General features: G+C 32.2%; 2 protein-coding genes and 1 pseudogene across 2 annotated transcripts; 1 reads left to right on the top strand and 2 right to left on the bottom strand.

The window, feature by feature from the left end:
- Positions 1-4,888: 4,888 nt before the first annotated feature.
- On the bottom strand, positions 4,889-99,242 carry LOC139528419 (stalled ribosome sensor GCN1-like). The gene is made up of 51 exons (XM_071324392.1): positions 98,980-99,242; positions 98,789-98,891; positions 97,162-97,360; positions 96,783-96,891; positions 96,381-96,479; positions 95,718-95,852; positions 95,320-95,388; positions 94,772-94,880; positions 94,211-94,285; positions 92,029-92,157; positions 81,011-81,163; positions 80,208-80,305; positions 79,634-79,709; positions 78,740-78,892; positions 78,256-78,348; positions 77,369-77,444; positions 76,516-76,675; positions 75,849-76,029; positions 75,224-75,348; positions 72,627-72,805; positions 56,873-56,969; positions 56,309-56,431; positions 55,922-56,114; positions 54,886-55,202; positions 54,083-54,435; positions 53,546-53,738; positions 52,465-52,701; positions 51,804-51,998; positions 50,755-51,001; positions 46,957-47,078; positions 46,289-46,403; positions 45,539-45,718; positions 44,793-45,013; positions 37,315-37,522; positions 36,716-36,912; positions 35,906-36,095; positions 35,327-35,397; positions 34,934-35,149; positions 33,910-34,074; positions 28,050-28,211; positions 26,717-26,809; positions 24,628-24,771; positions 22,335-22,604; positions 21,665-21,778; positions 21,049-21,279; positions 20,260-20,453; positions 19,631-19,842; positions 10,794-10,939; positions 7,687-7,788; positions 6,633-6,845; positions 4,889-5,821 (listed from the first exon to the last, which is right to left on the bottom strand). The coding sequence occupies exons 1-51, from the start codon at positions 99,001-99,003 to the stop codon at positions 5,693-5,695; spliced, it is 7,995 nt and encodes a 2,664-aa protein (XP_071180493.1). The 5' UTR covers positions 99,004-99,242; the 3' UTR covers positions 4,889-5,692.
- LOC139528418 (uncharacterized) lies at positions 83,888-90,084 on the top strand (annotated as a pseudogene).
- A 10,453-nt stretch (positions 99,243-109,695) lies between the features above and the next one.
- On the bottom strand, positions 109,696-112,903 carry LOC139526616 (toll-like receptor 13). The gene is made up of 2 exons (XM_071321775.1): positions 111,333-112,903; positions 109,696-110,409 (listed from the first exon to the last, which is right to left on the bottom strand). The coding sequence occupies exons 1-2, from the start codon at positions 112,880-112,882 to the stop codon at positions 109,827-109,829; spliced, it is 2,133 nt and encodes a 710-aa protein (XP_071177876.1). The 5' UTR covers positions 112,883-112,903; the 3' UTR covers positions 109,696-109,826.
- Positions 112,904-115,261: the final 2,358 nt, after the last annotated feature.

Raw genomic sequence — 115,261 nt, 5'->3', positions numbered from 1 at the left:
TTCACATTATCAGTTGGCTTCACTTTTACTAGATAGATGAAATCCTCTTATTGAATAATTCAAAGCTTGGTGACTGTTATAAGCATCTTCTCATTGAATTTGCAATAGAAAATACAACAGATAAGGTTGAGTCTGCCTCATAAATTGACTTACTTCTTGAAAATTATCAATGAGGGCCAGCTTAGAACAAACCTTACAACAAGAGATACTTTCAGCTTCCCAATTGTGAGCCTTCATTTCTATGTTGAAACTTTCCAGCAAAAATGCCTGCATATGGAGTATATATTTCCTAGTTGATTCAATATTCCAGGGCTTGCATTTCCTGTCATGATTTACATGTTAGGAGGTTGATACTCACATGGATGCTATTGATCCAAGATTTCCAAGTATTGGAGTTGAAATCATCCCTTAAGGTGGTACCCAACACTTTCACTAAAATTAATTTGGCTCGTTTAATTTTCCTAAAATTGTGTCAAAGTATTTACTTTGACCCTTTAACAAAAATATGAAAATTTCAAAAATTTTGAACTAACCGTTTTGTCAGAAAAATTACACTGGTTATATAGCAATTTGTCAAACACTTATTTTGATCATTGAGAAGCTTAATATTCCCTTACCAACACAATGTAATTAAAACGTTTAGCTGATTTTAAAGAGTTATCTTCCTGTAGTGTTAGGTACCACCTTAAAAGAATTCAAGAACACCATCCCAATTTGGTTTGACAGTTATGATATGTTTCACAGATGCCAACAGATATGTTCTGATTGTGGTAACCACAATCCTGTCCTCTTCCTTCAATGTGACCTATTGAATAAGATTTGTACTTGCATGAGCAACACAACGGGTGCCACACGTGCAGCAATATCTTCTTTCCTTTCTGATGCACATGAGATCACCCCCAATTAAATGTTCCTTTGGTATATCTTCCAACTCTCTTTTTCAGATCATTAACTTAAAATCATTTCTTTTCATAGAAGCCAAGAAGAGTTTGCAAAAGTTTTCCTTGTACAAAGAGGATTTTTAAGCTATTGGCAAACAGGAAGTGGCTGTGTGGCAGGTGTAAAAGTTTCCTTACTGTAAATTCAGAAATTATTGCGTGCATTTATTATTGCGATTTTGTCATTTTAGACCTATATTTTGAGAAAAATCCTGTTTAATTCATATTAAATATTTCAAAATGAGTTTAAATTATCGGGGTTACAACTTGGTCACATTTTTTGCAATAATAAAAACCTCGCATTAATTTCTGAATTTACAGTACCCACTACAAATCAGCATTTTAAGGCTAGAGTCCAAAAATAAATTCATTCCCTTCCATAGAAGCCAAGATTGACGAAAAGTTTTCTACCCATCTTTTGGATGGACAAAGTTTTCTACCCATCTTTTGGATGGACAAAATTTTCTACCCATCTTTTGGATGGACAAAGTTTTCTACCCATCTTTTGGATGGACAAAATTTTCTACCCATCTTTTGGATGGACAAAGTTTAATAAGTAGTTACTAGATCTGCTTTTACCTTTTGTGACACAGGTAAAAACAATAAAGGAGTAGGTCCAGTAAGACCCCTTATTGGCCCCAAAATATAGCAGTTTTACAAAATTGTTAAAATGTAAACTTTTAGCTATTTATTGGACAGTAGAATGCTTCTGCTACATAAATATGGGCTGTTTTTGACAAAACAATGCTTATATATCAGGTACTAGCACTGGTCATTAAGTCATGCTAAATTACTGAAATCTTCACAATTCCAGCATTTTAGTTAAATTTTAGACGGTTTTCGTGTAATACGAAAGTGGTCGCATTCGTATTCATCCTTAATATTGAAATGTAAGTTGTATTTTATGATAATACATAACATATATAAAGGTTGAGGATGAACACGGATTTCATTTTTGACAAAAACCATCTGAAAAGTGACATTTTTCGGCATATTTGGTAGATTTTTCATATTTGAGCTTGAATCGAATCGTTTTTATTGACTAAATCAGTTAGAATCTTTCACATAAACTAATTGATTCAAATGAAATAGACAATTAAGTGTTTAAAAAGTGGTCAAAATCTTTTGTCAGATGAACCTGAAATTTGAGGTCAAAATCGGTCCTTACCGGACCTACTCCTTTGAAGTTACCTAAATATTTAGATTATGAGTGTATTAATAACAGTTTACCAATTCCAGAGTGGCAGGATAAACATTTACTGGTTAACCAAGGTTTATCTTATTGTTTAAATCTAATTCATGTACACCAAGGGATCCTTATTTGTTCCTTATATATGTCACCTGAATCAAAGTTTATCTGGTCAATATTGGTTCAACATCCAATTCAGGAATAACTGTACAATATTTGAAAACGACACTTTCTTTCTTAAACAAAATCTTTAACCTGAAGCAAGCAAGACAGACGGATGTGCACACCGAAAAACAATTGTAGTTTCTGTCAAACAGATAAATATATAGAGTAAAATAACAAACAGTTCAAATCAATTTCTTTAATACAGAACATATCATGTTCTCTTATAGATACATTATAACTCAAAACAATATCAAATAAACTATTTAGAAAGTAAACTTGAATGATCAAGAGAAGTGTGTAAGTATAGTGTCAATTTTGAAAACAAACACCAAATTTATATACTGAAATATTGTCAATTATTAGTTTCACTGGTTTAACAACCCATATCTTAATAAACATTTTTGACTTGGTCTTTCTTATTATGTAATGTTTATAACAAACAAGAGGCTGTCACAACGACAGCAAACCGGATTTATTAATATTTATTTGTGTCCTGGCAATATCACAAGAACCATTACTGATGAATGGTGAAAGTGAAAATCGTCAATATCAAATTTGACCTCCATTTTGTCATCAGTATCAACATCTTAAAATTTGAAAAGCTTAGATTGAATGGTTCATGAGTAAATGCAACAACGTGAATGGAAACGCCATTTCACAATCTTTCAAGAACCATAACTCCTGAACAGTAAAAGTCAAAATCGTCATAATTGAACTTGACTTTTAATTTGCCATCAGTAACAACATATAAAAATTTCAAAAGCTTTGGTTGAATGGTTCATGAGAAAATGCACGGACACGACTGGAAACACCATTTTTCAATCTTTCAAGAACCATAACTCCTGAACGGTAAAAGTCAAAATCGTCATTATTGAACTTGACCTCCATTTTGTCATCAGTAACAACATATTAAAATTTGGAAAGCTTAGGTAGAACAGTTCATGCGTAAATGCACGGACACGACTGGAAACTCCATTTTTCAATCTTTCAAGAACCATAACTCCTGAACGGTAAAAGTCAAAATCGCCATTATTGAATTTGACCTCCATTTTGTCATCAGTAACAACATATTAAAATCTGGGAAGCTTAGGTAGAACAGTTCATGCGTAAATGCACGGACACGACTGTAAACTCCATTTTTCAATCTTTCAAGAACCATAACTCCTGAACGGTAAAAGTCAAAATCGGCATTATTGAACTTGACTTTCATTTAGTTGTCAGTAACAACATATTAAAATTTTAAAAGCTTTGGTTGAACGGTTCATGAGTTAATGCACGGACAACATTTGATTCCCGCCCGCCCGCCCGACCGACCGACCGCCCGCCCGACCGACCGCCCGCCCGACCGCCCGCCCGACCGCCGTACATCCCTAAATCAATAACCGACATTTTTGTCACAAAAATCCGGTTAATAAAATTAAATCAACTCCATGGTTAAAGTTACTTCAATTACTGGCACTAACATCTTGCTTTTTAAATTATAGTTTAATTTGTAGATATATGTATTTACATCCATGATAAATAAGCAGAAATATAACAGTTACTCCGTATTGTTTTAAATTAAATTCAGTTTAATGAATATTCAACTGATTAAAATAAAATGTACAATGTATGGCGTATTTAACATCCTGTTAGTAATATGAAATCTTTCATTTAAAGTATATTTTGGAATTAATAGTTCATGGTAAGACAAGGTTTTGTACATACAAGAATAATCAAAATTACTTTAATATTTAAAACCTATAATACTGTTTAGATTTTTATGTTTAAATCATCAAAGGAGTATGTTCGGTAAGGTCCTAAAATGGCCCCCTTTTTGAGCGTAAATTTTAAATTCGGATTTATTGACCAATATCACAATAAATTATAGCTAATACAATGACTAGATAGGAAATAAGCCATTTTGTTGAAAATTTTACGTTTCTGCGTTTCATTATGACGTCACAAGTTGTACTCATATTGATTTTTCACGAAAAAATCAATGAAAATGGTTAAATTTCCATAGATTATTGGACAGGAAACATAGAGCGCATACGTCGACAACAAAGATCTTTTAAAATAGTGTTTGCGAAGACATTTCACATGTCTCATTTGAAAATTAAGTTTGTCGACGCCTGCGCTCTATGTTTCCTGGTCCTTGATTTGGTTGAAATCCAGCTGATTTTATCACATTTCACCAAAATCCCTTATCTTGACCTTTTTGGGAGTAAAAATCAACGTGTTAGAATTAAAATTTGACAAAAATAGTACTGTTTAACTTTCTCACATGTCTTTAAGGCAACTTAAAAAGATTATTGTCTTATAACTATGAACTTTATAATTGGGGCCAAATATGGCCCTTTCCGAACTTACTCCTTTATACTTTCAAAGAGCAACAAAGTACTGTTATCAAAGACACCAAAACCACCTTCTGTGATTTCATCCAAATTTCAATAACTAGATGTTAATTTTTTTTAAATGTCATCGATACATGATCTTTATTGAAAAAAGAAATGTTTCAAACCTTTCAAATCATATCTGTAAAAATAAATAAATTCCAAAGACTCAAAAATACTATCTATGGAACACTGACACATCCAAACATAAAAAACTTAACTTGTAAAATGATTTTTATTGTATAAATACACTGACACTCTGGTAATTTACTGTCTGTTTAGAAACCTTAAACAATATTAACAATGTATATATAGCACTATTTAAATGTAAGGAGGCTTTAAGACTGTCATAAATGTATTCTCCAATTAGCTTTGTAAACAAATCACGAGAACATTTTATTACACTTTTACTGGTAGTACTGACTTTAAACTATAGATTTGGGAGATCCTATAGTGTGTTATAATTAGGCAAACATTACATTGTTATTCAAGTAGGGTACACAATCTTTTCAATAAGTAAGTTTAAAAGTTCCATATTTGTTTTATTAAAGACCGTTGCTTAGGTCAGCAGTAGATTAACAGTCAAACATTGTAAAAGCTATCATTTTTTATTTATACCCAGATAGCACTAGAAAATTTTTGGCAATACACATATTTGCATTGGTAATGAAAGAGCTCTGTCTTACACAATTGGAAAAAGATACACATTGTATTAAGGTTTTATTTGAGTTAGAAGACCTCTGAATAAAGTATACTTATTCTGAAATATTTATTAATGCATATTCTGAAAAAAGAATGACTTTTATCTCCAGATGACATCTTGTTGATTTGATTCTAAAGCATGCATAGTGAACTCTCCCCAAATTCTGTTAATTCAGAATTAACTAATGCTTGGCCAAGGTCTGCATAATTTCATATAACTTCAATTTTCATTATAAACTTTAAACAAATATGTTAGAAATAAACAATTTGTCAAATCACACAAATTTATAAAATTGTCAGTAATTAAACTGTAAATCACACTTCTATTTGAGGACTGTGTCGTCGATAGATTCCAGCGCAGATTCTGGTTGTTTACATAATTTAACAAGAGATTTATAAACCAGTTCATTTAGTGATTCTCTCATCCCTGCATCCAGGCTACCAGAAACACTCTGAAAGTAAAATTAATTCATTTTACAATTCAATTCAATTCAATATTTTATTATAGTCTCACTTCTTTCAATACATAAACATACAGTACATACAGACAAAATACAAATATAAAATACAAGTACCATTCTATTAAGAATTATGAGACTGTAAAATAATGTCTTAATAAAACTAGTCAAATACATACGATTACATTAAAACAGTAAAAAAACATTCAGTCAAGTGTTAAATAATTTCTAGAAACCAAGTAGTCTAGTTTTTAATTGGGAATATCCAAAACTAATCATATAGAGGGAAAAAGAGGTTTTTATATTTTACAGTGCTTCTTTCTATGTTTTAATGTTACACTATAGTTTCGGGTAAGGGTGAAGATTGGTACCTATTAAAACAGATAAACCCGTTGCATTTTTTTTTGCACCTGTCCTAAGTCAGAAACCTGATGTTCAGTGGTTGTCGTTTGTTGATGTGGTTCATAAGTGTTTCTCATTTCTCGTATTTTATATAGATTAGACTGTTGGTTTTTCAGTTTGAATGGTTTTACACTAGCCACTTTTGGGGTTCTGTAAAGCTTGCTGTTTGGTGTGAGCCAAGGCTCCATGTTGAAGACCATACTTTATTGCAGATAAAAAGGTACAATGAATTTAAACCTTATATAAATATAAATTAAAAATTATATTTGTAAATATCATTCTGCAGTTTCTAATCCTTTAATAAAGAAAGTTTATATTTAATTATTTTCTAAAATTAGGACCTTATATCATATACATGTACAGTATGTGTAATGTAGTAGGAATAACTATGTAATATATTTACCTTTAAAACTGTTTCATCTTTTCTAAGATGGAGCACAGCAACTACAGCAATTTCACTGTTAGTTTTGACAACAGTATTTTTTTCTTTAGTCCCCATGACTAATGGTGGAATCAACAGTTTGACGTGATCACCAGTGAGATTTCCCCCACTGGATAAGTGAGGGATTATCTGTGTCACTAACTGTTTTACATCATTGGAATCATTTTTCATTCCCTAAAATAAATAACAATTTTAACTTTATAAAGCATATATGTTATTATATAATTAAATATAAACTTCTTTATTAAAAACATGAAAATAATATAATCTTTTTATTAAATAATAATTCATACACAATCCTAAAATTAACTTCCTCTTTCATCTCAGACAGTTTGAACCTGCGTAAAGCAGAACAAACTCTATAAAATTGCTAATAATCATTGTTCATAATATTACATATTAATATTGTCATTATTTTCAATACTTAATATGTTTGACCAACTATGTAATTGATATATTTTTTTTTAATCATTTACTGTTGATGATATTGATATCGTTCGATGATATTGTTCTAAATATGCCTATTGATATTCTATGCATTATTACTATTTGTATACCAGTTGTATGGGCCATTGCCAATTATTGTAATTGTATTTGTGCCAATAAAATATTTGTATATATTTGTATTTTGTTAATCTAATTTGTGAGAGATTCAATGTTAGGGTTGGTGTTCTTGTTCCATAACCTTTGTTTTTCTGTTCCTTCAATAGACTGAGTAACATGTTAAAATTCTTTTTTTTTGTTTCACAGGTTAATTAGTAATACTAATGTAAAGACTGATTTTGTTGACTTGGGTGAATTGTATTACACAATGAAAGTGGAAGTTATATAATACGTTAATTTTAATTGTCACTAATATGTTAAACTTGGATTTTTCATTATATATATATATATCTACATGAATTAAATTAGAGAATCGCTGAATAAAATCCCTGTGAAATTTGCTAGAAAGGGACAAACTGGAAATAAAGTATCCGTGAAAATACGTTGGTTTACATTACTTATACTGTATTACCTTGATGAGACTAGTTAGTAGTTCTGTTTTCAGTTGACCTTTGGACTGTTGGTATATCAAAAGGTATCCTAAACATCTATATCCACAGAGGCATAAAGGAATCTGTAATATGTAATAATAATTAAAACCAGTGTATGGCATCATCATTTTCTAATTCCATACCTGCCAACTTTCATGTTGTAGTTGTGTGCTGCAGTATTTTGACCTTTTGTCTGGAATCATGAAAATAGCCCCAAAGCACAATTCAGTGAAAATTTTATGAAAAAATATTTTTGTTCCCAATATTGAACTTTTCCCAAAGGAGACAAATCGTGATTACCTAATTTTATCAAAAGTTAGCAGGTATGAATACCTTTGATATGATAAAAAGACAAATTAATTTTTAAGGTAGCCATGGTGTCCAAATGTTTGACAATCGTTTTCTTCTTTAACTTCTGTAAAAGACTTCGGGTTCAATATAATTTCAAATTCAATGTAAAAACTCAGGTCGCAAACCTTGTTTTAGTGTTCAAACACATTGAAAGACATTTGAATTAATGAAATCACAGTTCTTCTTTATGGGTTCTATAGGCAAAATTTCTTTTATTATTATTCAGGAAACAATAAACAATAGTTGGTTAAATTTCCTTGAAAGAATTGCTTTCATAAACACTTCTGAAATATCAAATAAAAATATGGGTCACAGACATTATTTTCTAGAAAAATAAAACAAACCACAATTTGTCTTATCAACCTCAATTTTGTTATCTGCCCTGGATATAAATATTTTTTAAATGAAATTAGTGAATACATTTTAAGACACTCAATTATATGATGATCTAATCTCAAATTTCATGCCTTAAATGTTTTTTTTTTATATTTGAACGATACTTCAAAATTTTTTTTTGCATCATGCCAGGAAAGTATGTTAAGAATGAAACACCTGATATCCCCTAAGGCACATAATCTTAATATTGACCCATACAAATGATGATCACTGTCCTGAGTATGCATGGAATGATTAAAAAAACTAGAGGCTCTAAAGAGCCTGTGTCGCTCACCTTGGTCTATGTGCATATTAAACAAAGGACACAAATGGATTCATGACAAAATTGTATTTTGGTGATGGTGATGTGTTTGAAGTTCTTACTTTACTGAACATTCTTGCTTCTTACAATTATATCTATAATGAACTTTGCCCATTAGTAACAGAGAAAAATATTTGGTAAAAATTTACATAAATTTACCAAATTAATGAAAATTGTTAAAAATTGACTATAAATGGCAATAACTCCTTAAGGGGTCAATTGACCATTTAGGTCATGTGGACTTATTTGTAGATCTTACTTTGATGAACATTATCGCTGTTTACAGTTTATCGCTATCTATAATAGTATTCAAGATAATAACCAAAAACAGCAAAATTTCTTTAAAAATTACCAATTGGAGGGCAGCAACCCAACAACCGGTTGTCCAATTCATTTGAATATTTCAGGGCAGATATATATTGACTTGATTAACAATTTAACTCCTTGTCAGATTTCCTCTAAATGATTTGGGTTTCAGAGTTATAAGCAAAAAACTACATGTTACCCCTGTTCTATTTTTAGCCGTGGTGGCCATCTTGGTTGGATGGCCAGGTCATCGGACACATTTTTCAAACAAGGTACCTGAAAGATGATTGTGGCCAAGTTTGAATTAATTTGGCCCATTAGTTTCAGAGGAGAAGATTTTTGTAAAAGATAACTAAGATTTACGAAAAATGGTTAAAAATTGACTATAAAGGGCAATAACTCCTAAAGGGGTCAACTGACCATTTCGGTCATGTTGACTTATTTGTAAATCTTACTTTGATGAACATTATTGCTGTTTACAGTTTATCTCTATCTATAATAATATTCAAGATAATAACCAAAAACAGCAAAATTTCCTCAAAATTACCAATTCAGGGGCAGCAACCCAACAACAGGTTGACCGATTCATCTGAAAATTTCAGGGCAGATAGATCTTGACCTGATAAACATTTTTACTCATGTCAGATTTCCTCTAAATGTTTTGGTTTTTGAGTTATAAGCCAAAAACTGCATTTTACCCCTATGTTCTATTTTTAGCCGTGGCGGCCATCTTGGTTGGTTGACCGGGTCACGCCACACATTTTTAAAACTAGATACCTCAAAGATGATTGTGGCCAAGTTTGGATTAATTTGGCCCAGTAGTTTCAGAGGAGAAGATTTTTGTAAAAGATTACTTATATTTATGAAAAATGGTTAAAAATTGACTATAAAGGGCAATAACTCCTAAAGGGGTCAACTGACCATTTCGGTCATTTGACTTATTTGTAAATCTAACTTTGCCGAATATTATTGCTGTTTACAATTTATCTCTATCTATAATAATATTCAAGATAATAACCAAAAACAGCAAAATTTCCTCAAAATGACCAATTCAGGGGCAGTAACCCAACAACGGGTTGACCGATTCATCTGAAAATTTCAGGGCAGATAGATCTTGACCTGATAAACATATTTACCCCTTGTCAGATTTCCTCTAAATGCTTTGGTTTTTGAGTTATAAGCCAAAAACTGCATTTTACCCCTATGTTCTATTTTTAGCCGTGGCGGCCATCTTGGTTGGTTGACCGGGTCACGCTTACATTTTTTAAACTAGATACCCCAATGATGATTGTGGCCAAGTTTGGTTCAATTTGGCGCAGTAGTTTCAGAGGAGAAGATTTTTGTAAAAGTTAACGACGCCGGACGACGGACGACGGACGCCGGACGCAAAGTGATGGGAAAAGCTCACTTGGCCCTTCGGGCCAGGTGAGCTAAAAATCAAAGATATTTGCTTATATTTTTGTAGGTCAGACACATGATTGTAACTGGATATCACACTGTTTAATGATAAGCTGTTTGTTCATTTTACTCTGACATCTAACCACTTTCCTGAACTCACAGAAATATTTTATCTTTATGAAGTTTATGGTCCATTTAAAACAGAAAGATTTACACCCCACTGAGTTTGTATGTAAAAACCTTTGCACTAAGAGATAAGAAGGTTACTTAGAAATATCTTGTGAAGATCAGGACGTGTAAGGAAACTTATGACCATTTGAAATTTCTTGTACCTACCCTATCAGATGTTGTTAAATCTAGTACTGTTTTAGTTATACTATCTTCAAACTGTTTACATAATTTATCAGCTGATTCCCTTAAAGCTACACCTAATGCTATTCCTTGACCATGTTTTACCATCCAGTCTTGACTAGGATCAGAATCTAAAGGAAAAAAAAATCAAAAAAATCATGTACACTCATTAGAATTCTGGTAGATTCAATGTTATTTGTAGTATACCATTTTTAGTGGATTTCATGGGTAAATACTAACCACAAAATCTAATATTCAACTAAGTACAAAATGTACAAATTTCCTATGGATTTGTATGCACTCTTGCTAAACCACAAAATAAAGAATTTTAGAAAAATCCATTTGTTCATAATCCACGAAAATTGGTATTAACGAAAATAAACCAATCCACAGTATAAAGAACACCGAATATAAGCTCTTCTGATTTAAAAAAAAATACTAAAAAATAGATGATAATTGTGGGACTGTTTCGTGACATAAATGTCAACATATTTTTCAACAACAATTTTATTTTACATAAGAGAAAAACAAGATATAATGTTGACAAGTAATTATATCCCTTCAATGTATGTTTTAAGAAATTATGATTTGTAGGCCATTGTTATAAATGCAACCAATATGAAAAAAAAAGTTAAATTTAAAAATAATTGTTTTATTAAAGAACCATATATTTATAAACTCTTCAAACCAAACATTTTTATGCAAAACAAGAATGTGTCCATAGTACACGGATGCCCCACTCGCACTATCATTTTCTATGTTCAGTGGACCGTGAAATTGGGTAAAAACTTTAATTTGGAATAAAAATTAGAAATATACGAAAGCCGAGAAGGATCATTCAAAATTCAAAATTCAGAATTCAAAATTCAGAATTCAAAATTCAGAATTCAAAATTCAAAACTCAAAAATAAATATTGCGAAATCATAACACGTGTTTCCGGTATAAAGAACTGTCATCCTGACACCTTTTAGACAGTTTTACCCTAGAACAGTTTTAGACAGTTCTACCTAGAACTGACCAAAGTTTTAGACAGTTCTACCTAGAACTGACCAAAGTTTTAGACAGTTCTACGACTAGAACATGTACAGTTCTACGAATAGAACATATACAGTTCTACGACTAGAACATGTACAGTTCTACGACTAGAACATGTACAGTTCTACGACTAAAACAGTTTAGAACTGATTTGGTCAGTGCTACTGCTAGAATTGATTTAGTCAGTTCTATTCATAAAAAAGTTTTAAGAACTCTTTGTCTTAACTATAGATAAGTCAAAAGAATATAATATATTTTGCGTGTGGCTTTAGTTATAACACTGAATGGTGACCAGTGAGATGTCCTAACTGCAGTGACGTCATTTAGAACTGTTCTACAATCCTGACAGGTTTGGTCAGTTCTATGCTAGAACAGTTTTTGACAGTTCTGCTGACAGTTCTACGGTTAGAACTGATTTGGTAATTTCTGCTGACAGTTCTACGACTAGACTGATTTTGGACATGCAGTTCTACCTAGAACAGTTTTAGATAGTTCTACCCTAGAACTGATCCTGGCAGTTCTACTTAGAACAGTTCTAGGGTAGAATTGTTCTAGGTAGATATGATTTAGGACAGTCTAGAACAGATCTATGACAGATTATTCTGAGAGTTCTAATGAGAGGTTAGAAGTGATCTCCACTGTACAAGGGCAATAACTTTAATAAACAAAAACACTTTTAATTTGTTCTTTAACACTTTTTATTAACATCTTGAAAGCTTCAGAGCAAAAGCTGATGACCAAATATTTACACAAAATAGACTGACACGACCGCAAGATAAATTAGATTAAAGCTAGATTCACACTGCTGATCAGATCAATTCTATATCCGATTACTCAAATTTCAACGATCAAGCGTAACCAATTTTTTGATCGGGACTGTTTGCATTTGGAGTTTCTACCCGACTGCTACCAGACCGCAAAAGACTCAAACTCGACCTTTAACGACTCCTTCACGACTTCTTCGCGACTGATCATGGAATCCAGCCACTAGTTCAATATCTTTTTGATGATCCCGACCAATTTACGATCCTTACATGATCTTTATTCGACTTTCTCGACTAAGTACCCGGCCACGTCCACTTGTATTTTTGTCCATCTGACGAGTTAAGCCTTTTTCAACTGATTGTTATAGTTCGTTCTTATGTTGTACTGTTATACCACTGACCCAGGTTAGGGGGAGGGTTGGGATACCGCTAACATGTTTAACCCCGCCACATTATTTATGTATGTGCCTGTCCCAAGTCAGGAGCCTGTAATTCAGTGGTTGTCGTTTGTTTATGTGTTACATATTTGTTTTTCGTTCATTTTTTTTTATATAAATAAGGCCGTTAGTTTTCTCGGTTGAATTGTTTTACATTGTCATATCGGGGCCTTTTATAGCTGACTATGCGGTATGGGCTTTGATCATTGTTGAAGGCCGTACGGTGACCTATTATAGTTCTTAAATTCTGTGTTATTTTGGTCTCTTGTGGACAGTTGTCTAATTGGCAATCATACCACATCGTCTTTTTTATAAATCAACAATACTCGATCTCAACACGATCCTGACTAGACCAGATCGACATGATCGTATAATAGTATTGGTCGCAGAAATAATCGGTATTGGTCGGTTGAGAACATAATTATTCAGTATAAAACGTACAATGAATAAAATGTCTTATTTTCGAGCCCCCGCCACTATAGAGGAGAACATTAAGTGTTACCCTTGTCCGTCTCATCGCCCGACAGTCCGTACGCTGTATAACTCTAGTTTCCCCCAACCAATAGTATATAAAACTTATATGCAATACTTTGCACCACAAAACACAGAAAAAAATAATCTGGGTTGTGTCAATTTTTCCGTTCTATCGTTATGCCCCTTTAGAAATGAAAAAATAGCCGATTTTTTTGTTTCCATTTTCTAAGTTATGTTTGCCTCAACAAAATGTTATGAAAATTACAAATACACATGTACTTATAACCCAAAAACTCAGATCAAGTTGAAATAGCGGGTCATCATACATTTATGTGTCCCGTGGACTAAACTTGAATTGTGGCGAAGAAAATGAACATGAAGCAACGACGCCGAGAAATATGTGTGAGGCTTCAGTTAGCTGACACGTCGATTCTTGTTCGAGAGGCCTGTGAGACAGTTGCGGGATGTTTTTTTTTGTTTCTTGTAGAAAAAAATGCCTTAATTTGGCAAAAGGGTCTAAGAGAACTGAAAATTGTAATGCAGGAAAATAAATTCTTCACAAAGCACAACATGAATGAAACAAGAGATTCTGAAGAGCTTGTGTCACTCACCTTGTTTTTTGTTTTGGAAATCATGTAAAATAAGGTGAAAATCACAACAAATAGTACAAGATACCCATATAACGATTAAGACCAAGTGTGGTTTAATTTGGCCTAATAGTTAAATTAATAGTAGGTCATTCCTGAAGGTGTAGTCTTACATTAGTTACTGAAGACCACTTATCATTTTCTAAATAAGTGTTCAAGATGTGACCATTTGAAATTGTTTTTTTAACATTTTCCCATGGACTTCTTTACAGGAAACCCCTATGTTTATTTTCGTCCTGAACATGCATGAAATATTTGCCACTGGACGTTAATAATCAAATAAATCGATTTTTAGCCATGGCGGCAATGTTGGTTGGATGGCAGGATCATCGGATACATTTTTTAATCAAGATACCCTACTGAAAATGGTGGCTAAGTTTAATTCTATGTGGCCCAGTTGATTGTGTGAAGAAGATTTTTTGTAAAAGTTTACAAAATTTACAAAAAATTGTAAACAATTAAGTATAAAGGGCAATAACTCCTTAGGGGTCAATTGACCATTTTGGCTATGTTTGCCTATTTGTTGATCTTACTTTGCTGAGCATTATTGCTGTTTACAGTTTACATGTATCTCTATCTATAATCTTATTCAAGATAAACCAATAACTGCAACTTGTCCTTACAATTACCAATTCAGGGACAGCAACCCAACTACGGGTTGTCTGATTTGTCTGGAAATTTCAGGGAAGATATATCATTACCACATGAAATTTTGAAATACTAAGGCTTTTCTACCTCAGGCATAGTTTACCTTAGCTGTGTTTGGCAAAACTTTTAGGAATTTTGGTCCTCAATGCTCCTCAACCTCGTACTTTATTTGGCCCTTTTAACTTTTTTGGATTCGAGCGTCACTGATGTATACTCGTGTATGGCCGAGTAGAGATCGAAGAGTGATCGAATGTGGTCGCGTAGAGATCGGGTTTTGGTCGAGTTGGTCTGGGATGAAAAAAATATAGAAGTCGCAGTGATCATGAAGCGATCGGCATTGGTCGAGTTAATCTTGACCACATATCTTACAGATTGACGTTGATCGAGAAATGATCGGATATTAGTCGAGCAAAGATCGAAATGATCGAGTACTGATCGGTAAACTATTTGTATTCCGACCTAACTCGATCTCTACACGATCCTTTCCCGATCAATTCGATCACTACTCGACGAATTATTGATCTCTTCTCGAGTGACTGGCTTCTCGATCCTTACTCGAATGTTTTTGACATGTCAAAAACTCTCGGGTAGAAAGTCAGATCGATGACGACCCGAACATTCTTGTTGATTGAGACGGACCAGACTCCCGATCGCTTAATTTGTCTTGATCGAGATTGATCGAGTTGGTCTGATCGGCAGTGTGAACCTAGCTTAAAAATGCGCGATTCTAGTCGGAGAGATTGCGATACGATCTCAAAACGACGTTACTACGACCTCACAACGACCATCTCGTTCTCTCTGCGACCCAACAACGCTTCTTCTACGACTATACCACGATTATACTACGCTTTTCAAGACCTTAGTACGATTCTAGCACGCTCATACAGTCCTCATCCTACGACCTGATTACGTTCATACTACAACCATTTCGAGTTCTAGTAATGCTCATTGTCATTGTCTTTAAAATACATAAAAGCTCCTCAGGTTTTGATTTTGTATCAGTACCACTATTACTTTATGAAATATCGTTATTTGATCTAGATGGATTAGCAATACGTTGATTCAGGTTGGATTGTTGATTCGACATCTCTACTGGATAAGGATTCGTACCAGAGACCCATCTGACTCAACTACTACCCCTACCACCACGCACATAAGTTCTGGTGGATGTTGGTGGCATGTCAGTGTTGTTTTCTGGAATTCTACTTATTAATGACAGTTGGAAGGAATGGAACAGTATTAATATGGAATATGATGTGGATATTATTGATGAGAGCGTAATTGGATCGCGGTATGCACTTGCTAAGATCGTATAATGATCTTGATAAGAGAGTGCTATAATTGCAGAAGATGCGTGGTAAGATCGTTTTGCAGTCGGATTAATCGTGGTATGTCGTAGTGAGAACTTATTGAGCGTAGTAAGATCGCGATAATCGTATTAAGGTCGCAGAATAAGAGTGGTAAGAACGTGGTATAATCGTAGCGGGATCGTTGTAGAAGCGTAATGAGAACATAGTAGCATCGTGAAAACAACAAAAAATCCCATTTTCATGCCGCTCATACCGCGACCTCACCACGATCTGAATTTATTTTAGATCGTGGTGAGCGTAGTGCGATCGTGGTCTAGTGTGACTGGGGCATTAGGGGTTTATTGACAATGGTCATTTGACTTATTTATAGATCGTAGTTTTCTTAACATTATTGCTGCTTTCAGTTTATCTTTATCTATAATAATATTCAAGATGATAACCAAAAACATCATAATTTCCTTAAAATTGTTAATTCAGGGGCAGCTACCCAGCAACGGGTTCTCTGATTCGTCTGAAAATTTCTGGGCAGATATATCTAAACCTGATGAAAATTTTTATCTTGTCAAATTTACTCTAAATGCTTTAGTTTCAAAGATATACTGAAATTTCATTTGTTTTCGATGGTATCAATTTTCGTGGATTAAGGAAAACTTGCATATTCGTGGATACTTACTTTCGTGGTTTTGTGGAAGTCTGCGTACACGCCTAACGCCTATATAAAAATTGACATCCGTTGATCATTTAATTTCATGGTTCACTTGTACCAACGAAATCCACAAATATATGTATCCAACGAATAATAATGAATCTACAGTAAGCCTAAGCTGCATTTACCCCTACGTTGTATTTTTAGCAATGGCGGCCATGTTGGTTGGCAGGCGGGGTCGTCGGACACATTTTTTAAACTAGATATCCCAATGATGATTGTGTCCAAGTTTGTTTTAAACTTGCCCAGACGACGACGACAGATCCAAATGATGAGGAAAGCTCACTTGAACTTGACCTTTTAGGTCAAGTGAGATAAAATTGAATATCTTGATTAGATTGTTCTTAAACTAAATGCAATCAATATTGAACTCTACGCCAGGTCGACTGTTGACCTCAATTTACCTGAGAATGCAGCCGCACATATCTTATTGCGCCGACAACAAATTTGCTTGAAAGGTGAATCAATTTGAAATACGATCTAATAAGAAATAGTTGCGGCATGACAAGCTAGGGGATCTAGGATTTTGGAAAGGGGGCGAGGTATAATAAGATCTTTTTTAAACTTTTTTTTTTGGCTAAAACAACATAAAATAAGTGTAAAATGCACTTTTGCAACAGTTCCTGTATATCTTATATTTAAAGTGTAAGGGTTGGACATGTTTGATGCCGTATTCTCCCAATTACTTGTCTATAATAAAATTATTGAAACCTTTTTTTGGGCTAAAAAAAAAATAAAATTTGTCAGTAAAAATGTACATGGAAGATTTTCATTTGTTGTATGTTTAGGTAGCATAACCTCACAGACTTCTTGTTGTAAACTAGATATAAGCCGGGCTATTCAATGAAATTACTATAATAAAATTAAGAATGGAAATGGGGAATGTGTCAAAGAGACAACAATCCGACCATAGTGGAGACAACAGCTGTAGGCCACCAAAGGTTCTTCATTGTAGTGAGAAACTCCCGCACATGAGACAAGATAGACAAACAAGCAATGTTTATCAGACACGAGTTAAGAAAGACAAACAAGCAATATTTATCCAAAAATGTTTGACACCCAACAAGGGAAGTGAGGGGTTCCAAAACAACCAAGGCTACGAATGAGTCTGAAATGACAACGAATTTATGAATGGCGGTCAACAAATGGAGACATAAAGGCCACACCCAGCAGGCAGGTTGCAGTCGTGCCTTAAAAAAAAGAATTCAATATATCAGTCCGGCGAAACAGACACTCTGGTCAGATATGGGATTTGCATTCGAACCGTGAAACAAGCATCCCCCCCCCCCCAACAACAAAATACGCCGTTGTTTATTCATCATGTTCATTTATTGCTAGAAATGTTTTTTTCTAATAGCCAAAAAAAAAAACCAAAAAAAACAAACGGACAAGATTATTGTTTTCAATGCATATATATACAGCCAGAATCTTTGTTTAAGGCAAAACTCAGACTGCCTCCGTAAATCAAAAGGTTCTTACCTTAGAATCATAATCATACTATGGCACAACAATACGACAATGTATCCTATGGTAATTCCCATGAACTAAATAATACGTTATCTGTTCATTCACAAATTTACATTACTTCAGATGCATTGACAAACTACGTTACAAAGTTTTAACATATAAACTTTAAAAACCAAGTCCTTCATTAGATCTATACTGATTAAAACAATCAAGGAAAATTCTTACAGTCGTGACAGTACTACAGCTTCTAGTATCTTGACCAACTGACCTTTATCATAGAGTTTTATTACTTTCTCTTTAGACAAAACAAATAGGCATAACTAATTTTATTACCCTACACCCCAAAACATCGTTACTTGTCTTAATTAATCTGACAGTTTAACTTTAACTGCAGATAATAAAACTAGCCATTTGTCAAATAAGCCTTGCGTCATTAATTTTCTATGTACACAAATAAACAGTTATAAAGCAAATGAGTAAGAGGTTAATATTTACAAAACATAAATATTTCAATACCGTTTTTCAAAGAGTCCTATTCATCCTATATTTGTTTTGGTGTAATTGCAACAAAATTGTTAGCTAATTTTCTTTAGCCTTTTTCTAATTATTATTCATTACTTCAATTAATAAACTAGTATACCTTTCTAAACATTATAATAAATACTATAACATCTTAACTAGCAGCCATCCTTCACCGAAGTAAGTCGAGGCACAGAGACCACGTGACAAAGAAACGGCGGGAATCGGAATCGGAATTCTTTGTGTTTTGAATTATGAATTATGAATTTTGAATTTTGAATTTTGAATTTTGAATGATCCTTCTCGGCTTTCGTAGAAATATCATATCATATGGAACATGTGTACTAAGTTTCAAGTTGATGTAACTTTAACTTCATCAAAAACTACCTTGACCAAAAACTTTAACCTGAATTTCCCACTATCATTTTCTATGTTCAGTGGACCATGAAATTGGGGTCAAAACTATAATTTGGCATTAAAATTAGAAAGATCATATCATGGGTAACATGTGTACTAAGTTTGAAGTTGATTGGACTTCAACTTCATCAAAAACTACCTTGACCAAAAACTTTAACCTGAAGCGAACGGACGCACAGACGGACGAACGAACGGACGCACAGACGGACGAACGAACGGACGCACAGACCAGAAAACATAATGCCCCTGTACTATCGTAGGCGGGGCATAAAAAAAATCATTTCATTTTTAGGGCTAATTTTGTCCTATATGAAAATTTCTCTTCAATACAATATATCAGAACAATGACTTTTATAATACAGACACAAGACATTTGTAAGTAATAATAATTCCATACCTAACAAATGGCTGATCATAACATCAGTAAGATCTACATCAGAGAGGGACCCACACATGGCCCCTAAACAAGCGGATGCTGCACTTCTGGTAGTCTCTTCCTGGCTACCGAGCATGCTCAGTAAAGAAGAGGATGCTTGTTTCTTTAAAGGTTCAGCCATCTTAGAACCAGCACCAGTTAAACAAAATCTTAATGCCTGAAGCATTGTGTCTCTAAAAAACAAATATTGCTATTAATAATCTCTAATTGTTTATTTTCTTTGTTAGAAACCTGTGTAAATTCATTGCCACAAAAGGAGATGAGTTCAGCTTTTTGCCCTGTAAATATATGCTTCTAGTCTAGAATATAGAAGTATTTTTCTGTGAATTTCAACTTTTTATGTTTATTGCTTATTTTGATCAGTGTCTTCTGTCTGAGTACAAGTTTTGCAGTTTTTTTTTAAATGAAATAATTGATTTTAAATTTTTTTTCAATTTTCTCGTGGATTGTGAGGTTTTCAGTTACAAAAAAGTTTTCTCATTTGCAGTAGGATGAATTTTTGTCTGTGGATGAGTGAACAGAAGGATATCAATATGAACTAATTTTATCCTGTTCCTGTAAGGGTCAAAATATCTGTAGAAAAAAATTACCTTACTCCAGTTTCTGTAGCATTCTTTATACCATTGAGTAGTTCTGTAAATAATGGATCAACTCGTACATGTATGATTATAAGTTGTCCTAAAGCTGAAGCAGCCTTCAGCCTTACTGAACGCTGAGGATCATTAAGTGCTTTTAAGAATGTTGTCTGCAACTGTGGCAAAAATGGCTTCAACATCACACCAACCTGCCAAAATATAAAAAGCTTTAACTTTATATCAATCTACAAAAATATAAATGGATGTAAATTTGTTTTAACCTATCCAGATAAAAATGGCCTCAAGATCTTATCAATCTTATGAGGAAAAAATTATACAATAAAAAAAAAACTTTAGAACTAAACCAGAAAACACACTGTGCAATGGAGTATTTTTTTGGTTGTTAAACATTTTTTAATAAAAAGATATAACTACTTTGCATCAGAAAATTTGTTAGTTCTACAAGTGTCTTTGATTGCAAGGATAAAATTTAAAATATAATTTTGAAATTGGAACTTTTTTATCAGACCCAGATATGGTTATTGTTCAAATAAATGGCACCAATATCAATAAATCAGACAAATTTTTAACCAAAAATAATACATAAAATTGAGAATGGAAATGGGGAATGTGCCAAAGAGACAACAACCCGACCATAGAAAAAAACAACAGCAGAAGGTCACCAACAGGTCTTCAATGTAGCAAGAAATTCCCGCACCCAGAGGCGTCCTTCAACTGGCCCCTAAAAATACTTTTAAGATTTACCTATAATAAGACTTATTTTATGACTTTCTGAACACCTACCTTAGTCAGTAATTTAGTTAATGTGTCCAATACAGCAACTTTCAAACTCCATACAAATCTGTCACCAAGGATACGAATCAAGGGACCAGTAATATTTAAAACAGAAACTTTGAGAGCTTCAGCATTGGTAACATCAATTAATTCTCCCAGGCCTACAGCAGCTTGTTCCTTCAGTTCCTGTGTACCACTTAAGATGCCTTCCCTAAATATCGGCAAGACTGGTGTGATTCCCTGTAAATATAGCACGTCATTAAGAAGTTCATAAAATGAATGACTGTCAATACTATTAATAATTCAATCTTTTACATGAATAATTTCATTCCATTTGGCAGGTGCCTGAACATATTTTTTTTTAAAGAACAAGTAAATTTGTGGACATTAACACTTTAATAAACTGCAAGAATATTCATGCATTTCTTTACAAGTAATTAGTTTTAAAGAAATTTTTTGTTATATGATGTATTTTATCACATTTTAACTTGTATTTTATCTATCTTCTGCAAAATTTACATTTAATTAAACCGGAATGGATGAAACTTCATACATTATCATAGTCCAAGAATACTTTTACAGAATTATATTTAGCCTCCATACAACACACAAGACGTCTGTTTACCTTTTTAGGAATACTGAATCCTGGCAGTTCTTTACCCTCCATATCAGACACAGCATATTTAACTGCTTGTCTCACGTCTGCTATGTACTGTAACATCTCTGTAGCTTCTATTTTCTGTAATAAAGTATAAATATATACTTAATAAACTGTCAGAAATCTGCTTCTCATCATTAATGAGTTATGTAAAGAGTTTCACTTGGGATGATATAATGGCATCTCAATCATATACTCTTGGTTCTCAAACCATAATTCAGGGCTAATTTGAATTCTAATTTTAATATGGTTTTTTTTTATTCTGGAAACTGTTTAAATAAAATAAATTCTTACTTCTGTACATCTTCATTTCACTGATGGTTAGATCAGAAGAGGCAAGTTTTTCTAATTAAAGACAGACTATATCAATTCCTAAAAAAATATACTTTTTTCATAAAATCTCTTTATATGGAGAAACATAAAAATCAAAATTGACAATTATATACTGTCAGACAAGTCACTTTATATAAATCATTTAGATGTTATATTTTTGTACAATGAATATAAGTCACTAAGGACAGACATAACCATGTCATGATTCTATTCACAAAGATCAGTACATATCTCACCTTTAATAGTCACTGCAGAAAGACACTCACATGAGGCTACTAACAAATGATCAATATAGAAATCTTACCTTAGTCACTGCAGACAGACACTCCCATGATGCCAGTAATATTTTATTATTTTTTCTAATAAACAGTGCAATAAGTCCTCTGAATAATTGCACCATGTAATCTGAATAATCGACATCTGTGTGTTCACAAAACTGATGAAGCACTGTAATGGCTGCCCAACACAGGTCTTCTTGTTTCTGACTGGAGGCTGACAAAAGCTCTGTAATTATGATTCTCACACCTGTGTCATCCTTCACTGATAACACCACCCTTTTACAGTACTCCATCTCCTGTAAAATGACACCATACAAGATACAGTGAAAACTGCCACAATGAAACCATCAAAGATACAGTGACAACTGCCTCAATGAAACCTTGTAAACCAAAAATCATGCCGTTTATCAAATTATCATTTCTCTGGAATATTTAATGTGTTTAATCCTTTTTAGTCCACTTTGTGATGATTTATTAACTTTGTTGATGTATTTATGTGAGAAAGATAGAAGATAAGACATTTTGCAATGAATTATATTTATTGAGAAGTTTAAAATAATTTAATTCAAAAGAAGAAAAGTTGTGTTTCAGTTTAACACACGACAAAACATTCATAAATTAAAAGAATATAATACAAGAGGCTCTCAAGAGCCTGAATCGCTCACCTGGTAAACAATGCCTTATTGAACATATTGAACCATGCCAGGCAAACATGTACAGCTAACAATTCTTCAATATTACAAATATATATGACTTACTGTTTATAAATAAAGAAAATGAGACCAAAACACAAACACTTAAAACTTAGCAATGGACTGTGAAAATGAGGTCAAGTTCAAATAAAACCTGCGTAACCGACATATAGATCATAAAATATTTTCATACACCAAATATAGTTGACCTAATGCATAAAGTATTAAAAAAATCGAAGCACACACTTTGTGCAGGATAATCTAAGGAACTATCATGCTAAGTTTCATCCAAATCCATTTAGAAGTTTCAGAGAAGAAGATTTTTTAAAGTTAGCAAATATGATGAACAAATTGTGAAAAATTGTCATTAAAGGACATTTAACCCTTAAGGGGTCAATTGACAATTTTGGTCATATTAACCTATTTGTAGATCTTACTTTGCTGATCATTTTTGCTGTTTACAGTTTATCTTTATCTATAATGATATTCAAGATAATGACCAAAAACTGCAAAATTTCCTTAAAATTACCAATTAAGTGGCAGCAACCCAACAATGGTTTGTTTGATTCATCTGAAAATTTCTGGGCTGATAGATCTTGACCTAATGAACATTTTTACCCCATGTCAGATTTGCTCTAAATGCTTCCGTTTTTGAGATATAAGCCAAAAACTGCATTTGACCCCTATGTTCTATTTTAAGTAACGGCGGCCATGTTTTTTGACGGATCAAAAATCGAAGCACACACTTTGTGCAGGATAATCTAAGGAACAATCATTTTAAGTTTCATTCAAATCCATTCAGTAGTTTCAGAGGAGAAGATGTTTGAAAAATTGTTAACGACGACGACGACGACGACGACGGACGCCAAGTGATGAGAAAAGCTCACATGGCCTTTTAGGCCAGGTGAGCTAAAAATGTAGTGTTTTCCCAAAATGCAAAATCTTGATCTTTATTTGTACATATTACAACTGATCATTAACTGTTTAAATCACCACTTAAACTTTCATGACATTGTTTCAGTCTATTTTTAGGCAATACAATTTTTGATGACTAACACAAGGAAAAAACATTTTCTATTATCAGTATAAAAATAACAATCACAATATTACCTAAAATAAAATTGGTATTTGCACAAGAAATGGAATATGAAAAAATAAACAAATATGACCTACTGAGGGTTCATGATCATGAAACATATTATTTTTGTTGTTTATAAACCTTACATTAATTTGTGATTCACAATCTAATGCGTTTTGGATAATACTTTCAAAAGATTACACCGAATCATTGTGATTCAACTGTTAAAAATGTTGTAAACAATGGAAATCGACCAATGATGTAATGTTATTTTCTTTTTGGTATATGAACAATGAGATTACCTTTAGATTTTGAAAATGCTTACTGTAAACCAACTTATTTTCGCGGATACTTTATTTCACGTTTTACGATTTCTCGTCCACTTCGCGGCTATTTAATTTGGCGATTTTCTTATCTACTTGATGTAGTTTGATAAGTATAGATCCAAGTTATACATATTCGCGACGATTTATATTCGCGTTATTTTTCTACTCGCGAATGTCGCAAAAATAAGTTGGTTTACAGTATTCTGAAATGACATAAACAAACCTGAGCTTCCTCTGGTGTATCCCATTTCTTACTCAATGATGACAGCAAAGCAGGAAGTATTTTAATCAGGTATTTAGTTAATGTTTCTCCCGCTACAGACGACAAAAATGACAAAGCTTTTGTGTTCACTGGTGTTGCTGTTAGCTGTAAAATAAGAGTTATTCTTATCGATTATTAAGTTGACTAACTGATTAAATTTACAGATAAGATGTGTGTAAGATGAATTCAAATTGTGTTGGAAAGTTTAAAGAAACAAATGCAAACACTTTGTGTAGAGCACTTGTATTTGAAATGCTTTCAATTTCATTGACTTCCTTTCCCTGGTGCCTGTACATTTAATCCAAAAAATAATAATTTCATCTTTTATTTTAATTGATAAAAATAGCAATTTTAACAGTTTCTGTACATATCTGACAGCTAAAATATTATTTCTAAATTTGAAGACTAATTTTCAAAAGTGATGTATATTCAATATGATTCCAATCATCTAGAATAGATGATACTGTGCAGGTAATGAATGCAAAACAATACGAAAGTCTTAGTAATTGCGAAGCGATACTAATAAAATCTCTTAATAGTATCGTTGCACAAATCTAGAGATTTCAAATGTTAATATATATAACAGTGCCTCATAGTTTTCTTAACAATTATCAACAGTCATAAAATATATTTTACAAATGCAGGTTTATACAAAACAATTTTTTTTTTACAAAAGTATTTTAATGTTTATATCAATTATTTTTTCTATAATTTTGAGTTATCTCCCCTTTTAATAACTATTGACCGTAAATGTTAATATTGCACCATTAATCCAACGATCTTGACTGCTACATTGAAGATCTGTTCAAAATCTTGTTTTAAAATTAAGAGTAGAGAATCATTGTACTTATATGTAATCTGTGGTTTTATTTTGCATTTGCTAACATTATTACAACACCTGATTTTATGACGCTACTCAAATTTAAAGATATATAAGCAATTAAAACACTACATTAGTTAAGGTGTGATGACAATGCTTGCTTTAGGGGTAACATACAAGGCATGTGTTGCTAGTAGCACCCTTGGGAAGGTCTGAGACATAGGTAATCAACCCTCTTGCAGGGGGTTCTCCTAATGGAGGAGTGAGTCAATAGAAACCAGGCTAAGCTGGAAGTTACAGCATGTGATGTCTATAGACTGATGCAAAGCTTCTAGTTCTAGTTGAAAGGGACTCATTACCAGCAAAAGTAGTACAATTCACAAGATGGTCCAAGGACCATAACTCAATTCAGACTACTCTGCCATCGCACCAATAACTTTTTGAAATGATAGAGGCATTGTTAGGAAAACTGGTATTTCAGTGTCAAATCATTCAAATTTAAACTATTGTCTGATGTTTTATCACAATACAAGAAACTAAAACTTTCATACTTAATATATTCAAATTTATAAAGGGGACAGTCCACAAGTTTCATCAATATAAAATCTAAGTCTGTCTTGCTTTATAACTTAAAACTTAGTTTGTCAGATATTTGATTCAATTTTTTTTTACAATCCTTGATAATAGTTCATTAGTGCTAAAAATGTATTTATTGGTACCTGTGGAATGTTCAATGGTAGAGATGTGTGAATTTTGGAGAAAAGGAGTCTAAATTCACACAAGTTAAATCAAATTAAAGGCATTTATTTGGAATTTCATATGTGACTGAGAGGCTTAGCTCTCTTTAAAAGCAGGTTTAATCCACCAATTTCTACATAATAAAATGCCAAGCCCAAGTCGGGAATCAGACAGCTGTTATCCATTCAGTATTTTTAATATTTTAATTTTTAGACAATACTGTAATAAATTTCAAATTCAAGTCAGTCTAGCAATGAGGAAGCCTATTCCAACAAGTAAGTCATTCCGTTCAGGGGCAGACAATTGATCTCAGAATTGGAGGTTGGGTTGGATGGTTGAATGGTTGGTTGGTGAGCGTAATTATTAAGGACATATGCTAAAATATTTTTTACTTGAAAGTAATGGGGGAAATCTTACTTTCATCTGATCAAAGAATCATCAATAATTACATGATAATACTCTGCAAGAAGTTACTTTGATATTAAATTTTACCTGTGGTATCAAATATGGTAACACAACATAACTTTTGACTGTCATGACTTGTCGTAATCCATCCAATGCTCGCTCTGCTAAATCATCATCATCCTGTTAATACAATAACAAATATTGAAGTTAATATATTTAACACAGAATAAACCAGGTACTCCACAGGGCTCAGCTTTATACAACCGCAGATCAGGAACCCTGAACAATTGGGGCAAGTATAGACACAACATTCAAGCTTGATACAGCTCTAAATTTGGATTGTGATAAAATTTTTGACATAATATGAGTTTCTGACACAAAACAAATGTGAAGATCTTACAAATCTATTGTGCAATATTGTGCAATTAAAGATTTCTTCAAACTTTTCAAAAAATTTGAAATTTGAGAAATTTGAGGGAAAAAAATTGAAAACTACTACCACTCCCCTTTTTTTGGCAATTAGTCAAAAACCTGACATTCCTTTATACACAATTTACAAGAAGTGTAAGAGAGGTATATCTGAACATACCCAACATTGTTATGTTAAAAAAGTTTGTGAATTACCTCCCTTACACTGCTTTTAACTTGTCTGAATTGTCCATTGACCAGAAAAATAGTTTTCCCCCTTTTTGCCCCTAATTTCAAAACATTTTGAGCCATAACTCCCAAAGTCAATACTAAACATCCCTTTATGGTATGGAAACTTGTGGATCAATTTCAGAGAGAATCATATGCTTAAACACAAGTTATTGTTTGAAAACTGCAAAAATGCTCATTTTAGGCCCCTAATTACTTCACTATTTGGACTATAACCCCCAAAATCAATCCCAACCTTCCTTTAGTGGTATTAAACCTTCTGGTAATAAATTATAGAGATCCATTCACTAAAACTATAATTATTGTCTGGAAACTAAATGTGTCTTCGGACAACGAAGACGACGACGACAACGACATGATAGCATTATACACATTATACATATAAAAATTAAAATACACGAAAGATTGTTATGATGTACTTTAAATAGATTTCATTTATAGCTATCTCCTTTTTCCAAACTAACAAACATTTCTATGTTGTTTTTTAATCCTTTTAGTCAAGAAATGCACAACAGCTGTAGAATTATTTTGATGCAGAAATGATTAACATTATACAGCCTAATCAAAATATTTTGCAGACAATTGTTAAATCTCATATGTTAAAATGGGTTCCAAATTTATTCAAATTTTGCATCATGTATTAGATCTAGGATTTGCGAGCATTTCCTATCAGTTCTGACAAAGTCATATTCTTATCTTTCCTAGAATAAAGGTCCTGTTTCACAAATGAGATTTATTTGTTTAAAGTATGATTTATACTTACCAGTTTTGACAATAGATAAGGTAAAATCTCATCAAGTGCTCTAGGACCTATATTAGCATGGAGATTTTCAAATGTATGAGCTGCTGCATCTCTGACTGCAGGTAACGGATCAATCAAGGCTTTCCTCACGGTAGGAATCAAACTTTCAGCATACACAGCTACCTGTAAGACAGTCAAAAAGATCCAAAAGATAAATACAAAATAAAGGATCTACATACATGACCATCAAACAGAAGGGGATCTTTAGATGTATCCACTTACCTATCGAAGACAATTATAAAGCTATGACATGCTTTTAACTTTTTAGACCAACTCACGAATTGCAAAACTGAAATATGATTTTTCAAGGCCACTCACTTATTCCTTTTGATGACATAGAGTATAAACCAAGAAAATTTGTTCATTCTCTGCCAAAAAAACAATTGAGTGTAACGTTGATATGACCACAACATAATGGTAAATTGTCTTCAACTAAAACATAAAATACAGGACTGACAGATAGACGCACAGACAGGAAAACCATATGGATCCTACAAAAAAGTAAAATCACAAAAATACTGAACTCAGAGGAAAATCTAATCGGAAAGTCCATAATCATATATATGGCAAAATCAAATGACAAAACTGTCATATTCCTGACTTGGTACAGGCATTTTCAAATGTAGAAAATGGTGGATTAAACCTGGTTTTAAAGCGCTTAACCTCTCACTTTGATGACAGTCTCAGCAAATTCTGTAATATTTACAATGACAATAAAAACAACATATGACATTTTAGTAGTTTGACTTAAGTTCTAAGTGTTTCAGAATACATATTAACTTTAACATTACTTTTAGTAAATTTATCAAAAACATAGTTAGTTTACAATTAAAATATAAAAAATGATGCGTGAACTAAACAGACATAATAAATAAAATAGTCAAAATATGGGTACAGCAGTCATCATCGTGTAACAATTTTAAAAGGAACAATTTAACAGAACAGAAAAACATCTGTCTACAAACACATTCATTTATTCGTGTGTCTGACTTCAGAACATTTTATACGTCACATATATTTGTCGTTCAATGTATATACAAACAATTTTAAATTTTACATGGGCAATGTCAGCATACAGGGTTAAAAAATCAAAAGTAGGTAAGAATTAATATCAGAAATAGACTGAGTTTTAAAATAGTCCAAAAGCTATATAGAATTTATAAGAATCCACAAATAGTTCATTCCACTACATGATTGAATAATTTTGACGTTTGTGGTTCAACATATTTTCTAATTTATAATAGAAATATATCATAATGACATATAATAGGCGAGTGATATGAGAGCCAAATTCACATTTTTAATGCACCTACCTAACACACGGCTAAATTATATATCACTGGAAAGCTAAGAATGTGTACTTTCTAAATATCCCGGTCGTCAAAAGAAATTATGGTGCATTTTTTTTTAAATCGAGGTCAAAGGTCATGGATGCAATTTCAATTCACGGATACTTCCAGTAGAAAAATCGAGTCAAAACAAATACAAAAATGAAACAATTTTATAGGAATGCTGTATTACTGTTGGGAAAATATATTTCTATCATAGTATTAATTAATTTTGGTTGATTTTAACGGTAACGCATGTTACGTAACGTTTTCTCTTGGAGTCTTTGAAAATAACCATTAAGTCACACAAATGTATCTGTAGTCGCCCTTGCCATATCTAAATCTTATAATACCTCCATATCATTTGATTGCACGTATTTACAAACATATATCTGCAAATTTGAGATAAATAATTCGAAACAAAATATTTGAAGCAAGGGGAAAATATAACATATGACGTATTTTTAATTGTTTAGAAAGTCCCATGATGAGCTGTACATTAAAATTGAGGAAGCGTATGGTCTCCTGTTAATTTGAAAGCCTACCAACCGCTTCAAGATCAGACAACCATAGGGCGGATTTTTTTTTTTATTATTGTAGTGCAATATGTTGAGTCTGGATCATACCGCAATTTCATTTACATCACTAAATCTGATATGACAAGAGTACTAACTAACATTACTGAAATGAGTAAAGTGCTACTAGTATATTTATATCAACAAATTGACAATTTTAATATAAAACATCACAAGGAAAATATGACCACTCATTGTACGTTAAACTGTGTTTGATATTACTTTAGTCGGCCGCCGTGTATCTTGAGATATCTGATTAATCAAACAACACTTGACAAAGGAGTTTGTACTTATTTTAAATTACGCTAGTGATGACTTATGGGCTACTTTGGCACTACATATTACTTTTTTATAGCTTGTTTCACCGCTTCAAACGCAGGACAAGGTTAGCCTAATATTGAACCTTTTATTTGGCTTTATGTTAAAATCCCGTTAGCGTATAACCTAAATGATCGAAACGTCGGACCATTTAGGTGTCGGAATATTGAGAAATCGGAATATCATAGCTTCATTTTAACTTGTAATCTCATCATTCTTATCGGTCAAAATATCCATACAAAGACAACTTCCTTGGCATGGGCATATACCAGTACAGCAGAGGTTTTGCTCAAAGCGGACACAAGATCTACTATATACAGATTGAATTAAAAATTGGAAATGGACTTGAGGGATTTGTCAAAGAGACACCAACCCGTTCAAAGGGCAGACAACGGCCGACGACCACCAATGGGTCATCAATGCAGCAAGAAACTCCCAAACCCGGAGGCGTTCTTCAGCTGGCTCCTAAACAAAAATGTACTAGTTTGAAATGATTATGGACGTCATACTAAGCTTTGAAATATACTCAAGAAATTAAAACAAAAAATCATACAAAAATAAAAAAAGGCCAGGGGCTCCTGACTTGGGACAGACGCAAAATTGCGGCGGGGTTAAACATGTTTTTGCAATCTCAACCCTCCCCCTGCGTGAACAGATCAAATCTTGTAGAAAGTTGGATAACATCATACCGGACCGATATTGCCTTTTAACCAACCAAAGTCATGCAGAGAACTTTTATTGTTTCTGTAGTTAGGTTGACATTGTCTTGGATAAAATTTTGACCCCAGAAGAAAAATAATGCCATGTAGAATGTATGCCCCATTTTCAATTTTTCTTATCTGTTGATCAGTCAAACTTGTTAATAGTTATCAAAGGTGTGTCCACAAATACGGTGCATTTGTTATGATAAATCTAAATGAAAAGGAGTTAAAAAGAATAAGACAAAATTATAGAGCTACCGTATACAATATTGGATGTACCTTGGCCTTGTTGAGGCTATATACATGTACATTGTAACTATAAATTGACCATATATTTTTAGTATTTGTTGAAGCTGATAATATGTTATTTAGTTTTCTCGGCGGCGATCCTCGGCATAAATTAAGTAATTAAAGTTGTTAACCAGAATACTTCCTTCTGTACAGGCACGTCATCTTTAATCGTCGAAATGTTAGTAAAAGCTGTTTTATGTTCAGAATAAAATAGCTCTTTACTTTCTCACTTCAAATTTTGTAGCTAATATTTAGCGATGCAAGCTCGATGGTATACAGATTTAATAGTAAAATTATCAAGAGTTATTTTGTAAATCAGATCATTACGTCCACTGGTATTTTTGTCCATCTGATGAGTTGAGCCTTTTTCAACTGATTTTTATAGTTCGTTCTTATGTTGTACTGTTATACCACTGTCCCAGGTTAGGGGGAGGGTTTGGATCCCGTTAACATGCTAACCCCGCCACATTATTTATGTATGTGCCTGTCCCACGTCAGGAGCCTGTAATTCAGTGGTTGTCGTTTGTTTATGTGTTACAAATTTGTTTTTCGTTCATTTTTTTTACATAAATAAGGCCGTTAGTTTTCTCGTTTGAATTGTTTTACATTGTCTTATCGGGACCTTTTATAGCTGACTATGCGGTATGGGCTTTGCTCATTGTTGAAGGCCGTACGGTGACCTATAGTTGTTAATGTTTGTGTCATTTTGGTCTTTTGTGGATAGTTGTCTCATTGGCAATCATACCACATCTTCTTTTTATATATATTGTAGGAGATATATGTATTAACACTCAATACAGCTTGAGTTTGCTACTCAGAGGATACCTTATGAAGTTGTGTAACTTGCTTATAGGCTTTATACATTTGCAAAATATACAAACAGACAAATCAGAATGAGTTGTAGATCTACTGCCCTCGTTGACATATGAGAAGAGACTGGTCGGTAGAATTGGTACATGTAGTACAAAGTCTTTATACAGACAAAACAGAAGCTGATAGGTTGTACTTACTTTTGAAATATTCATAGCAACTCTTATGATATTTTGTATTTTCAAATGGGATGTTTTCATTTTTTTCATATTCATCGAACAGTCTGTAAACTTCATCTTTTCGTTTTCCCACTGCGTCAATACAACTGTATCTTCATTTAAGTGTTTAACTACATAGTTTCTATGTAGTAAATACATGACAGACTATGCATCTGTTGTCAATCAATGGATAGTTTTCGCTCTTTAGCATAGGAAGGGTTTCATTGTGAACTGGACTGTGAAAATTTGACACGACTCGGAAGATTTTCTACAATTTTCCGATACGATTCCTTATTTAGAAATGGGTGAATTCTACAGAACTCAAAAACTATGTTTTACTTTGATTTGATCTTATTTTCGGACGATTTTTTTATCTATTTAAGCTCCACTGAAGTGCAAGATAGAAATATAACCGTTTAAATATGAATTATCGTACTCTAATAGCACTATTAGTACACGGAAATCGACTAATATATTCAGTAAAAAAACGATAACGAAATAGATAAGGGATTCCGGAAACTATAGTGATGCTACCCAACATCATAAAATTACAGAAATTCGTGATTTTAAGAAATGTTGAGATAAATTCTTGATCTTGAATGAAAAAACGATAACTGATGAGTGATTTGGTGTGTTCTAAAACGGATCGAGTGCAAAAGAATTTAATAAAAGATTTAATTGTAGATCCGAAAAGGTCAGGATTATGAAAATTTTCGTTCAAAATGTCAAATATTTAGAAGGAACGCAAAAGCATGCGGAGTTATAGTTGTAAATATTGTTTTTCATTATTTTAAGAATCTAATTCACTTAATTATTCTGTCTAAAAGAAGAGATACGACTTATTTCTTTTGCTTGAAAAACATGTCGTATTTTTACAATTTTCAACTAATTTCTGAAATAAACGTCAATTTTACAAAAACTGCACCGTACGATTTTGTGACGACCGGGCAAAAATCAAAGTTAAATCATTATTCTTTCATTTAAAAAAGAAATTAGCCGTGTGTTAGGTGGGTGCATTAAAGTCCTTAACTAGACGTCTTTTTCAAATATTACACTCGCCTATAATAGAACAATATCATACTGACGTGATCTTTTAAAGTACAGAGTCACATTATAAGAACCAAAGAAACACAAAAATTTGCAAAAAGTAAACAATTGTTTAAAGCAGCTTATAAAAAAAATCTCTCAAATTAAGAACTAAACAGCCCTTGCTCAAATCAAAACTAACATATATCAATCAAATATCAAATACTTGTTTCTGACAGCTGATGGATTGCCTGATCTGGTCAAGTTGTAAGTTTTATTACATATATTTTAAGCAACACACAATACCACTATTCAATTGAATTAAAAATTAAGTCTTGACTGGCATTCTGCAATAGTTTCAGATTAAAATATTGTTGTGGTTATTGAACTCTTTTATAGACAATTCATTTTTATACAACATCTTTCAACCATTCACCAAACAATAGATAAATGGGACATTGTTAAACAATCCTGAATAATGAGTTTCCAAATTATAAAATAAGTCCTCAATTAAGAGACCTTACAGATTGATCTAAGACTAAGAAATAACCTACATGATCTCTGCTGGTAGATGCCATGATTTCTGTCAGACCAATACAGACACCTTGCCTCTGGTCAGCTTGGTCAGAGTCCAAACCATGTTCTAGGATGGGTATGATCTCTGGTAATACTCTCTCTCCTAACTTCTTTACCAAGTCTCCTAACGTTCTGGCTGCCACCTACAAAGAATTATAAAATAATACATACCACATATTTCAACGATTATTTACCCCTTTTTGAAATATAGGTTGAAATAAATAAAAGAGATAAAATATTCCCTCACCATGTTAATTCTTCATGAAAACAGTTCTCTCTTAGAGGCCTTGGTATATTGATATTTGTAATTTACAAAATAAAGGGGGCAGAAAGGCAAGGGTCAAGTCAATATTTGTCCTTTTAGGATTTAATCAATAATTGATTTTTTGTTTTGACCATTGATATTGTTTTATAGGTTGAAATAATGTCAAATAAACAAAAATGAACAGTTATAAATCTGTAAGACATAAGTTCAATTTTTTTATAAGCAAGTAAGCTGCATATTATGTACTCCAGCATATTTACTTTTCACGAAAATATACCATCTGCAAAATAAGTGAAAACAAGAACGTGTCCATAGTAGTTAGTACACACATGCCCCATCCGCACTATAATTTTCTATGTTCAGTTGACTGTGAAAATGGGGTAAAATCTCTAATTTGGCATTAAAATAAGAAATATCATATCATAGGGAACATGTGAACCTAGTTTCAAGTTGATTGGACTTCAACTTCATCAAAAACTACCTTGATCAAAAACTTTAACCTAAAGTGGGACAGACAGACGGACGGACAAATGAACAAACGTACGCACAGACCAGAAAACATAATGCCCATAAATGGGGCATAATAAAAAATGTAAACAGCACTTATCCCTTTGAGAGTAATTTTCATACAGATTTTTAAAGCCAGATAACAATCCTAAAGTCACCATAATGATATGAAATACTACTATTGATTTGAAAGTAGGAAGTGATTTCCCAAAGTAGACAAATCTATATACCTGTCTCTTGTCATGACTGGTACTTGCTAAACATCCAAGTAACAGAGTGAACAATGTTCCCAAGATCTCTCTCAATGTCTGTGGAGTGTGAGCTACAATGATCTTCCAGACATGAAGTGCTGACTGTCTGACAAGTAATGCTGTGTCAGATCGACCCATGTATAATCCAGCCAGGACACGAGCTCGTCTTTCCTTTCCTAAAGCCTTCAATATTGCCTAAAAAAAAAGTCATTTCTCCAATGAATTACACGATTAACAAATTTCTATACAGTTATATGTAAATTACATAAGATAAGATAAAACTTTCAATTTATATGCAAACCATTTATTTATTCTAATTTCTGAACTTCAGCAGGTTCATAAAAAGCCCCCAAATAGAAGTTCAAGTTTTACCTTTCCAGAAGTTTCTGTTCCAAAGTTGTCATCGTCATGAGCTGTTTCTGTCGTCATCTTACCAGTTACACCTATATAATGTTAAACAAATGTAACAATATTAAAGCTTTAACAATTCAATTAATTCTAACTTGGTAGCTATTTCATTTTATTGGTTTCTTTTTTTACTTTTTTTTTTTTTTTTTTTTAACTTTTCAAACATTTAGCATCATTAAAAGCCTATTCCAATCCGCAAGCCTTATCAGTGATTGCCTTTGTGATATCTTTTTGGTCATTTGGATAATATAGCAGATCTTTAATAGACTATGTTAAATTCATTCACAATATTTTAAGACCTACACACTTATCAATACTGAGGATTCATTATTATTTGTTGAATACCAATTTTCGTGGGTTTTAAGGGAACAGGTGAACCACAAATTCAAATATATTCAAGGAATTACAGATTTTCTATATGCTTTGTATGCAGAGATTGGCAAAACCACAAAATCAAATATCAAGGAAAAGGCAAGTTTTCCTCAATCCAGGAAAATAAATGAATCCCCAGTATACAATCTATATACATGATATAAAACATACCTGAAATACGATATAACAGATCTCCCAATAACTGTACAGAACTATATCTAATTCTCCAATTATCATCAAATAATCCTTTCTCTAATTCTGGTAAGAGTAATTCTATAGATTGATCTGCATACAAGTTTATAATCCTCTGTCCAGCCAGGAGGGCAGTCTCTCTTACATATTCTGATTCATCTGCTAAAGCCTACAAGTAACAGTTGTAAAATAGGTTAAGAAAACTTTTAACAAAACATGTTTAACCCTGCCACATTATGTATATATGTCTCAAAAAAGAGTCTTCCCCTTATCTGTGACACTATTTATTGACACATGATAACCAGACATTATTTTCAATTTCTTTTATATCAAAGATGGACATATATATATTTTTTATGTATTCAGTATTTTTCCGTTTATTAAAACCTCTTCATTGGCATTGTACATGTACCACCTTAAGCAGAAAGGTTGAGAATTTTGATCTCAGTCTTGGTAAAACTAACATGACTAAAGTCTTCAGATTGGCGTTTGCATCTTCTCCTTTCAGCACATGGTATGATGGAGCAAGGGCAGATTGGTCGGCTCAGTGTCAGAATAAAGTGTTTGGGTAGGTTTACATCCTTTAGACTGTTACCTCACAAATTAAAAGGTTAAAAACATGGATCAGCTTGTCAAAAGCAGTTCATAATCATATTGCATTATTATACATATTATTGCACTGAATTTGCATTTAATTTACAACTGAAAGATAAACAGTCATCCATCATCATCCAATTTTGTTTAATAATACTTGAAGTTTATATAAATTGATTTATTAACTTATCTTACCTGTAAAATGGAAGGAATAATAGGTCCAATGTACTCCATGAAATCATCTTTGAAGACAGAAGGTAAATATATGTACAACATGATGTAACCGTCCCTGACAAATGGGGGGATGTCTACCCTCTCGGCTGTCTGTATTATACCAGGCATCAAACGGTTCAACTCCTTCTGTCCTAATCCACCAATTACTTCAGCCAAACCTAGCAACAAAAATAAAACATTTAAGTTTCTGTTCTCCTTTTCAACAATATAATTGGGCAAAGCTAAAAAAAACAATATACCCCCAGCCTCAAGCAAGGTCATTGTTTATAAGGGAACCTTACCTTGTTTAAATAATACAATATGAAAAGAATAATTACAGACTCTACTACCATTTTACCCTTTTGTTGTATTTTAAGCATCGACCTTCATAATGGTTGGCAAGTGAGATCATTAGACTATATTAAATAAGATAGTATAAGGGTGGTTCTGGTAAAAATTGGATGGGGTAATTTCAAAGAAGATTGTTTTGTAAAACTATACAGGCAATGAACAACTGATGCCATCTACTGAAAAGAGCTTATTTGGTCCATTGGATGACCAATACTGGTTTGTTACTATACCTTGAGCAGCACCAGATCTGTCAACAGAATTAGCCTCAGATTTCAGTGTGTCCATCAGCCATTTCAGTAGTTCATCAAACTTAGCCCCACCAATACCTCGTACCATGGCTCCAAGGGCCTTTGCAGATACAGTCCTTACTTCAGGGACAGGATCCAATAAGGACTGCTTCAAGCCTGGAATCAATTTCTCTATATAGGGATCCAAATCCTATCAAATAAACAAAATGCAATTGTTTGTAAATAGCAAAAGTATAATGATTAAATGAGAATGTAGGACAGAAAATCACAGAACAAAAAGTCACAATTCATTTTTTCTGATTATTTTCTTTGAAAAAAAAATGTTTATTCCTACAAAAATATTTTTATATTTTTCTTGAACTATTGTATATTAACCAACTTTGTAAACAACATTTATCAAAAAATATCAAAGATGATCAAATAATTGTTAAACAAGAATGTGTCCTCAGTACACGAATGCCCCACTCGCACTATCATTTTCTATGTTCAGTGGACCGTGAAATTGGGGTAAAATCTCTAATTTGGCATTAAAATTAGAAAGATCATATCATAGGGAACATGTGTATCAAGTTTGAAGTCGATTGGACTTCAACTTCATCAAAAACTACCTCGACCAAAAACTTTAACCTGAAGCAGGACAGACGGACGAACGGACGAACGAACGAACGGACGGACGAACGAACGAACGGACGCACAGACCAGAAAACATAATGCCCCTCTACTATCGTAGGTGGGGCATAAAAAACAAAATGTCAAAGTGGAGGGATTAAGATGGCCGCCGAGCTGAAAACACTGTAAAAAGTCAGCTCCCAGTTTTTTGCAGTTTTTTGTGTTTTATATGAATTGTTGCATGATGAAAAGTGGATAGACTGATAGATAACATTTTGCTGAATCATTGGATGCCAACTTATGAGAAAAATTTGGTGGAACTTTTGTGATATTTACAGAAAACCATTTTTTTGGATTCAAGTGTTCACCTATTATTGATTATATTTACTTGATAACAAAGGATTTAATTCAACATGCCTGGAGGCAACAGCCTTACAAGTAACAAATCTGTGAATAAAAGTGGAAAATGTGGAAACACTGTTCAGACTTTACTAGCTGCCAAATTAGATAAAGTTGACAAAGAAAAAACTGAAAAACCTAATAAACAACCAAAAAGGACTCACTCTGAAGTGTCAAATGAATCAAATACAAGTGTTGATCTGACTGGTATAATTAGTATACAAAGGGACATAGAAGAAATTAAACAAAACCTGGAGGGTGGATTAAAAAAGATAGACCTTGAAAATGCAACAAAAGACCTTGTTAAGTCAAGTGATCTGGAAGTCATTGTAACTACTATAGTGAAGAATTTATTTAAAGAATTTACTTCATCCATAGAGACAAAAATTGATAAAAAAGTATCAGAAGTAATAGAGGAAATGCAAGAGAAAATAGATGCATTATCAATAGAAAATGAGAACTTGAGGGAGAAAGCGGAGGTAGCTATGAAAAGCTTATCTGCAACAAAGAAAGAACTACACCAAAATGAACGACTGACAAGAGAAGCTATTACCAGCAGCAACTACAATGAACAATATTCTCGCAAAAACAACATAAGAGTTATAAACTTTCCATGGCGAGAGCGACAAGATCTGCGTGCGGACTTTATTAGTAAAGTGAAAAGGGACATGAATGTTGAACTTGAGGAAAGAGATGTTGTCGCCATCCATAGAATTCCATCTGACAAATTAGGACCAAAACCTCTTATTGTGAGACTATTTAGTAGTGATGTCAAACGAAGAGTGATGCGAGAAAAGAAGAATTTACAAGACCATGTAAGATTCTATGATGACATTTCCAAAAGGAACATTGAACTGATGAAAAGACTAAATGAGACTGAATGGTTCAGCGACGTATGGTACTTCAACTGTGGTGTATATGGAAGGATATCTGATGGTCTACAGCTGAAGTTCAATATATTTGATGACATTTTTCTTAGATTGAGACAAAGGAAATAAGTAGTTAACTTAATACTTGACTCTCATTGTTACATGTACATTATGTCTTGATGAACTTTGATTTATTTTATAAACATGTTAAAAGTGCTATTCTTATTTTCATGGGACAAATCTTAATACTATAAAAGTTGTCTCCACTTTGTAAAATAGTTGACTATGTCATAACTGATAAATCATATACAGGATATATAAAATTGAAAGAACAATTATACTGCAAAAAACTAGAATTTTTTTTTGGACATTAATTCAATCAAAAATGTCTGCCATTTTGATGCTAAATTCTTGTTTTTATCTCTTTCTTTTTCTTTCCAGTCCTTTATTCTTTTTATTAATTATTGCATTTCTGCAATATCATTCCATTACTTTTTGTTTTGGTTTAGTTTATGGTGAGTTATCCTGTTTATCATTTTTATGCATCTTTATGTTGGTGAAATGTTTTTCTTTAGTATTTTTACACACATTGAGAATAATCAGATATTACTGTTAGATTTTTTTAAGGTCATATTATGTGCTAGTGTATTTACTGACATCATATCATGTGTGCCTTGAAGGTATTAACTGTTAATTGTCAAGGTTTAGGAGATAGTGTTAAAAGAAGAGATGTTTTTAACTATTTAAGAACAAAGAATTACAATATTTACTGTTTACAAGATACTCATTTCTTATGTGAAAATGAAAATAATATAAGAGCTATGTGGGGATATGATAGTTTTTTTTCATCTTATAGCTCAAATTCAAGAGGTGTAGCAGTTATGTTTAATAACAACTTTGAGTTTAAGGTCCTAAAAGAAAAAAAAGATGTTGGTGGTAATTATTTAGTATTAGACTTAGTTGTTGATACTTTACATTTTACATTTGTAACTATTTATGGACCAAATATAGATACTCCTATTTTTTATGATCAAATTATGTCAATTATAGATGATTTTGGTAATGATAGCTATATGATATGTGGTGATTTTAATCTTGTTCTCAACCCTGATATAGACTATTATAATTATTTACATGTAAATAACCCAAATGCTCGGGAGAAAGTTTTAGAAATCATTCAGGAAAGGTGTCTTATTGACCCTTTCCGTGAACTTTACCCAGATTTGAAGCGTTTCACATGGAGAAAAAGAACCCCCTTTAAACAAGCAAGGCTAGATTTTTTTCTTTTATCTGAAGATTTACTATGTTGTTTGAAAAATTGTAATATCGAGCCTAGCTATCGCTCTGATCATTCTATGGTTGTATTAAATCTAGAATTTAATCCTTTTGATCGAGGTGGAGGATTGTGGAAATTTAATAATTCATTATTGTATGATCCAGAATATATAAAGATTGTTAAAGAAAAAATAGTAGAAGTTAAAAAACAATATGTAATTTATGAAATAGATAGAATTGAAGACATGAATAATAAAGACCTCCATTTTAATATTAATAGTCACTTATTTCTTGAGACAATGTTGATGGAAATTAGAGGTAAAACTATATCTTATTCAAGTTATAAGAAAAAGGTAAAAGAAAAACAAGAGAAAGATCTTAGAAATGAAATTCTTATTTTGGAAGAAAAGGTAGATGAAGGTTCAATACAGATTTTGGAAAATAAAAAATGTGAATTAGAAAATATAAGAAAAGAAAAAATTAAAGGGAAGATAATTCGATCAAGAATACAATGGGTAGAAGAGGGTGAAAAACCTACTAGCTATTTTTGTGGGCTAGAATCAAAAAATTTTACAAATAAGATAATACCAAAAGTAGAAAAAGAAAATGGAGATGTAATTTCTAAACAAAAAGATATTTTAAAAGAAGTAAAATCTTTTTATGAAAATTTGTACAAGAATAAAGACAAGTCAAAGGGAGATAAATTCAGTAAACTTAAAGAAGGATTGAAAGATATAAAATTAAAAAAACTAACTGATGATGAGAAAAAAAATCTTGAAGGTGAAATAACAATTGAGGAAGCTGGTTTGATATTGAAAAATATGAAAAATAATAAAACACCAGGATCTGATGGTTTCTCCACAGAGTTCTTTAAATTTTTTTGGAAAGATTTGAAAATTTTTGTTGTAAACTCCTTGAACTACAGTACGGAGATTGGTGAACTATCTGTTACGCAAAAACAAGGAATCATTACATGCCTGCCGAAGGGAAATAAGCCTAGACATTTCTTAAAAAATTGGCGACCTATATCTTTATTAAATACAGTATACAAAATTGGCTCTGGAGTTATAGCAAAACGCTTTAAAACAGTTTTAGATAAACTGATAGATTTCGATCAAACTGGATTTATTAGTGGGAGATATATTGGAGAAAATCTTCGTTTAATTTATGATATTATGCAATTTACTGAGGAAAAAGATATTCCAGGACTTTTGCTGCTCATAGATTTCGAAAAGGCATTTGATTCGATTTCTTGGGAATTTTTAACCAATGTCTTGAAGTTGTTCAATTTTGGAGAATCAATAATTAATTGGGTTAAAGTTTTTTATAACAATATCAAATCAGCTGTAAACCAGGGAGGACATCTATCGGAATTTTTTTCTATAGAACGAGGCTGTAGACAAGGGGATCCCTTGTCGCCTTATATTTTTATTCTCTGTGCTGAGATATTAGCATTAAAAATACGAAATAATGATAAGATAAATGGTATTACAATTACGCAAGTTGAGCACAAACTGCTGATGACACATCTCTTATTTTAGATGGTAAAGAAGAATCTTTGAATGAAGAATTAAATGAATTAGATTGGTTTGGAAATATATCTGGTTTAAATATTAATTTTTCTAAAACACAAGTTATTTGGATAGGAAATAAAAAGTATAGTAATGAGGTATTATGCCAAAATAGAAACCTTACATGGGGAGAAACATGTTTTAAGGTACTAGGTATAAGCTTTGATGTTAATCTTGATAGAATTGTAAAAATTAATTATGATGAAAAAATTGTACAAATTAAATGTGTAATAAGACAATGGTCAAAACGAAATCTTACTGTTATTGGTAGAATTACTGTAGTAAAGACATTGATATTGCCTATTTTAAATCATTTGTTTATATCCTTACCAAATCCAAGTGATGATATTTTAAAAAATGTCATTCAACTTATGTACAATTTTATATGGAGTTCACCAATTGATAGAATTAAGAGAGATGTTTTACAAAATGATATTGAAGATGGTGGACTCAAAATGATAAATCTTAGTGCATTTATTTTAGCACTGAAGTGTACATGGATAAGGAGATTATTTAGAACAGACAACAAATGGCAGAATGTTTTTTTGTCAAATTTTCATGTAGAACTTGAAAAATTTTATGGTTGTGGAAGTGTTTATATCCAAAAATTACAGCAACATATCAAAAATAAATTTTGGCAAGATGTTCTGAAAGCATGGCAACTTCTTAGAGAAAAAGATGAATATGACAGTTGGGAATGCTTTCTTGCTAGTCCAATCTGGCTTAACAATAATATAAAGGTAGCAAATAAACCTATTTTTTATAAAGATTGGTTTGAAAATGGTATAAGATTTATAAATGATATTGTAAATGAAGATGGGACCTTTTTCTCTCATCAAAAGATAGAAGAAATGTATCAGATAAATGTGAATTTCATGAGATATAATAGTATTATATCTGCTATACATCAAGCATCAAAATCATTTGTGGGAAAAAATCACAAATTAGAACTACCTTTAATTCCATCTGCTATTAAAAGACTTGTTAAAAGTTCAAAAGGATCTAAAGATATGTATATTGTTTTGAATAAAAATAGAAGTGTTCCCACTAGTCAGTTAAGATGGACTGAAATTTTTGGCTTTGATCAAAATCATTGGAAAAAAATTTATAAACTGCCATTTGTTGTCACAAATAATACTAAGTTACAGTGGCTACAGTTTAGATTCAATCATCGAATCTTAGCTACAAACAAATTTCTTCATAAAATTAAGATTTATGATAATCCAAATTGTACATTTTGTAATAGAGAAATTGAAACATTAGAACATTTATTTTGGGAATGTGAACATACACAATTATTATTAGAACAGATTGAAAATTGGTTTCTAACCAATGGAATTAGTGTACTTTTTACAAAAGAAGTTTTTTTGTTTGGTAACACTGCAAAAATATCAAACGGCAATGCAGAAAATACTCTTTTTCTTACCATAAAGCAATATATTTATAATTCCAGATGTTTTAAAAAAAAAACTGACACTAAACTCAGTAAAAGAAAAGATAAAATATGTGTATGCAATGGACAAAAATATTGCTATGAAAAACAAATGTGAACATCAGTTTCTCAGAGAATGGAATGCTTTTGATATATTACTTAGCATGCTTAGTTAAGTACAAAAATGTATATACATGTTAAAAATGAAAATGCTGTATTTACTATACTAAAATAGAATTCAATTTCTAGATGAATTATATCGAAAACTCACCACACTATTCTCTCTCACTCTCTTTCTCTTTCTATCTCTCTCTCTCCGGTGTTCAAACTGCTTTACTCTTTATCTTATATTTGTATATTTTAAAAAAAAAAAAAATTGCTTCCTAATAGAAAGATGTATTGATTAGATAATATCTATAGATTTATATATTATATATTGCTATTATATTTGTGTATATTATGTTGTAAATTGGAAGTTATAAATAATAAAAATAAAAAAAAAAAAAATGTCAAAGTGGCTTGGCACTTAAATGGTTTCATGGTGCCAAGAAATCTTTCTTTTGCATGATTCAAATTAAATAAATCTTCATTTTTCAAGTTGATGACACATGTCCTAAACTTTAATATGAATATATGTATTAAAAAGAAAATATTTCAAGATATTTCTCTTATATATATTCAAACAATTGTCAACAGATTACTTGTGACTTTTTGTCCTATGACTTTTTGTCCTACCAAATTTGTGACTTTATGTCCTGTGACTTTTTGTCCTGTGACTTTCTGTCCGTTTACCTTAAACGATTGTATTCAATGATTGTAACAGATAAATAATAGATTGACATATCCTCAACAAAAAACCTTTAAAACATGGTTGTGGGTAGTTGCTGTCTGGAATTAGTTTTTTTTAATTTGTTGAAGTATAAATCTGGCTGTTGATTTACTCTTTGAAAATAATCTAACATTTCATTATCCTAATGCCTTTTAAAGCTTACTTTTTTTCCATGATTAAAGAAAACATTTTTGTTTGTAGATATCTAATTTTCGTTGTTTTGCCAAAGTTTTTATATGTTGAACATTTATTTTTGTATTTAACCTGTACCTGTGAAATCCACAAATATTGGTATCCAACGAATAATAATGAATTCACAGTATATACAGTACAAGTGTTGATCATTATTAAAGTCTGTATTATGACCAGTATTTGTTCAAAACATTTTTCTCTGGTCATAGATGGAAACTTTTTTCTTTTACAATCATACCACTCCGCGTTATTTCCAAATAGACAAAAAATAGATTTGTTTTTACCTTTTGATCCGTCAAGGATGACATGTTCCCTATAATCTGAGCGGCCATTTTCCTTGTTTCTGTCTGTCTGTCCTGGAAAGCTCTCTCCACTACAGGCATGATCAATGCAAGAGATGGAGCATCAATAAAATGTACAAACTTTGTCTCTAGTAGTGACCTCAGACATCTCAGTGTCTTCTTAGCAGGATCTTGTAAAGCATCGAGTAGTACTGGTACAATTACTGAAAATATAGCAAAATGTTTTAAAAAATGTTCTTATCCTGTGGAGGTCTATTTCAATGATCTCAGCTGATTCCTGTTGCTACTACTATCTTTGGTCTAATCTAAAAGTGGTATTCCCTGTTTGATTCTTATTATCATTTCAGTCATAGTTATTAGCCTCAATAAAGATGAAGACTGAATAGGGTGAGGGTAAATCTATTAATTGCTTTCTGAAAAAATTTCTTTAGATAAAGTTTTCTCTCTCTTTTTGAAATTTAAAAAGTTGACCACTATGACTTTTACAAAAGAAACTGATCTGGTGTCCATGTCAGATCTTTGATAGTCACTGTTTAATTTATTCTCAAAATTTCATTTTTAAGGCTGACATACATGTAGTGTAAAAACACAGGTCTAATGTTGAAGATTGCATGTAAACCTCAAGTTTTCCTTTTATTTTTGTGTCGAAAGGTTGCAGCATCATCAATGTTTTCCCAACATTTCCTCTTGTTTACATGATATTGGTTACTTTAGTTACATGATAATACCTTGAATTTCAGGATTTTTGATGACATCACCAATCTGTCTGAGAGCCTGAGCTCCTGCCTTCTGAACTTTAACATGAGAATCTGTCAGTACTTCAGTTAACTTTGGTACAATATTGGGTAGACAGGCTGACAGTTGTTTGGGTGCACAGTACGCCATAGCTCCCAGTAACTCTACAGCACCTAGATTTATATAAATTAATAATAAAAATGTTTGAATTTTCTTTAAGTTTTATTACAAGTATAAAGTGTAACAGTATATCTGTAGATAAATTATCACATGTTCAATTGTAAAGTTCTAATTTGCTTTGAAAGCTGTCAATGGCAAGTTTCAAAATAAAAACATGTTATTGTGCAAGTAAATATGTTAATGTGGTTGAAATTAAATTATCTTTTTGTGTGACTCTTGCTGTGAGACAAGTACATTTTTACTTGTACAACTAATATAACATTCTTATAAGATATATCCTTATCATTCGTTTCTTCATAAGCATCTGTTTTGATATTTTTCCGGTTTATCAACAATAATATGTATGTATATGCTCTGTGTAAGCCTCTCTTTTGAGGAGCACCACCATGATATACAGTGTAAAGGAGGATATTTTAGACCCTGTATTAGCACAGTTTAATGTGAACATTTGCTTATCTAGTTCACAAGCCTGGTCCTACTTTCAGAAAAGTATGTAATGAATCATATGTTTTATAATTCATTTTTTCGATGACACTTGTACACAGTGTTTCCTGAAATCTTACCTGCTTTTGTTCTCCATGCATCTTCTTCCAATCCTTTAAGTAAAGATGGCAGAACTAATTTAACACCATGTGCAGTGAGCATGCCCATTACACCTCTAGCTGTATCATCAGCGGCCTACAAACATACATTAAAAATAAACAATTAGCCTGTAGCTATAGCAACAAATAACTACAGATATTCATGACACAGATCAATCACTATAAATTAACATTTTCCATTCCAAAAAATACTATTGTCATATAGAGTACCTGTTGAAACCTGGTTGGAAAAACAATTTCTAGTATGTATATTTGCAATAGGGCTCTTCACGGTTAGTTCGGCCATATTGGATAGGGGGCAGATTTTCATAGTGGAGGTAAAAATGGTGTGAAAAATACAGGAAAATATCATTAGAACAGAGCAGTTGCTTAAAAACATGCATAGGATTTCCCATACTTTCATACTATTTCCATAAAATCTGCCTCCTATCCAATATGGCCGAACTAACTGTGAAGAGCCCTATTCATAATGCATATAATTAAATCTTAAAAGGTAAAAAATAAAAAGTTCTATCAAAGAGCTTCAACATTTGTAGATTTACATAAAGGTTTATATTCATAACTTAGTATTTTTTCTGTACATTAGTTATGTTTCATGAAAATAAGTATGAATGAAAGCATATCATTACCTCTCTCACATACTGGCTGCTATCTCCAAAACAGAACAGTAAATGTGGCAATATGTGGACAACATAAGGTTCAAATAACTTGCCTAACATAGTACATAACATCTCATAGGCAAACAAAGCACCTGCAAGTATATCAAAGGTTTCTTATTGACAAATATTTTACCTTTTATGTCTCACCATCTTGTAGAAAAGTATTTAAACAAGTTGTCAAACAAGGGAAACATCATTCATTTTCTTGTTATTATTCAGCCGTCTTAATTGTGCTTGTTTCAGTAGGTTCAGCATTTTACAAAATTATATTTCACAGATATTAGCGTGAAATATGCTTGACCTGCCATACTATTATTATCATAATGTTTGATAGAACTGATCATTTGTTGTTATTAAATTACAGCAAGAACCAGATGCTCCGCAGGGCGCAGCTTTATACGACCGCAGAGTTCGAACCCTGAACAGATGGGGCAAGTATGGACATAACATTCAAGCTTGATACAGCTCTGAATTTGGATTGTGATTAAATAGTTGACACAACATAGGTTTCTGACACAGAATGAATGTGGTCTAAGAACTTAAACGTAAAAACTTAATAATAAAAATTTTAAATTGGACATTTACCTATTATGGTCCAATATCCAAAATCTAAATACATGGTTAGATTCAGCATATCAAAGAACCCCAAGAATTCAATTTTTGATGAAATCAAATAAAGTTTAATTTTGGACCCTTTAGACCTCAATGTGGACCAATTTGATAACCGGGCCCAAATATCAACAAGAGGCTGTCACAACGACAGCAAACCGGATTTATTAATATTTATTTGTGTCCTGGCAATATCACAAGAACCATTACTGATGAATGGTGAAAGTGAAAATCGTCAATATCAAATTTGACCTCCATTTTGTCATCAGTATCAACATCTTAAAATTTGAAAAGCTTAGATTGAATGGTTCATGAGTAAATGCAACAATGTGAATGGAAACGCCATTTCACAATCTTTCAAGAACCACAACTCCTGAACGGTAAAAGTCAAAATCATCATTATTGAACTTGATCTCTAATTTGCCATCAGTAACAACATATAAAAATTTCAAAAGCTTTGGTTGAATGGTTCATGAGAAAATGCACGGACACGACTGGAAACACCATTTTTCAATCTTTCAAGAACCATAACTCCTGAACGGTAAAAGTCAAAATCGTCATTATTGAACTAGACTTCTATTTTGTCATCAGTAACAACATATTAAAATTTGGGAAGCTTTGGTAAAACAGTTCATGCGTAAATGCATGGACACGACTGGAAACACCATTTTTCAATCTTTCAAGAACCATAACTCCTGAACGGTAAAAGTCAAAATCGTCATTATTGAACTTGACCTCCATTTTGTCATCAGTAACAACATGTTAAAATTTGGGAAGCTTAGGTAGAACAGTTCATGCGTAAATGCACGGACACGACTGGAAACTCCATTTTTCAATCTTTCAAGAACCATAACTCCTGAACGGTAAAAAGTCAAAATCGCCATTATTGAACTTGACCTCCATTTTGTCATCAGTAACAACATATTAAAATTTGGGAAGCTTAGGTAGAACAGTTCATGCGTAAATGCACGAAAACGACTGGAAACTCCATTTTTCAATCTTTCAAGAACCATAACTCCTGAAGGGTAAAAGTCAAAATCGCCATTATTGAACTTGACCTTCATTTAGTTGTCAGTAACAACATATTAAAATTTTAAAAGCTTTGGTTGAACGGTTCATGAGTTAATGCACGGACAACATTTGATTGCCGCCCGCCCGCCCGACCTCCCGCCCGACCGACCGCCCGCCCGACCGCCCGCCCGCCGTACATCCCCAAATCAATAACCGACATTTTTGTCACAAAAATCCGGTTAAAAATCTAAATACATGGTTAGATTTAGCATATATCAAAGAACCCAAAGGATTCAATTTTTGTTGATATCAAACAAAGTTTAATTTTGGACCACGATTTGGACCAACTTGAAAACTGGCTCCATAAGCAAAAATCTTACTACATGTTTAGATTCAGCATATCAAAGAACCCCAAGGATTCAATTTTTGTTGAAATCAAACAAAGTTTTAATTTTTGACCTCGATTTGGACCAACTTGAAAACTGGGCCCCAAAACTGTTGGGACTAAAACTTCCAAAATCAATCCCAACCTTCGTTTTATGGTTATAAACCTTGTGTTTAAATTTCATAGATTTCTATTTACTTACACTAAAGTTATGGTGCGAAAACCAAGAAAAATGCTTATTTGGGCCCCTTTTTGGCCCCTAATTCCTAAACTGTTGGGACCAAAACTCCCAAAATCAATCCCAACCTTCCTTTTGTGTTCATAAACCTTGTGTTAAAATTTCATAGATTTCTGTTTACTTATACTAAGTTATTGTGCAAAAAACAAGAACAAGAGTGCACATACTGAAATGTCTCACCTTCTTTACTAATCATTGATATTATGTTGATAGTCCTAAGTATAAAGCTTTATTACAACTGTCACATAAACTTAACATTAACCAAGATAGCTTAACAAAGACCAATGAACCATGAAAACGAGGTCAAAGGTCAGATGAACCATGCCAGGCAGACATGTACAGCTAACAAAGATTCCATACAACAAATATAGTTGACCTACTACTTATAGTTTAAGAAAAATAGACCAAAACACAAAAACTTAACACTGTGCAATGAACCGTGCAATTGAGGTCATGGTCAAATAAAACCTGCGGGACTGACATATAAATCATAATATATTCCCATACACCAAATATAGTTGACCTTTGGCATATAATATTAGATAAAAAGACCAAAACTTAAAAACTTAACTTTGACCACTGAACCATGAAAATGAGGTCAAGGTCAGATGAAATCTGCCCGCTAGACATGTACACCTTACAATCATTCCATACAACAAATATAGTAGACCTATTGCATAAAGTATGAGAAAAACAGACCAAAACACAAAAACTTAACTATAACCACTGAACCATGAAAATGAGGTCAAGGTCAGATGACACCTGCCAGTTGGACATGTACACCTTCCAGTCCTTCCATACACCAAATATACTAGCCCTATTTCTTATAGTATCTGAGATATGGACTTGACCACCAAAACTTAACCTTGTTCACTGATCCATGAAATGAGGTCGAGGTCAAGTGAAAACTGTCTGACGGGCACGAGGACCTTGCAAGGTACGCACATACCAAATATAGTTATCCTATTACTTATAATAAGAGAGAATTCAACATTACAAAAATTCTGAACTTTTTTTTCAAGTGGTCACTGAACCATGAAAATGAGGTCAAGGACATTGGACATGTGACTGACGGAAACTTCGTAACATGAGGCATCTATATACAAAGTATGAAGCATCCAGGTCTTTCACCTTCTTAAATATAAACCTTTTAAGAAGTTAGCTAACGCCGCCGCCGTAGCCGCTGGATCACTATCCCTATGTCGAGCTTTCTGCAACAAAAGTTGCAGGCTCGACAAAAATGCTTATTTGGGCCCTTTTTTGGCCCTAATTCCTAAACTGTTGGGACCAAAACTTCCAAAATCAATCCCAACCTTCCTTTTGTGGTCATAAACCTTGTGTTTAAATTTCATAGAATTCTATTTACTTAAACTAAAGTTATAGTGCGAAAACCAATGTGTCTTTGGAAGACAATGATGACGACAACGTCATACCAATATACGATAAAAACTATAATCTTAAGATAAAAAAAAAAACGCACAAAAAATCAAATAAATTGCAACAAAATCAGAACAATATTTCTTACCTTCTCGTTTTCTGGGATTCTTTTTATCCTTAACAGCATCTTCAAGCCTGGACATGATTTCTTGTTGTTTTAGAGCAGTTATACCTAAACCTCTGACCAGACCAGCCAAACCATAGGCAGCTCCCTTCCTTTCTCCATAATTATCAGAGTCTAGTAACAACTGCATCAGTCTCTGTACCAGTTCTGGAGCATCACTTCTGATACCAGGAATAAGGGGAGGTAAACAGTTAGCAACAGATTGTTGTACCTAGAACATATGTGAGCACATGCATATATTTCATGAAAAGGAATAAAAGATGTAAGGTCTTTAACATTGTTTTATGTGAATGTAGCCATCAAATCTTATGGTTATGAGGTTACTTGGTAATTTTTAATCAATAAAATCACTCTGCACACAACAAATTTATGTATCAATGATGTTTGATTTATACACTATAAAACAAGAATGTGTCCTCAGTACACGGATGCCCCCACACTATCATTTTCTATGTTCAGTGGACCGTGGAAATGGTGTAAAATCTCTAATTTGGCATTAAAATTAGAAAGATCATATCATAAGTAACATGTGTACTAAGTTTCAAGTTGATTGGACTTCAATTACATCAAAAACTACCTCGACCAAAAACTTTAACCTGAAGCAGGACGAACGAACTGTCAAACAAACAAACAGACGGACGCACAGACCAGAAAATATAATGCCCATAAATGGGGCATAAAAAGATAGAGGTGATAAGTATATTGAACTAAAATTTTACACAATCTTCATCTATAAGAATTTTTTGTGGAAAGTTATCATTTCTTAAAAGGTAATGACATGTACATGTACCACTTGAAAAAAAATGTATTTTATCCTTAACTTATAATACTTAGCTTTCTTAAAACCAGCATCATTTACGCTGTAAGTAACGATAAATAAATTTCGAATATTTAAAGCCACTTGGACTTTTTAACTTTAGATTAACCAATTTGTAATCACCTTCTCATCTAAATCATTTTGTAAATTGGTCACTTATTCAATGAAAAGCCATAATAAACCTTGTATCACTTACCTCTTGTGAGGGGGTTGATAAAGCACCAATAAGCTGAGCCACAATAGGTTTGATTTTAGGATTGTCCTTATCTAAATGTTTAGCTAGACAACCCATCAGGATGACTATACTCTGTCTGACTGCATCATTACTGGCTGTATCTGGTGCACTACTCAGGAAATCTTCAAATACTGGTAATAATATGTTCACATTCTCCTATAAATACAAATGATGTAAAATATGCATTCAAAATTATTTTTTGACAGCAGGTAACAAATTAGTTTAACATCATCACATGTACATCTTTATATGACTGTATCAGATCAGAAAGTTCATCCGTTGTTGTTTTTTGTTTTTTCCATTTGGTTATAAATGCTGTTGTCAAAGCTTTATTCACTTGAAATTCATTAGTTACTTGTTGAGTGAAGGTTATTGTAAAATTGCAGTAAGATGTGGACACTATTGAAAATATTTCCTTAAATGTCTGTTTTTTGGTAGTTACATATGTAGCTAGGTTCTTGTATAACTGCTATTGTACCTGTGTCTCCATTTATTCCAATATATATATTGACTTTCCTTTGTCTGGGTTTTTAATTCATGGATATTATCTTTCCATAAAATAAACGAAAAAATTCAACCCCAAAATTTCTGACATATTTTTTGGTATATCTTTTAACCTTACCTTTCCATGAGTATTTATAACAGCTAGTGCAGCTTCCCTCATACGAGACCTCACTTCTGGTGCCCTGTCTGATAAAGCATCTGGTACATAGAAAGAAAACAACTCTTCTATCTGATCCTGGGGTACCAGTGGAGCTATACTTTCCATGGCATATGCAATACCACTTCTGGACTGATAATTATCCGGTGGTGGCTCTCCTATTATACGACCAAATGTGTCCAGTTCTGGTGGGGGAAGCTGTTTGGAAATAAATACAAACATATTTGTACATAAAAATAATTAGAATCTCTGATAGGTATTCTAATATGATTTTTTTTTTTATTTGTTTTAATTTTTTGTTTAAGTTCTGCTTTGAAAGCAATGAGAAAAGCAAATATTGAAATAACATTTAACTTAACATTTATACATGTACCCATTGAGCCATCCTATGGAAGCAGTAATTAAATACTAAAGTTTCTAAAAATAATATAATTGTAAATCAATGCCAGGATTTGAAAATTTCACTGTATCTAAGTTATCCTTCATGGATTGCTTCCAAATTTCTGACTAAGACAGATTGCTTCCAAATTTTTGACTAAGACAGATTGCTTCCAAATTTCTGACTAAGATGGACTGCTTCAAATTTCTGACTAAGATGGATTGCTTCCAAATTTCTGACTAAAACAGATTGCTTCCAAATTTCTGACTAAGATGGATTGCTTCCAAATTTCTGACTAAGACAGATTGCTTCCAAATTTCTAACTATGACATTCAATTTATGTTCTCATAGGTATGATGTATACAGGATGGTGACAACAGTTTTGTTAATTGAATGTCATTATGTTTATATTTAACTTTAGTTTTACTATACTGTGATTTACTTGGTTTAGTGGCTCAGAATTTTAAGACTTGTATAATCTATCCTGTGACTAACATAACTGGATCTTTACATTTATTTTGTAGATTTTTGCTGCACTGTGATTTGCTCAGGCTGTGACTCAGCACTATTCATTAAATATTTTTGAGTTCTACTATTGTAGCTGTTATGCAATCCAAGTTAGGACTCCTGGCTTAATGCCTTTAATTTATTCTTGTGACTTACATATAATTTTTCATTATATTTTTCTTTGAGTTCTGCTATTGTAGCTGTGATGTACTCGGGGTGGTGACTCAGGGTTTTATGTAGTGCTTTAGCTGCTGCCTTCTGGATAGTTTCCTCAGGATAAACAACATCAGAAGCCAGGGGAGTACACATGTCTTCATAGGGTTCCTCTAAATTCAGCTTCTCTCTCAGTCTACAAAATTTCAGAAATCAAATTTACAACATTTGAAGGAAATACTGGATAATGATAAAATGTCAACTGTTCTTTTTTTACAATATAAATTTCCTAAACATTAAAATGTAGCTAGCCTGTAAATTTGTATTTTTTTTACAGTATCAAAATACACAATGTTGTACATTATTGGTAAAAAAAAAAACCTCTCAAGTCAGATGCTAATTTATGCTAATTGACTGCTAAAAAAGTATTTTCAGAAACGAAACTACCCACGATTTATTTCATGTGAAAAACTCTGCCCCTCAATTATAAAATATCAATCTATTTTTCTCCAAGACAATCCTCCTACTTCATGTACTTACTCCACGGCCAGTTTCTGTACATTTTCATCATTATCAAAACATGCCACCCAAACTCTCTGTGCCACTTTCAATCCTAGTTCATAATTATCATCAATATTTGGCAGTGTGCCAGACAAACATTTCAGACTTTGAACGGCAGCATCCCTTCCAGCTGTACACGGGGACATCAGTGCATCAAGTAAGATGTTAATTTCCTCCGGGGTAGCCTTGGCACACCCCTCCTCGCCAGAAATACTCTCAGCGACCTCTGTGAGTCCTACACTGGCCATTTGTTGTAATTTTGATACACTTGTTGTAATGACTTGTAATAATAATTTCAACATTTGTTCTTGTGGCAACAAAGCTGGATCACTCTGAAATTACAAAGTGTCAAAATTTCATCATAGTTCCAAAATATATGCAGCTTCTAATTTCCTTCAGTAAATAATAAAATCAAAGTAATATTTTTATTAGAATTCCCACTTTATAGTTTGTTGAAAAATAATTGATTTCTGGATCATGATTTTTATTTTGTCCAATAACAAAGCATTTCATTGGGTCAATTTATCTGTGTTATACAAGAAAATGTATTCCCGCAAGGAAATGTTCAGTAGTTCTGGGAGATACCTTAATATGTGTCTTACTGTTCACATGTTGTCTTGCTGGATTGAAATTCCTAATCTAAACATTTATTTAACTAACTAAAATTAATATAATACAGTTTAATTTTTCCTTCTTTCTTCATGCATCAGAATTTTCAAAATTATTTTCTTTTATCACACTAAATTTCAAAATCTTTCAAATTGAAAACCTGCTATACTTACATCAGAATCATCTGTACTTCTCATTTCTGAGTGTGCTGAGATTAATACTATTGCTTTTGACTGTGGTTCTATGTCCTTTGCAACCACTTCACCGCCACTTCTAAGCACACAACTTAATAAATAGTAAAAGAACGTAAAAGTGAATGCTGGGAAAAGTTTGTTTTCATCGTCATTATCGTCATTATCAGAAATAGACAAGGAATATAAAAAGTTGACCACTCTGGTTCCCTGCTCTGCTGGTGATTCTTTTCTCCATTCAGAGTTTACCTCAGTTTCTGGGTTCTGTAAGCGCAATGTTACATTACTGACCAAATTTCCTGAAATTTAAATAGATTTTTGATTTTATAGTAAGTTTTAAACAGAATTTTAACTTTGAAATTCAAGGACTTAAGTTTACAAATGAAATTCTGATTGAATTGTTTTACTCATACATTGTCATATCTATTTGTGAAATAATACTAAAATTAATCCATGAGGGGGTCTCATCAGGATTCACGAGATGATTTTTTTGTCAATCACGATTCACAGATTACGAAAATATAAAAAAAAAAAAAATCTGTAGAAAAACGGATCAAGATAGCGAAAATGCGCCGATCACAAAGAACGAAAATAACCCGTCAGGCCCCTCACAGATCTCTATTCAGAATACATATAGATTTCATCACTGCAACAAGTGTTACGATATTGCTTCACTAAAATTTATATATTCAAAGCGTGAGGCTTGCTGAGCTTTTTAAATAATTAAAATTTAACTGTTGAGAGTGGAATCTGTTTCTCTAATGATTTTTATCCTTCATTTTCAAAAGCTATTCAGAAAGTTGTGTTTTATATGTGACATCATTAAGCATGGTGGCCTTTTTTCAGGACGTCACTTAAGAAAATTCAGAAGACATCAAGAATATTTAACCTTATGTTTACATTTTGACCAATCATTTGCTGAGAACAGACATTTCACCAGAGATGAGAAATGTTTTTCTCACACCGCTCAAGAAACATGAAAATAGCACAAAAGTTAGAGAGAGTGAGTGTATCTTACCTAACTGTACATCATCAAATGAGGCCTGACCCAAGTCTAGGAACACTTGGCTGACTTGGGGAGCAGCTAGGGGGGATTGTAACAATGGTACAATGAGTTTACACAAGTCCTTCATGTATCTACATAGTGACTGTTTGTCCCCTGCCAAAGCAGCCTCTAATATCTGACATCCACAGCACAACTCTTGGTTCAGCTAAAATGAGAAACGGTTACAATATAGTCCAAACATCATCAATACAGCTTTACCATATTCATATTTTACACCTGATTCCATGGACAAAATATAATCTAAATTTTTCTCATTCCTAATAAAATTACCTTAACAGAAAAACTTAAACTGATCACTACACTATGACTAAACAACTAGACAATCAATAGTATCCCTACCTCTGTTAGCCTAGATCTGATCTTTGATTCCTTTTCTCTCTGAGCCTCCAACATTTCTTCTTGCTTCTTAGTCAACTTTGGTTTAGTTTCCTTGACGGATCTTCCTTTCTTCTTGTCAAGTTCCTAATTAAAAAATCAGGAAGAAAATTATTCTATATCAAAGTTCATTAAATAAATTATCAGAAAGACATGATGAATATAAACTTCTTGATAGTAAAACTAAAACATATAATTGTCTCCATCTAAATCTTTGTGTTTTAGGTTCTTTGAGTAATTTAAAAGTGATAATGGCAGGATTTTGGTTATTTGCAATTTGTAGCAATTTGGAGCATATGTAATAGACATTTGCCTATTGATGAGAATTATATATTGACACCTAGATGTCATTTTTTGTTATATTGTGTTGTTGGCTGCTTTCTCAGATATCAATGTCTTCTATTATCCAGGATAAATTTTGTACCAAGCAGGCAAAGCACAAAAATAAATGCTAAACAATGTGCACTTACTTAAATCCTCTGAAAGTATTAAATGAATTTGTTCATATTGTTAACGTCTCTGACTTACTTTTCTTAATTCTATTTCAGCCATTTGTTCAGCATAGGAGTACAGTTTATTTTCTCTTTTAATATTTGCCTGTTTGCTATCGTCATTTTTCTCAAATCTATAAAACAAATTGTACAAGATGACAAAGATTTATAACAGAGTATATTTTTTTTTAAAGTCATTAGAAACCTCAAATTAAAAAAATAATGAATATATTTTTTTTTTTATGTTTCAATGGCTAGTTTTCATTATAAAACTTATGTACAAATACTTTTTTTTGAAGAAAATACTTTTATTTGTTCATAATTAGAAGAAGTTTACTTTATTTTAATTGCTTGCTTCAAGGAAGCAATTCCCCCCGACATATTTTCTGTAAGCAAAGTGACCTCAATGTGACCCATCTCGTAAAAGTCCTTAAGGAGGCTCGAGGCTATAAAAATTTCAGAAAAAAAATAAATATTTGTTTTTCATTTCAAATTTTATTTGTTACCTTTTGTAGTTGTTACTTATCATATGGTACAACCAGGTGCTCCGCAGGGCGCAGCTTTATATGACCGCAGAGGTCGAACCCTGAACAGTTGGGGCAAGTATGGACAAAACATTCAAGCGTGATACAGCTCTGAATTTGGATTGTGATAAAAATTTTGACATTACATGGTTTTTTTTTTACACAAAACAAATGTCAAGATTTTACAAATCAATTAAAGATTTCTTCTTCAAACTTTTTAAATCTAATATTAAATAGTTGACACAGCATAGGTTTCTGACACAGAATGAATGTGGTCTAATGAACTTAAAAGTTTTTTTTTGCCTTTGAGCAATTCACTGTGCTGTTGAATATTAATCCTCTCAAAAAAATGTTTGAAGAAATTTTCTTTTTATTTATGAAATCTGAAATGAAAAAAAATATAAACCCCCCCCCTTTTTTTTCACATCCCCGTTTCCCTTTTTCCAAAACTGATATCAATTCAAATTTCTAATGGAGTTTGCAACAATAACTACTCTTTTAAATACATCATAAAATATTAAAATGTAAAATAAAGTGCTTGTTATCACTGAATGGTAAAGATTGGTTGGTAGTAAAAGTGAATATACATTGTTTATTGTATAAAACAATAAAAAAAACTTCATCAGCAACATATTATATTGGCAAATTTCCAATGAAGTTATTTACATAAAGTTATTGGCAAATAAAAATAGAAAATGACATCATAGTCATGTCTGGCAAATGTCCAACATACATTATCTAAAAACATTTTAGATAAGATAAGGAAAAAAAGCTTCATCAGCAACATTTTATATTGGCAAATTTCCAATGAAGTTATTTACATAAACTTATTGGCAAATAAAAATAGAAAATGACATCATAGTCATGTCTGGCAAATTTCCAACATATAATATCAACTACTATTCTATACAAAGAAAGATAACTCCAATTGAAAATTAATTGCTATTGCACAATATTGTGCAATTAGATATTTCTTACTATTGTGCAATACTGTGCAATTGAAAATTTCTTGCTATTGCACAATACTTGATATGGAATCCTGATTTGGACCAACTTGAAAACTGGGCCCATAATCAACCAGATGCTCCGCAGGGCGTAGCTTTATACGACCGCAGAGGTTGAACCCTGAACGGTTAGGGCAAGTATGGACACAACATTCAAGCTGGATTCAGCTCTAAATTTGGATTGTGATTAAATAGTTGACACAGCATAGGTTTCTGACACAGAATAAATGTGTTCTAATGAACTTAAAATTTTTGTTTCTCTTAGAGCAATTCACTATGCTGTTGAATATTAATCCTCTCAAAAAAATGTTTGAAGAAATTTTCTTTTTTATTTATGAAATTTCAAATGAGAAAAATTGAACCCAATTTTTTTAATCACATCCCCCTTTCCCTTATTCCAAAACTAATCTCAATTAAAATTTCTAATGGAGTTTGCAACAATAACTACTCATTTAAATACATCATAAAATATTAAGATGTAAAAAAACTGCTTGTTATCACTGAATGGTAAAGATTATTTTAATTTATCAGTTGGTAGTAAAAAGTGAATATACATTGTATATTGTATATAACAAAGATTTAAGTTGATTCTGGACAAAGAAAGATAACTCCAATTAAAAAAAAATCTTGCTATTGCACAATATTTTGCAATTAGATATTTCTTGCTTACTATTCTGGACAAAGAAAGATAACTCTAATTAAAAAAATTTTGATATTTCACAATATTGTGCAATTAGATATTTCTTGCCATTGCGCAATACTGTGCAATTGAAAAGACTTGCTATTGCACAATACTTAATATAATAATTTTAGATCCTGATTTGGACCAACTTGAAAACTGGGCCCATAATAAACCAGATGCTCCGCAGGGCGTAGCTTTATACGACCGCAGAGGTTGAACCCTGAACGGTTGGGGCAAGTATGGACACAACATTCAAGCTGGATTCAGCTCTAAATTTGGATTGTGATTAAATAGTTGACACAGCATAGGTTTCTGACACAGAATGAATGTGTTCTAATGAACTTAAAATTTTTGTTTTCTCTTAGAGCAATTCACTATGCTGTTGAATATTAATCCTCTCAAAACAAGAATGTGTCCTCAGTACACGAATGCCCCACTTGACTATCATTTTCCATGTTCAGTGGACCGTGAAATTGGGGTAAAAACTCTAATTTGGCATTAAAATTAGAAAGATCATATCATAGGGGACATGTGTACTAAGTTTGAAGTCGATTGGACTTAAACTTCATCAAAAACTACCTTGACCAAAAACTTTACCCTGAACGGACAGACGGACGGACGGACGCACAGACCAGAAAACATAATGCCCCTCTACTATCGTAAGTGGGGTATAAAAATGTTTGAAGAAATTTTCTTTTTTATTTATGAAATTTCAAATGAGAAAAATTGAACCCAATTTTTTTAATCACATCCCCCTTTCCCTTATTCCAAAACTAATCTCAATTAAAATTTCTAATGGAGTTTGCAACAATAACTACTCATTTAAATACATCATAAAATATTAAGATGTAAAAAAAAACTGCTTGTTATCACTGAATGTTATTTATTATAATTTATCAGTTGGTAGTAAAAAGTGAATATACATTGTATATTGTATATAACAAAGATTTAAGTTGATTCTGGACAAAGAAAGATAACTCCAATTAAAAAAAAATCTTGCTATTGCACAATATTTTGCAATTAGATATTTCTTGCTTACTATTCTGGACAAAGAAAGATAACTCTAATTAAAAAAAAATTTGCTATTTCACAATATTGTGCAATTAGATATTTCCTGCCATTGCGCAATACTGTGCAATTGAAAAGACTTGCTTTTGCACAACACTTAATATTATAATTTTAGATCCTGATTTGGACCAACTTGAAAACTGGGCCCATGATAAAAAATCTAAGTACATTTTTGGATTCAGCATATCAAAGAACCCCAAGATTTCAATTTTTGTTGAAATCAGACTAAGTTTAATTTTGGACCCTTTGGACTTTAGTGTAGACCAATTTGAAAACAGGACCAAAAATGAAGAATCTACATACACAGTTAGATTTGGTATATCAAAGAACCCCATTTATTCAATTTTTGATGAAATCAAACAAAGTTTAATTTTGGACCCCGATTTGGACCAACTTGAAAACTGGGCCAATTATCAAGAATCTAAGTACATTTTTAGATTCAGCATATCAAAGAACCTAACTGATTCATTTTTTGTCAAAATCAAACTAAGTTTAATTTTGGACCCTTTGGACCTTAATGTAGACCAATTTGAAAACGGGACCAAAAGTTAAGAATCTACATACACAGTCATGACAGTTAGATTCGGCATATCAAAGAACCCCAATTATTCAATTTTGATGAAATCAAACAAAGTTTAATTTTGGACCCTTTGGGCCTCTTATTCTGTTGGGACCAAAACTCCCAAAATCAATACCAACCTTCCTTTTATGGTCATAAACCTTGTGTTTAAATTTCATAGATTTCTATTAACTAAAACTAAAGTTATAGTGCGAAAACCAAGAAAATGCTTATTTGGGCCCTTTTTGGCCCCTAATTCCTAAAATGTTGGGACCAAAACTCCCAAAATCAATACCAACCTTCCTTTTGTGGTCATAAACCTTGTGTTAAAATTTCATAGATTTCCATTCACTTTTACTAAAGTTAGAGTGCGAAAACTAAAAGTATTCGGACGCCGGACGACGACGACAACGACGACGACGACGACGCCGACGCCAACGTGATAGCAATATACGACGAAAAATTTTTCAAATTTTGCGGTCGTATAAAAATCTAAGTACATTTTTGGATTCAGCATATCAAAGAACTTCAAGATTTCAATTTTTGTTAAAATCAGACTAAGTTTAATTTTGGACCCTTTGGACTTTAGTGTAGACCAATTTGAAAACAGGACCAAAAATGAAGAATCTACATACACAGTTAGATTTGGTATATCAAAGAACCCCATTTTTTCAATTTTTGATGAAATCAAACAAAGTTTAATTTTGGACCCCGATTTGGACCAACTTGAAAACTGGGCCAATAATCAAGAATCTAAGTACATTTTTAGATTCAGCATATCAAAGAACCTAACTGATTCATTTTTTGTCAAAATCAAACTAAGTCTAATTTTGGACCCTTTGGACCTTAATGTAGACCAATTTGAAAACGGGACCAAAAGTTAAGAATCTACATACACAGTCATATATATTGACAGTTAGATTCAGCATATCAAAGAACCCCAATTATTCAATTTTGATGAAATCAAACAAACGTTTAATTTTGGACCCTTTGGGCCCCTTATTATGTTGGGACCAAAACTCCCAAAATCAAACCCAACCTTTCTTTTATGGTCATAAACCTTGTGTTTAAATTTCATAGATTTCTATTTACTTATACTAACGTTATGGTGCGAAAACCAAGAAAAATGCTTATTTGGGTCCCTTTTTGGCCACTAATTCCTACACTGTTGGGACCTAAACTCCCAAAATCAATAATAACCTTCCTTTTGTAGTCATTAACATTGTGTTTAAATTTCATTGATTTCTATTTACTTAAACTAAAGTTATTGTGCGAAAACCAAGAATAATGCTTATTTGGGCCCTTTTTTGGCCCCTAATTCCTAAACTGTTGAAACCTTAACTCCCAAAATCAATCCCAACCGTTCTTTTGTGGTCATAAACCTTGTGTCAAAATTTCATAGATTTCTATTAACTTAAACTAAAGTTATAGTGCGAAAACCAAGAAAATGCTTATTTGGGCCCTTTTTGGCCCCTAATTCCTAAAATGTTGGGACCAAAACTCCCAAAATCAATACCAACCTTCCTTTTGTGGTCATAAACCTTGTGTTAAAATTTCATAGATTTCCATTCACTTTTACTAAAGTTAGAGTGCGAAAACTAAAAGTATTCGGACGCCGGACGACGACGACAACGACGACGACGATGACGCCGACGCCAACGTGATAGCAATATACGACGAAAAATTTTTCAAATTTTGCGGTCGTATAAAAATCTAAGTACATTTTTGGATTCAGCATATCAAAGAACTTCAAGATTTCAATTTTTGTTAAAATCAGACTAAGTTTAATTTTGGACCCTTTGGACTTTAGTGTAGACCAATTTGAAAACAGGACCAAAAATGAAGAATCTACATACACAGTTAGATTTGGTATATCAAAGAACCCCATTTATTCAATTTTTGATGAAATCAAACAAAGTTTAATTTTGGACCCCGATTTGGACCAACTTGAAAACTGGGCCAATAATCAAGAATCTAAGTACATTTTTAGATTCAGCATATCAAAGAACCTAACTGATTCATTTTTTGTCAAAATCAAACTAAGTCTAATTTTGGACCCTTTGGACCTTAATGTAGACCAATTTGAAAACGGGACCAAAAGTTAAGAATCTACATACACAGTCATATATATTGACAGTTAGATTCAGCATATCAAAGAACCCCAATTATTCAATTTTGATGAAATCAAACAAACGTTTAATTTTGGACCCTTTGGGCCCCTTATTATGTTGGGACCAAAACTCCCAAAATCAAACCCAACCTTTCTTTTATGGTCATAAACCTTGTGTTTAAATTTCATAGATTTCTATTTACTTATACTAACGTTATGGTGCGAAAACCAAGAAAAATGCTTATTTGGGTCCCTTTTTGGCCCCTAATTCCTAAACTGTTGGGACCTAAACTCCCAAAATCCATACCAACCTTCCTTTTGTAGTCATTAACATTGTGTTTAAATTTCATTGATTTCTATTACCTTAAACTAATGTTATTGTGCGAAAACCAAGAATAATGCTTATTTGGGCCCTTTTTTGGCCCCTAATTCCTAAACTGTTGAGACCAAAACTCCCAAAATCAATCCCAACCGTTCTTTTGTGGTCATAAACCTTGTGTCAAAATTTCATAGATTTCTATTAACTTAAACTAAAGTTATAGTGCGAAAACCAAGAAAATGCTTATTTGGGCCCTTTTTGGCCCCTAATTCCTAAAATGTTGGGACCAATACTCCCAAAATCAATACCAACCTTCCTTTTGTGGTCATAAACCTTGTGTTAAAATTTCATAGATTTCCATTCACTTTTACTAAAGTTAGAGTGCGAAAACTAAAAGTATTCGGACGACGGACGACGCCGACGCCGACGCCAACGTGATAGCAATATACGACGAAAATTTTTTCAAAATTTGCGGTCGTATAAAAATCAAAGTACATATTTAGATAAAGCATATCAAATAAGGCCACCCTTAAAAAATTGTTTGTTTGGCATTGCCGACCCACACTATCAGCAGGTGGGTAGGTAGGTAGGGAATTTTTTTTTTTTTTTTTTTTTTTTTACATTTAAAAGCCTTATACATGTAAATCATGAAGTCTCTAGATCAATGTTGTCTAAAGCATTGCAGCATTGTTGTGTGTACATGCTGGTGGTTTCTTTGAAAGGGGTCAACCATCAATGTCACATTCTACATCATATGGATAATTTCACGTAAGACAGTCAGTTTTATTGGCAAAGTTAAAAGAGGCCTGATGTCACATCTTGAAGTTGTGGTCACAGTTTGGTAAAATTACCACAAGTTAAATGGCTCAACCACTACGGCTCCTTGTACAAATGGACAAAGATTTAAAACTTTGATTGTTTTCTTTGGTTTTATAAACATCACTTTCTACACCATATGGGTAATTTCATGGCAGTCAGTTTTAGTGCCGTACTAAACCGTAGTACTTGAAGGAAAATGCCAACCTGTGGGAGGAAACTGACTAACCTTATCACATCTGACATGAAAACCAAACCTTAATTTTGCAACTGCCCAACTAGGGCTCAAACCAATACCTGGAGGCTAGTAATCATACATGTAAGGTGTGACGAACTACCATACAAACACGCCTACTTCCCCATATAAGTTTTGAGGATAAAGGATCTGTTCCAAATTAGGACAGCAAAATATTAAAAATTTGGAAGGTTGGCGTGACAAATTATAGACATGGTGTTTATACTAATATTATCCAAGTGCAAGGTTTTTCAGGGATAGGTTTAAAACGTATGATAAATTCAAAATGGAAATATGCAGCAGGACAGACAATTTTTGCAGAAAAATAAATTATGGGTTGTAATGCTTGTTTGATTAACAGAAATCTGGACATGCATTACATGAATACAGATAAATTAATGAGCCCTTAGAATTATGGAAAAGGTTTCTGTCAGTATCTTTTATGTTTTAAGAATTATCTTATTCATGTTAAGAAGAAAGGCAAGAAAAGGGGGAAGTACTTCAATTGACACAAGATGCTAGTCTTTAAAATATGTATGTTTTGTTCCAGGCTAGCAACTACTGGTACAAAACTACTATAAACCTGTAAATCATTATGGTCTTTAAGCTTTGGTGCTTACAGCCATAATTATCTTGAATGCATCATTGTGGTTCTGACTATAGTAGATACTTTGTTCTCTGGTTTAAGGGAACATTTGTCAATGATAAATTTCAAATATTTGATAAGTTCAACAAATGTAAGAGCCATGCATATTTGTTCTGTGATGTCCCGGTGAAAAACTTCTATCTGATCATGAAGCGACAAAGTCAAGCAGAAATCATCTGTTTCTGCTTTACAAAAGATAAAATTGAGTCCTCTACAAGGTCTGTCAAAACGTTTCTTTCAAAGAATAGCTGAAATTTGATTTTTGATAAAATACATCTCCCTTAACCAATGCATTGCAGCATAGGGAGATGCCTTCCCCTGCCGGCCTCTTTGACATTACTTTTGGCAGACTTTTTCTATTCCATGTCATTTAAATGTTTGCTCCCAATACAGTGTAAGGCAAGCGCTTTCAAGATCATGATTTGAAATAAGCAAAGCCAGGAACAAACTCGGCGGATACGATCAATTTCCAGCACAATTTCGATTTTTTTTAAATAAAAAAAAAAAAAAATTCTGAAACGCAAATAAAATTATTTGGGCGGCAAGTTTTTCAGTGGGTCGGGCGGCAATGCCAAACAAATGAAATTTTATTTTAGGCCTAAGCCCAAGAATTTAATTTTTGTTAAAATCAAACTTAGTTTAATTTTGGACCCTTTGGACCTTAATGTAGACCAATTTGAAAACTGGACCAAATATTAAGAATCTACATACACAGTTAGATTTGGCATATCAAAGAACCCATTTATTCAATTTTTGATGAAATCAAACAAAGTTTAATTTTGGACCCCCATTTGGACCAACTTGAAAACTAGGCCAATAATTAAAAATCTTAGTACATTTTTAAATTCAGCATATATCAAAGAACCACAAGGATTCAATTTTTGTTAAAATCAAACTAAGTTTAATTTTGGACCCTTTGGACTTTAATGTAGACCAATTTGAAAACGGAACCAAAAATTAAGAATCTACATACATAGTTAGATTCGGCATATCAAAGAACCCAATTATTCAATTTTTGATGAAATCACACAAAGTTCAATTTTGGACCCTTTGGGCCCCTTATTCCTAAACTGTTAGGACCAAAACTCCCAAAATCAAACCCAACCTTCCTTTTATGGTCATAAACCTTGTGTTTAAATTTCATAGATTTCTATTTACTTATACTAAAGTTATGGTGCAAAAACCAAAAATAATGCTTATTTGGGCCCCTTTTTGGCCCCTAATTCATAAACTGTTGTGACCTCAACTCCAACCAGGTGCTCCGCAGGGCGCAGCTTTATACGACCGCAGAGGTCGAACCCTGAACAGTTGGGGCAAGTATGGACAAAACATTCAAGCGTGATACAGCTCTGAATTTGGATTGTGATCAAATTTTTGACATTACATGGTTTTTTTTTTACACAAAACAAATGTCAAGATTTTACAAATCAATTAAAGATTTCTTCTTCAAACTTTTTAAATCTAAAATTAAATAGTTGATCATGACACAGCATAGGTTTCTGACACAGAATGAATGTGGTCTAATGAACTTAAAAGGTTTTTTTTGCCTTTGAGCAATTCACTATGCTGTTGAATATTAATCCTCTCAAAAAAATGTTTGAAGAAATTTTCTTTTTATTTATGAAATCTGAAATGAGAAAAATTTAACCCCCCCCCTTTTTTTCACATCCCTGTTTCCCTTTTTCCAAAACTGATATCAATTCAAATTTCTAATGGAGTTTGCAACAATAACTAAAATGTAAAATAAAGTGCTTGTTATCACTGAATGGTAAAGATTGGTTGGTAGTAAAAGTGAATATACATTGTTTATTGTATAAAACAATAAAAAAAAACTTCATCAGCAACATTTTATATTGGCAAATTTCCAATGAAGTTATTTACATAAAGTTAATGGCAAATAAAAATAGAAAATGACATCATAGTCATGTCTGGCAAATGTCCAACATACATTATCTAAAAACATTTTAGATAAGATAAGGAAAAAAAGCTTCATCAGCAACATTTTATATTGGCAAATTTCCAATGAAGTTATTTACATAAAGTTATTGGCAAATAAAAATAGAAAATGACATCATAGTCATGTCTGGCAAATTTCCAACATATATATTATCAACTACTATTCTATACAAAGAAAGATAACTCCAATTAAAAATAAATTGCTATTGCACAATATTGTGCAATTAGATATTTCTTGCTATTGTGCAATACTGTGCAATTGAAAATTTCTTGCTATTGCACAATACTTGATATGGAATCCTGATTTGGACCAACTTGAAAACTGGGCCCATTATCAAAAATCAAAGTACATATTTAGATATATCAAATAAGCCCAAGAATTTAATTTTTGTTAAAATCAAACTTAGTTTAATTTTGGACCCTTTGGACCTTAATGTAGACCAATTTGAAAACTGGACCAAAAATTAAGAATCTACATACACAGTTAGATTTGGCATATCAAAGAACCCATTTATTCAATTTTTGATGAAATCAAACAAAGTTTAATTTTGGACCCCCATTTGGACCAACTTGAAAACTAGGCCAATAATTAAAAATCTAAGTACATTTTTAAATTCAGCATATCAAAGAACCCCAAGGATTCAATTTTTGTTAAAATCAAACTAAGTTTAATTTTGGACCCTTTGGACCTTAATGTAGACCAATTTGAAAACGGGACCAAAAATTAAGAATCTACATACTTAGTTAGATTCGGCATATCAAAGAACCCCAATTATTCAATTTTTGATGAAATCACACAAAGTTCAATTTTGGACCCATCCTTTGGGCCCCTTATTCCTAAACTGTTAGGACCAAAACTCCCAAAATCAAACCCAACCTTCCTTTTATGGTCATAAACCTTGTGTTTAAATTTCATAGATTTCTATTTACTTATACTAAAGTTATGGTGCAAAAACCAAAAATAATGTTTATTTGGGCCCCTTTTTGGCCCCTAATTCATAAACTGTTGTGACCTCAACTCCAAAAATCAATCCCAACCTTCCTTTTGTGGTCATAAACCTTGTGTTAAAATTTCATTGATTTCTATTTACTTATACTAAAGTTATTGTGCGAAAAACCAAGAATAATGCTTATTTGGGCCCTTTTTTGGCCCTTATTTCCTAAACTGTTGGAACCAAAACTCCCAAAATCAATCCCAACCTTCCTTTTGTGGTCATAAACCTTGTGTCAAAATTTCATAGATTTCTATTCACTTAAACTAAAGTTATAGTGCGAAAACCAAGAAAATGCTTATTTGGGCCCTGTTTGGCCCCTAATTCCTAAAATGTTGGGACCAAAACTCCCAAAATCAATCCCAACCTTCCTTTTGTGGTCATAAACCTTGTGTTAAAATTTCATTGATTTCTATTCACTTTTACTAAAGTTAGAGTGCGAAAACTAAAAGTATTCGGACGACGACAACGACGACGACGCCAACGTGATAGCAATATACGACCAAAAAATTAAAATTTTTGCGGTCGTATAATAAAAATCAATCCAAACCTTCCTTTTGTGGTCATAAACCTTGTGTTAAAATTTCATTGATTTCTATTTACTTATACTAAAGTTATTGTGCGAAAACCAAGAATAATGCTTATTTGGGCCCTTTTTTGGCCCTTAATTCCTAAATTGTTGGAACCAAAACTCCCAAAATCAATCCCAACCTTCCTTTTGTGGTCATAAACCTTGTGTCAAAATTTCATAGCTTTCTATTCACCTAAACTAAAGTTATAGTGTGAAAACCAAGAAAATGCTTATTTGGGCCCTTTTTGGCCCCTAATTCCTAAAATGTTGGGACCAAAACTCCCAAAATCAATCCCAACCTTCCTTTTGTGGTCATAAACCTTGTGTTAAAATTTCATTGATTTCTATTCACTTTTACTAAAGTTAGAGTGCGAAAACTAAAAGTATTTGGACGACGACGACGCCAATGTGATAGCAATATACGACCAAAATTAAAATTTTTGCGGTCGTATAAAAATCATTCAAAACAAACAATTCGTGTTGACCCCAGATGACTTTTAAAATGTATACATCATTGAAAAAGTTCCAAATTATCTCCCTTTGGAGGAAAAATGCCATTTTTTGGCTTTAAAATTGAAATATGTTTTTTAACTCATCGGTGACCTATATTTTTTTAATATAATTTCCATATAAGCTGTACTTAAACTAAATTATTGTAAAATTTGAGCGATTTCTGTAATAAATTTCTTTCTTTTTTTCCGATATTACCTTTCTTTCTCCTATTACTTCAACAGAAAAAATACACCTTTACAAAAATGTATGCTTCTTTCGAAGGCAGATTGTGAGCGCAAATGAACGGTGACCCCACTTTTTTATTTTATTTTTCTGTTAACTATAAGATAAAGTTCATTTATAGAAAAATATAGAGAAATCCTATATAAATGATTTAGACCCGCGAACCCCCTTAAAATAAACTATTATCTGATTGTACATGTTAAACACGTCCTCAATATCCATGCTTTTTTTGTTGATTGTTGACAAACAGGTGACAATCGTTAAACTTAGGCTTCAAAACATGATCTTTAGTTACCTGCCATATTTACACAACAACACTGACCGATTGAAAAAACTAGAGGCTCTAAAGAGCCTGTGTCGCTCACCTTGGTCTATGTGAATATTAAACAATGGACACAGATTGATTCATGACTAAATTGTGTTTTGGTGATAGTGATGTGTTTGTAGATCTTACTTTACTAAACATTCTTGCTGCTTACAATTATCTCTATCTATAACAGTACTTTCTGTGGAAAATGTTATTGAAAATCTTCAAATTTTAAGAAAATATTGTTAAAAATGGACTATGAAGGGCAATAACTCCTTACGGGTCAATTGACTATTTTGGTCATACTGACTTATTTTTAGTTTTTACTTTGCTGTGCATTATTGCTGTTTACAGTTTATCTCTATCTATAATAATATTCAAGATAATAACAAAAAAAACAGCAAAATTTCCTCAAAATTACCAATTCAGGGGCAGCAACCTAACAACCGATTATCCGATTCATCTGAAAATTCCAGGGCAGATAGATCGTGACCTGATCAACAATTTCACTTCCTGTCAGATTTGCTCTTAAGGCCAACTAAAATTAATTAGTAGATTTTCATCCAAATTTTTGAAAAAAATGGGGTGGGTGGGAGGATTTTATTTTTTAAATTTTATTTCATATGAAACCTTCTTGTCATGTGTTATTCATATATGCAAGTGTAATAATAAGCTTATATCATGTAAATACATCCATAAGGTATCGTGTATAAGACAATAACAATCAAAACCAAGGAGTAACCAAAGACTCATAAAACCAAAAGACATTTACATCAACAGTTACAAATAATAAGTAGGAAACAACACGAACTCCACTAAAAACTAGGAGTGAAATTAGGTGCTCCGGAAGGGTAAGCATTTCCTGCACTGTATATGGCACCCATCATGTTATTTCTTTGTCCAGTTCGGTAATGATGGAAGGTTGTTATGATTGAGGAAGAATATCACTGAGATATGATTTCTGACACTCTTTTGTCATAATGGCCAATCAGCTCATGATGGCGTCCATAAAATTGCTTGAGTAATAACCTTAATTTGATTGATTCATAGCCTGTCTTAGCAACTTTTGAGAAAGCAGTATTCCTTGTTCAACAAAATTAAGGTACTTTTAGCTAGCTCTAGAGTAACGTATCAATTGAGACACATATACTCCATATGCTGATGCCGCTTTTTCAAATTCGTAAATATATATATCTGATTGGCAACCACTGTTCTACATGTAATTGCCACTTTAGAAACCTATTTTATAGTAAACAACAGAAATGTGGAGAAATGCTCTCTTAAGTTGGACTATCTATATCAAATGTATTTTGCTTTCTAAGCAATGTTTTTTTTTGTCCAAATAAAATGAAACAAAGGCATTTATTTGCTCAATGGATAGTTTTCATTATAAAACTTATGTACAAATACTTCTTTTTGAAGAAAATACTTTAATTTGTTCATATTTAGAAGTTTACTTTATTTTAATTGCTTGCTTCCAGGAAGCAATTCCCCGATATATTTTCTGTAAGCAAAGTGACCTCAGTGTGACCCATCTCGTAAAAGTCCTTAAAATAAACTATTATCTGATTGTACATGTAAAACACGTGCTCAATATCCATGCTTTTTTGTTGATTGTTGACAAACAGGTGACAATCATTAAACTTAGGCTTCAAAACATGAACTTTAGTTACCTGCCATATTTACACAACAACACTGACCGATTGAAAAAAAAAATAGACGATTATACGCAATTTATGCGAAAAAAAATGATAAAATCGTGCACAAAAGACTAAGTTTATGATGTTTGTATGCTTTAGTTTAAGAATTGGAATAACATTTTTTTTCACCAGTCACTCGTTTCATATGACTTTAACTTACTGTGAATACATTACTAATAGTTGTTCTTGGGTTTAGTAGGTACAGGTGAACCACGAATTCAAATATTCAATGATTACAAATTTTCTATAGGCTTTGTATACAGAGATTTGCAAAACCATGAAATCAAATATCCACGAAAAATTGGTACCCACGAAAATGAATGAATCCACAGTACATATAATCTGATGATGATTTAATGCTACAGTGGATAAAAATACCTGGTGCTCTATTTCAGTTTTTTTTGGCAGAAACTTATAAAGCAAACAGGTAAATGAGTTTGAATGTCCCTTTGTTATCTTTTCGCCTCTTCTATACAGCACAACTCATTGACAAAACAATATCTCCCTTAGAACAGGGCCTAGTCTTCAAAAAGTCTTAGTCAATTGTTTCTTTTCCTCTCGAAAATCCAAGCTTACTTGCAGCTTTGAAGATGATTTGAACTTTTACTTTTTCACAAATATGCATGGTTTTGCTATTCTATCTAGATCGGGATTTGTTACTTTTCAATTCTTATAGTAGGATATATTTTGTTTAATATGTTATATGTATGTTTCAATTTAAGAGCTCTTCAAAAGTTACAGTATTGAAATTAGATATTTATTATATAAAACAAGTCATTTCTTGTTTGAATTGTTTTAAAGAAGTAGGTCTGGTAACGGCCGATTTTGGCCTCAAATTTCAGGTTCATCTTAAGAAAGTTTTTGGACACTTTTAAAACACTTAAGTTTCTATTTCAATTGATTCGATTGGTTAATGTGAAAGATTTTAACTGATTTAGTCATTAAAACTGCTCTGAATAAAGCTTAAATATGACAAATCTATCAAATATGCCAAAAAACGTCACTTTTCAGATGTTTTTTTGTCAAAAATAAAAGTGGCCGCATCCGTGTTCATCCTCAAACTTTATATATGTGTTGTATTATCATCAAATACAACTTACATTTCAATATTATGAATGAACACGAATGCGGCCACTTTCATTATAGACGGAAACCGTCTAAAAATTAACCAAAATGCTAAAATCTTGAAGATTTCAGTAATTTAGCATGACTTGATGATGCTAGAATGAGATATTTGTGCATTGTATTGTCAAAAAAAGCTCATATTTATGTAGCAGAAGCATTTTCCTTTCCAAAATATAGCTTAAAGATTACATTTTCACAATTTTCGAAAAACTGCTATATTTTGGGGCCAAAAAGGGGTCTTACTGAACCTACTTCTTGGTCATTTTGTAGTCTTTTGTACCTGACTAAAGAGTATGGGATGTGCTCATTGTTGTAAGCAGTACAATGACCTATAGTTGTAAATAGTATGTGTCATTTGATCTCTAGTGAAGAGTAATCTCATTGGCAATCACACCACAACTTTTTTAAACACTATTTTATATTCAACATATTTCAGACTTACTTTTCTAACATAGATTTATCAAACAACTCTCCACTAGGTGTTAGAAAGATACCATATTCCTCTCTTGTGATTACTGCAAGTTCTGCGTTGCCTAACAACCGTGATACATACTGGATCATAGGTGGCAGCACGATATCTGGAGCTATTCTTACTAAGCAGGAGAAGGCATTTTTGCTACTCTGAAATATATCAAAACTACAATAACTAATTTTATTTATAGTAGAGTAATATGTTATTGTATACATGTATGTTAACTGATAAATGATATAATGTGTAATAGATTTAACCTGGAAAACATTAAGCTGAATCTGAGTTTAAGTGTATTTCAGTAAGTACCATTGATAAATATCAGGTTAATAACCGGTAAAAGTGTAATTTTTCATTTTTATCATCAGGTTAAAAACCTAACATTAAACTTATATTTTTTTGTCATTTGGTCAAATATGTATAAACACATATTGTTTTGTTACATGGGAACACTGTTGAAATCCGTAACTAGAGGCTCTAAAGAGCCTGTGTCGCTCACCTTGGTCTATGTGCATATTAAACAAAGGACACAAATGGATTCATGACAAAATTGTATTTTGGTGATGGCGATGTGTTTGAAGTTCTTACTTTACTGAACGTTCTTGCTTCTTACAATTATATCTATAATGAACCTTGCCCATTAGTAACAGAGAAAAATATTTGGTAAAAATTTACATAAATTTACCGAATTAATGAAAAGTGTTAAAAATTGACTTTAAAGGGCAATAACTCCTTAAGGGGTCAATTGACCATTTAGGTCATGTTGACTTATTTGTAGATCTTACTTTGCTGAACATTATTGCTGTTTACAGTTTATCTCTATCTATAATAATATTCAAGATAATTACCAAAAACGGCAAAATTTCTTTAAAAATTACCAATTGGAGGGCAGCAACCCAACAACCGATTGTCCAATTCATCTGAAAATTTCAGGGCAGATAGATATTGACTTGATTAACATTTTAACTTCTTGTCAGATTTGCTCTAAATGCTTTGGTTTCAGAGTTATAAGCCAAAATCTACATTTTACCCCTGTTCTATTTTTAGCCGTGGCGGCCATCTTGGTTGAATGGCCAGGTCATCGGACACATTTTTCAAACTAGATACCCCAAAGATGATTGTGGCCAAGTTTGGATTAATTTGGCCCAGTAGTTTCAGAGGAGAAGATTTTTGTAAAAGATTACTTAGATTTATGAAAAATGGTTAAAAGTTGACTATAAAGGGCAATAACTCCTAAAGGGGTCAACTGACCATTTCGGTCATGTTGACTTATTTGTAAATCTAACTTTGCTGAACATTATTGATGTTTACAGTTTATCTCTATCTATAATAATATTCAAGATAATAACCAAAAACAGCAAAATTTCCTCAAAATTACCAATTCAGGGGCAGCAACCCAACAACGGGTTGACCGATTCATCTGAAAATTTCAGGGCAGATAGATCTTGACCTGATAAACATTTTTATCCCTGTCAGATTTCCTCAAAATGCTTCGGTTTTTGAGTTATAAGCCAAAAACTGCATTTTACCCCTATGTACTATTTTTAGCCGTGGCGGCCATCTTGGTTGGTTGACCTGGTCATGCCACACATTTTCTTAACTAGTTACCCCAAAGATGATTGTGGCCAAGTTTGGATTAATTTGGCCCAGTAGTTTCAGAGGAGAAGATTTTTGTAAAAGATTACTTTGATTTATGAAAAATGGTTAAAAATTGACTATAAAGGGCAATAACTCCTAAAGGGGTCAACTGACCATTTCGGTCATGTTGACTTATTTGTAAATCTAACTTTGCTGAACATTATTGCTGTTTACAGTTTATCTCTATCTATAATAATATTCAAGATAATAACCAAAAACAGCAAAATTTCCTCAAAATTACCAATTCAGGGGCAGCAACCCAACAACGGGTTGACCGATTCATCTGAAAATTTCAGGGCAGATAGATCTTGACCTGATAAACCTTTTTACCCCATGTCAGATTTCCTCTAAATGCTTTGGTTTTTGAGTTATAAGCCAAAAACTGCATTTTACCCCTATGTTCTATTTTTAGCCGTGGCGGCCATCTTGGTTGGTTGACCGGGTCACGCCACACATTTTTTAAACTAGATACCCCAATGATGATTGTGGCCAAGTTTGGTTTGATTTGGCCCAGTAGTTTCAGAGGAGAAGATTTTTGTAAAAGTTAACGACGACGACGACGACGGACGACGGACGACGGACGACGGACGACGGACGCCAAGTGATGAGAAAAGCTCACTTGGCCCTTCGGGCCAGGTGAGCTAAAAAATACTTATAGGATTTTACCCTTCCCATGGTCCTGAAATTAAAAATGTTTTAGATGTGTGGGTGCTACTCAAGTGTTCAGCTTTTTATGTAGTTAAGTGATTTTTTTTTGTCTTGTTGTTTAGATTTTTTCACAGGCTTTGTTTTTTTCTCAACTTAGATTTTAACTATCACTTTGGTGTCTATCTACTCTTTTGATAAAAGGTTTATGTGTAAAAAATTTCATTTGTCTCTGACTATCCATGACCAACGATCAGATTTATCCAAACTTTCAAGAATTACTTTACCTCTGATAGTTCCTGTCCTGTCATCACAAATTTAAGACATTCTGACAAGTGTTTCCTGACAAAATTCTTGCAATCTAATTTCAATTTGGCTACAATCTCTGTCCATGTATCTTTGTTCTCGTAAACTAAAATGAAAGTAAAAACTTATCAATTTATGTAAACAATACACTGTTATTTCAGATATCATTGAGCTTTTTATTAATGTGAATGTTGCAACTGAATGACTTTTACAATAATAATATCTCACATTCTGATATTGGATACATATCTGTATTTAGATTTTCCTGAAATCACAATAACTATTCTCTTCTTAACACATTCTTCAAAATTGCCACAATAAAGGCACAGAAACATTATTGAAATCACAGTAAATGGTGGACTAGAAAACTTTAATGTAAACATTTCTAAAAATTTGACTAGAATGTTGTTTTGAAAAAGGAAATAAAAATTTTACATTTGATATCTAAGGATATGCTATACATAACATTGAGTAGGACTCGTACCTAGAAAAACATCTTGCATGTATACTATCTTGAAATAGAAAATAAAATTTTACATTTGAAATCTTAGAATATATCGAGTATGACTGGTACCTAGAAAAAAAATATCTTCATATCCTTCTTACCTATGCATGGATGATGTGCCGGGACCAGAGAAGCCTTAGCTATAGCTTCTGCATCTTTTACATCTGCCTTCTCAACATAACTAACAGTCATAACGGCTCTAGTAAGAATGATGGGTTTAATATACTTCAGTTGGTCAACAGTGCTTTCTTTCTCTGTGTCAAATAGTTCTGGTTCTATGAACTGAAAAAAAATGCAGACGGCTAAATTCCAACCTCTGGTTTCAAAATTTCAATTGGCTCTCATTTGTTGTTGTTTGTTTAATGAAAAAAAACAAAATTGGTATGATATTGAATGTTAGTGATGCCAGGACTTTTATGACCTTGTGTTGAAATTTAAAAGGTAAATTTGAGCTAGATCTTCCAGTGTAATTTTTTCTCAATTTTTTATATTTTGGTTTATAGTTGATTTGTTTTAAAATTTCAGATGGAAATTGATAATTTTCAGCTGGGGGACTCAGATTGATCTAAAGATAGATTCCTGCAGGCTTGAGATTCATATTTATGTAATTCATTGCAGTTACTATTTTAAAATATCAATAAAGCTTGTTTATTTGTTACCACAAATGTTAAAATTCTAGGCCATAAATGTTTGTAGATTTTTCAACACAAAGTGGTATGAAGTGGTTTTCAATGCAGATTGTTTTCAATCTAAATAAATTTGACCTACCTTTTGATTGGATAATAATTCTTCACATTCTGATATAAGAGCCAATGAGATAGATGTTCCTCCCAGAAGAGACAGCAGACGTTTGATTGTTAGTTCTGTATGGTGTCGTACTGGTCGTGATTTGTGGGTTAGACAGTAGATGATAGCTCCATAGTATGGTCTGAAAAAGAAGATTTGAATGTTCTGAAACCTTTGCAAGTTACTGTATGCAAGAAAAAAAACAAATTAAGGTCTTTAAATTCAAAGAAACTTTCTTTCCTTTAAAATCTACATAAAAGGGCAATTTTAGAATCTTTGCAATTAGAAAAATTTTCTTTTCTGAAATAAAAATTATTGTAAACAAAGTTTGTTTTTTAAACTTTTAGTCAGTCTTAAAATTTGAAGAATAAAAACATGTTCAAAATATGTATGTATTTTACATTGACATTAAAGATGAGCCAAACTTTTAAATTACATTAACTTTCAATATGGCAGTGTTAATTATACCATCATCTTTCATGAGTACTTGAAGGCTGTGAACTCATCTCATGTTTTGAATAACCCAAACAAAATGAAGCCTAAACAACAGTTGACTGCGGTATGGGCTTTGCTCATCGTTGAAGGCCGTACAGTGACCTATAGTTGTTAATTTCTGTGTCATTTTGGTTTCTTGTGGATAGTTGTCTCATTGGTAATCATATCACATCTTCTTTTTTTTTATTAATTATTAAACCCAATGTTTCCATTACAAGTTATATATCATCTCCTTTAACATATCAAGTGTGAATATTACGGGTGATAGGGTAGAAAAAGTTATTCATACCCACCACCTCTCTAACATTTCCTGGAATGTTCCAAACTATAATGAACCTACTTTGATATTTTTTCTGTCATTTTCTGTGGGTATTCCAAGATCAGTCTCTCAGACAAGGTCACCACATTCATCAATACTGAAATATAGATAACTGTCTCAAGCTTAAAATATTAGAGCAAACCTGGTATATACCCAGTTCCATTGAGACTGACACAGTGTTGATACATATGCATTGTTATGAGGGTTAATTAATGGCACACAATATCACCTTCTTTTAACTAAAAGTCTTTTTTATCCTATAACTGTGATTTATCTTTTTATTTGTAGAAAACTAATAAGAGATAAAAATCATGAATTGGCTTTTCTAAAAGTACTAAGAATTTATTCAAAACAAGTAAAAAGATGGCACTGCCAACTGATGCTCCGAGAACAGATTCTTTCAAGGGTTCAAAATATTAGTATGTATGGAGGGAAAAACAGAAATGTATATTTAACAGTGGGACACAATCCACAAACCATCTTCTAAGTAATAAAAAATATAATTTAAGTAACAGAGATCTAGGACCTATTTAGCCTAAAATCAAAAGACTTCTACCCCTACATTATATCTTTCACTCGCCAACCTTTGTTCTATTTATCCCTAAATTATCTTCTTCCCCTTTCTTGAATATTCCATCTGTAGAAAATTATTTCTACATAGAAAGAGAATCTCAAGCTTTCCTCTGGTAATATTTCCCCCCAATCTATTTCTATTTCTAGCAAATGCCCTTGACCTTTCGACTCAAAAATCAAAAGGATTCTTCCCCTTTATCATATCTTCAATTTGCACATGTGACTTTAAATCAGGCAAGGGAAACCAAAGTTACCATATTCTAATCAAGCATTGAACTTTCCAAGGAGTATAATACAAACAAAATTTAAAATATAATTCTTCTTTTTAAACATACCATCATCTCCAACCTGAGACAGGAACTTGTCATTAATGAACAGTTGTTTTTGTGCATCTAACACTACACTCCAAAATGGACCCATTTTAGTTTCTGAAAAGAAGACAACATCATACAGAGCTATGAACTTTATTTTCTAATCTAATTAAAATAAATAATGAATGTTTAATAACTGAGAATGACTAACGTTATGCTACTTACATAAAGAAATAAGACAAATCAAATGCTCAATCAGTATATTTTTTGTTCCAATGAAATATTCCTAATAAAAAATAAACATAAAATAGCATAATCATTTCCTGATAAAATTACTTGATAGCATGATACAGTTAAACACATATTGTATTTTAACACTTAGAAAGATTCTGTTGTATCTTTAGTAGTAAAAACTCACTAAGATAATCTGACATTATTATGTTTTTAAATCACAAGAAAATTGAAAAGAACTGATATTAGGCTTTGCCCAGATCATGATTATATTTACCAGCTTGAATATCCACCAATGAGAGCTTGACTAACAAACATGATGCTGTCACACCTTCAGCTACTATATTTGATTGGTTGGCTTGTCCACTGGCCTTGGTTACAGTCTGGATTAACATTGGAATCAAATCTACAGCCTGGGGAATTGTATCTCCTATAAAACAATCAAGTTTAATGTGGAAAAGTACATTTTTTACTTTTCATTTTGAGTTCTTCAACATTTTGACATCCCAGGAGCTTTATTAACTTATTGTATAATCATCGTTGAAGGTCATACAGTGATCCTTAGTTTTTCACATGAAAAAATGCATATCACTTATAAATTTGCTTTGTCTGAAGCGATTTTCTGAGTCTACCTTCACCAGATCTAGAAAAGCTCTAATCAAAATCTCTTCAAGGCAAGGGTCAACTTTTACTGTAATAGCAAGGTTTAGTTATTAAAGGCATGCAACTTATTATATGAGACACTTAGGAATTACTGGGAAGCCTACACAGAATGTAATTACATGCTTTGATATTTCTTAAATAAATTAAAATACACTGTGATTAAGCATGATATATGTCTGAGCCAAGACTTTTAAGTTATGTACATGTAGAGAACCTGTAATGACACACTTAAGTTTTAACAGGCATATTTTCCTGTAATAACATAAGGAATGATGCTATCATGTATACAGGCCCTTTGAATAATGTAACATACATATTTAATCACAATTTTTTGATTTTTTTGTCCACAATAACAAATGTATGTTATTTTTCTCTCATAACTCTATAGATTTTGAACCTTGACTGTATGATGATAATGGAATTAAGTGTTGATACAGTGTTGATATTGGAAAAGTTGTAAAGTATTTGTTATTTAATGTTGAGGATTATCTCGTCTGTATATGATTACCTTGGAAAGCAGCATTCATACACTGTAGATAGGCATTCCTCACAGCTGATGTTGATGTCTTCAAGGATAATGCTTTCTGTAAAAAAAAAAAGAAGCATATATTTATGAAGCATTTAACACTTTGTCAAAAAATGCAGATATGAATGCTCATTTTGCAAGATATCATTTTTTTGAAACAATTTGAGTAGAATTATTCCCCAACAGCAATAATAAATGCACACAGGAATATCTAATTCAACATTTTTAGTAAATGATCAAAGCTGTTCAAATACCAACTAGTACTTTACCTCTGTTCTGTGTTTTTATTTTTATTTCTGACTATTTTCAATATATTTTTTTTAAACTAACTTATGCTGTTTGGTTTTTCTTTTGAAATATTTTTTACATTTTTACCTGCCTGTACTATTTATAGCTTTTATACTATATTGCATACATTTTGATCATTACTGAATGCCATTTGATGACTGATAATTGTTACATCCTCATCCTTTGGACTCAGTAGATATTTGTCTCATAGACAATCGTACCACATCTTCTTATTTTTATAAAAACTTTGTCTGTATCATGTACTAACTTTAAACCACAGGATGAGTTTATCTGGTACACATGTGTAGAACTTTGTACACCATAGAGATAGCATCTGTAGAGCATGGACCAGTGTACCTTCATGGACTGTAAAGTAAAATAAAACATCATACATTTAATAACATCTGTAATCCATGGACCAATGTACCTTCATGGACAGTAAAGGAAAATAAAATATCATACAATATTTCACACTTGTCAATGCTTGTAATTGTTATTTTGTTTTATAAATCTAACTTTTGAAATTTTCCCTATCAAAAACTTCCCTTGTATTTATTTTTGTGCTCTAATTTTACTGTACTACTGTGCATGAAACATTAAAAATTACCCAAATCCTAACATATGAATCATTGGTAGCTAGTCATTAATCAAATTTGAATATTCTTCTTTAATAGAGAAAAAATTATTATGTTTGTTCCAATTTAAGTTCAAAAGTCACTTCTGTGTGAACTTGAAAAGGTCATTTACTTTTACCAATGAAATCGATAGGATTGATTGATTGCTTGTTGGTGTTTGACACATTTTTCACACCCTTTGCTAAATTGTAGTGGTCAGTTTTAAATGGTACAGGAATCCAGAGTGCCAAGAGAGAACCACTAACCTTCCAAAGAAAAACAGCCAATCCTAGTGAATCAAGATTAATAGAGTTGAATGTACCTGCCACAATTCTCAGTGTAGACAGGCTAGCAATATAGTTGATGAACTATCCAATGAAATCCATAGGAAAGTATTGGGAGAAAATTAAGGAATCTACAGTTTTAACAGCAGTGAATATATGATACTTTAACATACCTTCAGACTGAAGTAAGGTAAGAAAATTCTCTGATACATTGGTACTGAGGTTCTGTAGAGTATTAGCACCACTGACTGCATTCTTGCTTACATTACCAATGGCTTGGAGAACACTGATTCTCTGGTCAGCCATGCTTAGTTTTCCTTCTGAACCTGCATCATAAGAATATAATGTGTATCAATACCACACTATGTGTCTTTATTTTTAACTAATATGCTTTGTCTGTATGCCATTTGTGCTTCTTTGTTCATGTTTGTATGTTTTTTAAGTGATTAGGATTATAGCACAATGTTGACTGCTGTATTTTTGACAATTTTACGTATAGTGTCTGTTTGTTTTGTTTTTACATCTTTGTCAATATAATGGAATTTGATGTGTCTGTCATACAAGTGAGCTACACAAAGGTTCCTGGTTCCATTCCCGTTATGGGATGAAAATTTCAGGGACTGAACTTTTTGGCTCTACCTTGACACCATTTGTGAGGATGGTCTTAGGGAATGATGATAGTCCGTCAGAAGGGGACGATAAATTGATGACCCGTGTTAAGAGAGAGCAATATCTCTTGCACGCAAAAGACACCCTTGTAGATTTGGAAAAAGAGCAGGCTAATGCTGCTACAAGGCAGCACTCGCACCAGCAAAGTGGGAAAGGATTAATATAAGTTACAATAACTTGTTTCACAATCCACTATAAATAAATATGTTTAAAAATTCAAGTGAGAGGTTTAGCTAGCTATAAAATCAGGTTCAATTCACCATTTTCTACATAAGAAAATGCCTGTACCGAGTCAGGAATATAACATTTGTTATTCATTAGTTGATGTGTTTGAGCTTTTTATTTTACATTTCGGACTTTCCATATTGACGTTTTCTCAAATTTCGGTATTTTTGTGATTTTACTATTTTTGAACACTAAAAAATTATACGACTGCCTTAAGGAAGCTCGCTCGGCCGTTTTTGAATGCGCCGCGCATATCGAGTTACCGTATGATGTCGTAAAATATAGTCGATTAAATAAATAAAATAAGGGTTTTTGATGGTTAATATACGCATGGAATGAACTTTTATATTATTTATCTGCATACTAACATACTGCAAAAGAACCAAATCTTCGTTATGTTTTACTTTACGACGCAAAACAAGAATTTACGGCATTGTTTATTTATGTCGTCAGGTGACAGAACAATTATAAATGGGACGTAACCGGGGATATTTTCGCAATGAAAAATAATTTAAACGACGAGAGAATGTTTCAGCTACCCAAGTTAGGCGATGGAACATACACCAGTTAGATAGAGAGCACGGCTATTGTTCTGGTTTACCTCAGACTCATGACAATCCGACGACAAACCCTGTCCGCCCTGATGTCAGTGATGAGTATGTCACACGGGATTTTCCCGATTTATCCTTTGTGGAAAAAAATGTATATGTCAGAGACAGTGATGACTGGAGAGAAGGAAGGCGGGTTGTTGAGCTCTCTGTTCTTGCAGATGGTCTGGCTGGATGTAAGATGTGTAACAATCCGTTATCACTATCACATACAACCCGTGTATTGAACTATGGTCTGGGGGCACTTTTGAAGATACAATGCATGAATACTGTTTGCCATTTCGTAAACACTGTACCAACAGGAAAGAGACACCAGCAGGTGTTTGACATGAACACAAAGTTAGCCACTGATAAGACATGTTCAATATACACTGTATCCAATCTTATTCCTACATGTTATATGGTCAAAAAGAACACATAAAAATACATACATGTACAACACAGGCACTTGTTTCTATCCATACGAAGGTCGACTATCAATATAAATAGAAGCTGGATAGTCGACCTTCGTATGGATAGAAACAAGTGCCTGTGATGTACAATGTACAATGTAGCTACACATGAACTAATTGACCACATATCTAAATAAGGAAATGTGCAGTATACTTATCAGGAATATGAATTTGTCTCTCCTTTCTTTAAAAACAATGGACATAGATATAGGAAGATGTGGTGTGAGTGCCCATGAGACAACTCTCCATCCAAAAAAACAATTTAAAATAGTAAACAGGTCAATGTACAGCCTTCAACACAGAGCCTTGGCTCACAAAAAACAAAAAGCTATAAAGCGGCCCAAAATTACTAGTGTAAAACCAACTGTCTAATACATGTATATATGTATCTGGCTATATTGTAATTAAACTTGATAACTGCAGTATTCTAGACATATTGTTTTCTGTAATCAGGATATATGTTTTATCCAATTCTTTAATTCTTGCACTCACTTGCAGTTATTCTCTACATTTTAGCACCCCTTTAATCTCTATTCATTATTTGTTGGCCTTTTAAAGGCAAGTTTTTCTCTATTCTTTATTTTTTGACCCATTATTTTATATTCTGTTAACCCTATACATGTACGTGTATCTACACCCTCATGTAAAACGTGTCAGGGGAGCTTTGAAGGAAGATTAAGAGGGTTGCAAAAACAACAAGTGTGCTGAAACAAACTACTATATAATATCAGTTAAACAATAAACAATAACATGGCAAACATGCAAATGTATAATGATTTTTAACTCTCCATAAATCAATCAGTCCAATTTAGCTATTGGTTGTGCAGTATTACTTCATAATTTTCAAATATATGCTTTATAAAAGGTGATTTAAGTCATATTTAAAGACATTTGTTCTCAAATAGGGTTTATTAATTATTAAAACAGGTCTAATTATAACCAGACATAAAAACCTATATATACATGATATATGCCCTAGTTGGTTTGATAAATTGATGACATTACTGTTTACATTGTAATTTGTGTATGTAAATAGCTAAACATGCTAATTACTAATTATTACAGAGCTAATTTTTATAACTCATGTGAATTGAGGAAAATTGTTTTTTCTCTAAATTTGCAAACTTAAAAGTATTACTCAAAATGTTTACTAATTCTATAGGTGTGCTTCATGCTGGGATTGGTACAACACAGATAAACAGCCTCTTGACAGCTCTAAATATACCTGCTGTTAGTCATGCTATGCTGGATAGAAGACAAAGGGAGACTGGTGATGCACTAGAGGCAATGGCACAGAATTCTACTAAAGAATGGATGATTGAAGAACAGAGATTAACATCAGAGTAAATATATACACATTTTAAAAGATGATTTTGTTCTCTACATATTTAAAGAACTTTTAATCTTATTAATGTACTTCATTTTTAATACAGTGCTTTTTGCATATATATGTGTAATGACTGGAAGAAAACAATTAAGTCCTATTTGCAATATGTTTCCAGTTTATAGGAGTCTCTTGATAATACCAGGGCACATATGAAAAAGGTCATACATGTATATTAATCTCTATAAATATTGACTATCTTATTATAATTCTTATATGAATTGATTTGCATATCAATAAATACATGAATATGATTGGTCAATATGAATTTTTCATTTGGTTTACACTTTGATAAACCATGTTTCCAAAACTACTTTTATGTGAACTATTCATGCACAATACACATGAATGCAGGAATCCTGAGATTTGCAGGAAATTGAAATTGAAAACAAAAAACTTGTAAGTAATTTTATTTTTATGCATATATATAACAGAAAAGAAAATAGTGCATAAAAGCTTTGAAAATGAATAAAATTTAAACTCGTATAATAAACTGGGAAAATTTTAAGCTAACGGTAGCAAAGATTCCTAATTTTAGTTTACACATTCATGACAATATCTTATTTAAGAATCATACATAACTTTTTTCTATTTACAATTTTTAGACAAACAGGTGATGACCAGTTAGCTGTATCAGTTGATGCTGGTTGGCAGAAAAGGGGAAGTGGAAAAGCATATGACAGCTTGTCAGGTATGAACCTTTATACAAAGATAAAGAAGGATTAAAAAAAATAATGTTTTGAGTATGACTTTATCTTCTTTTCCTCAAGAATGTAGATATCCCAACATCACAATACACAATAATTTTTGAATTTACAACCCCCCCCCCCCCCCTGGTGTGAAATATTTGGTTGGTAATATAGGGAATCACTGAAGCATAACTGGAGCCGTTGGAGTCAGTGCCACCCCTCCTTACAAAAAGTTCTGGATCTGCTGCTGGAAATTAAAAACAATTTTCATATATATGTGAATTGGAGGTTTGGCCACATTTTAAAACATGACTTAACTCAAACATTTTTATTATTTTAATGTTTGTACCCAGTCAAGAATATAATGATTGCCCATGTGGAAAATTTTAATTCAGGGGTGAAAATGCACTTTGAATTTTCTTTTGTCTGCATGGACTTTCTGCATTAATATTAATCATATAGAAAAAGAGATGTTGTTTGATTGGCAATGAGATAACTATATTGTATATAATATCTACCAATTTCAAATACAGTTGTTATAAGCAATTATAGGCAACCATACAGCCTTCAACAATAATAAAGACCAATAATGTATAATCTGCTAAAAAAAAATCCCAGACATGAAAAAATATGAAACAATTCAATTGAGAAAACTGACAGTCTTATTCTTAACAAAATAATGTACGAAATAACAAATATGACATATGTAAACCAAAGACAACTACTAAACTACAGAGTCCTGACTGATCATGTTTTGCTTTGATGTCACACTTTTTGCAACCCATTGTTATTAAAAGGTTATTGCAAAAAAAAATTAAAAAATCATGGCATATATTTTAAACAGTCTTAGGAAGTGAAATAAATAATCATTTTAATTTTTAGGACACTGTTCAATGATAGGAAAATACACTGGAAAGATAACCAACTACAAAGTACGATCAAGATCATGTAGAGTTTGTTCAAGTGCTGCAAGCAGAAATGAACCTGCTGAAGATCAAGACTGCAGAAAAAACTGGGAGGGATCAGCAAAAGCCATGGAGCAGGACATGATAGTTGAAATGGTCTCAGAGTGCAATGCAAAGGGTTTTAAAACAGGAACAGTTATTGGAGATGATGATTCAACCACCATAGCAAGACTTAGGCGCCATGTAGATGCCAACATTAAGAAAATATCAGACAAAAACCACGTAAAAAAGAACTTTAGTAAAACATTGTATAAACTTCAAAATTCAAACAAAAGCTTGACATCTACAATTATCAAATATTTAAAGAAATGCTTCAACTATGTCATTGCACAAAATCATGGTAACACCATTGTAATGGAGAAAGACTTAAAATCTTTATCAAAGCACCCTTTCGGAGATCACAGTCAGTGTAACAAATCGTGGTGCCGCTTCATAACAAATCCACAGGAGGTCTACAAATCTCTTCCTAATGGAAAACCCATACAAGATCAAAAGTTAAAGGAAACCTTGACAGAAGTTTTCGATTCCTACATCAGTCATGCAGAAAAGCTAGCATCGTTGGGTAGCACGCAAGCAAATGAAAGCTTTAACAAAACAGTTGGTTCAAAAGCACCTAAATCACATCATTACAGTGGATCAGCCAGCTTAAACTATAGGGTTGCTGGAAGTGTATTACAAAAGAACATTGGTTACACATACGTATCATTGGTGAGAATAATGAGTAATTGAGCTAAAAAGGAATATATTTGAAATTTGAAATCAAATAAGTTGAACCTATATCATGTCATGCATATATATATATATATACCGAAACGAAATGAAAAAGATTTTTTTATGATTATCTTGTTAGGACTTAATTATTATATAGGGATTACACTTACAAACTTTATAATATCATGCAGATTATTGATAATTTAAGTATTACTCAAAAGAACTCAGTTAAGGCCTTGAAATTTTTATTCTAATTTAAACTTCTTTACTAATTTGCATATCTTCATCTTGTAACATCTATATTTATATTTCAGGTCCATAAACGAATGGGATTGTCTCCAGGTGCACATACTATTCGCCTAGCAAAACTGAAAGACTTGCAAAGTAGAAAGAGAAGAGCAATTGCCACTACTAGGAAAGCAAAGATAAAGAGACTTGCACTCAAATCTAAAAAGTATGTAAACATTAGTGCACAACATCAAAGCCGATAATGATAACTTTTACCCTGTTTGCTGGTCTTTTGACAGTTTTATATACATGTATAAGAAAATATATAAGGGGTAGAAATTAATTATGTATTAATCAATATGTACTTTACTCAAATAGCACACCAATGGATAACTCTGATGAATCTTTTTCTTTATTCAAAACACAATGAATCAAGTTTATTTGTGCACAATTGAGCACCACAATTCATAAATACATGTATATACTATACAACAAATTATAATAAGTATTGGTAATAATCGCATTTCTTATAAGTTACATGTGTATAATTTTTAAGGCAACATCTTTTCTAATCTTTTCTTAATACATGTTTGATTGGATGAGGTTGGAAAGTTTCAAACAAGGAAAGTATTCCTGTTATATCAAAATTGTGCTAGTTGTATTTCAAGATTTGCCTCTTTGTGTCAATTATTTGTACCAACAAGTAAATTTAGCTCCTAGGGATAAAGACAACAATGGGATAAACTATCCATTGGTGCATGATAGCTCTGATACTTTTAGAGTTAATTGAGACAGATAGAGACAGACTAGATCTTCCTTATTTAGCTTGATAAAATAGTATCTATTATTTTCAGAAACTTTGACAATTTGAGGAGTTATTCCCCTTAGAATGTCTAGCTTGAATACTTTTTACCCTGTACCCAAGATATCTTTGACAGCACAATAGATAAAATTAATGTTTATTTCATTGAAAGTCACCGTCAAAGTCACAGGCACTTGTTTCTATCCATACAAAGGTCGACTATCCATATAAATAGAATATTTATATGGATAGTCGACCTTCGTATGGATAGAAACAAGTGCCTGTGGTCAAAGTGCTACAAATTCTTTATTTAAGGTTGATGATGTTATTTTTATTTTTCAGGAGCAAGTCCTATGCAGCTTCTGAGCTCAGAGAAGGGGATAGCTACAGTAGCTGTGTTGCACTCAAAAGCCATGATATCACAGAAATTCCAGCACCAAGAATACCACCAGCTGATGTTGAGATTCCAGATGATGTTGCATATGTTTGTTTCGATTTAGAAACCACTGGATTAGGTATTACAGTTTGTTATGATTATTATTATTAGTAACATAATGTGTAATTGTCCTAATACGAGAATTTATCGGATCAATAAAATTCATATCGGGTGAAAAGAGACAAAAGCTGAAATGAATTTTACTGGCCCTATATATTCCATATTAGGTCAATTGCACACTGTGTAAAGAATTTATCCTGATTTTATATATTCATATTGAATTAATTATTTTAAAAATGAAAAAAAATTTGGACAGTGTATGTAAATCAAACCATCTTTTTTTTTATAGATCAATGGTATAAGGGAGATATTTTCAATTGATGCAATACAAAGTTTTACTGAAATTTATAAGGACAATATCAGCCAATGAAATGCATGAAATTACTATAAATTTAGATACAATTTTATAGAGGAAATTGTTATAGCTCAACGTGTATGATTTGTCTTTCATTTGCAACAAGGTTCACTATTATTTAGGTTGCTTTGACATCAACAACGTCATGTTAGAATTACATATCAATGATAATTGCTGGCTTCATAATGAGATCTATCTTACACAACTACTAAAGGTTGCTGTGTATAATATAATGAAACGATGCTGTCATCCACATTTTCTGTTGACACTTCATATAAAAAAGAAGATGTGGTATGATTGCCAATGAGACAAATCTCCACAAGGGACCAAAATGACACAGAAATTTACAAGTATAGGTCACAGTATGGCCTACAAAAATGAGCAAAGCTCATACCCCATAGTCGGGTATAAAAGGCCAAGAATTTACAATGTTAAACAATACAAACGAGAAAACCAACGTCCTTTTTTATGCACAAAAAAATGAAGGAGAAATAAATTTATGTAACACATAAACAAACGACAACCACTGAGTAAAAGGCTCCTGACTTAGGACAGGCACGTACATATGCATGTGCATTTCAATTTTTTACAAAATGGCAACAATGACAGTGGTTAAATATCATTTGTTTAATTACAGGTCGCAACTCCCATATAACACAGATCTATGACTGCAGTGTGTGGTGATAAACAGTGGCAATGTTACGTCAAACCAAAAGTATCAATTTCTTCATCAGCATCAGAGGTTACTGGTATTACTGTACGAAATGGACGAATGCATCACAATGGAAAATTTGTTGAATCAACTAACATATCTAGGGCTTTAGATGCATTTATTGATTTTTTTCTCAAAAATTGGAAGTGGAATATGTCTGTATGGACACAATATTAAATCTTTTGATTGCCATGTTCTGTTTAATGCTTTAGAAGCAGTTGGAAAAATCGAGAAGTTTAATAATTCCGTGTCTGGTTTTCTTGATACCAAACTTTTATTTCGTTCACAACATCCTGGTTTATCGTCATATTCTCAACAATCATTAGTTTCACATTTTCTACAGCAAGAATATTCTGCTCATAATGCCATGGACGATGTAAGAATTTTACATAAACTATTCACTACACATAAAATCAAGGAAGAAAGTAGGAAAACAGCATTTTTTTCATTAGCTTATGCACTCTTTTGCCATGAAAGTTTAAATGTTGCAGCAACTAATTTGCCATCACTTCAAATTCTTGTGAATGAAAACATTTTATCAAAAACAATGTGTAAGAAAATGGCAACAAGCAACTTGAACTATGCAGCTCTCAAATTAGCGCATTCTAGAGGAGAAGAAGAGGGATTACAGAAAATTTTGTCAGAAAGTTGTGGAAAAGGACCAAGAGTGACTAAATCATCAAAAATTATTGCAGCTATTTCTCAATATTTTAAGAATTCATGCAATGAAAGTTAATAATTTTTAGTGCACTTGTCTAATGTCAGCTTTATCTCAAAATGAATATTATCTAGTCTTCATTTAGAATATGTTATTGTAAACTAAAATTTCAAAAATCTTCTCTTCAGAATATTTATATTTTAAAAATTGGCTAAAATTCTTGTAGAAAGAGCTCATTATTACAAATTTTATTAAAACATAAGCATTTCCTAATTACTTGACAACAATGATAGCTGCAGAAAAAATATAAATATCCAAATATGTCCTTGGTAAACTATAGTGAAACTTCGTGACTTATTATATATATATTTAAGTTATCATCAATTTCAAGCCAGTTTCTAAATGTTTCCTTCATAAATTAAAATCTTAGGTAAATGTTATACAGAAATATTTTGTATTTGATTCTCTTGCCGAGTGTCATTATAAATATACATACAAATTGTGATAGAATTTGGTTAAAGGTCTTTGGGAGTAATGCCTTATTGAGTTTATGGGGAAGTTCATATTGTCAGGTATTGCTCCTGCAGGGTATTAACCTCTTTAAAGTAATTACTAGTTATGTAACATTGTCTTTTGTATATGTACATTGAACATCTTCATGTTTATCAATAAAAATCATTTTTTTTTATTGAAAACCGTGTCACTATATGAATCTCATGCCTAAACAATTCTTAACAAAGGTTACTGTCTCTCTATTTGGCCTTTACACCTAAGGCTCTGGAATGGTTGTACACATTACAATAAAAGTTTTATTATACAATTTAGTATGCCTGTACTTTATAGCAAGGGCAAGTAACAAGTATTTGTTTGCTTCTGTGAAGATGGGTACTAATGGAGCTGAGGGGTGATGCTCGTACTTATGTTGAAGGTCAAAGTCACAACTGCACATGTAATTGTTAGATCCCTAGGGTTGTATTGGCAATTTACCTAGTAGTGCCCTCAGTGTGGTTTGTTTTTGTTTCACCTCAAAACCATGAATGTTGAACATTTTGTCATCGCAAATGTTGATTGAAGATATCCCAACCAATTATCCATAAAAAAGTAAAAATCATATTTTTGGAATGAGTCTCCCTTGACCGTATTTTTTTTGTTTCGACTGTGACATGCTATTATTTTGGGTTTACTATGATCAAAAAAATGTTTTGTACATAATATAACTATGGAAACACGAGTTAATTACTATTTCATATATTTAGGTTACATTTAAATTGAAGGGTCGACTTTAAGATTTGTTTCAAAAAAATGGGTAAGGGTATGGTATTTATCACCCCCAAAAAAAAAAAATTCTTCTTACATAATGTATATTTTTTATCAATTTGCTGACTAAATGAATTGTTTTGATGCATTTTATCTGTAAAAAAAGCAGATCATAGAGTTATTTCCACTTTTCAGGATGTTAAAACCTACGATGTGCAAAATAGAGGTATTTCGTGCGAAACCAACATGGCTGAAACGGTATATGTCCATAAATTGGCTGCTACCGGAAAAGTTAGCACGGTGACCTATGTTTTTTTTGTATTTTATTGAAAGTAGACACCCATAGCATTGCAAAAATACATATATGAAAAAAAGTTAATTACTATTTCATATATTTAGGTTACAATTTAAATGAAGGGTCGACTTCAAGATTTGTTGAAAAAATGGGTGAGGGTTTGGTATTTATCACCCCCCAAAATTTTTTTTTTTTTACATAATGTATATTTTTTAACAATTTGCTGACTAAATGAATTGTTTTGGAGCATTTTATCTGAATAAAAGCAGACAATAGAGTTATTTCCACTTTTGAGGATGGTAAAATCTACAATGGGCAAAATAGAGATATTTTGTGCAAAACCAACATGGCTGAAACGGTATGTCCATAAATAGGCTGCTCCCGGAAAAGTTAGCACGGTGACCTATGTTTTTTTTGTATTTTATTGAAAGTAGACACCCATAGGATTTCAAAAATGCATATATGAAAAAAAGTTAATTACTTTAAAAATCACGAGCCAGCTTCCTTAAAACTATGTCATTCTATATAATAACAATATGAAGTACATATTTCTTATTATAATATCTTGATTGGTTTAATGGTTTTCTGTTTCAGGCTTATTTTTAAAATGAGATTAATTTTCAACATTATTGCAATTTCCACAAAGATTCTGTAAATAAGTTTCTAACCAGTAACGGTAACCTACCATTCAAGACTGCAAACAAATGTGTAACAATCTTTTCTACTGCTTCGTGATCACTACATTGTTCAGCTAAGCTCTTAAATGCATGTGCAGCTTCTTGTCTAGTATTCTCCTCCTTTGATCCAAATTGTGCTGCAAAAGAAAAAGGTTTTGCTGTTTTAATCAACATTTGTCATTTATACTAATCTTTCTGAAATAAAAAAAAATATCTTTACATTTCAAACATATCTGGTAAAAATAAATTTATACTAATTTAAAATTGGGTTTCTCCACAATTTAAACAATTAATGTTATATGTTATACTGCTTAAACTCATAAAGCTAGTTTCCTTTATCTTCAAATGCTAATTTTTCAAATCATATTATCTAATAAAACTTTAGTGATCAGACATTTATTATGTCAGCTGCAAATATATAGTCAATAGCTAGGTCTGTAAACCTCTTTACATGTTTAAGTTCACTATGAATTCGTTGTATTTGTGGAGAACCAAAATATGTTTGTAGTTTCTGTGGGTATAGTTAACATTAATTAGACCACAAATTTAAATATCCAATGAATGTGTAAGGGCTATTCCAGAAAAAAATGTATTGGGGGGGTGGAAGGCACATTATATTACTAATACATGGGTGATGGCTATCTGAGCAACTTTTCACACTACAGTAGACTCCACCTAATCGGATATCGGTTAAACGAATATATCGGCTATTGTAATATTATTTCAAAACACCGAACCATTCCCTATACATTTCAGTCAAAATACATCGGATAATCGAATATCGGTTATTAGAATATATCGGCTAATCGGATAGGAAAATTCATGAAAAATGTGTGAAAACCATGTACAATCGAATATTTTGAAATAATTTCATATTTTTCTTGACAGGAAATGAAGCCGGAAGTTGCGCCATTACGAAGTTTAAGAAAACTTCAGTACAGAAATGTTTCATTTTATTAATAAAAACGATCTTTTATAGACAAATAAAACATATTTTTTCTTTTTGTCTTGTTTATTTTATGAATCTGATATTATGTTTTGCCTAAGATGTGTTTGTTATGTGTTTATCCAAATGTGATCGTTATCATTTACTTCACCAACAAGTACACGACAGAAATGATAAACTGCGTGATGTTCATCAATGTTTATTAAATATGAATGAAATGTACCTCTTTCTCAACAATTTATTAAAATATATATAGAAGTCCCGTGTAAAAATAAGGAATCGTGTGTCAATAGCATATCCCAGGTGAAATAGAATTATATAACTTGTACACACGTACGCCATTTTCCTAATTTACATAATATTCAGCCTTTTATTTTGAACCATGACAGATAATATAGAAAAGCAAATTAATTTTACTCATCTTGATGTCCAATTTTATAATCATAAAAATAGTTGTATTACTTGAAATTGGAAATGTGTTTCATAAATAAAAAACTGTAGAAAATTAGATCCGAGTTCGATTATAGTTTAGAGAACTCGTAGCTATTAATAGATTTACCTGTGGCCTACTTCCGAGAATGCATAGTTATTTTTAACTTTTACCTGTTTTAACACACAAATGAAACAAATCACGCAAAAACAACAAGTCTCATTATTTAAGAGGTACATATTTTATTCAGATAATCAACACATAATTAAAAAATCAATAGACTGATAGATAAACAAAATACATTATAATCAACTGATCGATCTATTACTCAATCAACCGAATTATCCGAACTTGTACCTGAAAAAACATTGAGATTAGTTACAAATTTCCATTAATAAAGCAGCTATAATAGCTATTGGTATCTTAGGGTCGTGTCTGTCAATTTTGAAAAAAAAACTTGGAGGAATATACGTTCATCGGCTAATTGAATATATCGGACAATCGGATATTTTTAGCTGACATTTTGGGTATCCGATTGGCCGGAGTCTACTGTATAATGCACTATAATTCTCAATTACAATTGTCTAGGTGGCGGGTGCTGACAAAAACTGCCTTCCAACCCCCCCATACATTTTTTTCTGAAATAGCCCTAAATTAAATGCAGTCTTCAACTTAAGTACACTTTAGCAATTCCACAAAACCTAATATCATAGAAAATACAATTTTTCCTCAATACATGAAATTTGGTACCCATGAAAATAAATGTATTCCCTGAAAGTTTAACTAATATAAGTTCTATTTATAAACAACTTACAACCAATAATCTTGGACAGATCAGTAACATATTGACCTAAATCTAGAGACAGGCCTGACATCAGGTAATCAACACCTATAAAGTATAATCAATCATATATAAACAAGATAACTAAGAATTTCTAAATGATCTATCTAACTAGAAATACACAATCAAATATCATGCTTGCCTTTCCTTAGAGATATTCTTGCCTATTCTTATATTTCTACATGTTCTATGTAGCACAAAATAGGTTATTTAATGGATGTGTGTTTTTTGTTCAATTACTTCCTGGCTGAAGGTACAATTTCTATCTGATATATGATAAACATTACCTTGCAAAATGATATATATCGACTGTTTTCTATTCAGTTGGTCATAATCTTGGACCTCTATCAAATCAGTCTTTGAAATGACCTTTTGGAGGCGTTTTCAAACAAGTAATTTAAAAAAAAAAATCAAACTGATTACTAGCATATTACATTTTATGCAATCAAAAATATTATTTTCTAAATCAATTTTTATACATTCTTGTTTTTTTATAAGATAATTCAGAGATACTATTAAAACAAATATACAAACTTTCTAATATGACTTCTGGATTCCTCAACATAGATTTCTGTGCCGCTGGTAAAATCTGTCCTTTCATGTCGTCATGACTACAGTGTCTTAGAATATCCTTACAACTGACCTATAAAAGAAAAAAGGTTTTGATAAACATTGCAAAATATGCGAGTCTTAAGCTTCTAAGGAAGATGTGTGTTGTCTGCTGTCTCCAAATAATATAAGATCAAAAATTAAAATAAAACGGTAGAACTTCCTATTCTGTAGAAGCTGTGCAAGTTCATGAAGTTTGGATCAATTACTCAAAAGTCATTTGAAGGAGTTGTAGTTTAACAAAGTTTAAAGATGATTACAATGAAAGAAGATAAAAAAGATCATTACTATCCTCACGATCCTCCCACCTGTTATATTTATATATACATGATATATGACACACTAGTTATTATCCAGTTGAATTTTTATCTTCACATTCTAAGTTTAACAAATAATGATGGCAAATTATATGTGAACATTCATTCTGGTGCAGAATTATATGAAGAAAAGGGGGAAAAAAACAGGTAACTTACAAGTAACTGTATTTGTGGCTTAGTTCTACTTCCAAGTAAATGCTTCACAAATATCTCCAAGAATGGACCCTATAATGCAATAAAAATGTAACAATTTTAATGTTATAAAAAGTCTAAAGATATGTTCAAACTGTTCATATTTGAATGGTAAAAGTAAAAAATTTAGTCATATACAATTGAAAAGAACTTTGTCATGTTTTCTGGCAAGAAGGTTTCAATAAAACAAAGAAAAAGATTGTTTTTATACTCAAATTCAGTGGAAACAGAAATCCAGTTAATTTACCAGTCAAGACTTTAAATCAGTCATTCATAAGTGGGTTTTATTTATTTTGTAAGCATAGATGACCAACCTTGACTTAACAGCTAAATGTCAATCAAATATCATCCCAAATGCTTACCTTTAACTTAGTAATCAAGTCCTGATTTCTTTTGTTGTATAGATATTTCATGAGTACACTGGCAGCAGACAGAACAAACATAGAGGGTTCAACATTTTGTAACATCTGTCCATACTCTTCTGGTACCTTGTCACCCTGAATAAAATAAGTATAAATTATGTGAAAAGTTCTTAATTTTAAAAATCCTAAACAAGAATGTGTCCATAGTACACGGATGCACCAATTGCACTATCATTTTCTATGTTTAGTGGACTGTGAAATTGGGGTCGAAACTCTAATTCAGCATTAAAATTAGAAAGATCATTTTATAATAAACATGTGAACTAAAGAACCTTCCTTCTGTACTATATCTACTACCAGCTGAAGCTTGCCTTTGGGTGCGGGATTTTCTTGCTGTGTTGAAGACCCATTGAGGCCTTCCGTTGATTTATGCTCTTCCTGAGTGCTATTGTCTCTTTGACACATTTCCCATTTCAATTCTCAATTTTATATGTATTTTATTATACCCATCCTTAAATCTTATTTCACAAAGAAATACAGTTCTCATACAAATGTGTCGAAGACCGTACTTTGACCTACATAAAGGTTTAATTTTATAAATAGTGACTTCGATGGAGAGTTGTCTCATCTGCACTCTTACCTCATCCTTTTATATGTACTTACACTTTTGAACACATGAACCATCTTTTTGTACACAGCTTTACTAATGTACTTATTTCCTGCTGCTAGAGCTCCATATACAAATCCACACTGAACTGAAACCTAAAATCAAATGTCTCCTAATTATACATGTATTTTGGTAATTCATGATTATCCCCCACACAACCAACATGCAAAGCAGAATTAATATGATCAAATAATATGCTGGATTTTTTTTTAAAGTTTAGCTACAAATATAATTACATAATTTAAGGCACTGTAATCAAATATGGAAATGAAACAAATTAAGTTGACTTGAAACTTTAAAATGTGGATCATTTTAATGTAACATTGACAATATAAATCTAAAAAGTCAAATGAACTTCAAATCAAGTTGACTATTTTATCTTATACATATCCACATACAAGTTGTTTAATGTCATCTGACGGTACTTGAGCTTTGTTTCGGTATATTTCTTTCAACACAACACAGATCCATGCCAAAGCGTACAAGGACTCTCCTGACAAACTGTGGCTGCAATTAAAATACTGTCTTTATATAAAGAAAACAAATACATGTGCATGTAGTGTTTGCAAACAACATAACATTCTTACAATTTTTCTTCCATCTGAAAACAAATACTGTTAATCATGTTAATTCAGAAATTATTGCATGCATTTATTATCGCGAATTTTGAAGAATGAACAAAAATGCAAGATGAAATCATGATCATTGCGAATTCCAGAAAAACTGCATACATAAACAAGAAGATGTGGTATGATGACAATAAAACAAATTTTATACCTAGCATTTACAACATTAGTCTGGAGAGAAGACTTTGAACTAAGAACAATAGCTGTATTCTTTACAACTACTGCAGGAAAGGCCTTTGTTAATATCTGTATTATCTTCAGAACAGCTCTCCTAGACTTGGCATCTTGATATGCTCCAACTGACTGGACAAGATATTTCAGAATTCCTTTAACTGCATTCTCTGGTAAATCTGAAAATACATTTTAACAAGTTTAAAATTACTAATAATTGTTAGTTTTTAACTTTTGAAAGAAACTATATATTGCATGAAGATGGTCAGTCAAATAAAAAATAAATGGGCAATGTGTCCATGATGCCCCTGCTTGCATATCATATAAAGTTATAAAGCGACTTAACTTAGGAACAATAACAGTCATGACAGTGACGCTACCCAAATTTGTATTTGATCTTAGTTTAGTGTATAAGTTTCATAACATATGGTTGTGGTATACTTAAGTTGGGGAATAGAAATGAAAAAAATTAGCAATTTTTCCATTTGAATAACTCTGGAATTTGTTTTAGTGACACCACCAAAAGTCAAAATTGAACTGTTATGATAAACATTTTGTTTACGTTACATAACATTTGGTAGAGGTGAACTAATCTAAGAGTGAAGAAACCATCTTTGCGACAAAATATGGAGAACCGAAACAAAAATTCAGCATTTTTACCATTTGAGAAGTGACAAAACTCTGGAATGGTTTTAGTGACACCACCAAAATTCAAACTTAAACTGGAGTGATAAACATTTTTTTTAAGTTACATAACATTTGGTTGAGGCAAACTAAAGTTGGATAAGGGACATGAAAAATTCAGTAATTTTCCATTTGTACAGGGGCATAACTCAAGAACAGTTAAATAGACCCTATCGAAATTCAAACTTGAACTGTTATGAGAAACATTTTGTTTAAGTAACATAACATTTGGTAGAGGTGAACTTAATTAAGAGCAAAGAAACCATCTTTGAAACAAAACATGCAATCTGAAACGACCTGACAACAGTATCGTAAATATATCCCTTTTTAAGAAGTCTGTTTCAAGGTTTTATTAACTTTTGAGGTGAATACTGACACTTTTGTGCTTTGTAAAGAATATTACCATAAAAGATTGGATGTGAAATACATGAACGTATGAGATGTCTGCATTTTAAGTTAAAATGTATATTTACGAATGATGTCCTTGTACCGATGATATAATTTAGTAAATGTTTAGACTAGTTTTTGATAACGAAAACCCTGGAGTAATAATTTGTCAGTAAAACATGAATTTCTCTCACTAAAACCTACTGTTACATACACATATACACGAATTGTGCAAGTTGAGATATATAAACACCATAAGATTGTGACTGCACAACTTTATATCATCTGTGACAACAGGACAATTGCTAACTTTGCGACCTGAAACATGCAAAATCAACTTGTAATAACCCTTGAGCTCTAATGTAAACATATCACTTGATATTATACTCTCATCTGACTGTAGAAAAGGGGGGAGGATGTCATAAACATGTCTGGATCATGAAGGTGAATTGTTTTCAAGATAAACATATGTGAAAATGGGATGACATAAATGTTAATTCCTTTCTACTTCACATAATACATGCCTAACTTATTACCTTGTTTGCTTGAACATAGTGCCACATCATTCAGACTCTCCAATCTCTCTTTAGTGCTCGGATTTGTCACATTTTGAGCAAACTTCTTTAAAATATCAGCACTCTGCAAAAAAGTAAAATATAATTTATTGGATGGCAAATTTGCAATAACTGTGAATCAAATAAATGTTTTGCTAGTTTAATATATTTACCGAAATCGCCGCATGTTCCGCCATGCTGGATGGTTGTGCAATGCCCGGTACGGCAAATTCGGTGTATTTTTCAGTCAGTTGAATATATGATAAGATGTTGGACGTTGATTCTAGGGTAAATGTTGTCGTAAAGACTTATTTTTCAGGAAATATTTCAATTTATATCTTGTTTCTTTGTGGAAATCATTTTTTTCATAACATCGTGTAAGGAACTCTTTTAAATTAAAGACATAAAAGTGTAATCGAAAAATAAGAAAAAAAAAGAAAAAAACAATATCGGATTATTATCCGGAAAACCTATGGAAATCTGGCAAAAAACAGTCATGATCAGTCATAAAAGCTTTTAATTTGGAATGGCACATCATATGATTTCATCAAAGAAACAAAATTCTATGCTTTCATCTGATATATTGAGAGTCATTGAAGATCTTTAATACACAAAAATATCGATTTATATAGAGTTCTAACAAGGATTTGTATATACTATACAAATCCTTGGTTCTAATGCTATTTTACCAGTCTTATTATAAAATTACTAAGAAGTATACAGATTAAGAATAGAACTATAAAATATAGAAACATACACTTGAACCAGAAATCTTTCAGCAAATAAATTTTTTAAAACATTTTTTAAGCAATCATATTGAAATTGATACAGTATTTTTTTTCTTTAACAGGAAGTCTGTAAAAATTATGTATTAAAAATTTGAAGATATAATACTTATTTAGCTATAGCAAAGCATGCAAACCCATATTAAAAAAAAATCGACATTCTAATTAATTTCATAAAAATATCCTATTAGTTTTGATAAATGAAAAAAAAAGTAACATTCAACAACCTCGAAATGCTTTACAAGCCTTACAAAAGCAGTGCCTGGCTTTTGGTGTATTTTTAAAAAAATTTGAAACAAGAAAGAGACATGAGCTGCACATAACATTTGTTTCAGTCTTCTGCGTGAGTGTATCAGTTTTGCAAAAATTGCAAGTATACATATTATATATACATGTATTATGTTTATCTTTCATAGAATACATGCTGACAATAGATGTCCATACATCTTCTGTACAATATCAAAGTTAATACTTTAGACTAGATTATTATTTTTAAAGTTTTATTCGGTGCTCTGGTTTTCATGAATTTTATAGTCCTTACTTCGAATCAGTTTTTAATAGTTGAACATAGTTGTCGTTTTCTGCTGTAAATAACAATTGGTAAGAAACCTTGCCAAGTGGAAAGACAGTACAATTTGAGGATGGAAAAAGGATAAAGATACTCTGTTTTGAACCTGTAGTAAATATGTGGAGTAATTAAAGTAATCAATAATTATATGAAAATATTCAAATAGCAGTCATTTGTGTATGTGTTGCTAAAAAGCTTACAAGGAAGGAGAACGTGAAATTGACAAGATCACAAAGGACTGCCTTCATAATTACATACAGACATATTGAAGCTCATTAACAAACAGATAAAAGTGTTTAATCTAAACATCAACACTTAGACATATTTTCATTGAATTTTTCTAACAAATATTTTTGAATATTTTATTGTTCACATGAAGTCACGTTCTAATTAATTCTCTGCAAATGCTAAAGTGCCGAAGCACTTGTTTATACAAAACAAGGAAAAAGATTGTAAAAATCATTTTATATTTCTGTTATTGGAACTAGAAATATAAAGAGAATTAATTAGATGCAACACTAAATGACAATAGTTTACTTAAAGTACTTTTCTTTTTTTTTTTAATTGCTATATTGTCCTTTAATTGAAGAATTACACTAGCAATTAAATATACATTTTTTTTTAACGTTAAAACGAATAATAAATAAATTCTAATCATCAGAGACAAAATCACCTGTCATAAATTTATATAATATGAACACGGACGCAGATAAGGAGTATTGTGAATTCATTGAAAAGGAAATGAATATTCGAAATTGTATCACCGTCTAATTATTTCCGGTTTGGTTAATTTAAAATCAAAATCACGTCAAAAAGTGAAGTTGACGAATGTTTATTGAAAAAATAACTGAATAATACCGGCAAGTAAGTTTTTTGTTCAATTATCATTTTCGAAAACAAATATAATTCAAAATGTAACAACAATGACGTTGTTTAATAACATTGAAGGACTTAAAAAATTGCATGCGTTAATGATCGACGTTTCTTCTTTAAAAGTCATATTACACTAGTTTCTTGTAATTATAATTCTACCGACATTATTAAACCAATGCATGCATATACTATATAGTTACTAAACGTAGTAATGTATGCATGTATTTTATAATTATTACGAATCTTTAACGTATCAGCGACAAAGAATATTTCATTCAATGATTGTTGAGCGTAAGTCTATCAAAGGGGCATTAACTACGAGATTAAAAACTATGTAATATGATATTTTTGTTCAATCATTAATGGAAGAGGGACGAAAGATACCAAAGGGACAGTCAAACTCATAGATTGAAAATAAACTGACGACGTCATGGCTAAAAATATAAAGACAAGCAGACAAATAACAGTACAGAAGACACAACATAAAAAACTTAAAACTTAAGACTAAGCTACACGAACCCCACCAAAAACTGGGAGTGATCTTAGGTGCTCCAGAAGGGTAAGGAGATCCTGCTCCACATGTGGCACCCATCGTGTTGCTTATGTTATTACAAATCCGGTAAATAGTCTAATTCGGTAGGTAACATTCGTAAAAAGAGAAGAGTATTGCAGTTACGACATAAGATCACATAAGGAACATAACCCATATCATCTGTGAAACAGTTATTCCACAACGATCAACCAACTCGTGGGGGCGTCCGTAAAATTTACGAAGGAATGATTTCAACTTCACCATGTTCAACATATGGAACTCCTTGTGAGCAGCAAAACTTCATAAAGAAAACCATAATACGAAATACAAGCCCGGGAATATCATATCAATTGGGAAATATATACTCCGTATGCAGGTGCTGCTGAAATGTTGCTACAAAGAAATGGAAAGTTCACAATTGGGAAGCTGAAATCATCTCTTTTGTCGTAACGTTTTGTTTTCAGCCGACCCTCATTGTCAATTTCGAGATGTACGTCTAGATATGAGACAAACTTAACTATATCTGTTGTATCCTTTATCTCTAGTTCGATGGGATGGATTCATTCAACATAGTCACCAAATTTTGTATTATTTAGTAAGAGATCATCATCTATATAGTGGAATGTATAGTTAAAGGATAATGCTAACTTCTTATCTTTTTTCCTAAGAAGTTCCTGTTGTATGAAGTCAGCCTCATAATAATAAAGAAACAAGTCGGCAAGAAGAGGGGCACAATTGGTTCCCATTGGAAGTCGGACTGTCGGTTGAAAAACATGTCCCCCAAACCTAACAAATATGTTGTCAATCAAGAAATCAAGCATCTTTATAATGTCAATTTCAGAGAATTTTTTTTTAATCAGACTGATTTTTTACAAAATAAGATTTATCCCTCCCCAAGACAAGATACTTGTATCTACGTTCGCTGATGAATTTTTCGATTCCAAGTGAGTAATTCGACGTCATTGAATCCATATTCATTTGACCTTTGCTTTGATCCTTAACTTGAGATGGGTTACACATGAATTAGGTGTGTGCAATTATCATAAGAAAACGAATGTCAACATTAAAATTGAATGAATGGTTAACCTTTGATTGAGTGGTTGATCACAAAAACTAATTCTTATACAGGTAAAAACCATGAGTAACAAATATTTCTAACCTACATGTATAATAGGAAATCGAACAGACCTTCAAAAACTCAATTATACGAGTTCGTTATCTATTGATATCTATATTTGTGTTTACATCGTATTATATTGCGTCGGCAGTCTTTGGAGGTCACCTCAGTGTTTAATTTGATACGTTTTAATATGTTAGAATTTTGAGTCAGTGAAAATAATTTTGACAGATAATGCCCCTCTAACTTTCGGGTTTGTTGCCGAAGTTTGCTGGATCGTGACATTGATACACAATTAACACTTTTTCACTGTTCATAATCACGATACAGTCTACATAGTAAAATTAATTCGTTCTGCTGTATGTTTTTTGCCGTGTATTTCTTTCAACAGTAAGATATTGTTAAATATTTAGTAAGACATAAATTTGCGTACGAGTTGCTGTAAAACTATGTAAATCTATAAAAAAAAATAACCTATAATTGACTGACATAAAATGATTTAATATTTATATTTCAGTTGAATGATTGCATAAAAACCTGATAAATGATTTGGAACATATTTTTGATTACTTCGATTTTTCAAATTGGCAAAATATATACTGAGTCGTGTCCAAAGTACTGTAAATGCGTTTATGGAAACCAAACCAGTCGCCATACCGGAGAATGTAGAGGAAAGCCGGTTAAACTGACCTATATACCAAAATTTCCTACATATATTACCGATATTGTGTTCATCAATAATTATTTATACAATTTATCCGCAATAACATTTAGAAATATATCAAGTCTAAATATAACTCATTTAAATCTACAGAAAAATAGGATAACAGTTATTGAAAGAAATGCATTTCAAGATCTTAAATTCTTGGTCCGGTTGGATATATCTGGAAACAATGGTACTACCCTGGAAGATGTTCGAGAAAGCCTGAATAGCTTACCGAAGTCAAGCATCAACGAATTGAGACTTAACCATATGCTTTGGAGTCCACTTAATGATATGTCTGGTATTTTCGACGGATTAAACGGAAGCAAAATTAACAGGATAGAATTGAGTCATAGCTACTTACATCCCTTTAATGGTACATGGTTCGCTAATCTTCCTTCCTTGCAACAGCTAGACATTTCATGGAATTCTATAACTGATGATTTACAATTGTCTGGACTTTCGAATCTAACACGTTTGAACTTAATAGGGAACTACTTCAATTTTGTTCCAAACTTTTGTAAAGCGAAGTTATACAAGTTAAAGACATTACTTCTATCTGACACTAAATTGGGTACTTTGAAGCATTTAAAAAACCATACTCGATGTTTAAATAAACTGGAAAGACTATTTTTGAACGGAATATCAGTACCAAGCATACCAAATAATGCATTTTCTGATATTCCGTCTTTGAAAGAGCTGATGCTGAGGAAACTGTCAACACAAATGAAAAAGATTGACCCGCTTGCGTTTAACAGCTCTTCTCTCATACATCTAAGATTTTCAAAATGTAATGGATTCCTTTTTTTTCGAGGTTCTATCAGTCACGGACTATTTGATCCTGCAAATATATTCAAATACTGCCCAAATATCGAAGATCTAGACCTGTCTCACAACGTTATAGAATTTACACTTGAAAAGATCAGAAATATGTTCACGCCATTAAAAAAGCTGAGAGTGATACGGTTGCGATTTTTAAATTTGGCAACTCTGCCAGGCAACTTCTTTTACCGTTTTCCAGATTTACAAGAAATACACATAGACCATAACATACTTTTGCCATGGAAAGACGGTAACTCTATTTTTCATGGGTTAACAAATCTTTCAGAACTACATTTACAAAACAATAAAATTGGGATGATACAATCTACATCTTTACCAGCCTATATAACTAAAAGTCTCCGTGTATTAAATCTTACAAATAATCACTTCATTTGTACCTGTGATCTTATGTGGTTTCGAAATTGGATGAAAAATACCCACGTTGATATAATTGGAAATGACAATTATAGATGTGAAGGTAGTACGAGACTCATAGATTATAATCCAACTGAGATCGAATGTAGAAACATCGTACTAATCAGCACGACTGTCATTGGAAGTAGTTTTTGTTTATTTTTATTCATTACTATTCTCGTCTACTGTTGCAGATGGCGTATTCGATTCCAAATTTATAAAATTCGGTCACGAGCACGTTATTATCAGCAAATAAATGAAGAAGATTTTAAATATAATGCTTACGTTATATATTGTTACGAGGACATCAAATGGGTCAAAACTAATCTCATACCTAAACTAGAAGAGGAAATAGGAGTTAAGCTCTGTATTCCTCACAGGGATTTTGAAGTAGGAAAAGTGTTTATTGACAATATTGTTGATAACATGAATTTAAGTAAAACTGTCGTACCAGTACTTTCAAATAACTTTACTCAAAATGAATGGTGTGTTTTTCAGCTGAATGTAGCTCGTTCCAAGTTATCAAAAGATGGTACTGTGTCTATCTTGCCAATTATGCTTGAAGAAATTCATTTTAAAAATATGAATTCAGCTTTATACTCTTTGATAAAGTTATCAAGTTATGCTGCATGGAGTGCAGACGAAAATGCCTTGGAACTTTTCTGGGATCAGATAAAAAGTCACGTACAATAATTATTTTGATAATTAATCAAACGTTGAGCCTGATGATTTACCAACATATTGTATATTTATACATAAAATGCATCTATTAAAAGTTTTATTTGTTTTCGTTGTTGAAACTTTTAGTAATTAAGTATCTCCTAGAAATGAAGGTTTTAGAGCGATTGCCAAGGAAATTTCCGTTTTATTGGTATTTCCAAGAACATAAATTTAAAAAGATAGTTGATTGCCACTGGTTTGCAAACTTGACCGAGACATTGCTGATATAAACAATCGATATAAATTTCATAATTATGTAGCAAGAGGTGTATAAATTGAAGCCATTACAATACAATTTTCTATAGAATAACTATTTTTATGAATTATAACTCTTGAAAATACAAGTGATTAGCCCTGATCTTCGAACTTGTTCCAGATATTGTTGATATAAACCTGTGATATGTATTTGATTGAAAATCTGAGAAGAAGCGTACACTTGAAAGTGCTAATAACTCGATTTTGAATTATGAATTACAAATTAAAACAAGTTTTAAGAAACTATATATAGCTCACACTTCCTGGCTCAAAGTTGACCGTAGATAAATTTCACTATTTTACGTCTCTTCTTGGTCATATTTACGTGTTTATCTTTTCGACTTCGGGGTTTGAATGTCTCATTGATATATTTCGCCTCGCATTTGCATCAATAATGTATTTGAGGCAATGTTTTTTTTTTTAAATAATTAGCTTCATTTGGACAAAAATGAAAATATACAATTGCACCAATTCTTAAGTACAATTTTATTCTATAACATTTATAGTGCTTCTCATTTACAGACCATCCGATGGATGCTTTAACGTCATGTTAATTATCTCATGTAGGTGACAGGTATCCGAACAAAACCATCATCATTTATTGCCCGTCTTTATACTCTAGAAGTACAGTCTCTTGTTGTACAACAACACATTATTACTTGCCTCTCTTCTCCGAGCGGGACAACTAAAATTTGGAAATTATAAGTTTTCCGCACCCTAGCACCAATAAACCAACTTCACCTTTATATGAGATAATTATTTCCGAACGAATTCAGTATTCAAGAGCTTGCAGCTATTACTCGGACTTAATAAAACGTCACCAGTGTCTGAACAAAAAGTTGATGAGCCAAGGTTGTCAAAAAACCTCTCCTCCAATTTCTAAGAAAGTTCATTGGAATTTGATATTATATTATATTAAGTATATCGAGTACCACATGTAGAGCAGGATATGCTCAGCCTTCCGAGGCACCTGAGACCACCTTCCGGTTTTTTTGTTGGGGTTCAAGTCGCTCTGTCTGAAGTTTTGTGTTTTGTGTATTTTTTTCTGTTTGTTATTTTCTTGTTTTGTCATATCGTTGTCAGTTTATTTTCGACTTATGAGTTTGAATGACCCTATGGCATTTTCGGCTTTCTTTGGTGACAATCGAATCTTTCATAATTCATGTAATAATGAAAAGACCAATTGGCGCAAAACGACCGTAGCTATTAATGTATGGTTTCTTTTTTCATTTGATTTATAACAATCTAAACTGACATATCTAAATTGTTGTGTAAAAAAATATTATTAACGTCATCGGATCTATTGTTATTATGACTAGAGAAAATAATCACCATTATCTCCAAGGAAGTAATTATTTTATATTTTTATCTTAAAGAAGTTATAAAATAGTGATTAAAAAATCTTCCTTGTACTAAAGTACTTTAAAACATAGTTAATAGTTTTAAAGATTTTTAAGGTTAAAAGCGGGGGCGAAGCTAGGTATTCATCCAACTGTAGGCACAAATCGGCCAGCAGGTCCAGGGCAGAGCCCTGGTAGGGGGTTCAGGGGGGCGAAGCCCCCCGACGGGAAACGGATTTCAACGTTTTTGCTGCAAAATTTTATGCACAAAAATATTAAATTTTCTGGTTATTTAATCATGATAATTATAATATACATGATGAAAAGTTCGAAGAATTGTGAATAATTTACCATAACATCTGAATGGTGAATTAAATAACGCAGTACAATGAAAATCAAATATTAAAAAAAAATATTTACAATATGTACTGCCCAGCATAGATCCGCGTATCCAGTACACCCTGTTTGGTATTTTCAAAACTATTCCGTTATGATCGATATATACGTTTAACTTAATTGATAGTACATATTGACGATCCTTCATTAAAAAAAATAGGCACGTGCACGTAAACACTGATATTACTATCTAATAACACTATCCTTTTGGCTAGAAAGACATTCACCATCAATCTTTTGATTCTTAAACCTTCACCCTAGCCACACAAACACATACACACATAGTCGATGCCTTATGCAAAAGTTCTGTTCTGTTCATACTAACGTAACAAAATTCAAGAAATTCGTATTTCTTTATATCCCGCTCTACTGTAAAATTCCTACATGCTTAGGAATTTGAATAATTGTGGTCATTACACGTAGATCTGAGAGTACTCGAAACTACTGGAAGCTAGTTGATAGATTGATTTTTAAACATCCAGTGTAAAATATTTATGCAAGTTTAGAAAAAAAAAACCAAATTGATTATTTACAATAAACACAACAGAGAGCTTAGTCCTGTAATAGGTGTTGTACAGGACGAAGGTCTGGAAATTTGAAAATGCCATGCATTGGAAAATGAGGGATTATTGGATAGGAGCAGAAACTTTGCCTTTCAGTAGACCAACTACGAACTCCTCAAAGAGTGGCATTATCTCTACAACTAGGCATAAGATTAAATGTCCCCATTCTGACCAGACGTGACTACGTATTTATACATCCTACACAGCCAAACGGACGACCAACATTGGCAAGTCGGGTGACGACAAAGTGGAAAGCTAGTTGAAAACTAACAACAACTTATCAAAAATTCATGTGTCTAAGTTGAGGTTCATTCAAGTTTTTGTTGATAGAATTGAAATGATCTGAACCAAAGTTCTAGTTTATAGTTTCTATATAAGGTATACACATAAAAAAAAACATTCAATTCTATCCAATATTCCATTCACTAAGGACGAGAGACTAGTGTACATATGACATTCGATAATTAGAGTTGTGACAACTTCACTGGAGTTCATCTACATATAACGTTGTTCGTATTTTTTTTTCAAAAAAAAAATATTTGTGAAAAAATTATGTGTAGGCACGTGCCTAAAGTGCCTAACGGCAGCTACGCCCCTGAAAAGGTATGTTTAGTTTTGCTTGTTATAAAAGTAAGAAAGGTTTCTTTTTTAACAGTTGTTGACAATCAAGGAAATGTTTTCTTAATGCTCTTCAACTTTGTATTTGTTTTTTGCTTTATAACTATTTTGGTCTGATCGTCACTGATGAATCTTATGTAGACGAAACGCGCGTCTGGCGTATTAAATTATAAGCCTGGTACGTACCTTTGATAACTATTTCTTACAGTTATTCATAACTTTCAGAACCACTCTGTTTCTTTGAAATAAGGAACAACAAAATGAATTTGACAAAAAGGGGTACATAGAACTGAGAGGAATTATTTTAAAACCGGCGATAAAAAAGAAAATTATTATTAGTTGAAATAGTTGTTTGTTGTTATAGTTTTTAAGATTATAAAACAATGTTGACTGCAGTATCCCCCTTTTTTGACATTTTTACCTATAATGTCTGTTTATTTGTTCACCAATCGTTGTCAATATAATGGCATTCCATGCGACTGTCATGCAAGTGAGAGGTTTAGTCTACCTAAGAAAATGCCTGTACCAAATCAGGAATATGACAGTTGTTGTCCATTTGTTTGATGTGTTAGAGCTTTTGCTTTTGCCACTTGATTAGGGACTTTCTGTTTTGAAATTTTCCTGGAGATTATTATTTTTGTGATTTTAAACGTTTTCTTACAGTTATACAACACTTTCATAACCATGTAGTTTCTTTGATAAAGGCATAACAAAATGAAGGTGATAAAAAAAAAGGTATATAGAACTTTAAGAATTGTTTCGAAACCGGCGATTAAAAAAGTAATGTTTTCATTTGTTGACACAGTTGTTTGTTGTTATAGTGATCAGGATTATACGATAAAATAGACTGCGTACCCCAATTTTTGACATATTTACCTATTATTTCTGCTTTTGTTTTGCTTACACATTATTGTCAATATAATACAATTTTATGCATTTGTCATACATGTGAGAGGTTAAGCTAGCTATAAAACCAAATTCAATCCACCATTTCTACGCTGCCAAAAAAGAAATAAAAAATACCAGATGTTCTTCCGTCCTGTTTTGTTAACGCTTTAACAAATCTTACCAGATAGTTTGAAAATTTATTTCAGCAATGTCTCAAGGAAGTTTGCGAATCATTGCCGACCAACCATTCCAAAAAGTTATGCACCTTTGGATTATCAATTATATGGACAAAAGTAAGCGCATTCAAGCCTACATTTCTCTAAGATACTATATAAATGTTTTTAGCAAAGAAATGGTCAGAAATATGTTGAAAGTAATTGCCGTTCGATAGATTAAATACATAATAATAATGAGTTTATTGACTACCTAACGTATCATAACTTGTAACTGATCCCAAAAAAGTTCTAAGGCATTTTCGTCTTCATTCCATGCAGCATAGCTTGCCAGTTTTATCAAAGAATATAAAGCTGAATTCATATTTTTAAAATGAATTTCTTCAAGCATAATTGGCAAGATAGACACAGTACCATCTTTTGATAACTTGCTACGAGCTACATTCAGTTGAAATAAACACCATTCATTTTTAGTGAAGTTATTTGAAAGTACAGGTATGACAGTTTTACTTAAATTCATGCTATCAACAATATTGTCAGTAAATACTTTTCCTACTTCAAAATCCCTGTGAGGAATGCAGAGCTTAACTCCTATCTCTTCTTCTAGTTTAGGTATGAGATTAGTTTTGATCCATTTGAAGTCCTCGTAACAATATATAACGTAAGCACTATATTTAAAATCTTCTTCATTAATTTGCTGATAATAACGTGCTCTTGACTGCATTTTATAAATTTGGAATCGAATACGCCATCTGCAACAGTAGACTAGAACAGTAGTGAATAGAAATATACAAAAACTACTTCCAATGACAGTCGTGCTAATAAGAATGATGTTTCTACATTCAGTTTCAACGAGAGAAATTTATGTATTACTGAAAAATTATTACACCAGGGTTTTCGATATCACAAACTAGTCAAAACTTTTACTAAATTTTATCATCGGTATAAAGACATCATTCGTAAATATAGCTCAACATGCAGACTTTTTATACGTTCAGGTATTTCACATCCAATTTTTTATGGAAATATTCTTTATAAAGCACAAAGGTGTCAGTATTCACCTCAGAAACTTACAAAACCTTTAAATAGACTGATTAAGAAGGGATATAATTACGATACTGTTGTCAAGTCATTAAAGATTGCATATTTTGGCGTTAATATTGAGTCACTGATAAGGTCTTTGCGTCAGAACTAAAGACATTTATTCTAAAAACAGTTGTTGGCATGACACGGGTTATGTTTTTCTCATATATGTTATGATGGTATGATACTAAACCCCTAACGGGAAGGATTGTGCCTGATGTTCATATGATGAAATCATAATCTTTCAGTCAGTTTAATTGAAGTCTGGAGCTGGCATGTCAGTTCACTGCTAGTAGTCTGTTGTTATTTATGTATTATTGTCATTTTGTTTATTTTCTTTGGTTACATCTTCTGACATCAGACTCGGACTTCTTTTGAACTGAATTTTAATGTGCGTATTGTTATGCGTTTATTTTTCTACATTGGTTAGAGGTATAGGGGGAGGGTTGAGATCTCACAAACATGTTTAACCCCGCCGCATTTTTGCGCCTGTCCCAAGTCAGGAGCCTCTGGCCTTTGTTAGTCTTGTATTATTTTTATATTAGTTTCTTGTGTACAATTTGGAAATTAGTATGGCGTTCATTATCACTGAACTAGTATATATTTGTTTAGGGGCCAGCTGAAGGACGCCTCCGGGTGCGGGAATTTCTCGCTACATTGAAGACCTGTTGGTGACCTTCTGCTGTTTTTTTTATTTGGTCGGGTTGTTGTCTCTTTGACACATTCCCCATTTCCATTCTCAACTTTATCAGTTGGATTATAATCTATTAACTTCGTACCATCGTCGCAGTTGTACTTTTTAATTCCAATTATTTCCACGTGGGTATTTTTCATCCAATTTCTAAACCACATAAGGTCACAAGTACATATGAACTGATTGTTTGTCAGATCTAATATACGGAGACTTTTAGTGACATAAGCAGGTAGAGAACCAGGAGTAATCATCCCAATTTTATTGTTTGGTATATACAGATTAGTAAGATTTGTTAATCCATGAAAAATAGAGTTACCGTCCCTCCATGGCAGTATTATGTTGTGGTCTAAGCGTATTTCTTGTAATTCCGGAAAACGGTAAAAGAAGTCTCCGGGTATAGTTTCTAAATCTAAATATTGCAGCCATATCACTCTCAGCTTTTTCAATGGTGTAAACATATTTCTGATCTGTTCCACCGAAAATTCTATTGCATTGTGAGATAGATCTAGATATTCAATATTTGGACAGTATTTAAAGATATTTGCTGGATCAAATTTTCCCTGAATAATAGACCATTTCAAGAAAAGAAACCCCTCACATCTTGAAAATTTCAATTTTCTCAAAGATGAGCTGTTAAAAGCTAGTGGATTTATCTTCTTCAGTTGTGCTGACAATTTTGTCAGTTGCAGTTCTTTCAAGGATGGCAAATCAGAAAATGCATGATTAGGTATGCTTGGTATTGATATTCCATTCAAAAATACGCTATTTACTTTGTTTAAACATCTAGTGTGGTTTTTAAAATGCTTTAATGTACCTAGTTTAGTGTTAGATAGAAGAAGTGTTTCAAGCTTGTATAACTTGTAATCACAAAATTTTGGAACATAATTGATGTAATTGCCTATTAAGTTTAATCGTCTCAAATTCGAAAGTCCAAACAAGTTTAAATTATCAGTTATAGAGTTCCATGAAATGTCTAGCTGCTGCAAGGAAGGAAGATCAATGAACCATGTTCCATAAAAGGGATATAAGTAACTATGGCTCAATTCAATACTTTTAAGTTTGCTTCCATTTAAACCGTTAAATATACCAGTCATATTTTCAAGTGTACGCCAAAGCATATGGTTCAGTCCCAATTCTTTGATGCTCGACTTCGGTAGGCTATTTAAGCTATCTCGTACATCTTCCAAGCGTGTTCCGTTGTTTCTAGATATATCCAATCGAACCAGATGTTTCATGTCTTCAAACGCATTACTTTCAATAACTATTATCCTATTTTCCTGCAGATTTAAATGAGTCATGTTCAGTCTTGTGATATTCCTAAATGTTTTTATGGATAATTTGTATAAATAATTATTGATGAACACAATATCCGTAATATTTTCAGGAAATTTTGGTATAAAGGTCAGCTTTCTTCCTGTACAATTCCCAGTATATCTCCTGGTTTGGTTCCTAAAAATGCATCCACAATACCTTGGACACGATGTGGTATATATCGTGCCAAGATTCGATGTAATTAAAATGGTCCGTATCATTGTTCAAGTTTAGATGCAACTTTTCATCTGAAACATAAATATTAAATCATATCTTTTTGGTCATATTTTCATAAAGTTATTTTACATAGTTTCATAAACGTTGTTATTTGAAATCAACTTCTGTCCGAATGTCTTGCTTACTAATTATCTGTAGCTTTCATAATTAAAATAAATTGATTGGAAGATAAATAAAATAGAAAGAAACAATGGTCCCATGTCAATGTCTCTCGAAAAATTACTTGTTAATATTTTTTTTTAGTTGAAATGATGAACATATTTTGAGTGGGAACTCACTGTTATCTAATGACTGTACAATTAAAAAAGAGGGACGAAAGATACCAGAGGGACAGTCAAACTCATAAATCGAAAATAAACTGACAACGCCATGGCTAAAAATGAAAAGGACAAACAGACAAACAATAGTACACACGACACAACATAGAAAACTAAAGAATTAACAACACAAACCCCATATAAAGTCATATGAAACCCCAAATTAAACAGAAATAAATATTTTGTATATATTTGAACGTTACACTTGAAGTTTAACGTATGTGAACTTTCGTGTAAAAGAAACTCCTTTATATCATCAACATCATTAATGTACTGCTAATACATTGTTGTCGTCTGTGAACTCTTATTCGCCGATGTTTTCCCGTATGCATGACATCAAAAACGGGACCTCTCGTCAGAATTTCCGCCACTGTACAGCGCAAGTACGTAAAGGGGTGACCGACAAACGAATATAAAAAAGTGAACTGGAAGGTATATATCAATAAATGTTTCTCCAAATACACCAAATCATTCAATAACTTCAAGGAAAAGTTTATATTTAAAAAGGGAGAGGTTGAAAATAAAAAAAATAATAGTGGCTCTATCAGTTCTCTTACTTTTTACCTGTTTCAGGTGCGCTAGGTTGATTGGTTATTGATATCGCGATCATGTCAACCTCGCTAATCTACACAAACGTTAATTTGCTAGTGATCAAAGAAATATTAGTTGTCGGTAACTATACGTTATAGATTTGTAATAAATGGGGAAAAAACGTGTCAAACTGGCCTAGTACCTAGTTAAGTTTATCTAAATGCTTTGGTATAATAATTTCGATATAATTATTATAACAAGAAGTTCGTTCCTTACGATTTCATTAGAAACAAAATGTTGATCCTTAACACTATACCAAAGCGTAAATTGCTTGAGTTATATCTTGAATGATGTTAGTTTTCGGAATTGACAATTTAAAACAAGTACTTACTTGCCGCTAACATTCATGAAACGTCTCCAACTTCACTTTATGATGAGATTTCGATTTTGATTGCCATAAACGGAAATAATCAGTCGGTCCAACATTTTCAATACTCATTTCCTTTTCAATAAAAGAACAAGACGTTGTATTCGTGTCCGTGTTTTTTATTAATAAAAGAAACATTTTCTGTTATATATCTAAAAAAAAATAAACTGTTGATGTAATTGGAAGCGTATTTTTTTCATTATTACACATAATCAATTGACATACAATAAAAAAAAAATCATTGTTTTGTTGTTTAAATAAATTCGAATTAAGTTTCAGTATCCTTTTCCTTGTGTCGTGTAAACCAATGCCTAATCACTTTAAAATTTATAGCGAAATAGTGAGAAAGCGACTGCAAGTGAATAATGAAAAAAATCTATAATATTTGTTAGAAAGTTTGAAATATCGTGAACTGTAACAATGTTTATAAAAGATCCACTGGAGACTTACACTTAGTTATACATACAATAAAAAACATAAAAATAAGTCTGTTCTGGTTTGCATCAGGAAACATGTTTTAATACATAATTCAGAATCATACTTTTACATAAGACGAGTTACCATTACAATAAACCATGTCAAAATATATATTTTGTTAATGTCTTAATTTTTAGCTCACCTGATCCAAAGGTCCAAGTGAGCTTTTCCCATCACTTGGCGTCCGTCGTCCGTCGTTGTTAACTTTTACAAAAATCTTCTGCTCTGAAACTACTGGGCCAAATTAAACCAAACTTGGTCACAATCATTATTGGGGTATCTGGTTTAAAAAATGTGTCCGGTGACCCGGCAAACCAAAATTGTTTATCAGGTCAAGATCTATCTGCCCTGAAATTTTCAGATGAATCGGATAACCCGTTGTTGGGTTGCTGCCCTTAAATTGGTAATTTTATGGAAATTTTGTCGTTTTTTTGTTATTATCTTGAATATTATTATAGATAGAGATAAACTGTAAACAGCAATAATGTTCAGCAAAGTAAGGTATACAAATAAGCCAACATGATCAAAATGGTCAGTTGACCTTTTTAGGAGTAATTGCCCTTTATATTCAATTCTTAACAATTTTTTGTAAATTTTTGTAATCTTTTACA

Source organism: Mytilus edulis, chromosome 6 (genome assembly GCF_963676685.1).
Source record: "Mytilus edulis chromosome 6, xbMytEdul2.2, whole genome shotgun sequence".
NCBI lineage: Eukaryota > Metazoa > Mollusca > Bivalvia > Mytilida > Mytilidae > Mytilus > Mytilus edulis.
This window is presented reverse-complemented; position numbering and strand designations above follow the sequence as displayed.

Bases quoted from the DNA above. Each gene is read 5' to 3' on its own strand.
- LOC139528419 (XM_071324392.1), bottom strand. From the start codon at position 99,003: ATGGCGGAACATGCGGCGATTTCG. The intron at 46,404-46,956 runs GTAATGATATGC...GTATGTTTGTAG, and splicing joins GCAGCCAGTATGTGAGAGAG to GCCGCTGATGATACAGCTAG. The intron at 35,398-35,905 runs GTATGTTTTATA...AACATTATATAG, and splicing joins TCTGTTATATCGTATTTCAG to GTGTAACTGGTAAGATGACG.
- LOC139526616 (XM_071321775.1), bottom strand. From the start codon at position 112,882: ATGATACGGACCATTTTAATTACATCGAATCTTGGCACGATATATACC. The intron at 110,410-111,332 runs GTCACCAACAGG...AACTGAATGTAG, and splicing joins AATAAAAAAAACAGCAGAAG to AAACATCATTCTTATTAGCA.